The sequence below is a fragment of the Panthera leo genome, chromosome A1 (genome assembly GCF_018350215.1).
Source record: "Panthera leo isolate Ple1 chromosome A1, P.leo_Ple1_pat1.1, whole genome shotgun sequence".
Classification (NCBI taxonomy): Eukaryota; Metazoa; Chordata; class Mammalia; order Carnivora; family Felidae; genus Panthera; species Panthera leo.
The window spans coordinates 21298218-21406896 of record NC_056679.1 but is presented as its reverse complement, the minus strand read 5'-3'; the positions used below and the strand labels follow the sequence as shown (position 1 = coordinate 21406896).

The 108679-nt window shown below is 39.1% G+C and overlaps 3 protein-coding genes and 1 pseudogene across 6 annotated transcripts; 2 read left to right on the top strand and 2 right to left on the bottom strand.

Annotated features, from left to right (window-relative positions):
• Positions 1 to 23631: 23631 nt before the first annotated feature.
• On the bottom strand, positions 23632 to 40339 carry SPRYD7 (SPRY domain containing 7). Of its 2 annotated transcripts, XM_042911209.1 has the most exons (6): positions 40056 to 40339; positions 39351 to 39467; positions 36876 to 37042; positions 34580 to 34612; positions 29761 to 29863; positions 23632 to 25494 (listed from the first exon to the last, which is right to left on the bottom strand). In XM_042911209.1, exons 1-6 carry the CDS (start codon positions 40159 to 40161, stop codon positions 25397 to 25399), a joined length of 624 nt encoding a protein of 207 aa, XP_042767143.1. In that variant the 5' UTR covers positions 40162 to 40339; the 3' UTR covers positions 23632 to 25396. The 2 variants fall into 2 exon arrangements, with proteins under 2 accessions (XP_042767143.1, XP_042767205.1); XM_042911271.1 differs by lacking the exon at positions 34580 to 34612 and having other exon boundaries at positions 40056 to 40334.
• Positions 33401 to 33509, bottom strand: LOC122203170 (annotated as a pseudogene).
• Positions 40340 to 57778: 17439 nt separating the features above from the next.
• On the top strand, positions 57779 to 98068 carry TRIM13 (tripartite motif containing 13). 3 transcript variants are annotated; one of them, XM_042910621.1, is made up of 5 exons: positions 57779 to 57817; positions 81678 to 81852; positions 84950 to 85414; positions 86016 to 86129; positions 96824 to 98068. In XM_042910621.1, the coding sequence occupies exon 5, from the start codon at positions 96830 to 96832 to the stop codon at positions 98051 to 98053; it is 1224 nt and encodes a 407-aa protein (XP_042766555.1). In that variant the 5' UTR covers positions 57779 to 57817; positions 81678 to 81852; positions 84950 to 85414; positions 86016 to 86129; positions 96824 to 96829; the 3' UTR covers positions 98054 to 98068. The 3 variants fall into 3 exon arrangements, with proteins under 3 accessions (XP_042766555.1, XP_042766474.1, XP_042766618.1); XM_042910540.1 differs by having other exon boundaries at positions 86013 to 86129; XM_042910684.1 differs by lacking the exon at positions 84950 to 85414 and having other exon boundaries at positions 86013 to 86129.
• Positions 98069 to 99925: 1857 nt separating this feature from the next.
• On the top strand, positions 99926 to 105956 carry KCNRG (potassium channel regulator). The gene is made up of 2 exons (XM_042910803.1): positions 99926 to 100865; positions 105176 to 105956. The coding sequence occupies exons 1-2, from the start codon at positions 100285 to 100287 to the stop codon at positions 105414 to 105416; spliced, it is 822 nt and encodes a 273-aa protein (XP_042766737.1). The 5' UTR covers positions 99926 to 100284; the 3' UTR covers positions 105417 to 105956.
• The last annotated feature ends 2723 nt before the right edge of the window (positions 105957 to 108679 follow it).

The following is a 108679-nucleotide window of genomic DNA, read 5'->3' as shown; positions in this document are numbered from 1 at the left end:
TTCTGAATTTTGAAATATTTGCAGTATTTGGAAGCTTTCTAAAAATTTTGGTAATTTTTTCTCATTCCTAATATTCACTTTCACAGCTCAAGTTGTAGTTATTTGTAGTTCTGTATTATTTTTCTTAATGAGGGTGCCTCAGATCGAATAAGCTTTAGGCTTCAGAAAGCTGAATCTTTCCGTGTGTCACCCTAAGAGTGACAGTGACCTGATTGGGCCACAGTTGTCAAAGAACATGCAGAAAGAATTGTGAAATTTGATAGTCCCACTGGCATCAGTATTACTCGTGGGTATTTCATTTTTGTTCCAAGATGCCTCCTTAAACCCAGGCGGCGAAAGTATTCGAGTGCTAGCTTCTGTTTGCTGAGCGGCCGGCCTGGCCCCTTCTGACTCTAACATGTGTTTGTTACTGTTGCTGCTGTTCTGATGCAACCATCACTGTGTTCCAGACTCTGTTAAGCACATTACACACAAAACCTCAATCATTCTTCACAGCAACCCAGGTAAGCATTGATTAAATTTCACAAATTAATTCATTCAAAAGCATTTACTGAGCGCCCATAAAAGCAAGGCGTGGCGCTAGCCACTGGGAATAGAGTGTTGGACAGACAGACAGGGTCCCAGCTTTCCCGGAGCTGAAATGTCAGCCAGGGAGACAGACATTAAGAACTAGGTGATGATATGTGGAGGGGACAAAGACATTCATCTCGGTCTGAGGAGTTAGAGAAGGCACCCCTGAGAGGGTGAAAAGCAGAGACCCTGTCCACGTAGAAGTCAGCTAGGCAAAGAGTGACAACAACCTTCGAGGCAGGGTGACCAGCATGTGCAGAGGCCCAGATTTTACAGGTAAGGATGCACAGGGTCATTTACTCATTCATTTGTTCAACCAATATTTATTGAGCACCTGTGACGTGCCAGGCATGGATCTCAGTCCTGGGAAACTGGTGAATCAAGGTAAATATAAGGCCTTCATGGCACTTATATTTATTTCAAAGGAAAAATAAAAACAATACACAAATTAAGTCTATGAATAACTATCTTATAGTTGTAAGTGCTACGGAGGAATAAAATAAGATAGATAATGTGTTTTGGGGTCTGCTTTTGATTAGTGTTCAGAGAGGGCAGCTTAAAGGAATGGCATTTACTAGTGAGCTGTAACCCGAATGACAAAAAGGAGCTTTCATACCAATATCTGAGGGAAAAGCAACCCAGGCAGAGGAAATAGCAAGGGCAAAGGCCCTGAGGTGGGACAAACTGCGCAAGCTGGAAGATTAGGAAGAAGGCTGGTATGACTGGAATAGAGTCGGAGAGGGAAGCAGGGGCCAGCTCCTGAAGAACAGAGTTTCCTACCCGGGGCTTCTGTGTGGTGGACTTACTGTTCCACCCAATCCTGGGGGCAACCAGATATAAGCACAGCCTTATCTATTCCCTCAGGGTTAGGAGTTAGGAAGCGGTTCTGGGTACTGCAGGAGGCCTTTGGAATGCTATATGCTGGGAGTAACGGGTTCTGACTTTCGAAGGCCAGTCCGGCTGCTCTGTAGAGAATAGATGGCACGGCAAATGGTGGTGGCCCAGAGACCATTCAGGAACCTGATGCTGAAGAAGAAGCTGGAGAGGCTGATAGAAGTGGAGATACAGAGACATGAACAATTTGGGACATTTTGGAGGTAAAGTGCACAAGTAATCTGTCCAAGCCCGCACTGCCAGCAAGGAGCAGAGCCAGGGTTTGTGACAGTTGAGTTGCATGCAGATAGAGTCTCTGAGATGATTACTTAGGTGGAGCAGAGACAGTGTTCATCACAGTTAAGGGCCAAGGCATGAGCCTGACTCTGATGCTGGCCAGGTATGACCTGAAAGAGATGCTTCACTGTACCGTGCCTCTGTTTCTTCATCTGTAAATTGGCACGATAATCATAGCTACCTCAGAGGGTTATAGTGAGAACACACAGCACCCAGAACAGTTCCTGGCATACAGTCAATAAATGTTACTTATTTTTTAGATAAATAATGTACAGGGGCGCCTGGATGGCTCAGTCAGTTAAGCGTCCGATTCTTGGTTTCGGCTCAGGTCGTGATCTCACGGTTTGTGAGTTCGAGCCCCACATCGGGCTCTGCACTTGCAGTGTTGAGGCAGCTTGGGATTCTCTCTCTCTCCCTCTCTCTCTGCCCCTCCCCTGCTTGTGCATGTTCTCTCTCTCAAAAAAGATAAACTTAAATAATTAAAATAAATAATGTAAATAACATAAAATTTACCATTTTAGGGGCGCCTGGGTGGCTCAGTCGGTTGAGCGGCCGACTTCGGCTCAGGTCACGATCTAGCGGTCCGTGAGTTCGAGCCCCGCGTCAGGCTCTGTGCTGACAGCTCAGAGCCTGGAGCCCGTTTCAGATTCTGTGTCTCCCTCTCTCCGACCCTCCCCCGTTCATGCTCTGTCTCTCTCTGTCTCAAAAATAAATAAACGTTAAAAAAAAAATTATAAAAAAAATTTACCATTTTAAGTACATAGTTCAGTGGCATTAATATCTTCACACTATGTACAAACATCACCTATCCACTTGCAGGACTATTTCATCTTTCCAAACCAACATTCTGTACCCATTAAACGACGATTCCTCATTGCTTCCTCCTTGTCCCCAGTGTTCTGTTTCCTGCTCTCTGTCCCTATGAATTTGCCTATTCTGGGCACCTCAGAGAAGCAGAATCATACACTATTTATCCTTTTGAGTCTAATTTATTTCACTTACCACAATGCCTTCAAGGTTCATTCATGTGTCAGAATTTCATTACATTTGAAGGCTGACTGATATTCCACAGTATGTACATTTTGTTTAGCCATTCATCTGGTGATGGGCACTTAGATTATGTCTACCTTTTGGTTCTTGTGAGTAATGCTGCTATGAACAGTGAATATGTAAGTATACGACTTCCTGCTTTTAACTCTTTTGAGGATATACCTAGAAGTAAAATTTCTGGATCGTATTGTATTTCCATGCAATTTAACTTTTGGAGGAACTGCCGAACTGTTTTCCAAGTGGCTGTACCATTTTACGTTCCCACAAACAGTGCACAGGGGTTCCTATTTCTCCACATCCTGGCCAACACGGACTATTTTCCAATTTTTTGGTGATAGCCATACTAATGAATGTGAACTAGAAAAATCATTTTTTTAAGGAAAAAACTGAAATTTTCCCAACAGATGCTTGCAACCCGGCTGTTGGCAGATGCCTTTTGTCCTCCATTGGCTACTTCTACAGGTAAGAGGCAACATTTTAAAGTTAGGAGATTTCTCTCTCTCCCTCTCTGTGTCTCTCTCTCTGTCTCTGTCTCTGTCTCTGTCTCTCTCTCTCTCTCTCTCACACACACACACACACACACACATGGCTTCTCCCCAGACATCCCACAGATCCAGGCCAGGACATACGTGGGCATAGTTGTTACATTTCTGCATACATGTTCTATGAACCTTTTTACTGGAATAACCCACTTTGCCTTGCTTGAGGCATACATTTTATTTCCCTGCTGGCTTTTTTTCTTCCATGGTGGCCATCCCTTCTTCTGCCTGGTCACATCCTCCTGTTCATCAAGGCCCCTGTTCTCTCCTCTCTCGACATCTCTCCTTTCTCTTCAGCTCAGTCTGGTTCAAGAAAAGAGGAAGTTGGCAGTGCTGTTTGTTAGGGGGAGCACCAATGTCCTGAGGGGTCCCTGAGGGTAGCTGCAATGTGGTAGAGCTGAGCAATTAGAGATTCTGAGTCAGTCTCTGATGATTACCCCAAAAGGCTAGGCAGTAGCATTGTGAAAAGTCTCTAAGCCCCCACTCTAGGACCACGCTGATTGAGATCATTCACGAATCTCTCCAGGTATTCCTCCCCTTTTATTTTCTATTCATTCATCCTTTCATCTAGTACACATTTACTGAGCACCTGCCATGTGCCAGGCATAGGCTATGGGGATACAAAGGTGGTTCCTTCTCTTCCCCAGGACTGATGGGGGAACTTCTGAGACACTGAGACTAGTTGGGTCACTATTTTCCATTACAGAAACCACCAAGAAAAGAGGGAAACCGACAGCTAGTATTGCTTGGGTTTATTGTAGGGCAGTGACAGTGGACACTCAAACTTGAGTGTGCTCAGAATCACCTGGAGGGCTTTTTGGGACACAGGTTGCTGGAACCCATCCTAGAGTTTCTAATTCAGTAGGTTTGGTGTGCGATCTAAGAATGTGAATTTCCAACAAGTCCTTAGGGGATGCTGATGCTGCTGGTTCAGGACAGACCTTGAGAAACTGTTCTTTTTTTTTTTTTTTTTTTTAATGTTTATTATTTAGAGAGAGACAGAGAGAGATAGCACCAATGGGGGAAGGGCGGGGAGAGAGGGAGACACAGAATCCAAAGTAGGTTCCAGGCTCTGAGCTGTCAGCACAGAACCCAACACAGGGCTCAAACTCAGGGACCATGAGATCATGACCTGAGACGAAGTCAGATGCTTAACCGACTGAGCCACCCAGGCGCCCCGAGAAACACTGTTCTATGAAAACTATGCCAGAGTTGTTGTAAGAAAACTCCCTCCCCTTCGGCTGTATCTCCTTAGCTAAACGTCCCAATTCATACACCAGCCATTGCTGTTAAATGTTACTGGAAGGTTGCTGAAATGCCTGGCTGTCTTGATAGCAATCCCAAATTATTACTGGGGCTAGAAATGAGCTGTCCCTTTGGCTGGGCCCACATGTGGGGAAAGGAATTTTACCTCAGAATAACGAACCAGTAACTTTCTGAGTTGTTAGTTCTGCATGCCAGGGATCCTTGGAAAAGCCCTTTTAAGTCTAGTTGGAATCAGCTTTGAGTCTTTCCCTGAAGGTGAAGCTACTGATCCTGCTGTTGCCAAGACCACTCACTGGAAATGGCGGCCTCCCCCAAGACAACCACTCATCTCTGCAGAGACACATCTGGAGCTCTAACCACTGGCGTTATCAGGAGGCCACTGTCTTGTCTTCTCTTTTTCCGGGCAACGAGGCAGCTCTTAGTTTGTCGGTTCAAGAACTGAATTCTACCATCTCCGCTTATTTAAAATTTGTCCTAATCAAGAAACAAGTATTATTTGATGTATCCTCACCATCTACAGTAAAAAAGGGAGTGGCGTAGGAGAAACTCCTAACTGCCCTTTGACGGTGTAGATTAGTATTTACAGGTGCATATGACTCCATCTGTGGTTCTTTTTCCTTTCACTTTGGATCTGTCCTGATTTGAGGGAAATCAATGCTTTCTTTCCTGGTGGTAAAATTCTAAACAATGTTTTACCTAAAGCAGTGGTTCTCAGCCTTGGTTACACATTGAAATCATCTATGGAACTTTATAAAGTACTGATCCCAATGGCCAAAGCTGGAACAATTTGGGCAACAAAATCAAATAGTATTGGATTATAACTCAAAATATAAATAAATATCCGTGGGCCTGTACTGACATACATAAAGACTTGAATAAAGAAATAGGGGCGCCTGGGTAGCTCAGTCGGTTGAGCGTCTGACTCTTGATTTCGGCTCAGGTCATGATCTCACAGTTTGTGAGAATGAGCTCCCATCAGGCTCTGTGCTGACAGTGCAGAGCCTGCTTGGGATTCTCTCTCTCTCTCTCTCTCTCTCTCTCTCTCTATCTCTCTCTTTCTCTCTCTCTCTCCTTCTCTCTCTCTCTCTCTCTGTCCCTCCCCCACTCACACACACCTTCTCTCTCTCAAAATAAAAAATAAACATTAAAAAAAAGAAATTGGGAAAATAGACAAATCTCCTGTGCAGAAGAACTCTAAATAAATTATGTAGAGACTCTGTCCTCTAGGAGGCAGAGCATAACTCCTTAAATTGCATCTGTCCCCTCCTACAACCAAAAAAGAAGCACAACACCTGGGGGGCCTTTTTGGAGTTTGGAAACAACATATTTTTCATTTGAGTGTGCTATTCCAGCCCATTCACCAAGTGACCTAAAAAGCTGCTAGTTTGGAGTGGGGCCCAGAACAACAGAAGGCTCTGCAACAAGTCTAGACTGAGCCCCACTAGCAGTTCGGCTGCTCGGCCCGTATGATCCAGGAGATCCCATGGCGCTTAAGTTGTCAATGGCAGATAAGGATGCTTTTGGAGCCTTTGGCAGGTCCCAACAGGTGAACCGCAGCCCAAGTCCTTAGGATTTTGGAGCAAAACTCTGCCATCTTCTGCAAATAACTACTGTCCTTTTGGGAAACAGCTCTCAGCCTGCAACTGGGCTTTAGTAGAGACTTCATGCTTAACTATGGGCCACCAAGTTTACATGAGACCTGAGCTTCCCATTATGAACTGGGTGTTATATGACCCACCAAGCCATAAAATTGGGCATGCACAGCAGCACTCCATCATCAAATGGAAGTGGTATATTTGTAATTGTGCACAAGTAAGTTACATGAAAAAGAGGACCAAATGTACTTGGTCTTCACCCCTGCTGGACTATCTTCTCTCTCCCAGCCTGCACCTCCCCAGCCTTGCCCACAATCAGTAACAGAGTAAAAGAAGATTTGGGCCTGGTTTACAAGTGGTTCTGCAGAAATACAAAGGCACCACACCCCCTGAAAGTGGACAGCTGTAGAACTAAGGCCCCTTCCTGGGACATCCCTGGAGGCAGTGGTGAAGGGAACCCCTCCCAGGGGCAGAACTTCAGGCAGTGCACCTGGTTGTCAGTTTGTTTGGAAGAAGAATGGCCAGATGTGTGATTATATACTGCTTCATGGACTATGGCCAATGGTTTGGCTAGATGGTCCGGGACTTGGAAGAAACATGATGGGAAACTCGGTGACAAGGAAACTTGGGGAAGTGTATGTAGAAAGCCCTCACTGAATAGGAAAAAAATGTGAATATATTTGTGTCCCATATGAATATTAACCAAAGGGTGAGCATAGCAGAGGCGAATTTTGATAATCAAGTGGATAAGATGATTCATTCTGTCTTTCCCCAAAGAGAGGCTCTGTCATATCACCTAGAGGGCTCATGAACAAAGTGGCTATGGTGGTAGGGATGGAAGTTATGCATGGGCTCAGCAACATGGGCTTCCACTCACCAAGGCTGACCTGGCTTTGGTCACCACTGACGGCCCAATCTGTCAGCAGCAGAAACCAATACTGAGCCTCCAACAGGAAATGATTTTCCAGGGTGATTAGCCAGTTACCTGGTGGTAGCCTGATTATATTGGACTGCTTCCATCATGGAAGGAGCAGTGTTTTGTTTTTACTGGACTAGGTTCTTACTCTGGATATGAGTTTGCTTTCTTTGCCTGCAATGTTTCTGCTGAAATTAATATCCATGGGCTTACAGAAAGCCTCATCCACCATCATGGTATTCCACACAGCATTGCTTCTCATCATGGAACTCAACAGCAAATTAAGTAAAGCAGCGGGTCCCTGCTCAGGGATTCACTGGTCTTACCATGTTCCCCTCCTCACCGCACCCCACCCCCACCCCCCATGAAGTAGCTGGCTTGATAGAATGGTGGAATGGCCTTTTGAAGACTCAGTTACAGCACCAGCTAGTTGGAAATACCTTGCAGGGCTGGGGAAAGGCTCCCCAGAAAGCTGTACATGCTGCGAATCAGCATCCAATATGTGATGCTGTTTGTCCCCTAGCCGGCATTCATGAATCCAGGAATCAAGGGGTGGAAATGCAAGTGGCACCACTTACTATTACCCCTAGTGACCCACTAACAAAGCTTTTTGCTTCCTATTCCCACAAACTATGCTTTGCTGGTCTAAAGGCTTTAGTTCTAAAGGGAAGAATGCTTCCACCAAAAGACACAACAATGAGTCCACTGAACTGAAAGTTAAGACGGCTGCTCAGCCACTTGGGCTCCTCATGCCTTTGAATCAACAAGCAAAGAAGGGAGCTATGGTGCTGGCTGGGGTGACAGATCTTCACTACCAAGGGGAACCTTGACTGTTACTCCATATGGAGTGTAAGAAAGAGTACGTCTGGAGTATAGGAGATCCCTTTCGGTGTCTCTTAGTACTACCATGCCCAGTGGTTAAGGTAAAGGGAAATCTACAACCCAATCCAGGCTGGACAATTAATGGCCCAGATCCTTCAAGAATGAAGGTTTGGGTTGCTCCATCAGGTAAAGAACCATGGCCAACTGAGGGGCTTGCTGAGGGTAAAGGGAATACAGAATGGGTAGTGGAAGAAAGTAGTTATAAATACCAGCTACAACCATATGACCAGCTAGAGAAACAAGGAGTATAGTTTTCATGAATATTTAAGCTATAGGATACCAAGGAGAAGAGTAAACATTACTCAAGGACTTTATCTCCTCTTCTGGATAAGGGGTTGGTGTGTTTTCAGCTGTATGCAAGATAGTTGTATTGTGTTTGGTGGAATTATGACTTTGCTATTGTCTTTATTTGGAGATTAAGTATGGTTTAAGGAGATGCATATGGGTACCATGCCTACAAAGTATGGACTTGTGATGATTAATTTTATGTGTCAATTTGCTAGGCCATGGGGTACCCAGATATTTGGTTAAAATTTATTCTGGATGTTTCTATGAAGGTATTTTTGGGTAAGATTAACATTTAAATTGGTAGACGGAGTAAAGCAGATTATCCTCCTTAAGGTAGGAGGGATTCATCCAATCAGTAGAATGTCGACCTTCCTCCAAGTAAGAGAACTCTTCATACATGATAACCTTTGAACTAGGAAAAAGGCTTTTTTCTTGCCTTCAGACTGAAACTGAAACATTGTTTTAGGCCTTCAGACTCAGATCAGAACTATTTACTATCAGGCCTCCTCTGTCTCCCAGTGGCCAAACGCACCTTGTAGATCCTGGGACTTGCCAAACTCCATAATTGCCAATTTCTCATAATCTCTCCCTCTCTCTCTGTATGTGTATATCTTTATATTCTATTTATCATCTATCTATCTATATATCTATCTAATCATCTCCTATTGGTTCTCTTTCTCTGAAGAACCCTCACTAGTACAGGGAGAATGGACATATCTCCCAAATCTATTCTCTGCAAATCTATTCTGCCCACAAGTAGGTGGAACATAACTCCCCACTCTAAGTGTGGGCTGTACAGAATGACTTCCTTCCAAAGAGTACAGTATGGAAAGGGGGAAAAAGAGTAACTTTACAGTAGAGAAACCTGACAAAACACTACCTCAGTCAGGTGACCAAAGTCAACATCAACAGTGACAAGTGATGTTGATAGTATGTAATCTTGATATGGTGTGATGAAAATGGCACTTTACCTCTGTGGTCTTACTCCCCAAGACCTGTAACTCCATAGATCCAGCCTCAAGAGCAGGAGCATGGAGAAGTGGTGACTTGGGCTCTAATGCTCTCTTTTGGCACTGGGAAGGACTGTCCCTTTGCATGTATCAGCCCCAGGTTTTTTGGTGAGAAGTATGGTCTCCAAAGGGATGGAGTGATCATCTGGAGAAGGAAAGATAGACTTTTCATACCATGAATTGGTGGAAAAGGTTATACTAGTTTTACTTATATTTTCTCTTTGCATAATTAGTATGTAACATTTTTGCCCTTTTTTTGGGTAACAACTTTATTGAGATCTAATTCATATGCCATATATGTTATTCATTTAAAGTATATGATTCAATCGTTTTTAGTTTATTTACAGAGTTGTGCAACCAATACCACAATTAATTTTAGAATATTTGCATCCCAACAGAAAGAAACATTCCCTTTATCATTCCCTGCCTCATTTCCTCCCTAGGCCCAGGCAACCACTAATCTACCTGTTTCTGCAGATTTGCCTACTCTGGACATTTCACATAAATGGAGTCATACAACACGTAGTCTTTGGTGACTGATCGGCCTCTTTCACTTAGTGTTAATATTTTCAAGGTTCATCCATGTTATAGCACATGTCAGTACTTCCTTTCCTTTGTTGCCAAGTAATATTCCCTCATATGGATATACCACATTTATTTATTCATTCATCAGCTTATGGACAACCAAGGACTGAATGCTTGTGTTCCCGCCAAATTCATATGTGGAAGACTAATCTACAATGTGATGGTGTTTGGAGGTGGGGTCTTTGGGAGATAATTAGGTCATGAGGGTGGAGCTCTTGATAGGATTAGTGCCCTTATAAAAAGAGGCATACAAGAGCTTACTCCCTCTCTCTCAACCCCCAGGAGGATATAATGAGAAGATGACCATTTGCAAACCAAGTAGAGGATTCTCATCAGAATCCAACCACGATCTTAGATTTGCAAGCCTCCAGAACTGTGAGAAATAAGTTTCTGTTGTTTAAACCACTCAATCTATGATAATTTGTTGTAGCAGCCCAAACTAAGATATAGACCTTTGGGTTGTTTCCACTTTTTGGACAATTATGAATAATGTGGCGATGGACATTCATGTATAAGTTTTTGTGTGCACATATTTTTCAATTTGTCTTGGGCATATACCTAGGAGTGGATTTGCTGGGTCATTGTTAATTCTATGTTAACCTTTTAAGGAAGAGCCATACTTTTCCAAAGCAGTGCACCATTTTACATTCCCACCAGCAGTATATGAGGGTTCTGCTTTCTCCATACCTTTGCCAACACTTATTATCTTTGCGTTTGATTATAACCATCCTTGTGGGTGTGAAGTAGTATCTCATTGTTGTTTTGATTTGCATCTTTCTGGTGGCTGATCATATGAATTAATTGAGAGTGTTCTTGAAAATGATGGAGAATAAATCTTTCTTTCAGTGAATTAATGAAGCACATTGCAGGCCCTGTTACCATTCCCATCATTTCCCGGAATTAAGGCACTGACTTAGACCATCAATATCTCCAGATGGACCTTGGCCACAGCCTCCCATTGGCCTCCCTGCCCTCTACTCTTACCCTACTCCAAATCATCATTCACACTGCTGCTAGAATTACTCAATTTCCCTTGTGTAAAATCCTCCTTTGGCTCCTCAGCCATGGGATAAAGGATAATCTCCCTAGCTTCGAATATAAGACCCTTCATTGCTGGATTCAGCTGCCCTTCTGGCATTCCCCTGTTGCTGCTTGCGTTCCCAGACCAGGCTTGGTGCCTGTGCACATTGTCTCCTCTGCTTAGAATGTTTATCTCTCAAAGCCTAGTTCTATTCCTTCTCCCACTGCAAGAAAGAAAAAGGTAACTGCCTCCTACCGTGTCCCCATTACACTTTTCTTGCACCATCACACCATGATGACCTCTTTTCAAATCTCTAGTCCCAATGACTCTGTAAGCAACTCAGAGGCAGAGAGCATTACTTCTTATTAAGCTACATACCAGGGCCAGCCTAGCACCTGACACATCCCTTGGAGAGACTCGGCAAAAGCTTGTGGGCAGACTAGCTGAAACAAACTTGTGGAGATGTTTCTTTCTGGCAATAACCAGAATATATTCACTTTTTTTAAAAAAGTTTATTTATTTTGAGAGAGAGAGAGCACACACACACACAAGCAGGCTTTGTGCTGACAGTGCAGAGTCCGATCAGAGTGGGGGGTAGGCTCAAACTCACAAACTGTGAGATCATGATCTGAGCTGAAATCAAGAGTTGGACACTTGACCAACTGAGCCACCCAGGTGCCCCTCATGTTCGTTTTTCTTAATCAGATTGAGCCAAGTACCTATTATAGTTGATTGAAGGTTTAAGAGACCCATCAGATATTCATTTGTTTGCTCACTGGGCAGGAATGGGTATGATGTCCAGTCAGGAGGCAGCTGAGGTGGTCTGGGGGGAAAGATGATGGTGGTTTATTTTCAGAACTTTGAAATAGCAGATGTGTAAAAATGCTGAAGCGTCCATACCTCTTCCTTGTAGATGAGACGAAGTAAATGACTCACCCCCTCATTTCCACACTCAGTTCCTGCAATCTCTACACTGATGGTAAAATGATTATCTGGTTTCCATCCATTAAGTCTATGACTCAATGAGGAAAATGGACAATTGTATCAATCGAGGGAACACTTTCTTGGGATTTTCTGTTTCCCTATGCAAAGGCTGGTTGAAAACCTTCCTTTCATGCATTCTCTGGGGCTGGGTCTTTAAGCAGAGGCTTAAAAAATTATTTAGGAGCTCTCTGTTGGCATCCACCCCACCCCTCCACACCACAAATGTCAGCTTTTAAAGGACAAGAATCACACGTCTCTTTTTATATCTCCTTGCAATGCTTAGCTCACTCATAAACACTGGGCACTCAGTAAATGTCAACTAATGATTACATTCTTACAGATAGATGGACAAGGAAGAAGCCAGAAATACTGCTGTTACTATCCTTTATTTAGTTTATTGGATTTAATTGTCAAATGAGAGAAGTGTTCTATTAGAGAAAAACAAGAGATTCTATCAGATGTGAATTAACAGAAATCTCTAGAACTATCCTAAAGCAAAATGAAACCTTACTTAGGAGTATATATAAAGTTTAAAACCTCACCTATTTAAATATAATGATAATGTTCTGGTAACACAGTAGTGATGAGCCACTTTCTGAACTATGAACAACAATCAACTTCCGGCTATGTGTACAAATGAACTGCTATCTTGTTCTGCTGCTTTGCCAACACCACTTTCCCTCCTGCCTTCCTAAAAGCATCCCTTGTGCTTTATGTGTATTTGGATGAAAATTAGGTGGCAGTCATGATCCTTTCAAGGGTGGAGAAAGATGAACACAAGTATTATTTTATTTTAAAAAGCCAGTTGCGCCATCTCTGTCGATGGGACTTCAGGGGAAGAGACGAAACATCTGTTGAAATTCTACCATGTGGGTCAGGTAGAAGATGGGGAGGTAGAGTTGTTTAGGTCACAGCTCTTGTCCGGTTTGGTGAGGGAAGGAAGTGGAAGAGGAAACCTCCAAGGGGAGGTGCAGAGCCAAGAAATAAGTGGGGGCAGCATTCCAACAATGGAAGAGCCTGCAGGGTAGGGGGCAGGTCAGTAATGCTGTGAAATCGGGGTGGAACAGGAAGGAGACGCAGGAAAATGAGATCTGCTCTAGACGATTGGTAGAGGTAAAAGGAAGGTACTGAGGGGTCCTGCCTTGCTGGAGAATTTCTGGGGATAGAAGCAGCAGCATAAATATCAGCATCAAATAGTAGAATAAGACTGCAAATGTCTGTCAAGGATTAGAGAAAGGGACATACAGTTAGGGGTAAAGCATGGGATGAAGAGAGGGCCAAAGGTGAGGTAAACATTATAGGACTGAGATGAGTTTTGGAAGATGGGTTTTGTTCATCTCTAAATAAGTCTGCGTTACTTAAAATGCACTTGAAGAAAACTATAAAACTGCCTCAGAAGACCCGAGATTGAAAGATTGAAAGGAAATCATATTAATGGACAAAAAGACTGAATATCATAAAATGTCAATTTTCCTTCTATTAATTTAGAGTTTTAACACCATGAAAGCCACAACAAAATTTTTGTTTTATTTTTGGAACATGATAAATTATTCTGCAGGTTATCTAGAAAAATAAACAAGTGATAATACCTATGAGAAGCTAGGAAAGGAAGAGTACCCATTAGGTATAAGCCCTACAAGGACAAGAGAACATTCAAAAAAGCACTCTGTTAACACTGAACACTGAACTCTGTTAACACTGGTGCAAGGCTAGACAGCTTTGGGAAGGTTAGACCTATAACCAGTCCTAGAAATGCCATATAGGGGAGTAGTTAAGTATAGTGGGTTCGAACCCTCATTCTGCCACTTCTTGGCCATATGAATGTGGACAGTTTTAAAATGACGGTGACTGTAGCTACTTCATAAGGTTGTTCTGAATGTTAAACAAGGGAATGTATGTAAAGTTGTCAGAACAGTGCCTTGCCCACCATGCTCAATCAATTTCACCTTCTTCTGTGGTCCCTCTGAAATGCAGAAATAAGTTACAATATCTTTACCTACACAATCAACTTTCAACTATCTTCCCAAACAACCTGAATTCACTAGATGAGTATTTGCCAAAGTATTGCACAACACCCTGTTCCTAAGAAAAGGAGTTCTTTGATTAAATGTTTAGGTAATGTTATACATCCTATCTCCTTCTCTTGGTCACAAGCTGGTTTTCTCAAGTTCCATAGGAAATAGATATATTTCCTAAAGTAGTTAGACCTTGAACCATTTTTGCACAATGTCTATTAACATCCTCTAGAACTGGCGTTCTCTGAAACACACTTTGAGAAACACTGTGTTGATTAGTAGATCAGTAGAAAAGCTTAACCACACATTATCTCCAAATACCAAGTGGCCAATTTTTATTGGCCAATAAAACAGAATAAAATATATCTTTAGTAACATATTAGATCCATATTTTATTCCAAGGCATATCTATCACACATGAATCAGTAGTCATCTTTAAATAATCAATATATAATGAAGATTGAAGCAGTTACTCAGATAATTAAAGCAAAGGTAGAGTTTTTACAATAATTACTCAAGAAATTGTGCTTGTATAGAGCTGCCTTCTGTGGGCTTTAAATCTTCATTTTTCCCATTTTTTATGGCAAAAAGACTTCTGAATCACTGCTTCTCAAAAACTTTATTTTGTGCAAGGAACAAGAGAGTTCTTCAAATTAAATATGTTGGTTAATGACACCACAGAAATACAAAGGATTGTAACAGAGTATTATGAAAAATTATATGCCAACAATTGAACAACCTAGATGAAATGGATACATTCCTAGAAACATAACCTACCAAAACTGAAGCAGGAAGAAATAGAAAATCTGAACAGACTGATTACCAGCAATGAAATTAAATCAGTAATCAAAAAACTTCCAACAAACAAGTATCAGGTGGCTTCACAGGTGAATTCTACTAAACATCTAAAGAAGAGTTAACACCTATTCTTCTCAAACTTTACCAAAAAATAGAAAAGGAAGGAAAACTTCCAAATTCATTCTAAGAAGCCAGCATTACACTGATTCCAAAAGCAATAAATACATCACAAAAAAAGAGAAATACAGGCCAGTATCTTTGATGAACAGAGATGCAAAAAAATCCTCAACAAAATACTAGCAAACAGAATCCAACAATACACTAAAAAAAACATTTACCACAGTCAAGTGGGATTTATTCCTGGGTTGCAAGGGTGGTTCACTATTTGCAAATCAATCAATGTGGTACCTCACATCAGAAAGGATAAGAACCATATGATCATTTTATAGACACAGAAAAAGCGTATGACAAAGTACAACATCCATTCATGATAAAACCCTGAACAAAGTAGGGTTAGGGAGAACACACCTCAACATAACAAAGGTCACATATGAAAAACCCACAGCTAATATCATAGTCAATGAGGAAAAACTGAGAGCTTTCCCTCTAGGATCAGGAACAAGATAAGGATGTCCACTCTGACCACTTTTATTCAACATAGTACTGGGCGTCCTAGACTCAGAAATAAGCAACAAAAAGAAATAAAAGGCATACAAACTGGTAAGGAAAAAGTAAAATTTTCACTCTTTGCAGATGACATGAAACTATATATAGAAAATCCTAAAGACTCCGCCAAAAAACTACTAGAGCTGATAAATGAATTCAGTAAGGTCAAAGGATACAAAATCAATGTCCAGAAATCCATTGCATTTCTATACACCAATAATGAAGTAGCAGAAAGAGAAATTAAGAAAACAATCCCATTTATAATTGCAGTAAAAAATAATAAAATACCTGAGGTAAACATAACCAAAGAGGTGAAAGACCTATACTCTGAAAACTATAATACATTGATGGCAGGGGCACCTGGCTGGCTCAATTGGAAGAGCATGAAACTCTTGATTTTAGGGTCATGAGTTGCAGCCCCACGCTGGTGTAGAGATTACTAAGAATAAATAAACTTAAAAAAAAGCACTGGTGAAAGAAATGGAAAGTGACACAAACAAATGGAAAGATATTTCATGCTCCTGGATTGAAAGAATATTGCTAAAATGTCCATACTACTCAAAGCAATCTGCACACTTAATGCAATCCCTATCAAAATACCAACAGCATTTTTTTTATAGAACTAGAACAAACAATTCTAAAACTTGTATGGAACCACAAAAGACCCCAAATAGCCAATAGCAATCTTGCTAAAGAAAAAAACCCAAAAAACCAAAGGTGTCACAATTCCAGACTTCAAGTTATATCGCAAGGCTGTAGTAATCAAAATAGTATGGTACTGGCACAAAAATAGACACAGAACAATACAGCAAAATAGAAAGGCCAGAAATGAACCCACAATTATACAGTCAATTAATCTTTGACAAAGCAGAGAAGAATACCTATTGAGAAAAGACAGACTCTTCAACAAAGAGTGTTGGGAAAATTGGACAGCTACAAACAAAAGAATGAAATTGGACTGCTTTCTTACAACATACACAAAAATAAACTCAAAATGTATTAAGGACCTTAATGTGAGACCTGAACCATAAAAATCCTAGAAGAGAACACAGGTAGTAATTTCTCTGGCATCATCCATAACAATATCTTTCTAGATATGTCTCCTGAGGCAAGAAAAACAAAAGCAAAAATAAACATCAGGATTACAACGAAATAAAATGCTTCTATGCAGTGAAGGAAACAATCAACAAAATTAAAAGACAACCTACTAAATGGGAGAAGATATTTATAAATAACACATCTGGTAAAGGGTTAGTATCCAAAATCTACAAAGAACTTCCATAGCTCAATATCCCCAAACCAAATACTCCAATTAAAAAATGAGCAGACGACACGAACAGACATTTCTCCAAGGAAAACATACCAGATGGCCAACAGACACATGAAAAGATGTGCAACATCACTCATTATCAGGAAAAAGCAAATCAAAACCACACTGAGAAAACATCTCACACCTGTCAGAATAACATAAAAAATTCAAGAAACAAGTGTTGGCGAGGATGTGGAACAAAAGGAACCCTTGTGCACTGTTGGTGGGAATGCAGACTTGTGCAGTGGAAGACAGTATGGAGGTTCCTCAAAAAATTAAAAATAGAACTACCCTATGATGCAATAATTGCACTACTAAGTATTTACCCAAAGAATACAAAAACAATATATTCAAAGGGATATACCCCCTGTGATTATTGCAGCTTTATGTATAATAGTTAAATTATGGAAACAGCCTAAGTGTCCAGCAATAGATGAACGGATAAAGAAGAGGTGGTATATATGTGTGTACACACACACACACAAACACACCACACACACAGAGGAATATTATTCAGCCATGAAAAAGAATGAAATCTTGCAATTTGCAACAATGCGGATGAATCCAGAGACTATAATGCTAAGCGAAATAAGAAAGTCAGAGAAAGACAAATACCATGTGACTTTACTCATATGTGCAATTTAAGAAAAAAACCAACTGTACAAAGAAAAAAAAAGAGAGACAAATAAAAAAGTAAACTCTTAACTATAGAGAGCAAACAGAGGGTTACAAGAGGGGAGGTGAGTGCGGGGGATGGGCGAAATAGGTAAAGGGGGCCAAGAGCACACTTACCTTAATGGGCATATATATGTTGGTTAACAACCCAAATTTCCCAAATAAAGGTGCGTAAAATAAATCCCAAGGATTCTAGTCTATTGTTACCATGAAATTAGTTTCACTGTATTGCTGGAAAAGACACACTTATGTCAATTTCCTTCTGTTATTATTCCTGGTCGAGTAAAACTGCTTCAGAGCCATGAGCATAGTCATGCATGTCTTTGAAGGTGAAGACGGTCTTACTCGTCTTCACATCTCCTGGCCCTGCGCTTGGCACACTGTAGATGCTGAAAAATACTTGTCAAATGAATAAGGTCAGTCCTACAAAAATAATCAAAAAGAAAACTTACTGTATAATGAGATTTCAAGAGCTTACTCAGTTTCCACCATCATTTCTGAGAAGAGTTGTGGAATACTTAAGTTATACTATCTTGTTTTTCAAGATCCCTATCCAATAGGTAGGAACAGTTTTATGATAGCATGACAATTGCTTATACGAAGATATATACTTCCAAAATGTTGGAAAACTGTTTTTGTGATGAGTTTAAACCTTTTCCCTATAATTTAATTTATATTATTATATTTGCTTTAAAGTGTTCTTCAAAAGTGAAAATAAAAAAGGAGCTTTGGGGTTGAATCTTCATAAAATCTGAATCTGTAAAATCCAGCAAAAAATGAGGCTTTTCTAAAGATACTTCTGATGGGAGAAACAGGGTCTAGGAAAAAATTCCGAAATGACAACTAAAGAACATATATCATAGCAAACTTCATTAAAGTACTATGGATTTTCCAAGCTTCAGTGTACAGAGTCCCATCTAATTACAAGGATATAACACAGGAGAAAAAATTAAAATGTCTTATCAGTCTTTGAGGCCAAACCTCCATGTCTGCACATAACCCAGGGATGACAGTGGGTGAATCATTAACTGCTGTTTATTTGTGCTGATAGAGAGCTGTCACATAGATATCAAAAAGGTAGATATTTATTTCTTCATTTCTGGCAGCTTTACAAGTACCAAGCATTAAATAAGGGTGATCAAATATGAATACTACCTAATGGTCTATCCTGTCTTTGTCTCAGACAGTTGTATGAGGATATGTTTTATAAGGCTGCTAAACTGTCTTTCATGCTGTCAGTGTTAAAAATGATATATTACTAAATTTCTAGCTTCTATCAAAAACTCTTTAGAAACCTCTAGAGATTGCTAATGGATTTATCTCATCACATGGCAGGGTAGAGTGAACTTTGTACAATGCCTGACAGAGTGCTTATGTTTATTAATGAAAGTTGGATTACCTGGATTTTGCTAACTGTGTCACCTAGGCCAAGAAACCTAATCTCTCTTGGGCCACTTTGCCCATGTGTGAAGTGAGAATTTACACAAATAGCTTCCAGTATTTCTTGTTGCTTAACAACTCCATTTCAAGGGGCGCCTGGGTGGCTCAATCGGTTAAGCCTCTGACTCTTGATTTCTGCTCAGGTCACGATCTCATGATTCATGAGTTAAAATCCCTGCATCCAGCTCTGTGCGGCTTGGGATTCTCTCTCTCTCCCTCTCCCCTGTTTGTGCTCTTTCTCTCTTTCAAAATAAATAAATAAACTTAAAAACACCTAAAACTCAGTTTCGAAACTATGTCTCCCTATAGCACCTCTGGGTAGAATAATCCCTGTTTCTTACACAGCATAAACATAAACCTTTTTGCCTCTAAGTATTTCTTTCTTAAGTTTTAAGGGTTGCTGCCTTAATTATTAGCACTCAGGAATTTGGTCAGTAAATCCAAGTTTAACCTACCCTAACCATCCATACTCACCCTGATTTTATGGATTTGGATAATATTCATTCTCAGCCTTGACTTCCAGACTGACAGGCCTACACGTCTAGTGGCTGGCCTTCTCTTGGTCACTTGTGCTATTTTTCTTTGGGTTTTCTTCAACTCACCCTTTCACCTAAAATGCGATAAGTAAACCATACATAGGTTAAGGAGAGACAAATTTTGTGTTTTGTTTCTTATAATGGTTGGTAAAATCCTCTGCTTAATTTTCAACCCCCTTCCTAATGGTTGCATTTTAGAGATACTTTTGTGGCCACACCCTGGAATAGTAGCTATAGAGATCTCTTTCTGAGCTTAAATAATACATAGGAGACCATGGTACTCATAGTTTTGTCTATTTATCCCTAAACCTCACAGTTTTTTTGTTCATCACTTGTAAGTCACTGTTGTCTACTCACAAAACTGTGTGAGAACTCTGGCTTACCCTGTCGAGCTGGCACTATGTTCCTAAATGAACTTTAACATCATCTCCCCTTTCCAGAATTAACACAAAGTTAATATGACAAGTCCCAGTATAGATCCCTGGAACTCTTACATCTCCCATTTCTTTGTTTTCAGTTTAACTTAGAGACTTGGCAACAGTCTGAATGAATTCAAATCACAGTTTTAGAAAACACCTATTTCAGCCTCTAACCAAGCAGGAACCATATTTATGATTTATGTAAACCAGCGTGTGTATTCATTACATGCTCTTATTTCCTGTATTCTTGATGCTTTGGCATCTGGGGGCCTTACTGACAGGGGAGGCACAGCCCCACCCCCAGTTAGCTGATTCCTAGAGACAGCCAGGATCCTGCCTTTCATTTACAAACCAACCAATCCAGAGCCCCACCTCCTCTATCTGGCTCATACACTGCCCTGTCAATACTCCCCTGTCCTAATCACCACAGGGCAAGGTACCAGACAATTTGAGACAGCCTCTATACCCCAGAGCCTGCTGAACCTATTTAAAGTAGCAAATCCTAAGTGTGTTTACCCTGTCTTGACCACGGAAACCACAATAAAGGCTCACGCTTTGCTTTCCCCTGCCTCCTGACCTAACCTGACGCTTACCTGTGTGTGCCTGTGTGGCATGGTGTGTCCTTTCCTCTTGGGAACTGTAACAAATTAGCTTTTTCAAGGGCAGTCATCCCCTGATCTGTTGGCCCACCATACCTCAGTAAAAAACCCTACATTTTAAAACAACTGTTAGAACAATTCCAGGGACCAGAAGTCCATTTCTTTGCAAGGCAGCAATTTCAGTGGTGAATAGAGTTCTTTCCCATCTTAAACTGCAATCTGCTTCCTTGTACCTTCCAAATAATTCAGCCTCCAGGGCAACAGAGAATAAATCTACCCATTTTTTTCAGGTGATGAACGATGAGGTATCAGAAACACATCTATGATTGCCTTTCCTGAAATACATTTGTGAGAATCACACAGATGAATCTACAGAATTTTTTGGCTTTATTTCTAGCCTCCTTCTTATGATGATCAGCATCTGACAAGTCACTGTGGCTTCAACAGCCCAGTGAATTGAATATTTTCTTCTAACATTCCCATAATCATCCATTCATTCATGGATTAAGCAGAACCTCAGTAGCCTGGTAGCCTTCACTAGTTTATCACTGTCCTTTTAAAAACGTTGTATCTACTAGAATTGGTCTACTGCACATGCAGTTTCATTACCACTATTCACTTTCCTGGGTCTGGGCATCAGGCTTCTGCTGGTGCCTGTCACAGTATCAACTAACAATTTACCAGATAAATTTTATCAATAAAAGAGACAGTTTCCTGTAATCCTATTTCCAAGATATAATATTTTGGTGTATACTACTTCATGCTTTTTCCTAGACCCCAGGTTTTTATTGGCTCGTATTATACACAGAAATATTTAACAACTTTTTTTTTTTCCATTTACCAATATATCTTTGGTATTCTAGAGTGCCAAACTTACAAATTGCAATTAGTAGAGCTCCCTGAGGGCAGGACTACCTTGTCTAAGTATTTATGAAACACACATAAATGATACAATTGTTGAATAACTATGTTGTAATGATTCCTATATAACCACAGATTACACATTTCAGCCAATACTGGGACAACTTTTCCTTTAAATTTCTAGAGAACTCTTGGATAGATAGTGTGTGATTTCATTTATTTTGCTAATTATATTTTAACATTATTTTGTGTTTATACCCCCTATTTCAATAATTTTGTCAGTTATTTTAAAAGAGGAAAAGTTGAAAGGGGATCTCATATCTTATTCAGTAAATGGAAGAACAATAGTTAATTGATTCTACTATTATGTTTCTACTCATTCACATGAACAGCCCAATTAGCTCCCAACAGTATTTCCCTGCCAGGTTGCATAATTAGTGCAAATTAATATAAGTGGTAACTGATTATATTCCATTTATGAGTTCTATGTTTGGTTATATCTGTGTACAGGGAAATTCTAGAGTTTTGACTGCAGATTTCTCCTCACAATCGTATCTAGTGTTTTTACATTTTCTAAAAGAAGTTATTGATTTAATGTATTTTATCAAAACTCATCCAAGATCTCACTTGCATTTCTAGCTATGCTTCTGCTGGTCCATATCTAGACTTACGTTAGAAAATAAATAGTTAACAATATCTGAGCAACAATATCATGCATATGTCTGTTTTTGTTAATGATTTAGAAAAGCCCTAAGTCAAATTGTTTTCTACCATTCTCAAATTAATTTGTAATAGTCTGTAATCCAAGTTAAAATATGTTCAAATTATCTTAACTAATGAGCCAAAGGCAATTAAAAACCAAACTTTTTCTGGTTTATAGTATGTAAACTGATGAAAAGATTTTGTTTCAGCTAAGCGAAATTAGACAAAGACAAGTATCATATGACTTCACTCATATGAGGACTTAAGATACAAAACAGATGAACACAAGGGAAAGGAAACAAAAAATAATATAAAAACAGGGAGGGGGACAAAACATAAGAGACTTTTAGAGAACAAACAGAGGGTTGCTAGAGGGGTTGTGGGAAGGGAATGGGCTAAATGGGTAAGGAGCATTGAGGAATCTACTCCTGAAATCGTTGTTGCACCATGTGCTAATTTGGATTAAATTATTAAATTATTAAAAAAATACATTATGGAAAATAAAAAAAATAAAATTGAAGGGAAAAAGATAATTGATATCTAAAAAAAACTATTTTGTTTCACATATCTAACATTACAAATCCTTGTTAATACTGAAATTACTGAAGTAACATGGATAATAAATCATTGATTTTCAACCTATAGAAAACTACACTAGTACAAATGGATTTCTGCAGTATACAGAAAGACACTGGGCATGGTCTCTTTAGCCAGGAACAAATGCAGGTATTTGTGTTTTATGTTCCATCTATGTCTATATTTAGCTATCATTAAATATTTAAGCTATGGGTTTATACTGTACTAATATTCTTCATGATGGCTTCATGAAAGGCTTTATTTTTGAGTTTCTCTTAGCTCAATGTAATTTTTTAAGACTTTATTTTTTATTTTAGTTTAGATTTACAGGAAAATTGATAAGGTAGTAGTTTCTATATATCCCCTCTCTGTCTCTCCCATTATAAACATCTTACAGGATAAATGTATTTATTCATTTACAGTTAATAAATGAATATTGATACTTTATTAAAATCCATGGATTATTCATATTTCCTTAGAGTTTTTACCTAATGTCTTTTTTCTGTCCCTGGATCCCACATTACATTTACTTGTTATATCCCCTTGGACTCGGCTCCTCTTGGGTATGACAGTTTCTCCAACTTTGTTTTTGATGACCTTGACAGTTTGGAGAAGTACTGCTCAAGTATTTTATAGGATGTCCCTCTACTGGAATTTGAAGTTTTTCTCAAGGTTAGACTGAGGTTATAGGTTTAGGGAGGTAATTTTCCTAAGAGGACTTAGATACCTGCAGATTAAAAACACACATCTTGGGGTGCCTGGGTGGCTTGGTCGGTTAAGCGTCCGACTTTGGCTCAGGTCATGATCTCACGGTCTGTGAGTTCGAGCCCCGCGTCGGGCTCTGTGCTGACAGCTCAGAGCCTGGAGCCTGTTTCAGATTCTGTGTCTCCCCCTCTCTCTGCCCCTCCCCTGTTCATGCTCTGTCTCTCTCTGTCTCAAAAATAAATAAACGTTAAAAAAATTAAAAAAAAAAAAAAAAAAAGTAAAAACACACATCTATACTTCATCAAACTGTTGCCGAGGACGTAACCCATGCATCATTTTTAGTATTGTGCCTATTTTGTATGACTAGAGGCAGAAAAGATAGCCTTGAGAAAAAAATATGATTAAAAAAAGGTTGGCTTTTTAAAAAAAATAACTAAGAGGTAGATAACATTAATAAAGACAGCAAACAGTAGTCATTTTAATTTGCTTTCCAAAGTAACCATGTTCTTTACAAATTAAGACAGAACATCAGACAAAAATGCATAAATAATATAGTTAGTTCAATTCTGTATCTTCAGAGGTAAATTTAGGTTGTATATAAATTTACTTAAGTATATTTATGTTTTCAAAGCATATTGTCACATTTTTATCTACCAAACAAACAATAAACACTGTGTAGGATTCTCTTGCCTATGGGTCAAAAATAGCCTTAAATCTTTAGAAATTTTATAGTAGGAAATCATTCTCTCCTGAGCAGTGGTTCTCAAACTTTAGCATGTATTAGAATCGCCTGAAAGGCTTATTCAAACATAGATTCCTGGGTGCTGTTCCTGGCAGTTTCTGATTCAGTAGGTCTGGGGCAGGGCCTGAGAATGTGCATTTCTATAAAGTTCCCAGGCGGTGCTGATGTCTGAGAACACTATGAAAACCACTTCTTAAGAGTCAACAAGGAAGCTACATTTATTAAGTGCCTATGATGATTCAGATGTTTTTCAGATATTAGCTTAATTAGTTACAGAATCTTATCAAGCAAGTATGAGTATCCCTTTTATAAATGGGGAACCTGAGCTCAGGGAAGCTAAGGAACTCAGCTGAGGAGGTAATGGGATTAGATCAGTTCAGATCTCTGATTCTAATGCCCATGTTTTTCGAGCACAACACACTTTGTACTTGTTGCCAAAGGAGGGAAATGTACACATCCTCGGCATGCTCTCTAGAAAAGGAAACTGTACCCATCACTGAGTACAGTGATTAATTCAGGTTAGTAGAGCATTAAAGGAATCTTAACTGAAGACTTGGCAAAGGCTCAAGGTCACAGAGAGGATTCGCTGATCTCTGAACTTCTGAAATAATCAAGGATGAAGTGAATTTAATGTATACTTAACAAAACAGGAAGAACATGTATTTAGTATAGTACTAAATATTCCTTAATTACTATTATTTTATTATTCCTTACAGAAAAACACATATTTAAATAAAAGTCCTTAAAAGAATAATCTCATTATATTTAAGTTTAAAGCAGCATACTATTCTAAATGTCTGCCAGTGTATACTACATCACCAATCAACCACTACTTACTCTGGTACTGAAGTAACACAGCATGATGGTCTTCAACAAAATGCTCTGACAGTTACCGAAATATTTATCTCCTTTCACAAAGCAAATCAAAAGCAATGACATACAAACAAAATAAACAATTTAAAGTTTAAGAAAAGTGGTACGTTTTACAGTAAATAAATCACCAAAAAAGAAGTTCCCAATGATATATTTTCTGTCACTTTGTTATCCTCTGTATAAAAAAGAACACTGAGACACAAAATTATTAGACTGCAGACTTAAAATAATGAGGTCTAAATTTCAGAATGAGAAAAACCCACCCAATTCTACATCTCTATTATAAAAACAAATACTTTACGTAAGAAAGATTCCCTTTTAAATATCTATATACATATTTCTACTTAATACTGTTAATCAAACCCACAGTTATATTTATTTAAATAACAATTAAATAAACTGTCCAAAATGCAGATTTCATCTCACAAAACAGAAGTATTTTAAATCACAACTTCCAGATGGTATCTTGAATACACTGGTTCCTTAAACAACATTAACAAGCATATTTTTAAGAATATATTTTCATCTACAGGTCAGGTAAAGCTTTATTAAATGGTAAACACTTTTAAAAGTGCAGAAACACAAGTTTCAAAAACAAATACACTCAGAAGATCTGCTGTTCAAATAATATTTTTTCAAAACCAGGTGGAGGAGTGTGATAAAATTCACTGAACTGGCAATCCAAAATTGCACTGTCATCAACTAGAGACAGAAAAAGAAAGAAAGAAATTAGAAACCTTAATTAGAAAGAATACACAATTATAAAATAAACTGTCTTTATAATATCATAGTGTTAACAGGCAAAAAGAATAAATACATCTGCTGTCCAGGTTACAAAACATAATCCTACTTGATAAAAATAACCACAATGTAAAACCAAATCTATCAAAAACAATGAAAGGATATATATCAAAATATTACTAATAATTAGGTAGTGTGAATAAGAGTACTTAACTTTTTCCTTATTTGCCTACCTGTATTTTCTTAATTTTATACATTAAAATGTATTATTACTTTTTAAAAATTGTTTTATTTTGAAGTAATTATAGATTCAAAAAAGTTGCAAAAATAGTAAGAGTTCTATGTACCCTTCATCCAGCTTCCTCTAATGGTAATAGGCTCATAACTACAGTATGATCTCAAGACCAGAAAACTGACATCAATACAGTACTGTTAACTAGACTGCAGTCCTTATTCAGCTTCTACATTTTTTTTTAATGTTTATTTATTTTGAGAGAGAAAAAGAGTGTAAGTCAGGGAGGAGCAGGGAGAGAGGGAGAGAGAGAATCCCAAGTAGGCTCCATGCTGTCCGTGCATAGCCCAACATGAGGCTTGATCTCATGAACCATGAGATCATGACCTGAGAAGAAATCAAGAGTTGGACACTTAACTGCCTAAGCCACCCAGGCGCCCTTCTACATGTTTTTGCCAGCATTTACCAAAGAGAAATAAATGTATATATCCACACAAAGACTTGTACATGAATGTTGATCATAGCAGCTTTATTTGTAATGGCCCCAAACTGGAAAAAACCTAAATATCCATTAACAGGGGAAGAGAAAAACAAATTGTGATATAAGCACACAATGAACCATATATACTACTTGGCAACTAAAATGAATGAATTATTGATACATGCTACCATGTAGATCAATCTCAAAATAATTATGCTGAGATAAGCCAGAGAAAAAAAGAATAATACAAACTTATGATTCAGATAATCGGTGGTGACAGAAAGTAGATCAGGGCATTGCTTGGTTGGGGCTGGGGTGGGAGAGGCGAGCAGGAGGGATTATAAAGGAACAGAAGGAAACTTTTAGGAGGGATGAATATACTCATGATGTTGACTGTGGTAATAATATGAATGTTCACTTCATAGCTACTTGTTAAACTACAGAAATATGATTAATGCACATTACTAAACTATTTGTATTTCATAATAAATGCAGGAAAAAGTTAAGTACTGAATTTGACATTCATGAAGCCACTAGAGATTTTAACAAGGGTGGTTTCAGTGAAGTGGTGCTGAAGGCAGTCAGACAGGGCTGAAGAACTACTGAATGATACAGCATATGGCGTAGAAATGAAGCCATAGAAAGCAGGGTAAATAGAGGGCTAATGAGGGATACGAATTTAGGAAGGGTTTTGGGGGATAAGGATGACTCAGAATTTTCATAGGCATTGAAGAGAGAGGTTCCTGACAGGAGATATAAGTGAAATAACTGACAAAGTGAAGTCCCAGAGTTGGGGAGTTTGAAATCCAGACTATACACTGTTTATTTAACATGAAGCATACCACTTCACCTAAGATGGGACAGAAAGAAGGCAAGATTGGATCTGATCCAGAAAAGCTTTAGGAGGGTAAGGCTGGGAAGGTGGAGTGCACCATTAATAGCCTCATTCTTTATAAAGTTAAAGATAAGGTCATCTGTGGAGAATGAGGAGGGAATTCAAGAAGCATAGTCAATGTACAGAATGTAAAAGAATTGTCAAAAAACGTTGACAGCTTAGGCTGGAAGTCATAACTTTGTAATGACACTCTTTTTGAGTGTGACATGTTTTTTTCCTCTCCGTAAGTTCTGTGTTAAGAGCTGACAAAATGAATGACTGGATGGATCTAGGTTTAGAGATGGGAAGGAGGGATAAAGGATAAAGGAATTTAAGTTAGTTAGTTAGTTATTTTTGAGAGCCAGAGAGAGACAGAGCGTGAGCAGGGGAGGGGCAGAGAGAAAGGGAGACACAGTATCAGAAACAGGCTCCAGGCTCTGAGCCCGATGCGGGGCTCGAACCCACGAACTGTAAGATCATGACCTGAGCTGAAGCTGGACGCTTAACCGACTGAGCCACCCAGACGCCCCATATTTATTTATTTTTAAGTAATCTCTATACCCAACATGGGACTCAAACTCACGACCGTGAGATTAAGAGTTCGATACTCTACCAACTGAGCCAGCCAGGTGCCCCTTAAGTTTTATTTTTATCTGTGATAGTAACAAACTATTAAAATATTTGGCTTAATTTGACTAATTTACTAATGTCAATTTATAAAATATACATTATTTACTATCTATAACTTTACTACATTAAAAATTATGCTGAATCAAAGAAATAATTTGGAATAAAAATTTTATTTGCTAAACTCATTTGTGTAATTCATTCTACTGATATTTATTTCAGACTCAGTTTTTTAGAATATTAAGCTACATTTCCAATTATTTAAGTAAATAAAGGAAATGCTTTTAGGCTTGCGCAATATGGCAAGGAAACTAACTGAAATCAGACTTAAAAATACACTTTTACATGCAAAGACAGAGAAGGTAAAATCACTGGAAAGTAATTTTTAGGAGAAAAGAAGACTAATGAAAACCTTAACTAAAAAGTAAAGCATATGGGGTGCCTGGGTGGCTCAGTCGGTTGAGCGTCCGACTTCGGCTCAGGTCATGGTCTCACGGTCGGTCCGTGGGTTCGAGCCCCGTGTCAGGCTCTGTGCTGACAGCTCAGAGCCTGGAGCCTGCTTCAGATTCTGTGTCTCCCTCTCTCCCTGCCCCTCCCCTGTTCACACTCTGTCTGTCTCTCTCTCTCTCTCAAAAATAAATAAACATTAAAGAAAAAAAAAGTTAAAAAAAAGTAAAGCATAGGCTTTGGTTATTATTATCCTATTATTAAATATTTACATTTGCTATTTGAATACTTTTCTGATGTCCCAGTCTGTCATCACTAACACTGCTACCTTTCTAATAAATTACTATAAAAATTAGTAATTAGTTTTTATTATAGCTCAAATCTAAAAATTTAAAGTAATTAAATGAGAAAATACTTTTAGATCTACTAAAACCACAGGCAGAAAAATCAGATACTTGTTGCTTTAAAGTTGGGAACATAAAAAATAAAGCAGAATAGTGACAAAGGCACTGTGCTTATGTTTGTTATTTTCTATAAAGAGAGACACCTTCCTTTTTAGAGATACATACTAAATATTTATGAATAAAATGATATATAACATCTGACATTTACTTCAAAATAATCCAAGGAGGGAAGGTGAAAAACAGGAGGAGTATCAGTATTAGGGGGTAGATGAAGCGTTACTGGCTCCAAGTTGATAATTGTTTGAAGCTGGGTGATGGGTACATGAGCTTTCATTATACTATTTTACTTCTACACGTTTGAAATTTTCTGTAATAAAAATTAAAGTAATTAAATGGTATAGAGTCATCTCTTAAGTAACCCAATTCTTGAAGGGATATACTTGTACAGAAATTATAATACATACATATCAACACTATTCAAAGTCACAACTTTCTCTCTCTCTCAAAAGAGTTTTAACATTTAGGTAATTTTACAAAGGTGACTAATGGTCAATCTACATAAAATTCCTATCTATAGTTCCACAATATTCTTTACAATTACATTTCTTGGTAACCTAAATCTCCCTAATAACTGGCAGAAAGAGCTTTGTAAATTCAGTAAAGCTTTTTGGAATGTTCTAGAATATATGAATACATGATTCAAAAAGGGAATATGGTTATTATATATTTAATTATATAAATGTTGTGGGCAGTTTTTTAATACATGGGGAATAAAAAGCTTCCTTAGTACTGCAAAGTGGGATTATAGTATCCTACTCAGTACATTTCATAAAAAAAAGGTCCTTATTAACTTGTCCAGATTTTTTTTTAAGTTTATTTATTTATTTTGAGAGAGAGAGAGCCAGAGAGGGGCAGAGAAAGGGGCAGAGAGAGAGAGAATCACAAGTAGGCTCTGCACTGTCAGCACGGAGCCCAAAGTGAGATTCGAACTCATGAACAGTGAGATCATGACCTGAGCTTAAATCAAGAGTTGGACACTCAACCAAATGAGCCACGCAGGCACCCCAACTTGTCCAGATTTTTGAATGACAGTTATTAAGTTAAGGAAAATGTCGAGTAAAAGTTAACATATATAATAATATTTAGAAATATTTTAGCTTACCATAAACAACCGGATACACTGTCCCTCGTATACCTGATGCTGGACAATGCATATTTTTTCCATTCAAATATACATTTAATTCTACATGGTCATATGTAATACCCTAGGAAGGAAAAAAAATGTTAAAAAGTAAAAATATAAATGTTCCAATAAAAAAGCCTAAATAGTCAAAAAGCACTACTGGGAAGCATGGAAAAAATTAAAGTAAGGTGTCACAATAGCTTTCATTAAGGGTTTACAATTTGGTAGAGTTCTACTTGAACTGAGCTAAAAAAAATTAGTGGTGATTATGTGGGGGCAAAGTCATGTAAAGTCCCAAGAGTTCACATCAGAGGTAAAACAAATGAGGAACAATTTGGAGTCTGAGTTAGTATATTCAGATAATCTGCATTTTATATTCTGAATATTAAGATGATATAAGTACTGCCTACCATGCACAGAGAGGCCTTGAAAACTCATAGAGAAAACACTGCTCTCTCTCTATAGAATTTGATCTTAAGGGGGGAAAACAATGAGGTTTTTAGCATTAGGGCTTACTACCTGTCACTGTTCTCAAGTTGTGAAGAAGTGTCTTCAACTTATTTCTGAAAAGAAATACATTTCCATATCTGTTTACCTTGCTCTCGTATATGTCAAAATGTATTACCAAAGTGAAGCTAGTGCTTACAATGGACTATAACTGGTAGTTAGTACCCAGCTAAAAACAGAAAAACAACAGCTCAAAAGACTAAGAAAAAAAAGTAGAATAAAAATAGATCACTCTGTGTATCTATACATTATTGATGGTACAAAAGTCACGATGAATACTAACAATTATTATTAATACATACATTAAAATGCTGGAAAACACTTAAAAAGCCTGTATTATCTACCAAGCACTGTTCTAAGTACTTCATGTTTAATCATTTGATCCTCACAACAAGATGGGTATTATTATTATCATCCCCATTTTATAGATGAAATAGGTAAGGCACAAAAAGGTTAAATAACTTACATAAGGTTAGAGAGTTAGGAGGTGGCAAAGCTGGGATTAAAACCCACGCAGTATGGCCTCAGAATACCCTACTTGCCATGCCATACTACCTCTCTTTAAAACTTAATGTCATAGTTACTACCTGATGACAGAAAGACAGCTTTTCTTTGAAGAATTAAGTAGACAGTTCTTTCAGTAGAAAAATCATCATCAGACCAACAAGCAACTGCTCCAAGGAATTCTGACTGTGGATATATTTTATTTTATTATTTTTTTTTATTTTTTAAATTTTTTTGTCGTTTATTCATTATTGAAAGATAGAGACAGAGCATGAGCAGGGGAGGGGCAGAGAGAGAGACACACACAGAATCCAAAGCAGGCTCCAGGCTCTGAGCTGTCAGCACAGAGTCCGATGCGGGGTTTGAACTCACAAACCGTGAGATCACGACCTGAGCTGAAGTCGGACGCCCAACCGACTGAGCCACCCAGGCACCCCCTGACTATGGATATATTTTAGAGGCAGAAAAAGATCTGACACATGATCTAGTCTTAACTTCCCTCACTTTCCAGTTAAAACAACAAAGGTCCAGATGAGTCAGTGTGTTAAGTGCTATAAAAGATTCTCCTCAAACCTTAGCAAAGCCACGGTTAAATAATAATTTATTAAGTTACAAAATATTGAGAGAGACAGTTTTTGCAGTCTTTGTTTCATTTCAGTTTATGTATTTAAATATAATTATAAAGTTAAATGATAGCTGGGATTAGTTTCTGTAATGAAGAGGCCTTTCTTCATTCAAAAAACAAAAACAAAATTACATAAAAACAATGTGTCCTCTCTTTAGAGGACTACCTTACGGGACATCAGGCCTGTAATCTAGGCACCCTTCACCACCTGGTGGCAGCATATACTGCCAGCAAGCAAATTTTAAAGCCCAAACCTGCAGCATAATGGTAAGGTCCCAATACCAAAGAAAGAAGTGAGAAAGGATATGAGAACCCCCAACTCCTACTGACAGGGTTTAGTTCCAACTATTTCTAATTTAATCTGTCCTTTTTATGATCTAGAAACTAGGTCTGATTCCACCATAATGATACCAAAAAATCTGACATGTTTTATGCATTTATCAATAATTGTTTGCATGTTCAGTGAACGGACTCTGAAATTAAGCTGCCTGTATAATAATCCTGGGATCCCTCCATACAAGAAGTTACTTAACTTCCCCCTAATCTGTAAAATGGTGATAATAATACCATCTATGTTATAGAGTCATTATGAGGATTAAAAAATTTAAACCCTGCCAGGCATTTAGAACAGTGCCAGGCCTATAATAAATTCTAGAGAAAAGCATTTGCTATTATTAGTAATGTTATTATTATTACATAGAATGGTTATAAAACTTCTCTGAAACTGGGACCTCATCAAAATAAAAAGCTTCTGCACACCGAAGGAAACAATCAGCAAAACTAAAAGGCAACCGACAGAATGGGAGAAGATATTTGCAAACAACCTATCAGATAAAGGGTCAGTATCCAAAATCTATAAAGAACTTCTCAAACTCAACACCCAAAAAACAAATAGTCCAGTGAAGAAATGGGCAAAAGACATGAACAGACACTTCTGCAAAGAAGGCATCCAGATGGCTGACACATGAAAAAATGCTCAACATCACTTATCATCAGGGAAATACAAATCGAAACCACAATGAGATACCACCTCACACCTGTCAGAATGGCTAACATTAACAATTCAGGCAACAAAAGATGTTGGCAAAGATGCAGAGAGAGAGGATGTCTTTGCACTGTTGGTGGGAATGCAAGCTGGTGCAGCTACTCTGGAAAACACTATGGAGGTTCCTCAAAAAACTAAAAATAGAACTACCCTACGACCCAGAAATTGCACTACTAGGCATGTATCCAAGGGATACAGATGTGCTGTTTCGAAGGGGCACATGCACCCCCATGTTTATAGCAGCACTATCAACAATAGCCAAAGTATGGAAACAGCCCAAATGTCCATCGGTGGATGAATGGATAAAGAAGATGTGGTATATATATACAATGGAGTATCACTCGGCAATCAAAAAGAATGAAATCTTGCCATTTGCAACTATGTGGATGGAACTAGAGGGTATTATGCTAAGCGAAATTAGTCAGAGAAAGACAAATATCATATGACTTCACTCATATGAGGACTTTAAGACACAGAACAGATGAACATAAAGGAAGGGAAAATATAAAAACAGGGAGGGGACAAAATATAAGAGACTTAAATATGGAGAACAAACAGAGGGTTACTGGAGGGGCTGTGGGAGGGGGGATGGGCTAAATGGGTAAGGGCATTAAGGAATCTACTCCTGAAATCACTGTTGCACCATATGCTAATTTGGATGTAAATTAAAAAAATAAACACACACACACACACAATAAATAAACAAAAGGCTCAAATTCCGCCCCCCAAAAAAAACTTCTCTGAAATTAAACTGAAATAATGCAATTTTAGAATATAATTTGCACTTTTCAAAACTACATATAGAAGGAAAAAAGTAAGCTTAAGCCAGGTATGTTTCCTAGTGCTGTGGGAGGCCCTATGGGTATTATATGATTATTGTATGAATATAATCATTTGGTCAGATGTTGAAAGCTTATCTTTCTTGATTTCTCCTCAGAGAATGGTATACGACTTAAATTCTACACATATGAAAATGTTTTTCCTGTCTTATACTAAACTGATAAGAACAAACTACACTTGATCTTGGCCAAAAGGCTAAGAAGCAATTGTTTTTTCTGTCTTATAATCATTTCTACTTTTCCTATGCCACTGTCAGCAATTTGGTGAAATTTTTTCTCAAATGTTTGAACTAGGAAGATAAAGGTAATATGGTAGGGTGATGTTTTACTTTTCTTGATTCTTCATATATTTCACCTTTTTAAGGTTCTCCTTTTATCAGGATGGGTACAAAAACTCAGTCTAATTTAATAATGCTGACAGACTAAAAATGACATTCTTAAATCTGTCAGTTTGTGGTATCAGTCATTTCAATGAATGAGATAGGAAGGCAAGAATAGCACACAGTAGTTCAATACATCAACAAAGAAAAACATTTGTTACTGATTATCCTTGCTTATGTTTGAATTTCATCTTAGCGTAAACAGCTTGATAGCCTCAACCTGACTTCAAGATTCTCTTTCAAGAAATATCCATTTGAGTAAGAGTGTTTTGTATTATGGACATCTGGCAATGATCTACAAATACAAAACCAGCTATTCAAAAAGATGAACAAGGAAAAGCAGATTTCAAAAATGGTTTATGCCTTTTGACTCCTACAACACTTTCAATAATTTACCCATTTAAAAACTAAGTGTTCTTTATACTTTTTAAATTGCAGAAGAGATGGAAGATCAGACCCCGGTAAAAAATCTTATTTTCCACATTTGTCTTCATTCTCACCAGAATACTGTATAGTTCTTTAATTCAATAACCTGGATTTACCCTGTGTCATCTTATTATTAGAAACTTTCCTTCATTATGTATAGATTCCTTTCAATTTGGTACCAGAGCCACGAACCCAAGGTTCTATGTAGAAAAGCACCTTTGCTGAAGGAGATCCTAGGACTCTGTCCCTCATCAATAGCTAAAAGCCTGAAATCTGTGTAGAAAGTTCTTCAATAATAGCATATAAAAAGAAATAACTGGGAAAGACAGAAAGGGATCTTTGGATTACATTTTCAAGAGGGTGGCTTTGGTAATGACTTAAATATATCTAGTTGGGAATAAAAAGAGAAGTCTTAACAATATGTAACTCTTTCCATCCCCTGCTTTCCAAAAAAACTTTTCTACAATCAAACCTTAGGATTTTGAGTCCAGTTCTTTGAAGAGTTCTGAAAGTGAAGAAGTTTAATAAAATTAAGTTTAATGAGGATCAACACTCCTAATAAAATGCTCTTAATTAAGAGACGTTCATAACAAATTAAATATAGGCATACTTTATTTTATTGCACTTTGCAGATATTGCATTTTTTACAGATTAAAGGTTTCTATCAACCAAGCGTCGGGCAACTCTATCAGTGCCATTTTTCCAATAGTATTTTCTCACTTCAAGTCTGGGTCGCGTTTTGGTAATTCTTGTAATATTTCAATCTTTTTCATTATTATATGTAACAGTGATCTTCATTCAGTGATCTTTGATGTTATCATTACAATGATTTTGGGGTGCCACAAACCACGCCCATATAAGACCAAAAGCTTGAACAATAAACGTGTGGGTTTTAACTGCTCCACTGACCGGCTGTTGCCAGTCTCTCTCCTTCTCCTCTGGGATCCTTATTTCCTGAGACACGATATTGAAATTGGGTCAATTAATAACCCCACAGTGGCCCCTAAGTGTTCAAGGGAAAGGAAGTCACATGTCTCTCACTTTAAATCAAAAGTCAGAAATGATTAAGCTCATGTAGAGAGCCAAGATAGGCCAAAAGCTAGGTCTTCCGCACCAATTTTGCCATGTGGTGATGCGAAGGAAAGTTCCTGAAGAAAATTAAAAGTGCTACTCCAGTGACTATCTAAGTGATAAGAAAGTGAAACACCTTCTTGCTGATATGGAGAAATTTGTGGTGCCTGCTTAGAAGATCAAATCAGCCATAATAATACTCCCTTAACCCAAACCCTAATACAGAGCAAGACCCTAACTCTCTTCAATTCTATGAAGGCTGAGAGAGGTGGGGAAATGACAGAAGAAAAGTGTGAAACTAGCAGAAGTTGGTTCATGAGGTTTAAGGAAACAGGCCATTTCTATTACATAAAAGTGCAAGGTGAAGCAGCAAGTGCTCATGCAAAAGCTGCAGCAAGTTGTCCAGAAGACCTAGCTAAAATTAGTGAAGGCGGCTACACCAAACAACAGATTTCAGTGTAGATGAAACAGCCTTCTACTGCAAGAAGATGCCATTTAGGACTTTCATAGCTAGAAAGGAGAAGTCAGTATCTGACTTCAAGCTTCAAAGGACAGGCTGACTCTCCCGTTGGGGGCTAATGCAGCTGGTGACTTTAAGTTGAAGCCAATACTCATTGACCATTCCAAAAATCCTAGGGCCTTTAAGAGTTATGCTAAATCTACTCTGTGTGCTCTATAGCTGGGACAACAAAGCCTGGATAACAGCACTTCTATTTACAACATGGTTTACTGAATATTTTAAGCCCACAGTTGAGACCCACTGCTCAGAACAAAAGGCTCCTTTCAAAATATCACTGCTCATTGACAAGGTACGTGAGATTAATGCTGTTTTCATGCCTGCTAACACAGCATCCATTCTGTAGCCCATGGATGAAGGAGTAATTTCAAGTCTTATTACTTAAGAAATACATTTTGTAAGGCTACAGCTGCCATAGATAGTGATTCCTCTGAAGGACTTGGGCAAAGTAAGTTGAAAACCTTCTGAAAAGGATTCACCATTCTATTAAAAAAAATTTTTTTTAAACATTTATTCTTTTTTGAGAGAGTGTGAGCGGGGGAGGGGCAGTGAGAGACACAGAATCGGAATTGGGCTCCAGGCTCTGAGCTGTCAGCACAGAGCCCAATGTAGGGCTCAGACTCACAGACCGCGAGATCATGACCTGAGCTGAAGTCAGACGCTTAGCTGAGTCACCCAGGTGCCCCGAGGATTCACCACTCAAAATGGCCTAAACACATTCATGATTCATGGGAAGAAGCCAAAAGATCAACATTAACAAGAGTCTGGAAGAAACTGATGGCAACAAAGAGTTGGATGCGAAACCTACTGAGCGACCCAGGTGTCCCCCCCTGATATTTTCTAATATGAAGGTTAGCAAACTTTTAAAATTGTGGGTGAAGATTTCTCTGATGTGAGAGAAGCAGGAAATGTTGATCAAGAGCCAAGCTGTCATTAATTCTCCTGAATGGGAATAAGGGCTCACACTAATTTTCCTGGCCAGTGGCAGCTCTAGAAAGGAGAGCAGTTAGGTTAGCCAGCAGCATCTTTATCGAGTGCTTTCTCCGGAACATGTACCTCATTAGATCTAATCCCAGTGCTTCGGAATTCAAACTACAAACTCCCAAGCAAAACTATATACGCTAAAAGCCGTTCAAGTTGAATAATTTACAGTGGAAAGCAACTCCACAAGAAAACTCACCACCACGTCTCCCTCCTGTGGGAGGCTGTTTGCTGGCAGCCTATTTTTCTCCTCGTTGTTGTGGTATAGGGCTCCATCATTCCTCATCACCAGACTGTGGGCATCTCGGCCAAGAGGAATCTGATTCAAGTTAACTTTCTGAGTTGCGACGCCAATACCCCATATTCCTAAAAAATAATAGTTTAAATGCCCCCAAAATCTGAAGAATGTGAAACAAGGGGTTGTTTTTAAGAGAGTGTAAATTGTTTTTAAAAGAAATGGCACGCTATCACTAAACTATTTTTTATTAATTTTTTTAAAAAACAAATCTTTTGGGGCGCCTGGGTGGCTTAGTCGGTTAAGCGGCCAACTTCGGCTCAGGTCATGATCTCGCGGTCCATGAGTTCGAGCCCCGCGTCGGGCTCTGTGCTGACAGCTCAGAGCCTGGAGCCTGTTTCAGATTCTGTGTCTCCCTCTCTCTGACCCTCCCCCATTCATGCTCTGTCTCTCTCTGTCTCAAAAATAAATAAACATTAAAAAAATTAAAAAAAAACAAAAACAAAAAAAAAAAAAACAACAAATCTTTTAACAGTAGTTTGCAAACTACCCTATATTCTCGACAGATGGAGTACAGCCTAGGAGATAAGAGAGGGCCCTGAAGCTGTAAGGACGAGGTTAAACCTTGGCTTAGCTATGTCCTCTGGGGCAAGTTATTTAACCTCTCTTTGCTTCCTCACCTGTGAACTTGGGATTCTAACAGTACGGACTTCAAAAAGTTATTAAAAGATATAGCAAGGTAATCAAGTAAAGCACTTATAACAATGTAAGTATTCCCCCCACAATTGGTTAAGTGAAGCAGAGTATTTTTAGATGTTAGCTATTATCATCATCACTACTCTCTGAAAGATGTTTTTAAAAAGCTACACGTTGAATTTAAAACGCCTAGGGTTCCAGTCAAGCACTACTTTGGAGAAGTGGGAAATTAGTCTTCAGTTTTTACATCTATATAATATGTGACAAATAATATAGGACCTGGTCAAAATTATGGAGAGGAGAAAATTAAGGATGAAGTGTAAAATCATTTTCTTACCCGTGCCTTAAGTCAGTGGGCTTAAAATCTTTTGGTCTAAGCTGATTTTAAAGCAAGCAGCTCTCCCCTTAAGCAGCCAAACAGAATACCTAGAGCTCTGGATTTTGTCTCAAACTGTTTCCTTCTCAGTTTTTATCAAAATCAGTTAGGAGAAAATCTATAAATGGAAGAAGGTTTCAAGGTCATGTTGCCAATCGATTAATTTTTCTGAATTGAGCAAGACTATCAAAAAGTTGCATGTCTGGATATCACTGTCTGGGCTTCCTAACTAATCTGACTATGCAATTTATTCTCCAGAGTGGGACAATTTTAAGAGTAACAGAAGGTAATAATATTGATTTCATGGGACAACAGTTCTAGGCAGGGTTACTCTCCTTACCCCTAAAGAACTGTGCATGCTGTGATACATTTTGGCATAACTGCCTCAGGCTTTCATTGCGAGATCAATTTACAGACTCCAACAATGTATTCTCGGGATGTCACTGAAGATGTCATCCTTTACAGAAAATCCACATAAAAATTTGTACTGGATTCAAGGATCTAGAAAACATTTGCTTTTCTTGAGAAAAGGTATTGTTTTACTTAAGATTTTAGTAGCCAGAGATATTTTATAAAAGAATGGAGGACAGATTCATATTTATTTCATATACTTAGCAAAATCAGTATTTTGAACTAATTTAGAAAACAAGCTCCAGAAGGATGCTTTATACCATTCAAGCTTGTCGAGTAAAAGTATGATTTACTTCCCTCTACTTTTCCTATTCTACACTTATACTTACATTATTCATACTATATTTCACTAGCAATTTTTTGTAATAAAGTTTTGAAAATATATTTCCCCATATTCAATATGGCTACAAGTTATCTAATCATTATTATAATACTCAAGCAGAAGTGTTGTATGATTCAAGAAACTCCGCAAGTTTTTAATGAGAAGTATAAACATTAGCCTTCTATCAGAATTCTAAATTTGCTGATTGCTTCAGAAGACAATGAACTTGGGCATCTTAACAAGAATTAAGAGGAAAAAAAACCGGATCATAAGATTGATTTTATGCTAAGATAAAACATCAAGAGTCTACACCTTATATGCTTGACCAAAGAAAACATTTAGTACCCATTAATAACGCTAGTGCCTAACACTGACCCTGTGTGCCCTGTCTTTAAAACACTTTCATTGGTATAACTCATGTGAAGCAGGATTACAGTTCCTGTAATCCCATTTTACAAATAAGAAAACTGAACCTAAAGTGTAATTTAACTGGAACCACCCGAGGGGTGGGAAAAAGGATCTTCCAAGTAAGTTTCGTGTTTTATTGCCTCATTAATCTTTTCCATATATCGAGAACTGCTCTTAATAGTTACAACAATTAGGACTTTTAATAGTAAAGGACCATTATACCGACCTGTGGACTGGATTTTGAATTCAAAGTAGCTTTTGTTTTGATGTAAAGGGGCACTGGCTAAACAACCTCCTGTTCCACATATTCTTCTTCCATTTTTTACAATGACAACATCTGTTCCTAAATAAAAAATATACAGTGTGAAGTTTTTTATTTTCTTATCCAGCAATCAAGGTTACTTTCTTTCACTTTTAATTCCAAATCAAAAAAACAGTGATGCTATATTTACTTTGAAATTTAGAAATGCTGATAAATTCAGAACAATTTTTACTTCTCCCCCCGCCCCTTTTTCCCCCTGAGACTGTTTATATTAATATTCATTTGCGGCTACAAATCCTGTTTGGGCAATTTAGTAGTAACTCAGTAGGCGGAGCACCAGAGGCGCTCCCCTCACCCGGGAACAGCTGACGAGTCTCGGGAGGCGGCAGCTCCGAGATTCCCGTGAAAATGGGTAGGTGCGCACAAGCACCTCCCGATGACAGGGGCAGACAGGGCTGCGTAGCCTTGAACACAGAACAGGGCCGAGGTGGAGTCCGCCGCGAGACGAAATGGGGTCGAGGGCAGCAACTGAGAGCAGGGAGCGGAGGGCGGCGCCCGGAGAGGCAGGGCCGCGCGTGGGCGTGTGGTCCCTCCGACCCCTCACTGCCCCCGACCCGCCGCGCCCCACCCGGCGTGGGCCGTTGGGTCTGGAGAAGGGAGGGCCCTTACCCATGTGCTGCGTGTCCAGCTGCACCGCCGGCATCTCCTTCAGAGGGATGTGTCCCGTCCCGCCGTCCCTGCAGCACCGCAAGCAGCAGAACACCGAGGCAGCCATCACGCCAGGACCACCGACTCGGCCGCCTCCGCTAGCCGCCGGCCGCCCCAAGCCCGCGGTGACACCGCCCCTACGCCTTCGCTCCGCCTCCCGCCCCTGCCCGAGCGCCGGAGGTATCTGTGTCGAGCGCGCAGACCGATACAGCGACGCCCCACGCCGGGAGGGCGCAGTGCAGGCAGAGGTGAAGCCGGCCTGTGCGGAAGATGCGGAGGATCTGCGCGTGGGGAGGGGCGGGGTCGAGAAGGGGGCGGGGCTGGAGGCGGAGCAGGGGCAGAGGGCGGGACGGGCGGGCAGGCGGAGGACGGTGTGCGCCTGCGCGCGGGGTCGTTTTTTTTCTCGGCGGGGCTTCAAGTTTGAGTTCTAATGTTGAGCAATGCTCGAGGCGTCGGCTTCTCCGCCTGGTCTGCAACCGTCCGATGCTGCGTTTTAAAAACTGTTCCCCCCAACTTTGACATTACCTTTAGGGATGAATTGACAGAATCAAGTCAGGCTGGGGGAGTGGAAGCCCCGAGGTTTTCCACACACTCCCATCCCCCCACGGCAAGCTCAGGCTGAGGTTTTCCACACACTCCCATCCCCCCACGGCAAGCTTAGGTGCAGAGAAGCGCGTCCCGTGGCTCCTGATGCCATGCGGTTGGGGCTCCCAGGAGGCCGTCCAGGGAGGATACCTCTGGGAGGTACCGCTTGATGGGCCTCTGCCAAGCTCACCCTCTTCGTGGATTGGGGGTTTCTAGGAGTGTGAAGAGAACTCCCGAGGGAGCGAGGATGTCTGGTCCCCCAAAGGAAGACCTCGGTTCCTACCATCTGCCCCTTTCTGCTTCCAAGTAGGAGGCCCACAGGGTGGTCATCTGTCATCTCCTTGCCTGCTTACATCATCTGTGCCTGGTCGATTTCATATCTTTAAATACAGGGGTGCCTGGGTGGCTCAGTGGGTTTAACATCCTACTCTTGATTTTGGCTCAGGTCATGATCTCATGGTTTGTGGGTTCAAACCTGGTATGGGGCTCCTCGGTGACAGTGCAAAGCTTGCTTTGGATTCTTTCTCCCCCTGTCTCGTTGCCCCTCTCCTTTTCGTGCACGTGCACACGCTCTCTCTCTCTCTCTCTCTCTCAAAACAAATAATAAAATAAACTGTATTTTAAAAAATTGTTAAATAAGCTTGGTGCCTGGAGATGGTCTTCAATGACCTCTAGCATTAACCGGGCTCAAACCTTTATTCCCAAAATGGTTTCCAACGTGGAGGCTTCACCCAAGTTCAGGCTCTGGGAAACAGATGCAAGATGCCCATTTCATATGTAATGGTTTCCTATACATAACTTTTTAGTGACCTGAGTGCAAATATCCTTAATGGAGTTTTTTTTGTTTTGTTTTTGTTTGTTTCCTCCCAAGGAATAAGAGAATTTTTTCTGGGTCCTGGGTCTCTTTGCAGTCTATACAAATGATCTTTTCATTACAATAGGGAAAACCTCCAAATTCTATACTTTGAGATTTAGTTAACCATAGAATTAATATCTAAAGGTGATTATTAAAGTGATTGAGGATAGGGGCGCCTGGGTGGCGCAGTCGGTTAAGCGTCTGACTTCAGCCAGGTCAAGATCTCGCGGTCCGTGAGTTCGAGCCCCGCGTCAGGCTCTGGGCTGATGGCTCGGAGCCTGGAGCCTGTTTCCGATTCTGTGTCTCCCTCTCTCTCTCTGCCCCTCCCCCGTTCATGCTCTGTCTCTCTCTGTCCCAAAAATAAATAAAAAACGTTGAAAAAAAAAATTTAAAAAAATAAAAAATAAAAAAAAAATAAAGTGATTGAGGATAGACTCTCACTGCCTATAGAGTACTTTCTTGGTAATCATTTTACACATGAAATTTTTCTTTTACTGAAAACCTTGCTCATTATTCTGAGGGTTTAATTAGGGTTCGGTTCTCTTTCCGTTGGGGGGAGGGGGGAGTCGAGTGTCATTCCCTGAGGTAGGCACTCTTTCATGTATGTATCTAGTTGAATTCTTGAAAGTTTTCTGGGTAGATATTGTCCCCACTCTATATGAAGAAATAGAATTAGAGGGATTAAAAAACTGCTGTAGCCTCAGATAATTAGGAAATAAACAAAGTAGGATTCAAAGCCCATCAGTCTGACTCCTAAGCCTGTATTTGCTCCACCAGGTCATGCTGCCTCTCAAATTATGAAGATCTAACTCTTGTAATAAATGCTGAAATTCTTAAAAAAAAATAATAAACGCTGAAATTCTTTTAAATGTGCTTTCAATTCAAAATGCAGATTTGCACTTTATTTTTGTATGTTTCATTAAACTCCATATTGGCTACAAGCTGCCATAATTCACGTATAGACAATAACAAAATAGCTGTTGTTATTAGGTAAAATATTTATTCATAAATCTTATTAATATGTATCAATTATGTTTTAATAATATCATTAATATTATTAATTTTTTATATTTATTTTTTGAGACACACACGCACAGACACACACACACACACACACACACACGCACACACAGCATGAGCGGGGGAGGGGCACAGAGCGATGAAGACACAGAATCTGAAGCAGGCTCCAGGTTCTGTGCTGACAGCTCAGAGGGGCTCGAGCTCCAGGAGATCATGACCTGAGCCCAAGTGGGACGCTTAACCAACTGAGCTACACAGGTGCCCCTCATTAATATTATTAAAAGTAGTACTTGTATTAAATATTTAACGAATATTTAGACCATTCAAGTTACTCACATCTTCAGTGACAAGCCAGACTATTAGATGGCATGAATTGGCCATGACTGTAGAAGCAGAATTGCCATAGTCTTTCCTGGCTGGAAGAGTAAAATGCTGGGCCACTGCCCAGTGCACTTTGCCCCCAATGTAGCAACTCAAGTAGACTCAGCAGTATGAAGCAAGCAAAACCAGTTAGCTCCTAAAACAGACTTCCCTGTCTTGGCAGATGAATGCCATCCATGAGCTCACAGACCTTATCCTTCTTATATCTGGGATTTGATTATCCTTTCATTATTACTTTCAAAGGAATTATCCTTTCTTTTTGAAAAGCACAATGCTAAAGATATTTTGACAGTCTTTCACAGCTATCACTTTAAATAACAATCACAAATAAAGCCTACAAAAAGTTTCCCAATAGTTAGTTAGAAGGTCGTTTATCTAAGTCAAAAGCAATAAGAGAGAATGACTACTTGAAAAAAAAAAAAAAGTCTGCTTCAGCGACATATGCCAGGAACTTGAGAACTGATAGGACAATAATGTAAAGCATGTGTTTCCGAGTTGAGTTTAACATCATGCTCAGGATTTTCTTTAATGGTTTTTATGCCAACCAGACATCTCCTGTTAGTGAACTTTACACTCTGTACTGGGTCACACAAAATGGTTTCTTTTTTAAAAACTCATTAATCAGTTAGTAAGCCAAACTTTTTTCTTGGGGTACTCCAGACCACATTTGTGATCTTTCAAAAATCAGAAACCTTACAAAAACTCATACTTCTAAAAACTAAAAATATTTCTGGGGACTTGATCTATTCATTACTGTAATTTTGAGTCATCGTAACTAATATTTATGTTTTGCTTACTATTACCGGGCAATAATAAATGCTTTTTATAAACTAATTTAATCCTTGTAACAACCCCATGAGGTAAAAGCATCCTCCACTTTACACATGAGGAAGCCGAGGCACAGAAAAGATAAGAAAGGTGCCCAAAGTCACACAGTCAGTAAGGGATAAAGCTGCACTCAAACCCAGGCAGTCTGGCTCTAGGGTCTTAGTTCTTAACCACTCTGCAAACTGCCTCCCTAGGGTGCTACATTTAAGAATAAATTCCTAATTTTTGTTTACATCTCTTCCCTTACCTCAAGCTGACATTTAAATTCAGCTGACATTAATTGCACTCATTTAATCTGGATTTGTCAAAGTATAAAGTATCTTACCTATATTCAACAACCAAAAATTAACAAGAAACATTGAGAACCTTCTCCTGCAACACTTCCACTTTGTTAGCAACACATTGGAACATTTAGGAAGGGTGTCTTTCATAGGGTATCTCTAAATGATCCAAAGAAAAGGATAGTTAGTACTTTGAATCGCTAAAACAGTTAAAACATGTTGGATACTTGGAAAATACAGAGTTCTGGCATTAGAAGGAAAGAGAGGATGGGGTAAAATAAAGGAATTGGATAGAGGTATAGAAAAAGGAGAATAATAGAAGATAAATCAGAATAGTTTTTAGTACTGAAAAGGAAGAAAAGAAGCCAAGTGCTCTGTAAATAAGACCTCAGGAAATAAAAAATGTGATTTGCCAGGGCACCTAGGTGGCTTAGTCGATTAAGCATCCAACTCTTGATTTCGGCTCAGGTCATGATTGTATGGTTCATGGGATCCAGCTCTGTGTTGGACTCTGTGCTGACAGTGCAGAGCCTGCTTGGAATTCTTTCTCTCCTTCTCTCTCTGCCCCTCCCCCATTCTCTCTCTCTCTCTCAAAATAAATAAATAAACATTTATTTTAAAAACCCATGATTTGCCAGGAACTTTCAACCTGGAAGAACTGTGCCTTTATCTGCTTCCCTTCTGGAGAAGAGAGAGAAGGCTGTCATGAACTGAGGGGGGTTTTGTGATTTCTCCCCAACCTTAGCTTCTCTTACTAAAAGTGCAGGTGTCCTTGTGTACTTACACAAAACTTTCCCTACCAATTTAGATTCTAGGTACAATGTCTGCAATAATTAGGAGAGATATTAGGATAAAGAAAAGAAAAAAAAAAAAGGAAGCAAAGCAAAGGTACTACTGGGGTAGGTTTTACATTCCCAGAAGAAATTAAGGAAGGATAAGACACTCCTTGTTTAGCAGTACAGAAGGTACCTAAACCTTCACTTGTCGTCAGGGAGCTGATGATAAGTGTTTTGTGCAAAGTTTCTATGGCCAAAGATAAGGCTACATAGCCTGATATTATGGAAAGGAGGTTGTAAAAACACTTAGTTGGCTGGATCAAATAGTTCAAATAAAGGTTTCTCAAAGCATCTCAAACATTGAAGTGATTCTGTGTCTTGGGACTGAAGTAGGGCTGGGGAACAAGAAGTCACCATCTCGAAATTATGAAACCAAAAGGCACTGGACATTTGCAGGAGGATCAGACAGAGGAAAAAAATACTTCTTATATGTAATATCTGCAAAAGAACAAAATCATAAGTATCTCATTGAAATTGTGAGAAAGATCCCAAAATGTTTCTTATAACAAGGAAGGGAAATGAATTATTGGTTAAAATGTACCTAACATTAGTTTAAGATATGCACAATGTCACACAGTGTCTATGGCTTTATTTTTGTGAGTGTAGAAAAATTTGTAGTGTTTTTTATAAGGTTTTACCTATAGTTGCAATCCCTCCAAACCTATTTTCTCAATAGTGGTCCTGCACATGAATATTCCAAATGCAGGTGTTGTCAGAACCCTGATTTTTATATTGAGAAGGACGTGTTTTACTTCCATCCATTAAGACATGTGTGTCTATGAATGTAGATGTGGTCCTGGGTCGGCCTAGTTTCAGTTTGGGGCATAACTCCTAGGCCTCTAACCTTTGCAGATCCTGTAAGCTGAGTCACAGGGAATGTGAGACTACTTAAAATTGTTGGTAAAGTTTACAGAACTCTGGAATATTTGAAAACTACTTTTAAAAAACTCACTGTGAAAGAAAAGACTTTGAACGCAGTGTGAGCTAGCTCCAAGGTTATGTTTGCCAACAGGACTTCAGTGTAGGAAAATGGAACTGCTAAGAATTGAGCATGATTAAATACTTTTTTTCCCCCTCTCACTTTGGCTATTCCAAACATTTAACCAAATGCTTTAAAAATTATTATATATGGCTTCTTTCAAACTTCCTGTTTGTATCATGTCTAATGTAGATCTCAATTTATGCCAAATACTTAAAATACTCTCTAAAAAGAGATGCAAAGCTTTGGAAAGGAGGCAATAGAAAAAGTTAAGAAGATACTTGAATTTTCCTAAAATTTCACAAAAAAAGGTAAAATCCCATTTTATATGTTCTTAATTCATCGGCACCCTGTAAATGTTCCTAAGAACAGCAAATGAATAAAGCCCCTAAAATAAATACAGATATTATAATCACACTTCATCTAAAACCCAGAAAGCAGTATGTAAACTGAATTCTTAGAAATAGATTTCTACCTTAAATGCACTAAGGTTGCTGTAGAAAAGAAATCTATATACAGAATTTATTTATCTAAAAAAATTTTTTTTAACGTTTATTTATTTTTGAGACAGAGCATGAACGGGGGAGGGTCAGAGAGAGGGAGACACAGAATCTGAAACAGCCTCCAGGCTCTGAGCTGTCAGCACAGCACCCGACGTGGGGCTCGAACTCACGGACCGCGAGATCATGACCTGAGCCGAAGTCGGCCGCTTAACCGACTGAGCCACCCAGGCGCCCCTATACAGAATTTAAAAATAATAAAAGCTTTATTGAGATTTATCACATATGATAAATTTCAACCTTTTAAAGTGTGTAAGTCAAAGTTTTTTAGTTTATCTACAGAATTGTGTGACCATCGCCTTCACCTCAAAAAGAAACCACATACCCCTTAGCAGTCACTCCCCATTCTGCTGCCACCTGGCCCTTGGCCATCATTAATCTACTTTCTGACTCCAGGAATTTGCCTATTTGGGACATTTCATATAAGTGGAATCATACAGTTGTGGCCTTTTTGTGTGGATTTTTTCACTTAGCATGATGTTTTCAAAGTTCACCCACGTTGTAGCCTGTGTCAGTCCTTCATTCCTTTTTTGTGGTCAAATAGTACGTATTCCACTGTAGTAAATGTGCCATGTTTTGTTTATTCGTGCATCAGTCAATGAACATTTGGGTTGTTTCCATCTCTTGACTATTATGAATAATACTGTTAGGAACATTTGTGTACAGGTTTTTTAGTGAACGTGTGCTTAAATGTTCTTGGTCATATACCTAGGAAAGGAATTACTGGATCATATGGTGACTCTACATTTGAAGGTTGAATAACTGCCGAACTGTTTTTGCAAAGTGGCTACATCAATTTACAATCCCAGCAATGTACAACTTCTCCACATCCTCACCAGGACTCGTTATTGTCTGTCCTTTTTATTTTAGCTGTCCTGTTAGGTCTGAAATAGCATCTCACTATAGTGTTGTTGTTGTTGTTGTTGTTTTCAATGTTTAATTATTTTTGAGAGACAGAGACAGAACATGAGCGGAAGGGGGCAGAGAGAGAGGGAGACACAGAATCTGAAGCAGGCTGTCAGCACAGAGCCTGACGTGGCGCTCAAACTTATGAACCATGAGATCATGAGCTGAGCTCAAGTCAGCCACTTAACCGACTGAGCCACCCAGGCGCCCCTCACTGTAGTTTTGATTTGCATTTCCTTAATGATCAGTGATGTTGAGCTTCTTTTCACATGTTTATTGGTGATTTGCATATCTTCCTCGGAGTAATTCTATTCAGATCCTTTGCCCATTTTTAAATTGGGTTTATTTATCTTTTTGTTCTTGAGTTGTATAAGTTCTTATATAACCTGGGTACAAGTCTCTTACCAGATTATATAACTTGCAAAAAACTTCTCCCACTCTGTAGGTTGTCTTTTCACATTCTTCATGGTGTCCTTTAAAGCACAGAAATTAATTTTATGAATCCCAATTTATCCAGTTTTTCTTTTGTCACTGTGCTTTGGTGTTATATCTAAGAAACCATTACCTAATCCAAGGTCAGAAAGATTTACTCCTATGTTTTTTCTAAGAGTTGTATTATTTCAGCTCCTACTTTAGGTCTTTGAGACATTCTAAGTTAATTTTTCCGTATGATGTAAAGTAGGTATTCATTTTTTTTTTTTTTTTTTCACAGACATGCAGATGTCCCTGCACTACATGTTAAAAAGGCCATTCTTGGGGCACCTGGGTGGCTTGGTCCTTTGAGTATCCAACTTCAGCTCAGGTCATGATCTCCCAGTTTGTGGGTTCAAACCCCACATCAGGCTCTCTGCTGTCAGCACTGAGCCTGCTTTGGATCCTTCGTCTCCCTCTCTCTCCCTGCCTCTCCCCTGCTTGCGCTCTCTCTCCCTCTCTCAAAAATAAATAAACATTTCAAAAAAAATTTTTTTAAAGGGCCATTCTTTCCCCCATGGAATTGTCTTGGCATCCTTACTGAAAATTACATAACACTTTGTAACTCAGATAACAAAGGTTTTGTTTGACTAAGAATAGTCATGGTTGGTTTAATCTGAATATGAGCAGTCAGAAAGCAGATACCAAGATCTCTTAAATACCTGTGTACATATTTTAAACATGGTCATAACAATTACTGGGAGTTTTTGTGTCAACTAGACTAGTAGCAAAACCACATTCCCTCTTGGATCCTTCAGGGGGCCCTCCATTTTGTTGGTCTTTATCTTTCCTACCCTATCTCTCCTCATCAGTTCCCAGGATGTGGCATCCTGGCTTTGATCTTTACCTCACCAGGAACTCTTCCTTTAACCATTGGTTCTCATCCTCATCAGACTCCATGCTTCCTTTTTACACAGCTAATACTTTGTCCTCTTTACTCTCCTGAAGTGTAACTCATTGATAACGTATCTATATAATTTCAGAAAATCGATATAATGCCCTTACTATTAAATAAGGAGGCATACATTCAGTTGTTTGTGATTAACAATATCTTGGAGATCAGAACCTTTGATAGTATCAGAGAATAGCGTCTGGATGGAGAACAGAAACTAGTATAAAAGGCTAAAAAGAAGTTGTATGGTACTTTCCTCAGGACAGTGTTAGATTAGGAGTGAAAAACAGTCCAGGAATAACCCCCAAATAAATAAATAATTTCAATAAGTAATGTTCTTATCATGACACTAAAAATTAAATATATATTAAATTAAATAAATATAAATATGATGGTAGTAGTAGAAGATATTTTTCAGACAATCTTGTTAATGAAATTTAATAAAATCCGTGCACTTAGTATTTCAACTAATTGTATAGTATTAGCTTTGAGTCTATTAATATGATTCTATAATCTTGTCTGTTATGTTTGCAGTTGGTTTTGTTGCTTTTGCAGTAACTACACTACTGCACTGAGTCCCATTTCAACTAACTAATTAAGTAATTAAGTAATGCAATGAGTAAGAAGCTCTTTCCAGGAAACTAGGTATGAACATTTTAGGTGGATTTCAAAGCTTGTGTGATTAGACTGATTAAATTGCTCTTTGGCCTCAAAATCTTCATGTTTTCTCTCTCTCTTTTTTCAAAGTGGGTTTCACGCTAGGTGTTCAGGACTTGAACTCATAACCCTGAACTGAGGTGAAGAGTTGGATGCTTAACCAACTGAGCCACCAGGGAGCCCTTTCTGTTTTCTTTTGTTAGTTTTTTTAAATTATGTTTTAATAATTTCTGCTAAGTTGGCTAACATGGTCCTCATTCATTTCAAATGTATAAAGTATCCAATTTGTTATTTTAAATTAAAAAAAATCTTTAAATCTATTTATGATGACTTTTAAAATCATAGTCAAATGAGCACAATAAATTTCCAATTCAGCATCATTAAGCATATTTCTATCTATTAATTGCAAGGATGGAAATTGAAAAATCTTGAACAAAACGTTTTTGTAAATAGTGTAAGTTTGTTAATAAATTCCATGGTACTATCTTTGACTTTAGTGAAGTTGTTCTTATTTTCTTCCAGCTTGAAAAAGAATTCTCATTTGGGGCACCTGGGTGGCTCAGTCGGTTAAGGATCTGACTCCTGATTTCAGCTCAAGTCATGATCTCGAAGTTTCTGAGATTGAGCCCTGAGTCGGGCTCTGCTCTGACAGCACAGAGACTGCTTGGGATTCTCTCTCTCCCTCCCTCTCTGCCCCTCCCCTGCTTGTATGTGCTATCTCTCTCAAAATAAATAAACTTAACAATTATTTCAAAAAAAGGGACTTTGCAAATGTGATGAAGGATTTTGAGATGGGGAGGTTATTCTGTATTATCCAGGTAGGCCAACTAGTCAGAAGGCTTCTTATAAGTGGGAAGCAGGAGGGTCTGACAGGGAAGGAGGTGGAAACAGAGGTTGGAGTGATGTGGGCCTCCAGAAGCTGGAAAAAGCCTTGGGATGGATTCTCCCCTAGAACATCCTGAAGGAATGCAACCCTGCAGACCCAGTTTGGACTAATCTCTACAATTGTAACAGTAAATTTGTGTTGTTTTCAGCCACTAAATTTGTGGTTTCTTGTATGGCAACAATAGGAAACTAATTCATGCAGTAAAATACATAAAGTACATAGCTTGATGAGTTTTTATAAACATATAGACCTGTATAACCATCCCCCACATTAACATCCAGCACATTTCCTGCATCTCAAAGTTTCCTTTGCCCCTTCCCCTGAAACTCCTCACACACCAAAGATACCTACTATTCTGACTTCTTTTACCATTAGTCAGTTTTCCATGTTGTGGAAGTTTTTATAAACAGAATCTTACCATATGTGTTCTTTTGTATTTGGACTTCTTACTCAACTTAATGTCTGTGAGAATTATCCACTCTATTGTTGTATCAGAAATTTGGCTTTTTTTTAATGCTATGTATTTTTTAGTATTACATATATCTATTTATCCATTTCCCATAGACTTTTATTCTTTAGAAGATAAAAAAAAACACATTCCAATCATAGTATGATGATTTTCTAACATTTCCCTTAAATATCAGAAATACATATTTTTGCCAACTTTATCAGAATTTCTCTGTAAAATGTACACTTAATCTTGATGGTTTCATTGCCTTACTAGAAAAGCAAATTGGCAGAATGGATACTTTATTTGTGAACAAAGTTATGAAACACAACTTCAAATAAACACTTGAATATTACCACTGCCTTTTTATGTTGGACATTTTGAAATAAGAGCTAAATAAAAACATTCATACATGTACACTATATATTTATTTATTTATTTATTTATTTATTTACATATATATGTATATGTACATATATACGTAAATATATGTGTATATATATATTTACACTATATATATATATTTACACTATATATATACACATATGTATATATATATTTACTATGAAAGTGAGAGTACAAATGTAGGCCGATAGTGGTATAGTAGTCCCCTCTTATCCATGGTTTCAGTTTGAAGAAGACCTCAAAGTGTAGGACACCCTGAAACAAGGGGCCTGGGGAAGAGGCCGCCTAGGTTAAAGGGCTGAACTGATTTTAGGGCAACCCATTGTTTGATGATAGAAAGTTCCCCTTCGCCAAAGGCATACAGTGGATAAATGTAGGATGAATGATACCATTTAAATGTCACCCTTTAAAATCCACTAATGAAATAAGAGATCCAGGCAATGATCATCAATGCATGCTCAAACTATTAGCTGAAATGTTGATGGGGAATTTTCTAATGTGCTGAAGCCACCTAAATCCGCTGAATAAATTTAGCTTCACTAAAAGTAGAAAACCTGACACTATGTCTCCTAATGTGGGGCAATAGGAAGAACACAGCACAAATGCAGAGTATTTCTGCTTTGAAAGCTGGAGCTGAATCTGATGAAATTTTCAGATTTGGCTTCTAGTTTATAAGAAATATGGACATGGAGAACAAGTTAAATGACTCTGTCATAACACCATCAGCCAAATCCAAGCATAGAATTGTCAAGAACTGTGCAAAGCTTGGGATTTTACCCTGCTTATAAGCTAACACGTTAGCCTGTTCTTATTTTGTGGATGCTGGCAGAAGACACAAAATTCCTGAGTCAGAGACAAAGGACTTTATTGCTCACCGCAAAAGTAGTGTATTCAGAGCTTCGTGTTCCTTTGTGTTGTTCCCCGTGCCTCATGAGTCCCACAGAAGTGACACAAAGGGCCCGTGATGGATGCCTGGGCATGCAGTGAGTTGCATTAGAGGAAACACTGAGTGTAGGAGATTCATTGTTTGTCTAGTAAGTGAACGTCAGAGGAGACATTACCCCAGCTCAAGACACAACCTGCAGAAATGGGCCCTGTAAAGAATGGTCAAGGCTTTGCATTCATGGTATGCCCAGCAAGAACATGCAGGGACACTCAGGGCCCATGGCAGACTGCCTCTTTCAACAATCCACCCCTCAGCCCACAATAACACATTCTTGGCCAAGTTGAATTTTTACATGAGTATGCCACCCCATCAGCTACTCTGATTAATCTGACCACAAAGGCTGAGAGCAAATTCATTTAATTTGTCTCATTCAGCATTTAATCAAAGCTTCTATCAACAGGACTCCAAGCAGCAGGCTGAGGCCACCTTGCAGTCTTCACCTTAATCATACCCCTCTCTGCCAAGGGCACAAATTCAGCCAACTATGAATATGTCCCAAAGGGGATCAGCAAGTCTTATTTCAGACAGCCAGGATGAGGTCCAAGGCAAAGCTATAATCCATTATGATCCACACAAGGGAGTTTAAACTGACCTGCTGATCTACAGTGTCTTTGCCAATAATTACAGAGTGCAATAGCTAGGCCAAAAAGCAACTCCATTTCCAACAGTGGGTTATTCTGTAGCCTACACTTTCCCACATACAAAAATATAACCTGACGAGCACAGGTCGCTCCACTTTGGGATTTGTTGTTCAACTTGGTTTGGGTCACCATTACTTTGGTTAAGCCACATGGGCATTGTCACCCAGTAGTTATAGTCTAGATCACCATATATGGCATAACTAAGGCCACTTAGGCATCAGGAGAAGCATATGAATTTTTTTGTTTGTTTGTTAGCCAGCAGTTTTTTTTTGTAAATATAACTTATTGTCAAATTGGCTAACATACAGTGTGTACAGTGTGCTCTTGGTTTGGGGGTAGATTCCCATGGCTTTAGCTAGCGGTTTAATCAACGCATTTCTCAACTACAATTGAGTGAAAATAGTTACCGAAGGACCATTTGATCTACACTTTTACTGATTTGGTGTCATTTGTCTTCTGGTTATTTTTTTTAAATTTATTTATTTGTTTTGAGAGAGAGACAGAGAGAGAGCATGAGATGGGAAGGGGCAGAGAGGGAGGGAGAGAGAGAACCCCAAGCAGGATCCATGCTGTCAGTGCAGAGCCCAGTGGGGGGCTCAAACTCAAGAGCCTTGAGATCATGACCTGAGCTGAAATCAACAGTTGGATGCTCAACTGACTGAGCCACCTAGCACCCCTGTCTTCTGGTTATTTTAATGATCCCTTCTTATGAGAAAATGGAGAAACTCCCTGAAGAAAAAAAAAAAAAGTGGAGTCATCTTGCTCCATTTTATTCATCACTTTGTTTTAGTGCATAAAATAATGTATTCCAATTGTATTTGAAAATGGAGGTTCCTGATGCCTAATTAATGTAGTTCTGGAATTCAGAAAGAAAAACTCTCTTATTCCAGACAGGTTATTTTGTGGATATCAATAAACTGATGGAGAGGTAAAAGGCCCAGAACAGCCAACTCAGTACTGAAGAGGAACAAAGTCAGACGACTGACACTACCCAACTTCAAGACTTGTTACCTTTTTTTAAGTTCATTTATTTATTTATTTTGAGAGAGAGAGAGAGAGAGAGAGAGAGCAACCACATGAACTGGGGAGGTGCGGAGAGAGAGAATTCCAAGCAGGCTTGGAGCTGTCAGTGCAGCTAAGACAGGGCTCAATGCGGGGCTGGATCTCATGAACTGTGAGATCATGACTTCAGCTGAAACCAGGAGTCAGACGCCCAACTGACTGAGCCACCTAGGCGCCCCACTTCAAGACTTAGTATAAAGGTACAGTGAGAGAGAGAGTATCTTACCGGTGAAAGTATAGGCAAATAGATCAATGGAACAGAATAAAATTACCAGGAATAGACCCTTATAAATGCAATCAACTGACCTTTGACGAAGGAATAAAAGCAATACAATGGGGCAAACACAAGTGTTTTCAATAAATGATGCTGGAACAGCTAGACATCCACATACAAAATAATATCTCCAGACACAGACCTTACACCTTTCACAACAATTAACTGAAAATGTATCATAGACATAAATGTAAAAGGCAAAAGTATAAAACTCCTAAAAGATAACATAAAAGAAAACCTAGATGACTTTAAATATGGTGATGACTTTTTAGACACAACACCAAAATCACAATGCGTGAAAGAATGAATTGATAAGCTGGACTTCATTAAGATGAAAAACTTCTGCTCTGTGAAAGACAGTGCCAAGAGAATGAAAAGATAAGCCACAGGCAGAGAAAAAATATTTGCAAAAGACACAGCTGATAAAGAACTGTTATCTAAAATGTGTAAATTCGTGGGGCGCCTGGGTGGCTCAGTTGGTTAAGTCTCCGACCCTTGGTTTCGGCTCAGATCATGATCTCATGGTTTCATGAATTTGAGCCCCACATTGGGTTCTGTGCTGAAAGTGCAGAGCCTGCTTGGGATCTCTCTCTCTCTCTCTCTCTCTCTCTCTCCATTCCCTACTCGTGCTGCCTCACTCTCTCTCAAAATAAATAAACTTTAAAAAAAATTTTTTTTAATGCACAAAGAACTCTTAAAACTCAACAGTTAGAGGGATGTCCCGGTGGCTCAGTTGGTTAAGCATCTGATTTCAGCTCAGGTCATGATCTCTCTCTCTCAAAAATAAATAAACATTTTTTAAAAACCTAAAAAACAAAACAAAACAAAACTCAACCATTAGAAAACAAACAACTTGATTTAAAAATGAGCCAATGACCTTAACAGACATCTCTCCAAAGAAGATATACAGATGGCAAATGGCAAATAAACATATGGAAGGGTGCTTCCCATCCTATGTTATCAGGGAAATGCAAATTAAAGCAATAATGAGATACCACTACATGCCTATCAGAATGGCCAAAATCTGAGAATGACAACATCAAATTCTAGTGAGGATGTGGAACAACAGGAGCTCTCAATCATTTGCTGGTGGGAAAGCAAATGGTAAAATCACTTTGGAGCAGAGTTTGGAAGTTTCTTACAAAACTAAACAGATTGTGAGGGGCGCTTGGGTGGCTCAGTCGGCTGAGGCTCTGGCTCTTGGTTTTGTCTCAGGTCATGATCTCATAGTTCAAGACTTCAAGCTCCACATCAGGCTCTGGGCTGGCAGCGTGGAATCTGCTCTGGGCAGAGAGGAAGATGCTGTATTTATGGGCTGGAAGACTCAGATTGTTAAGATGCCAATTCTCTCCGGTTTGATCTCCACATTGAGCACAATCCCAAGGAAAATCTCGGCAGACATATTTTAGATATTGACAAGGGAATTCGGCTTTTATATGGAAAAGGTTATGAAATGAGAAGAGCCAATTTTTTAAAGAATAACAACACAAAATAAAAAAGTTGGAGGATTTACACTACCCAATTTTAAGGCTTATTACAAGGCTATAGTAATCAAGACAGTGTGGTAGTGTTAAAAAGATAGATGTATACATGTCAATTGATCAATTGATCAAAATAGAGAGGCCAAAAATAAACCTACAAAAACGTAGGTGCAAAAAACTTTTGACAAAGTTACAAAGGCAATTCAATAAAGAAAAGATAGCGTCTTCAATAAATGATGCTGGAATAATTATTCACCCATGTGCAAGTGAAAATCTAGACATGTAACTCACAAAAATTAGCTCAACAGACCTAAATATTAATGTAAAACTATAAGACTTCTAGAAAAAACCAAGCCATTGGAGATCTTGGATTTGGCGATCTGTTTTTAGAAATGACACCATAAGCACAACCCATAAAACAAAAAGTTGAAAAACTGACTTTTATCAAAATTAAAAACTTTTGCTCTGCAAAATAATCTGTTAAGAGAATGAAATGACAAGCAATAAGTGGGGAGAAAATATTTGCAGATCACATCCCTAATGAGGAATTTGTATTCAGAATATATAAACAACTTTTTTTTTGCTATAATTTAAGTAGGCTCTACACCCAAAGTGGGGCTTGAACTTATAACCCTGAGATCAAGAGTTGTATGCTTTTATGTTTTCACTCATATATGGATCTTGAGAAACTTAACAGAAGACCATGGGGGACAGGAAGGGGAAAAAATAGTTACAAAGAGGGAGCAAGGCAAACCATAAGAGCCTCTTAAATACAGAGAATAAGGTGAGGGTGGATGGGGGGTGCGGGAGAGGGGAAAGTGGGTGATGGGCATTGAGGAGGGCACTTGTTGGGATGAACACTGGGTGTTGTATAGAAGCCAATTTGACAATAAACTATATTTTAAAAATTAAAAAAAATAAAAAAGAGTTGCATGCTTTATTCACTGAGCCATGCACCCCTGATGCAATTTATTTTTTTTCATATCAATTCCAGTATAGTTAACATATGGCGTTATATCTGCTTCAGGTGTACAATATGGTGATTCAACAATTCTCTACATTGCTCAGCGCTCATCACGTTACGTGTCCTCTTAATTCCCTTCACCTATTTCACCTATCCTTCCACCCACCTCCCCTCTGGCAATCAGTTTGCTCTCTCTAGTTAAGAGTCAGTTTTTTGGTTTGTCTCTTTATTGCTTGTTTGTTTTGTTTTTTAAATTTCACATAAGAGTGAAATCGTGGTATTTGTCTCACTGATTTATTTCACTTAGCATTATACTCTCTAGCTCCATCCATGTCATTGCCAATGGCAAGATTTCATTATTTTCTATGGCTGAATAATTGTATACATATGCCACATCTTCTTTATCCAGTCATCTATTGATGGACAGTTGGGCTCCTTCCATAGTTTGGCAATTGTAAATAATGCTGCTATAAACAGAGGGGTGCATGTATCTTTTCAAATTAGTGTTTTTGTATTCTTTGGGTACCCAGTAGTGGAATGACTGGGTCATATGGTAGTTCTATTTAGAATCTATAAAGAACTCTTTAACCTCAACAGTAATAAAACAACCCAATTAAAAAATGGGCAAAATATCTGAAAAGAAACTTCTCTAAGAAGATATATGGATGGCAGATGAATATATGGAAGGGCGTTCAACATCGTTAGTCCATTAGGGTTACATAACTTAAAACTACAATGCATCACTACTACACTTCTATTAGAATGGCTAAAATAAGGAGATGAATACAAAATGTTGGCCATGACGAGGAGCAACAGGAACTCTCATTCATTGCTGCCGGAAATGCAAAATAGTACAGCCACTTAAGAAAAAAATTTTGCCATTGCTTACAAAGTTAAATATACTTTTATCACGTGGTCCAGCAGCAATCCTATTCCTAAGTATTTACCCAATTAAAACGAAAACTTTTGTTCACACAAAAATGGGTAGTAAGTATTTATTCACAGCTGCCTCCGAACAAGTAATCAAGGTGTAAAGGAATAAACAAACTGTGGTAAAGCCATACAGGGGAACAACATGCCCTGTATTGATTCATGCCACAACATGGGCAAATCTTGAATGCATGTTAGTAAGAACATAGTTGTTGGGGCTGGGTGATAAGTCCATGGAGATTCATTATTATATTCTCTACTTTTGTGTACAATTGAGTATTTCCATAATAAAAGTTTTTAAAGGGTGTTTTATTTTGATGACATCATAATGCCCATGTATGACACAAATGTGACTCAGGTTCCATATTCTGATGCCAGAAGCCACATCCGAAATGTTGCACAGCAAAATACCAGTTAAATGAAGATCAAATCTGGTAATATGAATGATTGTGTTTTATTACCTTAAGACTTATACTAAGAAAGCTTTTTGAGTGGTTTTCAGCACCCAATTCTGAGAGGAAATAAGACTTATTGGCTTATTGGCTTTAGGAATTTAATTTGTCTGGGTACTAGAAACAGTGCAGAAAGCCATGCAGAAGAGTCTGGACTCTGGCAGTGAGTCAGGCCAACTGAGTTCCAGACCTGTCAGAGGTACAAGTGGGATTCAAGCGAGCGCCTTTCCTTCTGTGTGTTTGTCAGTGTAGAGTACGTTATAGAAGAAAGAAGTTTGCTACAACCTGGCTGTACTTGTATTTTCTTTAACTTGAGACTGAAGTTCAACAACAGCTAGTAATCAATCATTCTTATGAATCCCTTGAGATCATTTTTAAAAGCTTATTTATTTTGAGAAAGAGAGAAAGAAAGAAAGAGAGAGAGGGAGAGAGAGAGAGCTCTCTGTGTGTGCACAAGCAGGGGAGGGGCAGAGAGAGAGGAAGAGAGAATCCTAAGCAGGCTCCTCGCTGCCAATGCAGAGCATCCCACCAGCTGTGAGATCATGACCTGAGCCAAAATCAAGAATCAGTTGTCTAACCAAGTGAGCCACCCACGTGCCCTGAGATCATTTCTTAAGATGATGCTCATGGGGTTCTACTTACTCCCCAACATAGGACTACCTGAAAGTTCTTCCCTGCTGTTTTAAGCTGCAATCAGACCACACTGAAGTTTCAACACTTCTACCCTCATTCTCCCAAGAAAATCATCACTCGTAAAAAATTATGACTAATTTCTGAGGTGATAGTAGTGTTCTATATCTTAGTAGGGATTTGGGATACACAGGTGTAGGCATTTGTTAAAACTTGGGGACTTACAAGTAAGATTTTGCATTTAATTGCATATAAATTTCACTTCAAATTAAAAAAAAACCATCAACAAATCTTTAACTCTAGTTAATGATATGTGTGTTGAATTATTTAGGGGCACATACAGTGATGTCGGCAATTTACCTGGGAATGCATAAAAAATAAGATGAATAGACAACTGGATAGAGAAATAAATAGATGTGTGATTAAGTAAAATAAAATATTAGGGGTAGAATCCAGATGGTAAATGTACAGTATTCATTATAAAATTGTCTCAATTTTGCTATATGTTTACACATTTGCATAATAAAATGTTGGAAAAAATATCAAGAAACTTAATGCCACCCGAATTCAGCAGGAAATGCAGAGGCCATGACTATGATTAGATCTGTATTCTGATTACCAGGTGCTGTAGTCTTTTAGACTTCATCTAATTTCCTGGATTCTGATCTCTTGCGGTTTTTACTACTTAAAACTACTTACCTTATCATTCCTCTACTTTGGCTTTCTGGTTTACCTGTTCATTTGTTCATTCATTTTCAAATACTTATTTTTGCCTACTATGAACCAGGTATTGGGGAATACAGTTTTGGCTCTGTTCTTATGGGGCATTCCATTCATGGCTTAGTCCCAGTAACTAGTACCTGTACTCCCTCAATTCTGTCAGGAATGCTGGTTCCTGCATATCTGGCTGAGGCTACAACTGTCGGGACCATTATCATGGGATACTACAGACTCCATACCAAGGTCCTAGGGGGCTTTAGGGGGCCTATGAAAAATGTTTTATATTTAAAAAAAATTCTCCAATTTACAAAAAATAAACTGCAAAATCCTCTATATTCCCTAGCCTGTAGAAACTGAACTTCTCCCTTTCTCACAATTTTGGATCCCGTAGGACTGCCAACTAGCATTTCTATTCCCAGTGGACATTCTGGTCCTAATGTAGATGCTTTGGGGAGTAAGGTGCCCCAAGAGTCAGATGGGTGCCTAAGCTATCAAAGCCTTATGTCACTGTGACTTTATTCTTTGGACTCCCTTTGGCTGACTCCTCGTTCACCGGGCTATCTTCTGATTCCCCTGTTGATCTGCAGAGAGAATGCACTGTTTGAGTATTTCTGATCCCTGTGACAGTGGTTACTCAAGCAAACCAGTAAAGTAGCTTATAATTAAGAGTTGTTACATCGTATGTCTAGAATTCAAGGAGAAAAAAACACCACTCATGCCAACATCATCATCATCATCATCTCATATGACTATTAATTTCTTAGTGTAAATTAAGTTGGTAATATAATGACTGAGAAAGGGGGATGGGGAATATTTTGGCCTTAGTTTTGAATGGTTCTAGTTGACTCATGGCTCCTAAAGACTTTTTCTTAGCTTCTGAGTCTTAACCACCACTGTTCTCCCATGGTTGACTTTACTTGCCCTCTGATGTCATGCAAGGCCCATTTTACAGGCTGAGACTTTAGCTTCTGTTTTTCCACTTTTAGCTGTGTTATTTCAGGATCCCTCCGGTAAGACCCAGTCAACCCAGGGTCCCTGGGCCTAGTGATGCTCCTGTGGCCTGTGCTCACTGCATACTCAGAGCTGGGACCTAGACAACTTTTATGCACAAAAACTTCCATGATTATAAAGATTTCCACCCTGTACATATATTGACAGATAAGGGGTATTGGTTGTAAAGACTTTGTTTGAACAAAAGCGAACAGCAGAACAATGCCCTAGAAACCAGAATTTAATAAAGACTGAGAGCATTATGGAATATCTTATTTTTGTTGGTTGGTAATTATGCCTGGATGATTCACAAAATTACTGTAACATTCCTGCTTTTGTTCCCCCAGGAAATCCTTCTCTATTTTAAATAAAGTGCATTTTATTTATTGAATGCATTTGGTACCTCTACCCTGCTATATAATTCTACACTGCAAATAAACATAAAGGGGTGCGTGGTTTGCCTATTTTAACAGAGGATTAGCTCCCTAGAGAGAACAGGGATTTGTATCTTTTTTCCTTTAGAACCAAAAGGAGACAGAAGACAGCAGTTTGCAAGGACTATATGCTGAGATGATAGAATCTTGAGTTATCTTCACATCTCTATTCTGTTGTGTTTGTTTGGATAACTAAACAGATAGAAATCCACTCATCTGATAGGGACTCCAAAGAACTCACTGCCTTGAACCTACCCCAGCTTGACTTTATCTTTTATGCATTTCTCTTCTGTTAGTGCTCAAAAAAGCTACAGAGAAAAAAAAAAAAAGTGTGCGTGCGCGTGTGTGTGTGTGTAACTTGTTTTTGTTAACATCAGTTTTGGTATTCAGTATTATTCAATTATATTCATCTAATATTATGGCTGCTGTAATTGGCACACATTCTTTATAAACATATATACACAGCCTAGCAGCATACAGTTCAATACAATCTGGCACCTCTGATGGAAAGGCATTGAGTAATCTTAAATCTCTCGTGGAACAAAGTAGGGTGTAAACCAGCCAACCAACCAACTCTACAAAGGCACAACATGGGAGATACAAAGAGCACTGTACTAGTCCTAACCTTCCTAGAACCTAGGGGATATTCTGGTTAAAGGCCAAATTGATACTTTAATTAAAGAATTATGATATAAAGGATTATTAATAAAATGATTAGAACTTTTTTTATAATTATATGAAGGAGAGTCTGTATTTACTCATAAATATTATTCATCATGTGTTACATAAATAGTATTTATTATTATTTGTATAACAGGTAAAGTACTATATGCTAACCATTCTTTGGGAGTTTTTATTTTGTGTTAAAGCTACATGAGAGAATACTATCTGAACCTTTCTACAAGATGTATGAAATTCTAATGTAACTGTGGAAGTTCAACGCGTTTGCATTTTCACCAGGCACAACACATTAGTGGACCGTCCCCTCTACCCCATCCTTATCCTCACTGCCTCCTACGATCCTGCCTCCCCTGAATTAGGGCAGATAAATGAAGAATAAATATGATATAACCAGGTGAACCTTCTGGTCAGCTTTTACCACTACCTACCAGCTACTTTGGTCATTACAGTGACATTTGTGTATTTGTTTTACACCCTTTCACTCAGTTTACTTCACAAAGCTTAATGTGCTGTGTTTAAAATTTCTACAGGTACATTCTTTTTTAAAATATTTTATTATTTTTTAAAGTTTACTTATTTTGAGAAAGAGAGAGAGAGAGCAGGGCAGGGGCAGAGAGAGAGGGGGGGAGAGAGAATCCCAAGCAGGCTCCATGCTGTCAAAGCAGAGCCTGAAGCCGACTTCACGAGATCATTGACCTGAGCTGAAATCAAGAGCCGGACGCGTAGCTGACTGAGCCACCCAGGCGCCCCCTTACAGGTACATTCTTAACATTTCAGACATGCATAAAAATTTAGGTTTTGATTTTGTTGATTGCATAAAATTGGGGTGGGGGTTGTTGTTGTTTGGTAATAGGGCTCACATTTGCTGAGAATTAGGTGAGGATTTTCAGGGGCAGGAAGCCTGTCTAAGCATTTTCTGTTAAGCCATTGGCTGAAAACACTTGGGTTAACCACAAGTATCCTGGGCTGGGCTTCAGCAGGTCAGAGTGTGGCCACTTGCCTTAGGTGCTCACTGCCTCCCACCTGCACCTCCCCCTGCACCCCTCCCACTTCCATTAGAGGTACCTGTTTGAGAGGGTGGGAGTGGGGGGAAGGGGCTTTCACTTTCCACTCTATGGACTTCTGTGTTGCCTGCATTTGTCACGTATTTGCCTGCGTGTGTGTGTGTGTGTGTGTGTGTGTGTGTGAGAGAGAGAGAGAGAGAGAGAGAGAGAGAGAGAGAACATTTAAGTTCCACTCTCACTAGAGTAGAAAAAAAGCCTGCTTTTTTCAATGACATGCATTTCTTACATTTTAATTGTAAATGTAAGATGTTCATCATGGTGCAGCCCCTGCCCTGTGGCTACTCATACTTCATATTCCTCTCTGTTTCCCCAACCTTCTCCTGTCTCCCTTCTCCCTTTTGCTTTTTTCTCGACTCTCATGAGGTTCCAATTTTGTCTTTTCTTTCTCCCTTCTGCATAGATTTTTGTGAACTACACCTTTGTAAGAACTGTTTTAGAGATTTCATCCAAGGTCTTCATTTGTAATTACGTCCACTATTTGTTGCTATGATGGCTGTTCCTTTAGATCTTGGTTTCAAGAAATTTGTCCAGAGTGACTACTGCATTGAGTGACATATTTATCCTCTTTATTTCTCTTTTATTTTGTCCCCTCATGTATTTTGAGAAGAAATTAAGGAAAATGTGTTCTTCCTCTTCCTCCAAGTTCTTCCCCTCACTTGGCTTGTATAGCATATTTGTTAACAGCAGGACTTTCTTTTAAAGTGAAAGGAAAGGAAATCATTGCTAGAGGAGACAAAGTTAACTAAAAGGCACACAGGGTTGCTGGGTATGTCCAGAGTCTGATATACATTTGAGAAGAGGAGCAGAGGTAATTTTTGTATTTTAGAAAGTCAGGAAGTCTCCTGGCCTAGTTTCAAAAACATGACCAGAGAAATTCTATCAAAAAAACAAAATCCAGCAAAATCTAGTTGGGAAGATAAGCTAGAATCTCCTTATTAAAAGTCAAAGATCTTGGTTGTATATTTTAAAGGCACTGACTCATTTAATGTGGAAATGCATAGGTATCCTCCTGGCCCCTATTTTTTTTTTTTTTAATGTTTATTTTTGAGAGAGAGTACCAGCAGGGAAGGAGCAGAGAGAGAGGAAGATACAGAAGCTGAAGCAGGCTCCATGCTCTGAGCTGTCAGCACAGAGCTCCATGCAGGGGCTCGAACTCACCAACTGTGAGATCATGACCTGAGTCAAAGTCGTGTCCTTAACCGACTGAGCCACTTAGGTATCTCCTGGCCCCTATTCTTAACTTACTTTCTCTCTCTCTCTCTCTCTCTCTCTCTCTCTCCCCTTCTCTCAAATCCTGACCTTTCTCTGCATCCCCTCTCACACTCATCTTGGAGGGGGGATGGTCAGGACAACTCCCAGGTAGCCTGGGTCTCTAAGGGAACATAGGTTAGCCAGATTGTTCCTATGCAGGTCGTCTGTTTCTGTGCACAGAGAAAATGCTAGAATGAGTCATAGTCCTCCCTCCCTAACAAAAAGGCATTGTACTGTGGTGTTTGATTTGGGCTCTTGTATGCCACTTGTGGTTGCAAACTTATGGTACAGGAGGCACAGTTCTAGTGACACAACTCTCAAGTTGAATTATAATGATCTGATTTGGGTGTGCCCCAATAGGCTGTGAGATCTTTTAAGGCTGCGACAGTTTTATTTATCTTTGATCTCCAGTCCTAAGCACACTTGTGCCTAGCTCAGGATATGTGCTAAACAAATGTTGCTTCGTAGGAATGCTACAGGAGGAGGGGAAAGGCTAAAGCTGGGCTGTACCCAGGAGGGGAAGAGGTCCCTTCATGAGGCCGCATCACCTCCATAAGGCCAGCAGAGGGCGGACTTGCATCAGTAGCTAGAACGCCGTTCCTTTGCCCGGGCTTGTTTACTGGAGCGTTACCTTTTGGGTGAACCCGAGGCCTGAGCTGAGATTACAGAAATTTAAACTTAAACCTGGCACATACACATTAAGACGTTACCAATTGTACAGAACAAGCCTGGGTTATGTTCAGTCCAAGGGCACAAGAACAGGCCGGAATTAGCTTAAGGAATACTAAGCCATGACCTCTCTGGTAGAATCAAACTTAAAGAAGAAAAATTACCTGGATATTTTTTCAGGAAATTTTAATAATTTTAAAGTTGAAGGGCTCATTACACTCATTCGACAAACTAGTTCCTTTAATCCAGCTAGCACATTTCTCAGATGGTGAAGCTGAAGTTTGTGAAACAGTCCTCTAGACTCCTCAAGAGGATATGTCTATAGAAAAAGTATACTTCTTTCAAAACTGGGTTTTAGGCATGTTTTGAAAACACGTGGAAAGGTGGCCATTTGGAAAAACTACAACTAGAATCCTTCTATCTCTCTTTCACACTCTCTCTCATATAGATTTATGTATGTATATAATATACATATAAAAATACATAATATGTAAATGTAAAAATATGTCATATATGTATTGTATAGTAAATAAACTATATTTTATATTTACATATAAATAACATTGAAATGAAATTTAAAATATAAATATAAATAAACACACACACACATACCCAGGCCTTTAAAGAGGCAGCAGAGTCTAGTGATTCAGCATATGACTGTGACCCACCCAGACTTTCTGGATATGAATTCTGGTTCTGTCCTTATTAACTGTGTGACCATAAGCAAGTTACTTAACCTCTTTGTGACTTAATTTCCTCATCTATAAACATAGTTAATAACCATACATATTTTATTAGATTATTTTAAGGATCCAATGAGCTAATTTTTGTAAACCTCCTAGGACAGTGCTTGGTACATAAAAAGTCCTGTAATAATTGTCTGCTGAATAAAAATTTGGAAAGACACTATTTTAATAATGAGGATAACATTCCAAAGGCACTTTTTTAAAAGATTGGAAGTTGGCTTTTAATATACTTTTTGGGATGGGAATCGGTTGCATAATAAATGATAAAGGTGTGGGAAAGAATGTGTGGTTAAATAACCTGACCACTAGATTGAGAGCCAAGAAGCCTTACGTTAGTATTTTAGGAGAGCCTCTAGTTTCCAACATCCAGAAAAGGTTTCTGATAATTTTTTTTTCTCATTTGGAAAGCTTAAAAACAACCCTAAACTCAAATCCTCAAATCTTCAAAGAATCAAGTGCTTGGAGCATTTTAAATGTACCTGCCCCTCCTGCTGGCTAGTTTCCAAGGAGTCCTGACTCTTTTCCGAAGCTGGTTGAAGCTGGTTGTCGATCCACATCCCCCTCCTTCCCTGGGTGTCTCCACTTGAAGGTAGCCCTTACTTGTGTTCTGCTTCTCTGTTGAGGCTGTAAGGACTAGCTGGCAGGGAAAAGGAACAGTATGTCTATGCAGTGGGGGAAGGCTGGGAGGTCTCAACTTCAGAGTAAGCCTTGGCAAGTCCCCTGCTCTTCGTGAGACCTCTCACATCCATCCAAAGACCAGGGCAGGGGGCAGTGTGGCCCAGCTTTAAGGGACTGTCACTGGACAGGTTAAGGCAGCTCTAAGAGGTGCAGAAGAGGGGACCCTCGGATTGGTATCACAGGCTCTACTTTGGGAGAAGCACAGCAGAAAAATCTGCCTTCCAGGGAATGCCCCAGGAGCGGAGCCTTGAGTGGGGGAACAGGGCTGTAGAAGGGAAAGGGGTCCATAAAAACAAACAAACAAACAAACAAACAAACAAAGACTGTGAGGGAGAAGGGCAGAGTAGGTATGGGAAGTCCTGGGCTCCGGATTCAGTGAAAAGTGAAAACGAGGTGCCTGGCTGGTTCAGTTGATAGAGCATGCAACCCTGAATCCCACATTGGGTATAGAGATCAAGAAAGAAAGAAAGGAAGAAAGGAATGAAGGGAGGGAGAAAAGGAAGGAAGGAAGGAAGGAAGGAAGGCAGGAAGGAAGGGAGGGAGGAAAGTGAGCACAATGTAATAGGCTGGGGCTTAAAGTCCCTTAAACGGAACACTAGGCTGGGGCTTAAAGTCCCTTAAAGGGAACACAAGAATTCTCTGTAGCAAGCAGGAATGGAGGGGCCAGAGCACTTCTCTGGCTTCTCAAACTTGAAGATGTGTGGGAATTACCTGGGCGTCGTGTTAAAACTCAGATTCTGATTCAACAGGCCCAGAATGCCACCTCTGATTCTGTATTTCTAACAAGTTTCCTGGTGAGCCTGCTGGTCCATCTAAGACCCTACTTTCAGAAGCAAGAGTCTTTTCCAGTTGAGTCTGGAGGTCATGGAGCAGAGACCCAACCACTGGGCAAATTCTTTTAGCTCCAGTTCAAAATTAAGGTTGTTTTTTCAGGTTCCCAGGTAGTATAAGCATTTAAGGAGAAGTTCAGTTATGGGGCAGGGAGGGAAAGGCGCCTCAGATTTTGGGACTCCTCACCAATCTCCCAGGGTGCCTGGCGGCTAAGAAGAAAAATGGCTGGTCTACCAATGAGTGGGGGAAATAATAATCACGGAGATAATAATCAGGGAGATCTGGTGGGACAGAGATGCTAGCAGGAAAGTCCCTGAAGGTCCCAGAGCAGCCCCTAAATTCCCCACAGGCAGCTTTTCACAGGCAACCTGGAGGCTGCCTTTGAGAGGTTTTGAAAGAAGATACAGGGCTAGCCCACAGAAGCACTTGTGAAACCAGCTGACCCATTGAGAGAAGCTGCTAATTGTAAGACAGGCAGAATGTTATCTGTACTAAGTTTAAAACAGTTTTCCAGGGGGAAATGAGGACAGGCCAAGGCAGCCAAAAAGGGCTGGGTGTTGCCTTTGCAGAAAGCTGAGTTACACTGACAAAGAGTGTTGCCAGGTATTGAACCAGACAGTGTGGTATTTTAGCATCTAGTGTATTAAAATGCAGCAAATACCTGAAAAATCATTATTATTTCAGATGTACTTTTCTTACATTTGGATTGATTTTTAATCGGCAGAGGTTTGTAATTTCAGCGTTTAGTTACTCTTTCTGCTAAGTATCGAATGGACAAACACTACTTAAAGGCGATTTAGGATTCTTTTGAAATGTGAGGAATCCTTTTATGTATCTGTGTGCAAGTAAACTGTTCCAACACTAATGTTAAGTATTCTGTTAAATAAAGTAAAAGCCTATCCCTCGGGAGGGGAGGGTGCACTCGACAAAAAGTGTTTTGTTTCCTCAGTCTCTGTGGGGTGGCTATTTCTGTAATCCTATTTACCCAGGAAGCAGGGAAACACGGTCATCTTTGGGGCAGTAATAAGCGCCAACGTTTACTGAGCGTTTACTACGTGCCCAACGCTGTGTGACACTGGATGTCTTCTATCCCTTTCTGCCACAGTTCCACAAGGGGGACATTCTAATTGTCCCCATTTTACAGTTAGGGAAACCATCTCAGAAAGCTCCGAGGCCCCAAACCAAATTCCTCTTTTCTCTCAGACCCCTCATCCAATTTATAACAAGTTCTGTCTGTCTGTGATAATTCCAAAATATATCCAAAACTCTGACCTTTTTTTTCATATATATTTTTTAATGTGTATTTATTTTTGAGAGAGAGAAAGACAGAGGGAGAGAGAGAGAGAGAGCAGGAGCAGGGAAGGGGCAGAGAAAGAGAGAGGGGCAGAGGATCTGAAGCAGGCTCTGCACTGGCCGCAGAGAGCACGATGTGGGGCTCAAACTCATGAACTGTGAGATTATGACCTGAGCCAAAGTCAGACGCTTAGCCAACCGAGCCACCCAGGAGCCCCTAACCTTTTTCCACCTTAGCTCAGGGCCTCATTATCTATCTTGCTTGGATTTTGCCTTACCCTTCAACTGCCACCCCGCCCCCAGCCAGTACAGTCTTCCCTACACACAGCAGCCAGAGTGGCCTTTTTCTTTTTCTTTTTTAAAAATGTGTTTATTTGAGTATAGTTGACACAGTGTTACATTGGTTTTAGGTGTACAAGACAGTTGATTTGACTTCTCAAAACTTGATGTTGTGCTCACTACGGTGTAACCATCATCTGTCACCATGCAGCACTATTAAAATGTCGCTGACTATATTCCCTCTGCCATAACTTTCATCCCCATGCTGAATTCATTCTGTAACTGGACGCCTGTATCTCCCCAGAGTGGTCTTTTAATTTTTTTATTTTTTTAAGGTTTTCGAAGTTTATTTTGAGAGAGAGATAGAGAGCAAGTGGGGGAGAGGTAGACAGAGGGAGAGGCAGGATCCCGAGCAGGCTCCACAATGTCAGGGCACAGAGCCTGATGTGGGGCTTGAACTCATGAACTGTGAGATACGACCTGAGCCAAAATCAAGAGTTGGACGCTCACCCAACTGAGCCACCAAGGCGCAACCCCCCCCCCCCCGCCCCGCAAGAGTGGTCTTTTTAAATTTTAACTCATAGAGCTTACATTCTAGTGGGAGGAAACAGTAATTAAAAAAAAAAATGTAGGCTATCAGATAGTAGTAAGTTCTATGGAGAAAAATGAAGTAGAAAAGGAGAATAGGAGGGAGCCTGGGTGACCCATTCGGTAGAGCATGTGACTCTTGACCTCGGGGTCATGAGTTTGTGCCCCACAATGTAGAGATTAATAAAAAAAAAAAAAACTTAAAAAAAAAAGAAAGAAAAGGAGACTAGGGAGTGCTGAGTGGCAGTGAGGGGCCACCAGGATGGCTGAGGGGATGGCCAGGAAGGTCTTCTCAAGAAAGTGACACTAGAGCAGAAACATGAAGGTGACAAAGGAGTGAGCCAAGTGGATTCTGGAGGAAGAACATTCTAGACAGAGGGAACAGCAAGTGCAAAGGCCCTGTGGAAGAGTGTGCTTGGCGTGTTTGTGGAACAGCAATGAGGCAGACGTGTCTAGAGCACAGAGAGTAAGGTATGGCAGTAAGCAGAGGTCAGAGAGGTCCTGGGGGTGGTTTGGGGAGAGGGCAGGCCATGTAGGAACTTGGAGTTCCCTGCCCCACCCAGGACTTGGACACTGAGTGGGTGCGCAGCAGGGGAGGAATATGAGCAGGTCAGAGATGTGCCTGTGAAGATGGGCAGGAGTGGTTGCAGGGAGCCTTGCTTGGAGTCAGAAACAGGAACAATAATGGAGGTCAGGACAGCGCAGGAAGAGGGCTCCCATGCTGCCACAGGTCTGGGAAATGAGGATCAAGCATTGGGTCTGCCAACGTGGAAGGCTTAGCAAACGAGGAGTTTCAGTGGGACAGTGGGACACAGCAGGCTGGCAAGGGTTCAGAGGGGATGCAGAAAAAGAAGGTGAAGGTGGTGAGCAAAAGTGGTTGTGCTGTAGAGACGGTCAGAAACATGAGGTGGTGGCTGCAGGGGCAGGTGGGTCATCAGGAGGTGGCCTTGTGACAGTGCAGGAAAGTCCTGCTGATGGCACCACGAAGGAGAAAGAAGGACACTCACCAGAGAAGGCTGGAGGGATGGAGTGTGTGCACCTGCAGGAGGGCCTTCCTCCCTGGCACCCACAGGACGGAAGGCAGGGATGGGGGACAAGTGCAGGTGGGAGCTTGTGGAGCCCTCTCTGGCTTGCTTCTATTTTCTCGGCGAAACAGGAAGTCTGTCAGCGAAGACGAGGATTGGGGGAGGAAGTGTTACAAGTCTGAGGAAAGAAAGATGACGGGCAGCTGAGGAGTTGAGTGTTTATGCAAGGGAGAAGTTACTATACTGGACTCTGAAACCAAGCTGGTTAAGGAGGGAAGTGAGGATATGAGAGAGGGGAGGAGCAATAAAAAGGTAGGAAAACAGTAGGCTGTCGGACCCACAGAGCTGGAGTTGGGGTACTACAGGGATACGCAGAAGTTTGGGGGTTTGGGTACAACAGGGGTAAGAAGACAGGGATGGTGGTGGAAAGCAGAATGCTTCATGCACCACCATTCTCTCTCCTACACTGTTTCAGCTCACTTGCCTTCCTGCTGTTCCTCCAACGCCTGAAGTTGGTTTCTGCCTCAGGGCCTTTGTACTTGCCATTCCCTTCACAACTTTTCATGGCTTGTTCTCTGACTTTACTTAGCTCTCTGCTCTAACGTCATGTCCTCAGGGAAGTTTTCTCTGATCACCTACATTGAAAAAGGTGGTATCTGTCCCCTGACTCTGTTTCATTTTCCTTCATGGCATTTATTGCATCCTAGAATTATGCTCTATTCATTCATAAGCTTATATTCTGTGTTTCCCACTAGAATACAAGCTCTGTAAGGGTCAGAATATTGTCTTGTGCACCATTATATCCCTAACACTTAATGGGCGCTCAATAAATATTTACTGAACAAACAATGAATGAATGAACCTGCCCAAGGTCACTCAGGTAGTAAGTGATGGAGCCACGATTCACGCCCAGAATTCTGACTCTGGAGCTTTTGCTCTTAAGCACTCAACAGGGTGAAGGACAGACTAGATAGAGAGAAGGGGGCCACCACAACTCCCCGGGAGATTTCAACCTCTGAGATTTTAAAATGTTGCTTCCTCATGACGGAGTTTGAGGGGAGGAAGGGAAAAGCAGTTATATTGGAAGCTTTATTGCAAAAGGCAGAAAGTAGAAGAAAATAATTTCCTGAGTAGAAAAATATCTAGAAGGACAAAAAACCAAATCAGTAACAGTGTACAGGTCTGAGACTGGAGTAATTGATCAAAGGTCACTTAAGCCTATGTGTGATGTGTGTGTGTGTGTGTGTGTGTGTGTGTGTGTGTGTGTGTCAAAGAGAATGCATTAAGGGAGTGCTTTTGGAATAAAAAATTAAAATGCAAAAAAATACCCATTTGTCTTATAAAGGGGGGGGAATGGAAACTGCAGACAATCTGGTGATGAAAGTAAAGTTTAAAATTTTAAAAATATTTTTTTTAATGTTTATTTATCTTTAAGAGAAACAGATCACAAGCCAGGGAGGGACAGAGAGAGAAGGAGACACAGAATCCTAAGTAGGCTCCAGGCTCTGAGCTGTCAGCACAGAGCCCAACGTGGGGCTTGAACTCACAAAGCACAAGATCACGACCTGAGTCGAAGCCGGAAGCCTAACCAACTGAACCACCCAGGTGCCCCTGTGAAAGCTAAAATTTAAAGTCACCTCTACCGGGAGAGCAATAGGTTTAGAAGATTAAATCATGCAAATACAAAGCAAGGATTTTAATCCATTCTCTGGGTTACATTTAAGTCCTCGGTGCCATTAGGAACAACTCAAAGTGGCAATGCATGTGATGCAAAACTGATTCCTCAGTGTTATTTTCCATTTGCGAATGGGTTGGATCCATTTGAGTCAAACTGTGCTTCTGCAGACTTCGTTGCTTCTCTTGGGAGTGTTCTTTCAAATCAGGTTACAGAAACAAGCAAGCGACAACAGCTGCAGAAGCAGATTTCTACTCTCAAATGTGAGATGAAAATGTGAATATTGAGAGTTTTCCTTTAGTGTGGAAAGTGACGGGCTTTCTTGGTAAAGTTGTTTCTTCACAGGGTCAGAGACTGGGGCAGGGGGCGGGGCGGGGGGGGGGGCGGGCGGTGTCCACATGCCCTGAAGAGTCAGCCAGGCCCCTTTCAGGGCAGAAGTTGGGGTCACGCAGATGGATGTTTGAATCCAGTTCTGCTCCTCATAGTTGGATGGCTCTGGTCAAGGCGCTTGACCCTGGTACTTCCCTCATTTGCAAAATCCTTGTCCCTCCCGGGGTTGCTGTGAGGGTTAATTGAAGTGATGTGTGTGGTGTCACAGAGTCATTTGCTTGATAAATGGAAGTCATTATGTAAATTGCTGGCAGACTACTACTTGCTTTTGTGCACTCCTGTTTTTGTTCTAGCTCGTCGTTCATAGACAGCGTGACTATATAATTTATCATCCGAACTGGGACCCTTCTGAGAATGAAAGAGTACAGCGAACCAGACAGGACTCTGGGCTCTTGGGAGTGGTAGGTCAGGACTAACCCCAGGCAAGCCTGGATGTCTGGTCACCCTCCCTAAGACTCACTCGTGGTGAGACTGAGGATCGGGTGGCAGAGAGCGGGCTGCCAACAGGCTGTCACCATTCCTCCTGCTGGAGCGATGACAGGAAAGAAGGGGACAGGGCGGGTGAAGTCAGGCCTTGCCTGTTTTGGTAAGCTGGTTAGGAACTAATGACCCAGTCTTTGGGAAGTGTTAAGAATGGAAGAAGCCCTCTTTCCCTCCTTCCTTGCCACCTTGGGATTTGGCCAAGGGCTTCCCTCTGTTGGGCCCAGATCGGAGTTTAAAGAAGCCAGCATGTGCCAATGTAGCATCAAACCCATGAGATAAGGGTGAGGACCTCAACACGGTTGTAAGCACGCTTTGTCTTGGGAGCCAGACCACACGGATGTATGTTACTATGTTTATTGCTCTGTTACTTGCCAGTGCAGTGATACCCAAACTTGCAGGAATTTAAGGATAAACTGGAATTACTTTAAGACACCGTTGCCAGGCCGCCACTATAGACCTTCTGAATCCAAATCTCCTGACATTCGGGGCAGTTTCTATGACCAGCCAAGGTTAGGAAACATTACCCTTTCATTTAAACTTTCTAGCTTTGATTTGGTTTTGCCATGGGATGTTAGGAAATGCCTTTTATGTGTAACATTGTGTCAACCATACTTCAATTTTAAAAAATGCCTTTTGTTACCTTGTGCTGGCGTCTCAGATAGGAAAGGAAGAAAGATCTGAGCAGGCTTTGTTGGAGCAAAGATAATGAGGCCAAGATTCCCAGAAGAGAGATGAATCTCCGGGACAGGGTTTAGGGTTTGGCGGTCTCTGCTTCTGGCCTTGCAGTCACGTGAGGGCTCTTTTTCAGTGTCAACCTTGGAGGAACTGAGCTTTGTTTTTATTATAAAAGCAGTGATTCCATGTCCTTACACCTGGCTTTCTCTTCTTTCCCCGTCATGATTCCAGAAAGAATTATTCATACTTCCTGTCTCTACTGTCTTCATTCTCATTCACTCCTGACTGCAATAAAATGAAGACTGATCTGGGCAACCCTGGGCCGGTTAGCGAACGACTCCAAGCCTTGGTTTCTTCGCTGTAACTTCCACATGAGGTCATGCAAGAAAAGCATCTACCATAGTCCCTGGTACTCGGCAAATATGTGATCTTAATTCCTTCACTGTCTTTGCCTACTTCTGCCCCCAGGACAGAGATTAACTTTCTCTTCCTAAAATCATTAGTGACCTAATTGGAAGATTCAATGGTTCACTTTACTTCTCTAATATTCAAGACTATACTCAGTTCTTGAAATTCTTATTCTTTCCCCAGTGTTTGCCCCCTGGTTCTTTTTCCTTTACAGACACCTTATTTTAAGTGTATTAATGGAATTATGTAGTTATCAAAAAGTATCATTTTGAAGACTGTGGAAAGACACAAAAATGATTACTTTAACTTCCTAAGCAAAAATAGTGCCATATATAAATGCTACATGTTAAAAATAGGTAAGGAGCTTTTGGTCTTAAGAAGGCATTATGTTGATGTGATCCAAAGATAACAGTCTTACCCAAGTCACAGCCACAGCCACAGCCAAGATCCCCCGAGGGCAGTAGACATGTAGGGAACACTAGCAAATGAGAATTAAAGTACCATTTGCTATGGACAGTCTGGTGAGCTGGGCCTGAGCACCGCTTTGAGGCTCAGGCCTGAAGACTTCCTCTAACTTCCAGGCACAGCCTCTTACCTCTGCAGGAGGACAGCAGGTAGACATACAGGTCCTCCGCCTGAGAGGGAAGAGATCTGGTTTCATCAGGGAACAAAGGGACTGCAAAAGAGAAGAGAGATTACCTCTTGGGTGTGCCGGGGCAGGCTCCTTGAGCTTGAGAGAGAAGATTGTGATCATCTCTTTCTGCCTCTGCATTCAGTGAATTTCAGGTTGAAATCTACCACGGTGGGAGTATTTTTACACCATAGAAATTGGTAAACACTATAAAGCACGGCTTCCCATCCCCGACCTTTGCCAAAGCTGAATGTTAACTAGCAGCACCTCACAGGAAGAAGGCAGAAAGCACGAAATACTCTCTTACTCTGAGTTGGCTCTGGGTATCAAACGCAACATTCTGTTTCATTGTGGGAAGAATGTTAGATCCATGTCTGAGTTCGTATCTGCAATAATAAAGATGACAATGATAGTAACACCTATTGACACTTCTAGGTACTGTGTTTCACCGTACCAAGCATTTCCCATGCATAACCTTAATTTCTACTCATCACTTTATGAAATAGGAACTGTCATTACCTCTGTTTTACAGATGAGAACACTGTGAATCAGAGAGTAAGTAATTTGTCTCATGTTACACTGTTGGTGAATAGAAGATTCTGGATTCCAGGGGTGCCTGGGTGGCTCAGTTGTTTAAGTGTCCCACACTAGATTTTGGCTCAGGTCAGGATCTGACCTTTCTTTCTGCCCCTCCCCGACTTCCATGTGTTCTCTTTCTCTCTCAGAATAATTAATAAAAAGAATGAAAAAAATTCTATAAAAAGAAGAAGAAGAAGAAGAAGAAGAAGAAGAAGAAGAAGAAGAGGAAGAAGAAGAAGAAGAAGAAGAAGAAGAAGAAGAAGAAGAAGAAGAAGAAGAAGAAGAAGAAGGAGAAGAAGAAGAAGAAGAAGAAGAAGAAGAAGAAGAAGAAGAAGAAGAAGAAGAAGAAGAAGAAGAAGAAGAAAACAACCCTGGATTCCAATCCAGGCAAGTCCTCACTAGAGCCTCAGCTCTGACCTCCATGATAACCCCTTGGTGGGCAGAGAGGGTGGCAAACTTCCCTCCTCAACCAGCAACTGACAGTGTGTGTTATTATGATAGAAACATCTATTCTTAAAAATACACATCCTTGTGACACGATTATTATATAAGGTTTTTAGTGTGTAAAATAATACTATTTATTTTCACGGATATTTACATATGTAGTAAAGGTGTAAAAACATACATGGAGATAATGTGGGTACATAGCTATTTTTTATATAACTTTTTTGTGTATTTAAACTATCTTATGATAAAATTTTAATATATTTCTGAATAAGGTAATCAGGCTGGTTTTATAGTAACATTATGGGTAGTTGTAACCATTTATTTAAAAATTTAAAAAAAACTTTTTTTTTTAACGTTTATTTATTTTTGAGACAGAGAGAGACAGAGCATGAACGGGGGAGGGTCAGAGAGAGGGAGACACAGAATCTGAAACGGGCTCCAGGCTCTGAGCTGTCAGCACAGAGCCCGACGTGGGGCTTGAACTCACGGACCGTGAGATCATGACCTGAGCCGAAGTCGGCCGCTAAACCGACTGAGCCACCCAGGCGCCCCTAGGCCAGCAACTTTTAAAAGAACTTTTTTTTAGGACTATAAAGATATACATTATATAACCATTAGAGAAACTTTGAAAAATCCAGTGAAGAATCAGGACAAAATAAAGGTTATTTCCACTTTATACTACTATGGATAACAATTGTTGACATCGTGATCAGTCTTTTTAATATGTGCATATGTATGCGTGCACACACAATCTGTGTTATGTTATATATACACCTTTTGAAATTTGCTTTTCTTCACTTATAAGAGACATTAATTTTTAAAGTTGTTAAATAGTCTTCTAAATCATTTTGTAAATGGCTACATATTGGGGCGCTTGGTTGGCTCAGTCAGTTAGGCGTCCAACTCTTGATTTCAGCTCAGGTCATGATCTAATGACGCACGGGATAGAGCCCTGTATCAGGCTCTGTACTGGAGCCTGCTTGGGATTCTTTCTCTCTGCCTCTCCCCTCCTCACTCTCTCTCTCTCTCTCTCTCTCAAAATAAATAAACTTTAAAAAATGGCTACATATTATTATTTTGTATGAAGGTACCAGGATTAATTTAACTCATATCGTTTTGATAGATAATAACAATATTTCTAATTTTCCTCTGATAGCTCTGTACAAATATTCTTGGCATATAAATTGTGGTGTTTATGACTACTTTTGTAGGATAAATTCCTAGAAATTGAATTAAGTATATGTATTTTCAGGTTTTTTAATACAGATTACCAGACTGTCCTCTGAAAGGTTGTATCCATCTATGTTAGTTTCCATCAGCTAACAAGATGGCCTGTGTCACTCATTGCTGACCTATTGGTCATTATAATGGTTTAAATCTCTGCCAATTTAATGAACTAAAACAGGCTGCAATAACATTTTGCTTGGTATTTCTTCGATTCTCATTAAGAATGAACATTTTTTCTCCTGCTTATTGATCATTTGTATTTCCTTTTCTAATGTCCTGTTTTTCATGTATTTGGCCTGTTTTTCTGTCTAGGTGTTGCCTTATTATTCATTTGGAAGAGTTCCAATTGAGTGTCTTTTTCTTTTACAAATTTTTCTCTTTCCTTTTTTTAAAAAAAAATTTTTTTTTCAACTTTTTTTTTTTTAATTTATTTTTGGGACAGAGAGAGACAGAGCATGAACGGGGGAGGGGCAGAGAGAGAGGGAGACACAGAATCGGAAACAGGCTCCAGGCTCCGAGCCATCAGCCCAGAGCCTGACGCGGGGCTCGAACTCACGGACCGCGAGATCATGACCTGGCTGAAGTCGGACGCTTAACCGACTGCGCCACCCAGGCGCCCCTCTTTCCTTTTTTTTTAATACATTACAAAAGTAATAGATGTTTAGTGTAAAAATATAAAAGAATTATAATAATATAAAACATAAATACTGAAAAATTCCAAATTTCACCCTCTCCAACTGACAGTTTGGTGTATATTCCTCCAAATGTTTTTTCCTATCCATATTCTACCAATTACATTTCTTTTCAAAATTGGAATCATGATACACATGTTGTTTTTAACTTGATTTTTCACTTACTGTCTTTTTTTTAAATAATTTTTTTATTATTTATTTTTGAGAGAGACAGAGCACGAGTGGGGGAGGGGCAGAGAGTGAGGGAGACACAGAGTCTGAAGCAGGTTCCAGGCTCTAAGCTGTCAGCACAGAGCCTGACACGGGGCTCGAACCCACAAGTCATGAGATCATGACCTGAGCCGAAGTCAGATGCTTAACGGACTGAGCCATCCAGGCACCCCCAATTTACTTACTATATCTTATATATATGCCATTGTCAATACATATAGCTTTATCTTTTCTTTTTTTAATGTTTTTAATTTTATTTTTGAGAGAGCATGAGCAGGGAGGGGCAGAGAGAGGGGGACAGAGGATCCGAATCTAATCCCTGAGTTTGAACTCAGGGACTTCAAGATCATGAGCTGAGCCACCCAGACACCTGTCTTCCTTTTAATAGTTGTGTGCTATCACGACTATATTGTGCTTTAAACATGAACAGTTTTACATTTTTATTGAGTTATATCATTAAGTCTTTTTTGTGGCATATTGCTTAACTTTTGTGCAGTGGAAGAAGGTTTTCAAATTTTTATGAGAATACTTTCAAATTTTTATGAGAAAGGTTTTCAAATTTTTATGAGAATATAATTCAAGAAATTATCTTCATTTTCCAAGACAAGCTATGCCGTGAAAGAGTGCAGACTGTTGACACATCTTGTAAATTCTATAAGGAGTCTGAAAAACTGCTTTGCAAATACGGGGGTGGTGGGGGTGGAGATAATGTTTTGATCAAATAAAGTATAGTAAAGTCCGTATTTTAAGTGAATAAAGTTCGGAGTACATTACCATTTCATCTGGTCTCAAGAGCTAATTTCTAGAAGGTTGAAATGCATCAATAGTCTTTGAAAGAGAGAGTTCTTACTTCCCTGAAACATTCATAAAAAAATTTATAGTCATTGGGTTAGGTGCTGGCAATGGATTGATGAGGAAACACAAGACACACACATGCACACAACACACACAATCCCTGCTCTTACAGGGTGTACAGTCAAGTGGAGACAAGCATTGTTCAAGTAATTATACAAGCAAATATGTAAGAACAAACTGCAGTGTGTGCAAAGGAAGAAGAGTACAGGGCAGAGTGAGATGACTCAGAGGGATCCATCCCTGGCCTGGAACATTTTGGAAAGCCAACCTGGGATGTGTCAGCTGTGCTGCGATTGGGGGACCAGAGTGGGGAGGGGAGGTTTGGTGGCAAGAAAAGGGTGCATTAGGGAGAGAAGGAGCTACAAGGGTAGGAGCCCAGAAGCTGGAAGGGGTTCAAGCCTTGGGCAACACAAGAGCTAGCTCAAATGCCCACAAGGAGGAAAGGCTATGGGACAGGAAGGAGCATGCCTCTGCTAAAGTTTTAAATTCAAAAGGTTTTTATCATCTAAAAGTGGTATGACTGGGGTGCCTGGCTGGCTCAGTCGGGAGGGTGTGCAACTCGATCTTGGGGTTGTCAGCTTGAGCCCCATGTTGGGTGTAGAGATTGAAAATAAAATCTTTAGGGGGAGTGCCTGGGTGGCTCAGTCGGTTAAGCGTCCGACTTCAGTTCAGGTCATGATCTCACGGTTTGTGAGTTCGAGCCCCACATCAGGCTCTGTGCTGACAGCTCTGAGCCTGGAGCCTGGTTCAGATTCTGTGTCTCCTCCTCTCTCTGCCCCTCCCCTGCTACAGCTCTGTCTCTGTCTCTCAATAATAAATAAACGTTAAAAAATTAAAAAATAAAATAAAATCTTTGGGGTGCCTGGGTGGCTTAGTCAGTTTAGTGTTGGACTCTTGAATTTGGCTCAGGTCATGATCTCACAATTTGTGGGACTGAGCCTCATGTCGGGCTCTGCACTGACAGCACAGAGCCTGCTTGGGATTCTCTCTCTCTGCCCCTCCCCTGCTCCCTCTCTTTCTCTCTCAAAATAAACAAATAAACTTAAAAAAAAATAAAACCAAAATCTTTAAAAAATAAAAAAATAGGGGCACCTGGGTGGCTCAGTAGGTTGAGCATCTGACTCTTGATTTCGGCTCAGGTCATGATCCCAGGATTGTGAGATTGAGCCTCACCCTGTGTCCAGCTCTGGTTGAGTGTGGCACCTGCTTGAGATTTTCTCTCTCTCTCCCTCTGCCCTTCTCCCCCAGTTGCACGTTCTCTCTGTCACTCTAAAATAAAAATAAAAATAAAAATAAATTTTAAAAAAATAAATGGTAGGACTACAAGCTATCAGTTTGTGATCCCTGCTTTATGGGGAATATGAGACTCATTAAACAATGACTGAGGTCCTGAAAATGTCCCGAAACTGAGTGTTCAAAGAATTCCAGAATTTGAATGCTGGATAGAATAGGGTGGAGTTCTGGAGTTGGGAAAAGAAAATCAGGGAGTGAGGATGATCTTATTAAAGGCCAGGGAAAGAAGGCCTTTCAAGGAGGAGGCAGTGAGTGCTGCTAAGAGATCAAGGAAAATGAGAACCGAAAAAATGTCCTTTGAATTTCATAACCCAGAGGTCAGTGACCTTCACAAAATGCCTAGACTGTGCTGACATTGTGTAATGAGTCTCATGTGTCTCCTGAATTGTCTGTGTCTTATGCCTGACTTGGAGGGGGTGTGGCTAGGTCAGACCCAGCACAAGCTTCTAGAGACCCCGCCTCATTCTAGCAACAACCAGCATGGTGTTATAAATAAGACCATTATAAGATAAACACACTTTTGACAAGGTATTTATTACCACATGTTTTAATATCAGACAGACTCAAGCAGGCTCACATAAAACACCATGAAGCATGTATTTCTTGTGCAATGCTGTACAGATAGGTATCTGGTTAATCGAGATCTTCAGAATAAAGCTCTATGAAATGTACTATTGCCTTTATTTAACAGAGTATATTGAAGGTATAAGAATCTACCAGCTACTGAAAACTACAGAACCCCACCCCTATTGTGTCTTTATTTGTAGAAGAAATATTCTAAAAAATGTTCCATAGAACAGGATGAAAGTCATTTTCCGAATTGAAATTATAAGACTTTATTATCAAAACTGACATTTTTCAAGATAAAAGTAGAGCACGTAATGATTAATGAACTTAACAGAAGGATTCCAAAATAGTTTCTACAAATTTAATTCTCTTAAACAACTGTAAATATACAGTATTTATTAGTCTTAACCTGAATGAATAATTCTCAAGGCCCTCCTAAAGTTATTGTTCATCAAGAATAAAATTCTACACATATGGGAATTCAGAAAAAAATCAGTTAACATAATTGAACGTAATTAATCATTAAAATATCAAAACAGAGCAGTAAATTTCAAAGTGTATATATGTAGTGATTTTTAAAGCTCTAATGAGGCATAATTTAAAATGTAGCTAAGCAATGTTTTAATGTATTAGTCACATGATGTAGTTAAAATCATTATAGTAAAATAAATTATATATATAACTAATATATAAGTATATATATTCATATAATTTCCTCTTGTTGGATTTTAGGAGAATATGTGTCATAGTTAATTCTATATTGTATTTTATTTATAAATTGAGAACTCTAATCAACAATTATTTGGTATTAAATGCTATACTTTTATATACCTTATTGCATTTAAAACAATCTATAATTTTCAACAACAAACCTCAAAAATATTAAAGCAAAGGAAATTTCTAGGGCACCTGGGTGGCTCAGTGGCTGTGTCCAACTTCAGCTCAGGTCATGATCTCACGGCTCATGAGTTCAAGCCCCACATCAGGCTCTCTGCTATCAGCGTAGAGTCTGCTTCAGTTCCCGTCTCCCTCTTTCTCTGCCCCTCCCCAGCTCGTGCTTTCTTTTTGTCTCAAAAATAAATAAAAACATCAGTCAATCAATCATTTAATAAAAATAAAGGACATTTCTTCTCCCTTAAATCTTGGATCTTGTAATCAGATTAATCTTTCTAAAATTCTGCTTTCAGCTTGTTAGTGCCACGTGAATCATTATTCAGTGAATTCCCATTTCCTACAGAATGAAGTTCAACTCTTTATTCTGACCTTCACAACATTCCATGCTTTGGCCTCAAACTTTATTTTCAAACCAGGCCATGCTCTTCACTGACTCAGTACCAGCAAAGTTCATTCTGACCCTGAGCTTGTGCTCCTCACCTCCAATGCTCCTCTTTCTCATCTTCAAGTCCTACGATCTTTATCTATTTTTTCATTTTTTCAAGTAGGCTCCACACCCAACGTTGGGCTTGAACTCACAAACCTGAGATGAAGAGTTACATGCTCTACTGCCTGAGCCAGCCAGGTGCCCCAAATCCTCTGATCTTTAATTATTCCATTTGACTCCCACCTCCCTTGGGAATTTTCCCTGATGCTTCTGATGCCTTCCTCCTTTCTTGTCTTTAACACTCATGTTGGCTTTTAACTGGGCCATGTACTGTCACTAAACTAGTTCCTGTTTTTAAGACTTGTCTCTTCAACCACATGGGAAATTCCTTGATTAGTGCCTTTGGTGCCTAGCACAATGCTGAGTATTTAATGCTAAGCACATGCTAGTACCACCTTAATTACCTCTGACAGTTTACTTCATTCTTACCATTTTTCCTTCCAACTACAGAAACAGCCCAGCTAAAGGCCGAGTTTATTGTTGCTGCAGTGTTTCTCATTCTCTTCAAAAGCCAGCTGATCTTACCATTGGCTCCATTTAATGCATGAACTTCTCTGTGCAAATGAAACATATGGAATCTGGAACTTTCTTCAAACCAGGGACTTTTAATTTCACCAAGTCTTAGGTAAGTTTCTGTCTTTTGTGATAAATGTATATTTACAGGTAGATTTTTTCCCTTTTAATGGAATGTTTTAGATGTTCAATTTTTCTGAAATTATAGAGCTTTAAAATAACTGTAGAGTTTTCCTTTCACTGAGTGTGATGTTTTTTCCTTTTTTCTCTACTTACCCTAAGCACAGAGAAGGAGGTATAGAAGGAGAAGGCTTTATGTTTTTTAAAAGGCCACCCTGGGCTGGGTGTAGAAAAGCAAAACTTACAGTCCTAGCTTCCTCTACTACATAGGCAGCTTAGCTCTGCTTAAGACTGTTGTGCTTGGGCGTCAAATCTACAAATCCAAGAAAACTGTAATCCAAAACCAGTATGGTTCTCTTTTGCCCAATAGCAGTAGGGACCATTTATTATGCACCTCCTATATGTCAGACAATGTTGATTGCTTTACATGTCACCTAATTTTCATAAATGAGTGAATCATGATTCCTGTTTTACAGAAGAGAAAACTGAGGTTACTTAGAGCTGCTAAGTAACTTGAACAGCTAGTAAGTGGTAGAGTGAGAATTTGGATACAGAATTGATTTCAAAGCCTCTGCTCTTTTCACTACACCTTGCAATGTCAGTGCCTTGTATTGCCAGGAATTCTCTTTCAGGACTATTGGGGCTTGCACTCATGAACTTGGCAGCTATTGAGAAGAACAGAATAATAATAAAATTATTATTATTATTATATTATTATTATTATTATTATTGTATTATCCGGCAGTCCTCTCCTGCACAGAGTTGCTTCAGTCTTAGATATTAGATGCTCCCCACACTGACAATTTATATTTCCCCCTTTTTATGTGTCCCCTTTGTTTTATTTATATGTCCCCTTTGTTATGGAACGTCTGATCACATGTCTTGGTAGATGGAAGGACACCTGGCAGTTTTGACCTTTGTCAAGGCTCAAAACAAAATCAATAGAATAAAATCAATACAACAATAAGAATACATACATATATTTCATATTAGAAATTCTCCCTGTAGGGGTGCCTGGCTGGTTCAGTTGGTAGAGCCTGAGACTCTTGACCTTGGGGTGTGAGTTTGAGCCCCACATTGGGCATAGAGATTACTTTAAAACAAAATCTTAAAAAAAATTCTACCTGTAATAATATATCACAAAAGACAAATTTAAATAAGACTCTATAGTCTTATTGTTGTGCTGACATATGAATTCCAGTCTTCAGCTGTTCGTTTACTTATGTGAAGAACAGTCAATAGAAGGAAATTCCAGTGTGACAAGAATTTTGACAATCCCTCAGTGTTATCTCTAACAGGATCTAGTTACATTGTGATCTTCTGGGAAGGATGTAGCTGTGTATGTTCATTTCAATCTGGCGGTTTCGCTCTTATTCTAGTCACATTATATGTGGGGATTCCCAGTGCTGTTTTATTAGTACCGTGGGAGGAGAGAGGCTATTTTTCCTTCCCTATTTTTCTACACTTCAGAGTTTAATACATAATGTTCTCTCAGCAATGTAACAGTCTTAAGACTTCTGTGCTGATGTAACCAATATTTTACATTTAGTTGGGCAGAGGTTTATTAATTAGTATTTACCACCAAACAGATCTAACTATATAAATATGTATATAATTGCATTAAGGATAATTTGTGACTTATGAGTCAATAACCTTTCACTCTTGTTTCATTTTAACATTAGGGTATTTAAGATGCTTTTATAAATTAGATTTTGTGTGTGTGTTTTAAAAAACAACACTAATTTAGTAGGAGACCGGGGTGTAGTTTTCAATGGCATTGGCAGTTATGATGCTATAGAAAGAACCTATACCTGGCTGGACTCTAACTTGAGAATTTTGGCTCTGCCTCTTGATTTTTATCTTGAGAAATCACTTCATCCATTTCTTCAACTACAGGATGAGAATCATAATGTCTATCTCACGGTGCTTTTTTTTTTTTTTTGATGTTTATTTTTGAGAGTAAGAGCACAAGTAGGAGAGGAGCAGAGAGAGAGAGAGAGAGAGAGAGAGAGAGAGAGAATCTGAAGCAGGCTCCAGGCTCTGAGCTGTCAGCACAGAGCCTGATGTGGGGCTTGAACTCATGAACTGTGAGATCATGACCTGAGATGAAGTTGGACACTTAACCTACTGAGCCAACCAGGCACCCGTTTTTCTTTAAAAAAATGAAATATAAATAAATAAATAAATAAATAAATAAATAAATAAATATATTTTTTCTTTTCATCCCATGGTGTTTTTATGACGAGTATATGGCATAAATATAGGAACTGTTGTTCTGCAAGGGCAAAATTGGGTTTCAGGGACAGGGCATTGGCAAGGAACTCGACGTCTCCGAAGGGAGCGGGGAGGAGCTTTTTATGGAGTTTGAGCTAAGCATTATTAGTCAAGGAGCCCAAGTACTATTTATAGTAGGTCTATAATACCTTTCCCTGAAATTCTACTTCCAAAGACCAGACTTCCCTGCTGGGGGCGAACTCAACTCCCGGACATATCCTGTGATTTTTTTGTTACACTTCCCCTAAGACTGTAAATTTTGGAGAAGCCATTCCTCCACCTTTGTTTGGAACCAAACAGATCATTGGTTGGTATAAGTGCTTAATGTGTTTGGTATTAGACAAAGTCCTTATACAGAATGGTGAGTCAGGTTAGCATCTGAATAGCCATTAGCAGCGTTTAAGTTAAAGCCAATTTTAAGTTTTTCCTTCTCTCCAAAGGAAAACAGTGTTTTTCCTAAAAGAAAATCTTACGTAGAATTGGGTCTCTAGTATTCATCCTAAAGCCTGCGAAGAAATAGGTGCAAGGTTGGGGAGGACGGTAATTAACCATATTTTGGTGGTGCTCTGGTTGGAGCCCATGGCTAGAGCCCTGGCGTTGGTCCCAACAAGAGTGACCATCCCACCCAACCCGAGTTGTGGGGTGCAATGCAGACAGTTGTCTCCGTCCCCCAAGCCACTGTGGCTGGGCTTCTGGTCTTGAGAGATGCAGATGAAGTGGTGTGAAGGGTTGGGCTTTTTTTTTTGTTCCCAAAAATGCAACGAACAAAAAAAAAAGTACAACAATCCAAACCCAACCATCTTGTTGCGCGCCAGCTTTCTTCCAGGGTGGCTCCACCTCCGGTCGCCAGAGCTCCACAGGCCCAGCCTACGCGTAGTCTTAGCTGTCGCCGTCTGCTTCCCAGCGCGCGCGGGCTCGGCCCGCTCTGGCAGGGTGCTCCGTGGCGCGCGCAGCCACTCTGGAAGGGAGAGAAGCGAGCGGTCCCGGACCCTCCCCGCCCCTAGGTGCACCGCGGACGGTGGCAGTTATTGCTGCTGGTTGTCGACACCGGAAGGACTCCCGCCTCACCTCACCCACTCCCCACCCCCCGCCCCGGGGAAAGGCGAGACCCGGGAGACGGAACAAAGGCAACGCCGAGGCCCGGGAGGCGGATCGAGGTGCTGGAAGAGGAGGGCAGGGGGCGGGCCCGTTGGCGCTGCGAGTCCATTTTGCCGCCGTGCCCAGCCGGTAACGCGAGGTCCCCGCGGCTGGAGGACAGGCGCCTGCCCGCGGCCCCCGAGGTCCGAGATAAGTACCCACCCGGTCACTCTAGGAAGGGGGGTGGTCCTTGGGCCTGCTGCAAGGGTGAGGATTTGCCCTGGCAGGACAGCGACCTGCGTGGGTGGGGGGCTCCAGAGAGCTCAGTTTGAGCTCCAGCCCCAGCTGCACAGCGAAAACCAGCGCGGCACTGGAACAAACGGGAGTGGGGTGGAGCGGCGTGCGGTGGGCATCCGCGGGGCCCAGGCAGCGTGTCTGTGCTCCAGAAACCCTGCTCCGCTACAGATTATGCCCGGCTTCAGTGCCAGTGCCTCGGTATCGCCTAGGAAAGAAAAGGCGACCATGAACCAGAAGTCGGAGCCCGGCAACCACTCTCTGGCACTGAAACTGAGGAAGTGCCTGGCGCCTGGGGAGGGCGCCCTAACCGGGAAGCTCCTTAGTAAAGGCACAAAGATATCCAAAAAAAAAGCCATGCTCCTGGCTTTTTCACCAGGTCCTAGCGCGCAGGATTTATGGGGGGGGGGCGGGGGGGGGGGGAGAAGGGAAGGAAAACACTGAGGATCACGGCTAAGGATCCTCTGCAAATAAATGCATAATACTCTCTTTGTTCTTTCTTTGCAGTAGCTTCGTTTGATTGTCCATCACAACGTGAGGGGAAAAAAAACCCTGATAGCTTTGTCCTGAAAAATAGTAACCCTGACGAATACACCTGCACCTGCTCGCTCGCAGGGGACAGAGGTAAACTACAATACTTCTCCCTACATTAAGAAACAAAGCACTCAGTTTTCTTTTTCTTTTTTTTTTTTAGGCCCAGAACCATGCAAAATTGAACTATGTGTAGAATGTGTTCCCATCCTCATCAGTGTTCTGTTTTCATATTTTGTCAAAACTCAGAAAAATAGATTCTATATTTGGAAAATGTTTATGTATCAATTATTTGAAATGTATTACAAGCTAAAGAGTTATATTGTAAAGAAAAAGAGAGGTCTTAGTAGCATCTTTTTTTTATGGTCCCCCCCCCCCCCCCGGCCCTTCTCCCATGCCTTTTTGCTAGGGCTTGTACAGACAATGTTTGAGTTTTCTGACTCTAGAGATTTTTATACAATAGGTACTTTAAAAGCAGAATTTCCTTTTCATAGCCACTCCTTCTGGTAGAACTTGATTAACTGGAGCTGTTGATTAACTGGTTTACTTCCACCTTATACAATGAGAAGATACATTTTTTCAGGCTCTCCTTTCCTTACTAATACCATCTATTTTACACTAGCTGAGATACTAAATCTCCCTGGTAAGTCCTTCCATAACACTAGGCTATTCTTTTCATTCTGTATATTTATGACTGGTTGGTTACCTGGTCCTACTTGTACCACAGCTTTTGTTCAGATATACCCATTTCCATGAAAGTGCTTTATACCTGCTATCCTGTGTAATACTTGCTTTACCTTTTCATGAAATTAGAGTTCAAGAGAGTCCAGCTCTCTTTCAGGACCTTTCCTGGTTAATATACTCATACTTTAACATAATACTTTAAATGTGTATTTACATTTTTCACAGTATTTGTACACAAATTAAACCACCTTACATTTATATAGTTTAGCAATATACAAAACTGGCACACACTACCTAATCTTTCCAAAACCATGACTTAGACACTCCTGCTTGAACCCAGGTATCCAGAGACAGGTTCAGTGCTCTGTTCTCTCTACCAGACAGCCTGTTACAGCCTAATGTGTAAAAATCATAAAACTTTAGAAGGGATTTAGAGAGCCATGATTAAACTTAATCCATTTTATGAATGAGAACACTGAATTCTTGACCCACTTTCTAGATAGAGCTGAAGTCTAAGAATTGGGAAATTCGGGTCCTATGCCTAGCTTGCTGTGTATGATTGAGAAAGCTCCATTTTGGCGGGGGGTGCTCAGTTTTTTCAATTATACAGTTAGGTGTTTTCTAGATGATGTCTAAGATGTTTGTACTTCTATTTTATTCCTACCCCATAACTTTTATTACCATATATTCCTTATACATACTGGTAATCCTAAATGCATACTAATGTTAACTGCCTTAAATTATTTTATATTTTAAATTTGGGTATGTATGATCAAAATGTATGCCTTATTGGTGTTTTTTTTGTTTTTTTTTTTTTTTTTTTTTTTTTTACTAAACTATAAAAGTACAGTTCTCTTGTAAGGCCAGGGACCGCATGGAGAAGTGGGGCACTCATACATCATTGGTTAGAGTTCATAAAGTGGTACACCCCTTCTAGCAGGAAACCTGTCAGTGTTTCAAAGGTCCTTAAAAGTGTTTCTACTCTTTGACCCACCTAACAGTACACTTATAGGAACTAAGGAAATAATTAGAACCGTGGACTAAGACTCTTCTACAAGATGTTCATTTAAATGTTCTATTACCAAAAAGACATATAGCCAGTATTAGCATATCTGTAAGATGCACTATAACATTTTAGAAGAATATATAAAAATAAGGGAAATAAATGTGATAAAAAAAAGTGAAAAAAAGTAGATATAAAATTGTATGATGTTACCAGTTTTGTTAAAATACGTATCTGTGCACACACACACGATTGGAAGAAATATAACAAAATAATAAGTGATTATTCCTTGCTAATATAATTATGGGTGATTTCTTCCTTGTATTTTCTGAATTTTCTATACCCACAAATTACTTTTATATTAACAAAAACATAAAAGCTAACTGCTTGGATAAGCTTTCCAACTTTAGTATGGTGTCAACTTTCTATGTTTTTTTTTTTTTTTTTTTTTTTTAATGCTTATTTATTTTGAGAGAGCGAGTGAGCCAGGGAGGGACAGAGAGGGAGAGAGAGAACCCAAGCAGGCTGTGTGCTATCAGTGCAGAGCCCAATATAGGGCTCAGTCTCATGAACTGTGAGATCATGACCTGAGCCCAAATCAAGAGTCAGACGCTCAAATGACTGAACCACCAGGTGCCCCTCTATGTTCTTTTTATAAGGCATTTATCATACCTTTTAGAGTAACAGTATCTTTGTAAATGTGCTGTATTTCTGAATTTAGGGCAAGAATTGACTTTGGCTTATATTTCACCTTTTTAAATATCATTAGGACACTGGGTTATTCATTTTTGTTATTCATGGAAGACACTGCCATCTTCATTACCTTGGCCTGGAACTCTGGATACTAGAATGGTACTAAAAGAATAGGGTGCTATGTCTCCTTTTTGTAACAGTTAACCAAATACAGGCATCCTTTGATATACAGAATAGTTATATTGCAGTTAAGCCTTCTATAAAGTAAATTCCTGTAACATGAACTGTAAAAAAAAATTCATTTGCATTATAGATTTAGGTGTATTACTAAAGAAAAGTTGAATTGAAAATTTTTGCTGATAGTTTAAATTCTTGTCTTTCCTGTGGCATAAGTGCCATAAGGATATCGTACTTGGCAACAGCCTGGCTCCTCATTATAACTCCCAGAGGAGCTCTTTCTTCTTTTTTTCCCCCTGCATATTTGTGGTATTGAATATGAGTGAGGAGTGCCAACATAGTGTATACCATAACATAGCCAAACTAAAAACTGCTTAAAGTTTAGCATAATTGGTGTTCTACTTGATATATTCTGTAGATCAGGTTTACTTTAGAATAAGATATCGTGTGTACCTAATTCTACACCTAGCAAAAGGAACCTTGTTTGTACTAATTACATTTCCAATGGCACTAATTACATTTCCAAATAAGTTGTTAGTTGATAGGTAGTGCTTATCAGTTATTTACAAAATGCCTGTTTTCACTTGGTACAGTATTATATACGACCTAAGTAACCTCACTTACCTAGCTAAATCCAGCTAGCCACTTATTGAATGCTAGACTTTGACACTACTTTCTGGAAGCTGGCATTAACCTCAAATACAGATTTAGATGATGGAAATTTATTAATAGATACCAACCAATAACAATTGCCAAATTTATGGTTGTAAAAGAAGACAAGTTGTTTTATGGGTAAAAGTTTTCCATCTTCGTTTAAACTCACTTATATTTATTTGGGAGAAAAGAAACCAGACATTTCTGGTTCATCAAACCTTTCTGGAAGTCATTAGTTCCAACTTAATTGGAACTCTTAACAGGTAAAGATAAATATCTGAATTTGGTTGGTACCACAATAGGTGAATAATTTAGTCTATATGTATGTTTCCCTCAAATTCAGACACTCATTCAAATTGATTTCATCTGGGTGAGAGAGATTAGGCTTCAATACCATTCGGAGTCCACACAGATTTCTGGGTGTTGTTGTTGTTACTGTTAAATTAAAAATAATTTTTTTAAAGTAATCTCTATACCTAGCATGGGGCTCAAACGCATGACCCTGAGATCAAGAGTCTCATGGTATACTGATCGAGCCAGCCGGGTGTCCCCCCACCCCCAGAGATTTCTGGATAGTTATACAGAAGTAGAATAGGGATATTTGATCTAGCTGGTATCCTAAAACCCTATTGATATAATGCTGTGGATTTACAGGATTATGGAGTAATGGCTGGGGTGGTTATCAAGTGACACAGGGAAAAGATAAAAGGGAAAGAAAAATAAGGTAAAGAGGCAGGTGGGGGATAAGAATAGGAGGAAATCAAAAGAGTGTACACCTTGAAACATGGGGCGTATGAGCTAAAAGAATAAACAAAGGAAAGAGTCAAGAGGAAACAGTGGTATGGAGGAGAGAATGAAGGAAAGGAAAACACCCAGTTTTTCTGACTGGTCTGGACTAGTAAGGGTAATGATTTGGTTTTTAAGTTTCTGGGAATGTTACCATAGTCCAAAAACTGTGAAATTGCTGAGTAGGTGGTTCTTCCAAGCTGATGGACCTTTTGTTCTAGCTTCATTTTGCCCTACTTATCAGGAATCCTATTAGAAATGTCTTGGGGGAAATTTTAACTACTCATTCTAGAATAATGGCAGAAAAGGGAAGTTTCTTACTGTCTTATATGGAGACATAGGAAACTTGGAGCCACCTAACAATTAGACAAGCTATTTTAGACACTATATGTGACATATTTTTAATATTTTTAATATTCCTTTTTTTCAGATATCAGAAATCTTGTTTTTTCTTAAACTGTTTTGATCATATAAGTTATGGAGCAGTCTCTAAAAGCCAGAATAAAGTATAATAAGGCATTGACATAGAGTACTTAAATACTTTGAAAATATTTTTCATATGTTATTAGATACCTTTCAAAACAGTTGTACAGCGAGGAGAGAAACTGCAATATATGTTAAGTGGTTTGTCAAAGGCCATAGATTAAGACCCAGACTTACGTCAGCCTCCTCACAGGCCTGGATCACAGAGATTCTCAATAATACATTTTTTATTTTATAAAAGATAAAACAGTACTAAAGCAGATCAAGCTCTTGTAAAGCTTATCATACCTTAGCTAATGCTTCTGAAGTTTTGCTTTTTAAGTTCAATATGGTTTTCTTATAATTGGTCCCCTTTTTAGTTTTTTCCCTAACTTTTTATTGTGAAAAATTTCAAATACACAGAAGATTTAAAAAATACTACAATAAATATTCTTCCATCCTCTAACTAGATTCAGTAACTAGACCCTAAGTTTCAAGAAAGCATTATTTGATCTCATACTAACATTGAATATAGTATACTACTTGAAAATAAGATTAACTAATATGCTGAGAAGAAGTAATTAAAAAAAAAAGGTGATCCTTTTTATTCCAAGCACTGTTCCAGCTAAGATTGATGGCTCTCAGTTTAGTAGAGGTTTGCATAATTTAGCTTTGTCTGTGAAGTGAGTTTCAATATTTGCTGTTTAGTTACTTATTAGGTATTTACTTTGGAATTCCTGAATTCAAAGATGCCTCAAAACAGGATGGAAATTTGATTTAACCCTAAGATACAAAGTATTAATTTTTCTTTTTGTTTTCTAATAGGATTTGGAAAGAGATTATGAGTAGTATCTTGAACAACTTTATATTCCTATCGATTAAAAGGTTTAATAGGAAAGTCTCTTTGAATGGTTTATTAAAATTAACCAGTTTAAGAATGAATAAATGAGCACCTTTTGCATTATCATTTTGAGTTATCATTTATTGTTATTTTTTTGAGAACAAGCAAGAGAATGTGACAGCATGAGTGGGGAGATGCACAGAGAGAGGGAGAGAGAGAATCCCAAGCAGGCTCCATGCTGTCAGTTCAGAGCCTGACGAGGGGCTCGATCTCACCAACTGTGAAATCATAACCTGAGTCAAAATCAAGAGTTGGATGCTTAACTGACTGAGCCACCTAGGCACTACTCAGTTTGAGTTGATCATTTAAAAATAAAGTATTTCTAGGAGGGAGAAGTCTAACACACATATTTTAGGTTTTGTTTCTGTTTTATGACTACTTTCCTTTTAAGTATTGGCTTTTCCATTTTTAATATTCTGGTTGTCATTTTTCAGTTTTCATTTGTACAGACTTGTTGCTATATATCCACTCAAGGTAGGATAAAGCAGTTTTCATAGTCTACACTGAGTGCAGATATCATGAATATTTGCTTAAAAATATATCTATGGTGGTGGTACACAACTATGACTATTTGTCAAAACTCAGAATTGTATACCAGAAAGAGTGAATTTTATTGTATATAAATTAAAAGTATTAAAAAAAATACAGAGGCTCCTGAGTGGCTAAGTTAGTTAAGTGTCTGACTCTTGATACTGGTTTAGGTCATGGTCTCAGGGTCATGAGATTGAGCCCTATATAAGGCTCCATGCTGTGTGTGGAGCCTGCTTAAGATTTTCTCTCTCTCTCTCTCTCTCTCTCTCTCTCTCCCCCCGCCCCCCCCCCCCCCCCCCCAGCCTGCATGTGCTCTCTCTCCAAAGGAAAAAAACCTAAAACAAAACAAAAACAAATATGGCAGGAAAATGAGGTTTAAAATGAGAGGTGGTAGACAACTAGGTACAGATTTGGCTACTTGCTTTGTTGGTAAAAAACTTGGGAAATTTTTAATTGTTGGGGAAAAAAGATTTTTGTGCTTCAAAATTTAAGACTTTCTTGGTATTCAGAACACATTTGAAGGCAAAAATGAATCTTGGATATGTGTTTGCTGTTCTACGCTGAATCTGACAGTGGTTAAGTTGAAATTTTATGACTGGAGAGCAAAAATTTTGTTCACATACAGGTTTTTGACATCTATATTGGTAAAAAAAATTAGCCATAGAAACGAGGGGATATGTATTTTCCTGCAAAGGAGTTTTATTGATTTCTTCCGATTTTTCTGTGTTAGCCACACTTTAAGAAAAGGAACTAGAAGTTCCTTCACTTAAACTAAAAACCTTACTCATCTTCCTTTAAAACTTTTGAGGCAACAGACTTACCATGGTTTCTTGGATTAGGCTGTCTCAGTTTTCCCTAAAAGTCAGCTGTGGAAGTGGTCACATTAATTTGGTAGTAGGGGAAGTTCTGAGTATAAAGTTAAAAGAAGTGAAAATGTTGAGCTTTTATGAACAGAAATAAGAATCGTTAAATCATAAACCAAAATTTATAAGCTGCATCACTAAAAATGGAACAACAGGATCCACCATAATTTTGATGCATATTTTTAAAAAGAAACTTCTCAAATAGTTTTTTCCCCTGGTTCGTTTTCAGAGCTATAATGTGATTATGGCTTTGGGATGACTGTTTATTACAAAATTTTCCTGCGTGTGACATTTTCCTGTTTATTTTTGATGATACTAGATTGCCTTTCTCCATTTTCCTCAAAGTTTCTCTTTGCTTTGGGTGCCCTTTTTCCTCTGCATCCCAAATAGTTGATATTGTTTTTCTTCTTATTTATTTAATATACTTGGATAGGATTCTCTGGAAATATTAACCTTCAAGAATGAGTAAATTAGGTTTACTTTATTGAATGCTGCCACCCCCCCCGCTTTCCTGTTTCTACTGCCTTCTCCAAAATCTAGTTTTAGCATAGAATTTTTAGCTGAAATATGACAAAGAGCGGTGCAGATGATAAAATAGCAGGACTAAGGTAGGAGGACCATCAAAAGTTTTCCTTCTCTGTTCTAGAGTCAGAATTTTTACGGTTACTTCACACCAACCCCAGTCTCTGTAGCTGTTCTCTTCCCCATACTTTTCAAAGGTTTTATGACTTCTCATGTCACAAAAGGTTGTTCAGAAAAATCAGCTCATCACATATTTTTGCCATATGACATTAAATTTGACCGAAATAACCTTTGCTTTAATTCCACATAAAATTGTATTATAATCTATAATACATATATCTCTCACAACTTAAAACTATGAATTATTAGACTTGCAAACTCAGCTTATCTTTTAAATACTCTTTATCTTCAGGGCACCTGGGTGGCTCAGTTGGTTGAGGGTCCCAACTTCAGCTCAGGTCTTGATCTCACAGTTCATGAGTTCAAGCCCCATACCTGGCTCACTGCTCTCAGCCTGTCAGTGCAGAGCCTGCTTCAGGTCCTCTGGCTCCCTCTGTCTGTGCTCTCCTTGCCCCCCAAATATTAAAAAAATATTATTTATCTTCTATATTATAGCACCAATTGTGACTTTTTTTTATATTAAACTTTTTTTAATGTTTATTTACTTTTGAGAGAGAGAGAGAGAACAAGTGGGGGAGGGGCAGAGACATAGGGAGACACAGAATCCCAAGCAGGCTCCAGGCCCGAGCTGTCCGCACAGAGCCCGACACAGGGCTCGAACCCACAAGCTGTGAGATCATGACCTGAGGTGAAGTCTGATGCTCAACCTACTGAGCCACCAAGGCTCCCTGCCCCACCCCCCTTTTTTTTTAAAGTTTATTTGTTTTGAGAGAGAGTGTGAGAGCTCACGAGAGGGGCAGAGAGAGAGAGACAGAGAGAGAGAATCCCAAGTAGGCTCTTTATGGTCAGCATGGAGCCTGATGCGGGGCTTGAACTACAGAACCACACCAAAACCATGAGTCAGATGCTTAACCGACTGAATCACCCGGGCGCCCCTCCGATTGTGACTCTTAAAATTACTGTTAAAAATTATTTAATTATTTATTATAAGGATTATTATTAGGCCCTATTCTGTTTATTAGTTTGGTGGTAATCTGACATATATGTGTTCCTCAGTAAGCTGAACGAGGACATATTTAGCACTGTATTTGGTTTTAAAACTTTAGGATAGAAGTTTTAAGATGTCCATTTTAAAATAATAAAACTTGAACTGAGAAATGGTATTCTCTAGACCAGGGATCTCGAAATTTTTTATTTTCAGGACCCCACTTTACAGTCTTAAAAACTGAGGATCCCAGGAGCTTTTGTTTACATATGTACTTTATATAGCCATTTATTGTATTGGAAATTAAAACAAAAATTTTAAGATACTCATTTAAAATAACAGTCATAAACCTGTTATATGTTAACATAATTTGTGAAAAATAACATTTTCTAAATAAGTTGTAAGAAAATTGGCATTGCTTTACATATTTATAGATCTTTTTTTAATTAAAAAAATTGTTTTTAGTGTTTATTTATTTTTGAAAGAGAGAGAACATGAGCTGGGGAGGGGCAGAGAGAGAGGGAGACGCAGAATCTGAAACAGGCTCCAGGCTCTGAGCTCTCAGCACAGATCCCGACACGGGCTCAAACTGTGAGATCATGACCTGAGCCGAATCCGACACTCAACCGACTGAGCCATCCAGGTCCCCGTACATATTTATAGTTCCCTTGAATGAACTGCTGTTTAATAGATTACAAATAAAGTCTTGTATCTGTCCCTTCATTACACCTGTTAGAATAAGTTATGGGTTTTTTCTTTTTTTTTTTTGAAATATACAAAGATCATAATCTGACCTTGCACAGATACGTAGTTGGTGAAGGGAAGAATATTTTAATAGCCTTTTCTGATAATTATGGATCTTCTTTGATACTTTGCTAAAGCTCAACAACTGGTAGTTTCTTAAATGTTGCAATATGGAATCTGAAATCATATTTTTCAACGTATTGGTCTTTTGATCTTTTATCCAAGCACGATTTATAACATGCATTAGTCATTTGAACAAATTAGTTTATTGTATTATGCAGATCTCCAAATAACATATTTCATTATACAATAATCTCCCCACTAAAAAAGATAAAAGCCAACATTCATTAAAATCACCATTTCATTACAAAGTCTTTAATTAATGGGAAGCTGTCAAGCTCTTAAGTGGCAAAAATGTTTTCCAAAATTCTAATTTTCACTCAAAAACTTAATTTTTATCATTGGCAAGAAATACTATCATTTATTTTTCTTGAAGGGCTTATTTTGTTCATTTTCAAGAAAATGTCTGCTTTTACCTAAGTCTAAATAGCCAGTTTGCCATTCATTCTTTCAAGTAAAAATGGTGTTCCACAAAAAAAGCAGCTGGTTCAGATTGTGACTCAATCATGTAACTAACTGCTTTTTCTCCAGACAGTATCTGTTGGATGCAGCAGAAATTCTTTACTTCCTATTTTGTCACCCAAAATATTAAAGAAGCACATACACAAGGATCAAGGTTTAATAAAATGAATAATTGTTGCTGCTTCATAAAGAACATTCTTAAATGAAATTGGCTACCCCCACTTAGACTGTGGGTGTGTGGTAATGAAGGATTTAGTAACTTGTACCTTTTGCCTTGTTTGATTCCTGCTGAGGCTTTAGCAGTGTCTCCTCACCATTGCTTTTACGGTGCATTTGTCAACATGGTGCCCAAAGCAAATATGTTCTCAATATTATTGTGAATAAAGTATTGACCTTCTTGAATGACTTGAAGGAGTCTTAGGGACATCAGATTTCTGTCTACATTTTGAGAATTGATGCTCTAGATGGTTCTGGTGGTTCAAAAAAAAAAAACTCATTTAATTTTCTGAAGAATTAATTGCAACTCTTGTCTTATGCTTTTACTTAGGATTTTAATAATTGTAATCTTGCGTTTGAAATAGAAAAATATGCTAGTTTTTAATAAAAGCCTGCACGAGAGTGCATGCTTGAATTTGTATTTCTGTGCTTCTTTCTTTTGAATAGCATACCATTTTATAATTGTGGGCCCAGACTAAAGAGCTCATTCTATTCAGACACTGAGTAGCTTTGTTTCTGACAGCTAGTAGTCAGCTCTCTGTTTTAAAACAATCAGTTGGGTCCTGCTGGCTCAACTTGCAGTTGTCCTAGACCTAACCCTATCTCAGCCAAAGACTGTTGTTGGAAAGTCCACACAAAGGCCTTGTGTACAGGGAGCCCTGCTAATAAGGAGTGTGTTCTAGTCCCAGCAGATTAAATCTGCTTTGGTGTGCATTCCCTTCCCAAGTTTCTCACTTATTTCCTTTGTTTGCCTGGTTATTTCAGTGAGAGATCATTTTTAATGCCTGTAAAGATAATTTCTGATTAGTAGATAGTCTGAATGGAGGGGATTACTGGAGTAAAATGTTTCTTTCTTTATGGTAGGATGTCATGGAGCTGCTTGAAGAAGATCTCACGTGCCCAATTTGTTGCAGTCTGTTTGATGATCCTCGAGTTTTGCCTTGCTCTCATAACTTTTGCAAAAAATGCTTAGAAGGGATCTTAGAGGGGACCGTGCGGAATTCGTTGTGGAGATCATCTCCATTCAAGTGCCCTACATGCCGTAAGGAAACTTCAGCTACTGGAGTTAATAGCCTGCAGGTCAATTACTCCCTGAAGGGTATTGTGGAAAAGTATAACAAGATCAAGATCTCTCCCAAAATGCCCGTGTGCAAAGGACACTTGGGGCAACCCCTCAACATTTTCTGCCTGACTGATATGCAACTGATTTGCGGGATCTGTGCTACTCGTGGTGACCACACCAAGCATGTCTTCTGTTCTATTGAAGATGCCTATGCTCAGGAAAGAGATGCCTTTGAGTCCCTCTTCCAGAGCTTCGAGACCTGGCGTCGGGGAGATGCTCTTTCTCGCTTGGATACCTTGGAAACTAGCAAAAGGAAATCTCTACAGTTACTGACTAAAGATTCAGATAAAGTGAAGGAGTTTTTTGAGAAGTTACAACATACATTAGATCAAAAGAAGAATGAAATCCTGTCTGACTTTGAGACCATGAAACTGGCAGTTATGCAAGCCTATGACCCAGAGATCAACAAACTCAACACCATCTTGCAGGAACAACGAATGGCCTTTAACATTGCTGAGGCTTTCAAAGACGTGTCAGAACCCATCATATTTCTGCAACAGATGCAGGAGTTCAGGGAGAAAATAAAAGTAATCAAGGAAACTCCTTTACCTCCCTCGAATTTGCCCACAAGCCCTTTAATGAAGAACTTTGATACCAGTCAGTGGGAAGACATAAAACTAGTAGATGTGGATAAACTTTCTTTGCCTCAAGATGCTGGCACGTTCGTTAGTAAGATTCCCTGGAGCTTTTCTCAGTTATTTGTGGTAGTCATTCTGCTCAGCCTTCTCATTTTCTTTGGTCCCACCATATTCCTAGAAGGGTCTTTATTTGATGAATTCACAACTTGGAAAGACTACCTCTCCAACTTCAATTCCTATCTGGCTAAATCAGCTGATTTTGTAGAACAATCAGTGTTTTATTGGGAACAGGTGACAGATGGATTTTTCATTTTCAGTGAAAGATTTAAGAATTTTACTTTGGTGGTGCTGAACAATGTGGCAGAATTTGTGTGCAAATATAAACTATTATAAAATCTGTTGCAAGTATTTAGTTCTCTGTCTTTTGTTAGAAATTTGTTAAAGAGCTGAGTGATAGTTCAGACTTGGTCAAGATTTCAATGAAGTATTTCCCTGCCCGAAGTATTTCCCTGCCCAAAGTGTTCCTTTCAAAAATAATGTCCTATATATGTTGTTCAAATGAGTTAGCATAAAGGTAAATGTGAAATTTAATAGTACAGTCCTGAACCCTCCTTCCTTTTTAAAGAGTGCTTTTGAAATACACCTCCTACCTCCATTATCAGTTGTGTTTATGCTGTGGAAAAAGGGGAGGTGAAAGCGCATGATCTAATGTTGTATTAATGAGGTAGTATAACAGTGATTGTTCATTTAAGCATGTAATAAAGACTACTCGTGTAAAGCAACTCTTTTTGAGACTGAACATTCTTTTAAAAAAGGAAAAGATATGAGTGGATTGGACTTCCAAATTTTTCTAGATTTGGATTTCTAAATTTTAGTTTTTTGCTAAAATGTAAATCTCAGGTAAACAAAAGGTGGCATTTTCTTGGGATCAGTTTATGTTTTTAGGAGGGTGATGATTTCAGCTTGCCTTGTTCTCCTTAGGTTTTGTAAAATTCCTTTGGTGATAAACTACAGAAGTGTTAGGTGGCTGTGGTAGGTACAAAAAAAAGTCTAACACATGGCAAGAACAGGAAATGGGAAAGCCTTTTTACTGGCAGCCAAGTGTTGTGTTGTTGTTCCCAAGTATCATGGCAACAGGACAACTAAACCAATCCACTTGCTTAGTATCTTTTTGAAGAGTAGTAAGATTAATTTGCCAATAGATGGAGGAGTCTGTCAGCTATTATAAAGTGCAAAGTAATCAGCTAAACACTAATTTTGCCCTATCTGCTTACATGAGATAAAGATGCCCTATCTCCCACAGAATAAAAATACTTAATTTTCTCCTCTTGCTTACAATTCAGATGAAGACAAGAACTGCTCATCTTAGAACTCAACTTAGGACTGCTCTCGAGTCTACCTTATTTCTGTCATGAAACAACATTCTTTGGAAAGCAGAGTGTCTTTACCCTTTTATTTTTTTAAGTTTATTTTTTGAGAGAGAAAGAGTGTGCATGCAGGGGAGGGGTAGAGAGAGAGGGGGAGAGGGAATCCCAAGCAGGCTCTGTGTTGTCAGCCCAACATGAGGTTCCATCCTATGAACCATGAGATCATGACCTGAACTGAAATAAAGAGTTGGATGCTTAACTGACCGAGCCACCGAGGCACCCCTACCCTGTCTTTTAATTTGGTTGAGAGAAGGTAACGCAAGTGGGGACAAGAAAAAAAAAAAGGGCCAACTAACTTGAAAGTACAGAAGAATCCAGCTATGAGAAAAAGAGTCAAATTAAGCTGCTGGTTGAGGTAATGGCTGCCTCAACCATAACTGACAATTCATGATTTAGCCAAAATTGCTAAAGGGTTCATAAATTATAAAAATGTTTCACTGTAAATCTTACCTCTGCTATGAGGACTCATCATAGATAAGTGGTCTGGGGAACCCGGCAGGGGTTGCTTTTCTGCTCCCAGTGTATATATGTATATATGTGTGTATGTATGTATGTGTATATGTATGTGTGTGTGTGTGTGTGTGTGTGTGTGTGTGTGTGTGTGTGTTTAAATAGAGATTTACAACAGGTTTTCATGGAGAATTTTTTATGCAATACAGGAACAGGATCCATTTGACATCTAACCTTGGAAATATTGGCAGTTTAAAAAAATTTTTTTTAATGTTTATTTTTGAGAGAGAGAGACAGAGTGCAAGTGGGGGGAGGGGCAGAGAGAGAAGGAGACACAGAATCCAAAGCAGGCTCCAGGCTCCAAGCTGTCAGCACAGAGCCCGATGTGGGGTTTGAACTCATGAACTGTGAGATTGTGACCTGAGCCAAAGTTGGACACTTAACTGACTGAGCCAACCACGCTCCCCAAGGCAGTTTTTCTTAAACAATTCAGTACCTCAACTGCTGCTTTTTCATTTTGTATACTGCAAGTTCCCAAGCAACTCAAATTTGCAAACACAGCTATGGATACAATATTTGCTTTACAGTAGTTACCTGGGAATCTAGGTCTCTGTTTTTTTGTTATTTTCCCCTCCCCTCCATTTCTTGATCATATATAACTAGCAACACTTATGGTTAGAAGTTGATTTACAAGTTTCTAAGTCTGTGGCTGATGGTTTGTAGCCTCTAGTTTGAAGCAAGAAAAGAATGAGTAGTCAGGAACTAGTCACTTTGAATGTGGGAGGGAAGATATTCACAACAAGATTTTCTACCATAAAGCAGTTTCCTGCCTCTCGGTTGACAAGAATGATAGATGGCAGAGACCAAGAATTCAAGATGGTTGGTGGCCAGATTTTTGTGGACAGAGATGGTGTTTTATTTAGTTTCATCTTAGATTTTTTGAGAACTCACCAGCTTTTATTACCCACTGACTTTTCAGACTACCATAGGCTTCAGAGAGAGGCTCTTTTCTATGAACTGGATCCTCTGATTGATCTCTTAAACCAAGAACACTTGCTACAGCCAAGACCTGCTTTTTTGGAGGTGCATTTCCTAAGCCGAAACACTCAAGCTTTTTTCAGGGTATTTGGCTCTTGCAGCAAAACAATTGAGATGCTAACTGGGAGGATTACAGTGTTTATAGAGCAACCTTCAGCAATGACCTGGAGTAGTAACTCTTTCCCTCCTCAGATGACTTTACTTCCACTGCCTCCACAAAGACCTTCTTACCACGACCTGGTTTTCCAGTGTGGCTCTGACAGCACTACTGATAACCAAACTGGAGTCAGGTATTTTGTATTTTGAAGCATCTCTCTTCTATACTAGTTCCTTTCCCCCTCAAACTGAAAGTTTCTCACGCCTGAAACTTTTCTTAGAAAAAAATGATTACTCAAATGTTTTGGGGTAACTGGTAGAGTTGGGTAGAGTGATCAGATAATTGTCCAAACTGGGCTACTTTTCAGAGTGAAAGGAGGCATTGTTACAATGTGGGACAAAGGAATAAACCAAGACTGTCCAGGGAAAACTGGGACTATGGTCATTTAAGTTCTAAGAGGAAATAATTTTATACATTATGTTCCATTGCTAATGATCATTAATTTGGCTTAGGACCGAGAAGGCTTTTTTTCCCCCCAAGAGATTCTTTTAGTGGCTGGCATATGGTAAAGTTTCAGTTTCTCCTGATTTCCTTACAGTCTATGTATATTTGTTCTTTCAGTCCTTATGATCTGACTACTGATTTTCCTCCACCCCACTTTATTTTTAAACACCATTAAGGCAGATATATCCCAGAGCAAATTTGGTATCCTATTACATCTTTGGCACTCTTAGACAACTCAAAATATTGGGATAGGCTGTCAGTATGTTAAGGATAGTTGCTTCTGAGTCAATTATTCACTTTCTCTCCTTGTTGTTCTTGGCTGGGCACTAAGGCTGATTTCCACTCTGCTGTCAGGGACACATTTTTTTTCTCCTTAAAAATGTCTTAATGCTGTCCCACCATTATTTTACTAACTGTGAAAGCTGGCTTTAATTTTCAGGAGGAAAAAAAGTAGTCTGTATATGTTCTTTACTGATAACTAAGTTTTTTTTTTTTTTTTTGTGGGGAGAAAAGGTAGACATAATTTGGGATATTTTCTTCAGCAGTAGCCATTGGGAACTATCAATGTTTGCCTCTCCCACAGTACACCCCGTGGTCCTACTTACTAACTGGAGATCACTGGACAATACGACAACTCTTAACTTTTTACACTTAATAATTTCCTGCCCTCCTAGAAAGACTGAAATGTCGTTTTGGGAAAAGAGGGCCAATTAGATTAATAGGCTGATTATGAGGAGAACATAAGACCCTATCTTTAGCTCGAAGCATTTTAAGGTGTCTCTGTGTCCAACTCTCTTTTCACTGGTGGAGCACCAACATGGATAGAAGGGAAAACTACCAGCTTTTTGTTTTCTAAATTTGATCTAATAATTAACAACTTAAAAAAAATCTTTTTTAATGTTTATTTGTTTTTGAGAGAGAGAGAGAGAGAGAGAGAGAGCAAGAGAGAGAGCGGGGGAAGGGCAGAGAGAGAAGGAAACACAGACTCCCGAGAAGTCTCCAGGCTCCAAGCTGTCAGCACAGAGCCTGATGTGGGGCTCGAACTCACGAACCGTGAGATCATGACTTGAGCCAAAGTCGGACGCTCAACCGAGCCACGCAGGCACCCCAATGATTAAGATCTTTGAGGATCCCTTTTTAAAAAAAACAGGGGCGCCTGGGTGGCTCAGCTGGTTGAGCGTCTGACTTCGGCTCAAGTCATGATCTTACGGTTTGTGAGTTCAAGCCCTACATCGGGCTCTGTGCTGACAGCTTGGTGCCTGGAGCCTTCTCAGGATTCTGTGTCTCCTCTCTCTGCCTCTCCCCTGCTTGCACTCTGTCTTTCTCTCAAGAATAAATAAACCTTAAAAATTTTTTTTAAAAAATAAAAAAATAAATTAAAAAAATGTTAGAAACCTAAGGTAAAATGGTGTAATTTTAAGAAGAAATATGCAAAGTAAACTGAACACTTTAAAACCTATGCATTTTAAAATTAAAACAAGATTAAAAACTAAAGTTGGAATATTCTTGTATGTACAGTACCAAGTGACTTTACCTTTGTTGTTTGTGTTCAGAAACGGTACAAAAATTTTTCATCTTAATATAAGAATGGCATTATATTTAAACTTCCCAAATAGAGAATTCCAAAACCAGAAGCTATTTTAATAATTAAAATTTTCATCACCAAACAGTATTTTTGTTCAGTTGCCTGAAGTTCAGAATTTTTTTCCACCCAGTAAGTGTTTGTGATTTTTTTTCTGTCATGCCAGTTTCAAAGTAGGGATGGGTAACCTAGTAAGGGGGCATTATTGGGATTTCAGGGGATTGGATGAAAACTCTGGCCCTGAAAGGCCCACCTTAGGTATATAACTGCCTGGCTAGCAATCATTTTTATTTCTTGTTCACTTCCTGTTCTGAGCTGTCCATTCAGATGTTTTTTGGAGGTGGAAAGTGGAGGAGTAAGCCTGGACGGCTCCTAAGAGTCTGCTGTACCATGCGGCTGTTTAGGATGTTCCACTACTATGATTTACTACTCTGCGATCTTATTAACCTAGCAGATTGCTCAGTTATTATCTCTCAAGTTCATAGTATGAGAAATACTTGGCTTGCATCTTGCAGAAGGCCATTCATATGATACCACATTATTAAGCTCAAGTTATGGTCACAGGATTCTAGAGTCTCTTTGGTAGCCTTTATTCTATCTGACCTTTCCTTTTTAAACTGGATCAAATGGGAAAATATAGCTGCCTTTTAAGTTTTTAAAATAAGTTTTGATTTTCTATTTCTCAGTGGGTTCTTCTATCCTTTTCTTCTGCTTTATAATCTTTCATTTCTTAATTTGACCTCACAGGGAATCAAGTACTGTGGCTCAGTGATTTCTTCCAAGTGTTTGTTATCACTTACTATATACTATTTGTGTCTTAATTTTTTGAGATGTGCTATAACTTTTCTTCTCTTTGACAAGTGTTTCTAGGCTACATAATCAAAATCTGGGTCTTTGGAGTAGATGGAATGATTTCCCGATGTTAAAAATCTGGTATATCAAACATAATAAACATTTTTTGGTCTGTATTTTGTGCTTTTATAAATCTTACATTTTATTATTTTCTTTGCCTAGAATTGATTTCTAAATGTGAGTTACAGTAACCACTCAATTTTAATCATAATTAAAGGAGGCTAAGGATGTCCTAAAGGCTCTTTTTATGCTATAAAATGACAGAGAAACTTCCACTAATGTGTGGAAGTAATTTAAGTTAGGCTTTTCTTCACATCTCATAAACAAATGGTGAGAGGACTCAAAGACATAAAAATATCCTTGATAGTAGATAAAGGAGTAATATAGCTGTATCTATGTGGACATGTTATGTTGACATTATTAAAGCCAATTTATAGCCAGTCTGAAAAATTGAGGTATATTTCTCTTGAACTATGTGTATTGGTTCTATCAAGTATCCCAGGAAATAGAGTTTTGTCATTTTGATTCCAGATTGTATATAGCCTTTTGATCCTGTGCTTTGCTCTTTAATAATGGATAGTTATTGAGTAAAAATTGATGATTAAATATTGACATTTTTTATATGCAAAATTGTACCTCAGAAAATACTTTTGACAGAAATAAGTCACAAAAGAAAACATTTGTAATGTCAGTGCTAATAATGGGTAGAATTAGATTTAGAAGAAAGCTGTAAATGCATAAAATGTTCATTAAAATGATTGAATTAGGGGCACCTGGGTGGCTTAGTCACTTGAGCATCTGACTCTTGTTTTTGGCTAGGGTCGTGATCCCAGGATTGCGGGATCAAGCCTCATGGCGGCCTCTGTGCTGAACATGGAGACTGCTTAAGACTCTCTCTCTCTCCCTCTCTCACTGCCCCCTCAATCTCTTAAATAAAAAAAAAAATTAAAAAAAATTTTTTTTAATGTTTGAGAGAGACAGAATGTGAGCGGGGAAGATGTAGAGAGAAAGAGAAGAGACACAGAATCTGAAGCAGGTTTCAGGCTCTGAGCTGTCAGCACGAAGCCCGACGCGGGGCCCAAACTCACAACTGAGATCATGACCAGAGCTGAAGTCACAGACGCTTAACCAACTGAGTCACCCGGGCTCCTCTAAAAAAATTTTTTTTTAATGATTGAATCAATTAATTTAGTTAAGCCAATTAAAACAATATTTAGTAATTTGAAAAAAAAAGTGGAAATAGTTAAATTACATATATAAAAAATTAAGCTAATTTTTTTGATCAAATTGCTTGCTCCAGAAAATAATTTCTCAATGAAAATTCATCAATGTTGGTTATATTCCTAAATGTAGAATTAAAATGACTGTGGAGATCACAGGAAAGTCTCTATTTTCAGTACCCTGACAAAAAGCTATTGATTTGGATTTATAAATGAAATCTCAAAAAAAATTCTGATTGAAATGGTATGATGCCTTTGTCTGAGATTATAAGCCAAATTTATGTGTTTAGTTTTGCTAGTTATTAAAAGGATCCTTTATAACCAAACATTTGTTGTGTGTCCTAGGTATGTTTCTATAAAACCTGATGATCGAAAATTGGCCAATGGAACTAACGTCCTCGGCTTACTAATCGACACTTTATTAATGGAAGGCTTCCATCTAGTCAGTGCTAGAACATTATCTTCTGAAGACAAAACTGAATGCTATAGCTTTGAAAGGATAAAAAGGCCTGAAGCTTTCACCATGAACAAAACACTGAAACCAGAGACTACCATCATATCAGAGCAATCTCAGAAAAAAAAGTGAGATTCTCTATTCTCTTTTAGAGTGAAGAGAATTGTCATTTTCTTGTTTGGAAATTCTGTATTTATGGCATATATGTTAGCAAATATGTACTCCGCTTAACTTGTGGCCTTGTCTCCTAGCATGCCTTCTCTGGCAACCATACCTCAATCGTGTTTAGGCCATACTAACTGCTTGCTCTCTAAGTAACAACATGCACTTGGTCCTTTGGCACATGTTTCTTTTACCTTCAATGTCTCTTTCCCTTTCTTTTCTTCATGAACACTTACACAGCTTTCAAGAGTGCATTCTGGAATCAGAATGCTTGATTTCTAATCCCAACTCAATCAATTACTAGCTATACAACTTGGGCAAGTTATTTAAGTTGTCTGTGCCTCAACTTCTTTATCACATGGGGATAATATATCTCCCTTGTAGGATATGTGAAAATAAAAGGAAATAACGTATTCAACACATCTCCTGGTACCTGGTAGGCACCAAGTCACTGTTGGTGATGGTGATGGTGATGGTGATGGTGATGGTGATGGTGATGAAGAAGAAGAAGAAGAAGAAGAAGAAGAAGAAGAAGAAGAAGAAGAAGAAGAAGAAGAAAAAGGAGAAGGAGGAGGAAGAGGAGGAGGAGGAGGAAGAAGGGAGGGAGGAGGCAGGAGAAGATGATTGGTGGCCCACTTTCAATTGTACCTCTTCTCTGTGGCCTTGTTTCCCTCCTTTCCCAGGCATATTGATCAGTCTTTTCCTCTGTATAGACTTATATGCCATCATAAAACCCAATTTTTTTTCCACTTGAATGTGAGCTCAATCACTCAACAATTTTAACACTACTATGTGTAAAGCACTGACAAACATATGGTGAGAGGAATAATAACTTTGCTATTAATTAACACCTACATTTGGTGAAAAGCTTCTGAAAACCTCTACTAACATTTAAAATACACATATACTTTGGTTTGGTGATTCCTTTTGTAGGAATTCCTCATTTATATGTGTCATTTTGCACACTAGGATAAACATCTAGAAGAGGAAACATTACATCAAAGAGTATCAAGCACACAGTAGGGTTAAAACCTGCCTGGAAGCAGTTAAGTATCATTTTAAAAAGTACAATTAATTCATTCAAAAACATATATTAAACATTTGTTAGACACCATACTAAGTTATTAAGATTAAAAAATGAGTAAGACAAAAATCCTTATTCTCAGCTCACATTCAAGGGAGAAAGGACATCATGGTAACAGCAAAAGCTGAGAAATAAACTCAAAGCTGATCAACAGGGGATGGGTAAATTATGGTTCATACAGTGAAATACTATGTAGTCCTTAAGGATGGGGCAAGAGTTTATAAACTAGGGAAAGAATGTCAAATATTTCTAAGTGGAAAAAAAGCAAGGTGTAGAACAACATATAAAGTGTGAAAATACTTCCACTATATATATATATATATATATATATATATATATATATATATATATATATATATATAACCAGTTGTGGAAACATACTCATTTTCTTATACATGCATGGAATTTTCAACAAAGATATGGGTGTTATGGGTGTTAGATGAGTGTTAGGGGGACTATTATGGCAAAGTATGGCTTATTATCTTATACTGATACAAATGTTACTTTACCACCTTTCCTGTGAAGGCCCTCCACTTAGTAAAGAGTTGGCATCCAGAAACTTCTAGTAATTACAAATTTGTGGACTAGGTTGTAGGGAAGAAATACATATTTTTAAAATTTTCTAACAGTACTTCAAAGGTTATGTATAATGTAGAAGTGCAAAACACTTCAAGATTAGTAATGTCAAGGTTAGTATTTGAAAGTAATGACCCCTTGGGGCGCCTGGGTGGCGCAGTCGGTTAAGCGTCCGACTTCAGCCAGGTCAGGATCTCGCGGTCTGTGAGTTCGAGCCCCGCGTCAGGCTCTGGGCTGATGGCTTGGAGCCTGGAGCCTGTTTCCGATTCTGTGTCTCCCTCTCTCTCTGACCCTCCCCCGTTCATGCTCTGTCTCTCTCTGTCCCAAAAATAAATAAAAAACGTTGAAAAAAAAAATTAAAAAAAAAAAAAAAAAGAAAGTAATGACCCAAATAAGAGAAAAAGCCCTATGAATAAGTGTTTTGTTTTTGGTGGCAGTTATCCCCTCTTTTCTGCAGAAAAGCCAATTTAGTTGTTTTAGCATGTCAACTTAATTTTCGGGATGATGTGTTTGCTTCCCTTGCTAGTATCATATTCTAGGACACAATATTTCTATTCTGCTAAGTTTTTGACATTTATGTGATTTAACTTGTTGGATATAGTTGACATGGTTATATATGCAACACTGTTCAACACTGCTTTGTTGATAAGATTATTAAAAACTGATAACTGGTTAAAAACATTAAAACAAAAAATATTGTAACAGGTTGGCAAATAGTAAGACAGGAAATGTTAAAACTACTGTTTAATATGTTCTTAGTCATTCATATTTGCAGGAAACTACTTTGAGTTGAGAAATAAAATGTGCTAATAGAAACACATTACCTATGGAGATATATATGACATTCGTTCCTTCATTCATTCATTCAATAAATCTTTAGTGACATCTACTGTGTGCCAAATACTATTTTAGACATTGGAGATACTGCAGAGAACAAATAATGCCTTCCCTCCTAAAACTTTTTACAAAAACAATTCATAATATTGACAAATGGTTTAATTAGAAAGACAAGCTTTTTATTAGTTTCTCAAAAGTTATTAGTTCACAATGCAGAGGTTTGTGGAAGGAGAAAGATTACCACAATTAAAAAAATATATATTATTAAGGAAAGTATAGTTTCAGAGTAGATGGAGTTTCTTATTTTAGTAAATACTTTAGAGATTATCTCATCTGGAGATGCATCTGTCAAGATCATCTCAGTAAGCCTCTCGTATTCACTCTAAAATAGAGTGGGACAACTCTATCAAGTTGTCAAGACATGCAAAACATTGAGTCTTGTTTCAGAAAGGGGGACAAGGCAACTGTAGTTTGAAGAAAACAGGGATATATTAGATGCAATGCAAATTAAAAACTCTTGCCTGCTTTAGAAAAAAAAAAGCTTTAACATTTTCATATGGGTACACCACTTAACTCTTCTGGACTGAATGGATTTGTCAGTTTTATTTTAAAAATTTTTGAATGTTTATTTATTTTGAGAGAGCACGAGTGGGGGAGGGGCAGAGAGAGAAGGGGACAGAGGATCTAAAGCATGCTCTGCGTTGACAGCAGAGAGCCTGATGCAGGGCTTGAGCTC

Bases quoted from the DNA above. Each gene is read 5' to 3' on its own strand.
- SPRYD7 (XM_042911209.1), bottom strand. From the start codon at position 40,161: ATGGCTGCCTCGGTGTTCTGCTGCTTGCGGTGCTGCAGGGACGGCGGG. The intron at 39,468-40,055 runs GTAAGGGCCCTC...TTTTTTATTTAG, and splicing joins GCTGGACACGCAGCACATGG to GAACAGATGTTGTCATTGTA. The intron at 34,613-36,875 runs GTGAGTTTTCTT...CTTCACTTTCAG, and splicing joins CACAGGAGGGAGACGTGGTG to AACTCTTCAAAGAACTGGAC.
- TRIM13 (XM_042910684.1), top strand. From the start codon at position 96,830: ATGGAGCTGCTTGAAGAAGATCTCACGTGCCCAATTTGTTGCAGTCTG.
- KCNRG (XM_042910803.1), top strand. From the start codon at position 100,285: ATGAGTAGTCAGGAACTAGTCACTTTGAATGTGGGAGGGAAGATATTC. The intron at 100,866-105,175 runs GTATTTTGTATT...TGTGTGTCCTAG, and splicing joins GATAACCAAACTGGAGTCAG to GTATGTTTCTATAAAACCTG.